This window comes from Mobula hypostoma, chromosome 29 (assembly GCF_963921235.1).
Source record: "Mobula hypostoma chromosome 29, sMobHyp1.1, whole genome shotgun sequence".
In the NCBI taxonomy this organism is placed as follows: domain Eukaryota; kingdom Metazoa; phylum Chordata; class Chondrichthyes; order Myliobatiformes; family Myliobatidae; genus Mobula; species Mobula hypostoma.
Window position 1 is genome coordinate 10,473,244 of NC_086125.1, and position 144,179 is coordinate 10,617,422.

The 144,179-nt window shown below is 47.0% G+C and overlaps 3 protein-coding genes across 8 annotated transcripts; all 3 read right to left on the reverse strand.

Moving 5' to 3' along the window:
• Positions 1-718: 718 nt before the first annotated feature.
• cnn1b (calponin 1, basic, smooth muscle, b) lies at positions 719-23,541 on the reverse strand. The gene is made up of 7 exons (XM_063035947.1): positions 23,355-23,541; positions 19,559-19,680; positions 17,986-18,052; positions 9,204-9,341; positions 8,987-9,103; positions 5,773-5,919; positions 719-5,019 (listed from the first exon to the last, which is right to left on the reverse strand). The coding sequence occupies exons 1-7, from the start codon at positions 23,412-23,414 to the stop codon at positions 4,705-4,707; spliced, it is 966 nt and encodes a 321-aa protein (XP_062892017.1). The 5' UTR covers positions 23,415-23,541; the 3' UTR covers positions 719-4,704.
• Positions 23,542-39,825: 16,284 nt separating this feature from the next.
• On the reverse strand, positions 39,826-71,466 carry LOC134339315 (TLC domain-containing protein 4-B-like). Of its 3 annotated transcripts, XM_063035714.1 has the most exons (8): positions 70,261-70,341; positions 67,524-67,657; positions 55,550-55,705; positions 54,077-54,166; positions 47,223-47,281; positions 45,580-45,674; positions 45,389-45,462; positions 39,826-44,509 (listed from the first exon to the last, which is right to left on the reverse strand). In XM_063035714.1, the coding sequence occupies exons 2-8, from the start codon at positions 67,538-67,540 to the stop codon at positions 44,200-44,202; spliced, it is 801 nt and encodes a 266-aa protein (XP_062891784.1). In that variant the 5' UTR covers positions 67,541-67,657; positions 70,261-70,341; the 3' UTR covers positions 39,826-44,199. The 3 variants fall into 3 exon arrangements, with proteins under 3 accessions (XP_062891784.1, XP_062891787.1, XP_062891786.1); XM_063035717.1 differs by lacking the exons at positions 67,524-67,657; positions 70,261-70,341 and adding an exon at positions 71,215-71,466; XM_063035716.1 differs by lacking the exon at positions 67,524-67,657 and having other exon boundaries at positions 70,261-70,377.
• Positions 71,467-88,138: 16,672 nt separating this feature from the next.
• Positions 88,139-109,925, reverse strand: plppr2a (phospholipid phosphatase related 2a). 4 transcript variants are annotated; one of them, XM_063035942.1, is made up of 8 exons: positions 109,749-109,925; positions 106,292-106,383; positions 101,970-102,158; positions 100,836-100,959; positions 98,770-99,020; positions 92,890-93,066; positions 91,854-91,972; positions 88,139-90,487 (listed from the first exon to the last, which is right to left on the reverse strand). In XM_063035942.1, exons 1-8 carry the CDS (start codon positions 109,909-109,911, stop codon positions 90,385-90,387), a joined length of 1,218 nt encoding a protein of 405 aa, XP_062892012.1. In that variant the 5' UTR covers positions 109,912-109,925; the 3' UTR covers positions 88,139-90,384. The 4 variants fall into 4 exon arrangements, with proteins under 4 accessions (XP_062892012.1, XP_062892011.1, XP_062892013.1 ...); XM_063035941.1 differs by having other exon boundaries at positions 92,890-93,111; XM_063035943.1 differs by having other exon boundaries at positions 91,838-91,972; positions 92,890-93,111.
• Positions 109,926-144,179: the final 34,254 nt, after the last annotated feature.

Sequence of the window (144,179 nt, forward strand, 5' to 3'; positions counted from 1 at the left end):
GATTTACTGAAATGTTTGAAAGTCGTTGGTGTGAACAGTGACTTTTTTTTTTCCCCTTCTCCCCGCCCCACCTGGCCCCAGTGGGTGCTGGTCGGCCTGCTGAGGTATTCCAGCGGTTCTTTTGCCAAAACCGCTCTGTGATGCTAATTCCTGAGGGTAATTTACTTAAAGTGCAATTGTTGAACTATTCACTCTAGAATTTAAAAAAAAACCCAATATGGTGGGGATGGCCTTGATTTGGTGAGTTACACAGAATTTACAGCAGCATGCCAAATAGCTTGGTTCAGTGAGAACACGCTGCTGTTTCCATTTCACTGAAGTAGTTTTTCAGCTATATCTGACTCATCAACATAACTCTCCAATCCTTTCTCTCATTAAGTATTTGCCCTAATGTTATGTGGGGATGGGGTTCCATGTTCTCCCCACCCTCTAGATTAGGACATTTATCTTGAAATCCCTATTTTGATTTCTTGTACTGCTGTATGTAGTGTGCTCTTCCCTGCATCACAAGCCTGTTTTATTAAAACTTACCATAATTTTACTGGCCTCTATGAAGTCCCAGTTCAGCTTTAAACTTTTTGAGGAAGGACCTAGCTTGTTCATTGTTTCCTAAGAGGTAATCTCATATTTCTAGTCATATCATTGCAAATGCTTTTATTTTTCAGGGACTCATTTTGATGATCTAGAATGGGCAAGAAACGAGAGAATGTTGGAGATACTCAACAGGTCAGATTGCATCTGTAGAGTGGGAAACTTTTACTGACAATTTTAACACTAATTCTTCGCACAAAAATTATTTTTCAGTTTTATTCAGGTTTTTAACATTGTGTAGGACTGGTTGCAAGTTGAACACAACTCTTCCACTTTTCAACTCTGAGATCCTTTTGTTCCTCCTTGCTTTTTAAAATTATTTTCTCAGTAAAATGTCTATCTCAAATTGTAACATCTCACGTGCTCGTTTTAAAGTCTCCTTGTGGTTTATTGCGACCATCTCCAAACTAACACTGCACCATCCACCACCAGAAATGTTGATATTTCCTGTTTACAAACGAGAAAATATGTAGATGCTGGAAATCCAAGCAATACATACAAAATGCTGGAGGAACTCAGCAGGCCAGGCAGCATCTATGGAAACGAGTACAGTCAATGTTTTGGGCTGAGACCCTTTGGTAGGTTCCTCCAGCATTTCGTGTATATTTCCTTTTTGTATTACTAAGCATGTTAGATTATGGCAGTGACAAGACAGCCTACAGAGGAGAGGTTAACACCCTGACACAGTGGTGCCAAGATAACAACCTCCCCCTCAATTTCCAGAAAACAAATGAGCTGATTGTGGATTACAGGAGGAACGGAGACAGATTTGCCCCGATAAAAGCAATGGGTCTGAGATGAGAGGGTGAGTAGTTTCAAGTTCTTTGGTATACACATCACTGAAGATCTCACCTGGACTGTACACACCGGCTGTGTGACAAAAAAAAAAGCACAACAGCGGCTTTTCCACCTCAGGCGGCTGCAGAAGTTCAGCATGAGCCCCCAAATCCTCAAGACCCTCTACAGAGGCACCAGTGAGAGCATCCTGACTGGCTGTATCACTGCCTTGCACTGGAACTGCACCAACCTTGATCGCTGGGTGCTGCAGAGAGTGGTACAGACAGCCCAGCACATCTGTGGATTGTGAACCTCCCTCCACGAAAGACATTTACAGCAGCAGATGCATAAGGAAGGCCTGGAAGGTCATCGGGGACGCCAATCACCCCAACCATAAACTGTTTCAGCTGCTTTTGTCTGACAAACGATACCACAGCATTAAAGCCAGGACCAACAGGCTATGGGACAGCTGCTTTCTACAAGCCATTAGACTTGTCTGTACATTGTGATGGAGTCATAACACAAAGAGTTTTACTCCCTTGCATTGTGAGATGGATGTAAGATTTAAATAAATTACTATAGTTAACTAGAGCTAGATTGATAACTGTGCCCAGCATTTGGTATAGTGTTAGTACCAGTAGTATCTTAGGCTCAACATAAGATATTGGAGCAGAATTAGGCTATTCAGCCCATCGGGTCTGCTCCATCATTCAATCTTGGCAGATTTATTTTCCCTCCTGATTCCATTCTGTCTTTTCCCCGTAACCTTTGACGCCCTTACTAATCAAGAACCTATCAACACTGCTTTAAACTTCTTGTTTTCCTACACAACACAGGAGTTTTTTTTTGGACCTATTAGTTTTGTGGTACTTGTACCTACATCTCTCACTCCCTCCCATAGAACTTTAGCCTTTCCTTACTCAATTTCTGTAGTTCTTGTTCATCCTGTGCAATCAAGATCCTAGAATTTGTCTAATCATGTTGTTGTAGAGTGTAAATGCAGGCAAGGTGAATGCAGTTTGTTGGAGCCAAGCAAGGCTCCAAATTGTCTTGCACCTGGATCATGGACAGAGTCGTGGTTTTCCCTCGTCTCTGCTCCTGAGAGAAGTTTTCAGCTACGTGTGACATTTTTGAGAATCTCATCCCCTGGCCTACATAATACATTTTGGATTTCAATGGAACATTATTGACCCGAAATGCTAATTTTGCCTGCTCTGTCACTGATGCAGCCTTACTGATGAATATTTCCAGCATGTTACATCCTTATTTGGGCAATTTCACTTCTCTGCCAGGGAATGGAATTGAAACATTTATCCCTTATGAGCAATGTTATTTTGCCTTTTGTGTGAAAATCCAAGCTTGATGATCATGCCTTTACAATTAAGTGTATTGTAATCTGGAAGAGTTTCTGGTGTGACGTTGTTCTGATGTAGTGTGCGCACATGACCATGCAATGTGCTAATGCACTGTGGTTTAGAGTGCTCAATGTGATTCTGCTCCAATGAACAGTCGGGTAACACCTCTAAGCAACACACAGATCAGAGTGGGTGCTGCAGGAAGAATTTTGGAGGAGGACTTTGTGCAACCCCTCTTCAGTATAATGCAGCCTTTTTGGGATATGTGTCTGTGCATTACCATTCCAATGTAGGTAAAGGGTAAAAGTATCAGGGTGGCAAGGTTCTGATGTAGCGTGGAGAAAATAGAAACGGGAACCATCTCCGATTTTAAACTATTGACTGAATAACAACTTCTGTGTTAATCGATGCTGATTGACATGGTGGGCTCTGCATTCACCAACTTGCTCTGTGTTTTGGATTTATTAAACTTTCTGCTCTGGAGTAGGACAACAGCAGACATTTCACATTGTTCACTGCAGTAAGAGGCCTTTTAATTAGTCACAGGAGATAGTTAACAGTTCAATAACTGATGTCAAACTATCACGTTGCCCTGAACACAGTTCATCAAACAAAGAATTGATAAGTGTCTGAAGGCTTCCAGATATGACTGACTAAATGCCGGTGTAATTCCGTTTACTACTTATGCACTGCCTGATGACTTGTTCTGCAGTGGCAGCCAGATGGACATTAACCTGGGGAACTGGTACAGACACCGTTAGCTGGGGTCTGTGTAGGGAGGCAGAACACAGCAGAAGCTTGACCACAGAGATGTGCTCATTGGCTGCATCTGATCTCAGGCCTTGGTTGGCAACTTTGTTTTTTCGCATCTTCACAATGAACCAATTGACAAAATGCTTGTCCATGTTATAGCCCTGGTGCTGATGCTGTCACAGTTTTTTTTTTTGAGTATAAATATTACCTTCAGTTTACCCGGCACGTGGCGTGTCCTTCCGTTGTTCTGTACAAACAGTGAGCTGACTAAAGGGAAGTTCCAAGGCCTGATCTCAGCCTTCGCTGTTGTCGAGTTTGACTGCCTGCTTAAAGCCTAGCGCTTGGTAGAATTTGGAAAGGCAAGTGTCTGCGTGCAGAGGGAATTCTTGATCTACAACTAATGCTAATAGTGGGTATAGATAATTAAAGGACTGCTTTTGAAAAGAAGCACCTCTAATTCTAGAAACTAATCTAAATACTTTGAAAGTGCCTCCATCATCTGCTGTTGCTGTAGCTACAGGATTAACGTTGAGTGGGTTAAGATGCTTTAACATGTTGTTCTCTCTGTTTTTGTGCATCAGCATAGATCTTACCATGATGGAAGTTTGACAAATTATCAAAGCTGGCATTATGAAACGGCCCACATCCCAGTGATGACTGGCATTGCATTTTACAGGGACTGTACAATTAAATCCACCAGTATCATGTGTTAATTATGCAACGTGGCAGTGTTGAAATACAGAATTTATCCCTGTGACAGGTGGACAGTAAATTACATTGTGTGTATATATTGGGATTGTACATCCAGTATTGTACAAAATATTAGTCTGATGAGAGTAAACTGATTGAGTTACTGAAGACTTGGGATTGCCATACAAAACTTGACCATTGGAACTCCTGAAACTGGATTTAACCCAATAGTTCAATATCCTTTTGCCAATGATTTCATTGGCCTGCATTTTCCGGTTGTTTTGAGTCAATTAGCCAGTCCATCACTGACTCAGATGGATAAGGGGGAAAAAAAATGGATGTGTCTGCCAACTCATTTTTGGCACTGGAGCTGGGTATAGGTTTCTGCAGCAGTGCGCATTGGCAGGGAAGTGTTCTGTGTCTCTTTGACCAGGGTTGTACACATGGGGCCCTAGTACTGAGCATTGGGTGAAAGGGGTATGTAAGGATGCAATGCACATTTGTACAAATCAGTCCGTTGAGTGGCATCACTGTGTTCTCACTCAAAGTCCTGATAGATTTGCCCGCGGCGAATGGCATCCGTGTGCTGATTGTATTTGTACTCTCCCTGGTAGTCGCCTTCGCTGCATTCCGAGCCGCTTGCCAACAGGATGCCGTCGTCGTTGGGGTAGTTGGAAATGCAGCAGTACTTGGCGTCAAATACCTGGCGGCTCAGCCCATACACAGTCATTCCTTTCTGCGAGGCCCCCTGGTTTGTTCCCATCTGTAGCGACACGATACTGGAGTCGCACTTTTCAGTGCCCAGCTTGTTATCAACAATGTGCCTCCGTGTTCCCGGGGCCGTCATTCCAGCCTGAAAACAGCAACCAGACGGGGTTGGAGAGGGATCTGCATAAACTCTGCTATACCTCACTCGCCAACCCCTTTCAGTGAGCCACGTCTGCCAAGCAGCTGCTGTGATCCTGTCTGTAACCCGCAAATTCCACGCAGCTTGTTTACCTTCTCCCACCCCTTGCCATCCTCCAAGAGGACCACAACCTTCTGGTTTGGAGGCTTGTGTGCCTCAGTGACCCAGAGGAGCCATGGTGGCTGGAGTCAGGGCTTTGTGCTTCGGCCAAACAGGTCAAAGGATAGAGGCCAGCCTAAGAGTGGTCCACCGGTTCTCCAGGTTCATCTCAGGGCTAACAACCCTGACTGGTAAAATAGAACTGTTATGGAAACGGCAATGAAGAATCCTACATCTGAGTGCGACGATATTCCTGGGACGTATGACTGACAATAGTGAAAAGCGAGAGGGAGCTACCTACGTCATGAAGGAAGCTCTGAACATTGCCAGAGATAGAGGATCTTCATTGCTGCCCTAAATGCCAGCTGTGTAACGGGCTGTAAGTACCCCCTGCCGTATCCCTCACCTCCACCCATTGTTACCAATATCCTCCGCAACCACCACCACTCCTATCTTTTCCGTCGTGCCCGTTCTCATTATAGGAGCAGTGCTGAATGGGTTAACAATTCCCTTGAAAAGTACATAGGACTTGCACGCATTTAAACGTAGGGAAAGTGCCGCATCTGATCTCATTCCTGTGCGTGCTCCCCCCAACCATACCTGTGTTGCCCCCTTGTTGGTTCCCATTTGGAGGCTGATGGTTGTCTGGTCGAGGGGCTTCTCCACTCCAGTTTTGGGGTCATACAGGTGCCTTCTGGTGCCATAGGCAGTCATACCCTGCTGGCTGGCAAATTTATTTGTCCCCATCTAAAGAAAAGTGGAACATGAGAGGCATCAAAAGTAGTGAAATCTTGCTGTGTTGGTAAATGAAGTTGCTTTCTAAAGAGAATCTGACTGACGGAATGGTTTTCTCACTGACTGGGTCGACTTGCTTCTCTGTGAATTAAACATAATTGATACATTTCATTTTACCATATTTTCCACACTCCCCTGATCTTGCCTGCTGTTACCCTCCATCTATCTAATCCCCCTGTGCTCAGGGGATTTGGTTGCGGGGATATGCTAGTGGAACAGCTATGACCAGCTCTCTCTCTCTCCACATCTCCCTCCCTTGTGAACAAGCCACTTGCTGTTTCTGTGTATTGCCGGGCAACATAATTTTGATTTGAAAACCTGGCTGATGGGTCAAAGTAATCTTCCCCTAGAGAAGCTTTCCTATCTGGTTATAGCTTCCACCTACTGGCCCAGTCAACATCCTAATGATTCACACCAAGAATCAATTGTACTGAGAAGCAAGCCATTTGGACCATGGGCCCATCCTTGCTCCTTGTACAAGCAATCCAGGTAGTTTAGTTCCCCAAATTATTACTCGTATCCCTGCAGTTTATTCTCTATTGGATACTTTTCCACCATTTTTCTTTCTTTTGAGAGCGTGAATTCCAAACCATACCCTCGCTGTTTCTTTAAAATCAAATTTCTCCTTGTACAAAATAAAAGTAACAGTGCCTACTGGAAATATTCTGCTGGTCAGGCAATATATATGGAATGATAAATGGTTAACATTGCAGGTTGATAGCACTGGGCAACAAAGATTTTGCTTCCTGAATAGTTTTGGGTGTACCTTATGGATTTTTGTGCTGCTGATCATGAAAATCACCATGGAGTCAGAGATGTATGCACAGAAACGGGCCCTTTGGCCAGTTTAGTCCATGCCAAAAACCATTCAGACTTCTAACCAGCTGCACCAAGTCCATATCCCTACTATCCATGTACCTATCCAAACTTCTCTTAAACGGTGAAATCAAGCTTGCATGGACCACTTATGCTCTCATGACCCTCTCAGTGAAGAAGTTTCCCCTCATATTCCCCTTAAACTTCTCACCTTTCACCCTTAAGCCACAACCTCTGGTTGTAGTCCCACCTAACCAACATGGACAAAACTTGCTTGCAGTTACCATATCGGTATCCCTCATAATTTTGTACACCTTTATCAAATCTCCCCTCAATCTTCTATGATCACAGGGATAAAATCCTAAGCTAAACAATCTTTCCTTATAACTCCTCCAGATCTGGCAAATTCCTTGTAAATTTTCTCTGTGCTCTTTCAACCTTGCTTACATCTTTCCTATAGGTAGGAAAACTGCAATATGGGTTTACTGAGGGTAGAGGAACTAGGAACGCAATTTTCATACTATGAATGCTTTCAGAAAGGGCAATTGAATATCAAAATGATGTCTCTTTGTTTTATTGATTTCACTAAAGCATTCGACAAAGTGCAACTTGAAAAATTATTTCAAATTCTCGCTGAACTAAACATTGATGGAAGGGACCAACAACTGCTTCAAAATCTATATTGGAACCAAATGACGGCGGTAAAAATTGATAATATAAGCAGTTGGACTAAAACTCAAAGAGGAGTTAGACAGGGATGCATTGCCTCACTGGAATTATTTAACATCTATAGTGAAATGATTCTCAGAGAAATAGAAGACCTAGATGGGATAAAAATTGGAGGTGTTAACATCAACAATGTAAGATACGCGGACGATACCACCCAAATAGCAAGTGCTGCAGAAGACCTACAAATCCACCTAGACAAAGTAGTACAAACAAGTGCAGAGTTTGGTCCAACCATCAACTGTTTTTATATAAAAAGAAAAGTATGGTAATATGAAAACAGCAGGATACTCCCAACTGCCAATTGTACATTGGTAACCAAGAGATTGAACAAAAGACCAGCTTTAATTACCTTGGTAGTTTTATATCACAAGATGCTAGAAGTAAAGTAGAAATAAAAAGAAGAATTGCCATTGCCAAAACCAACTTCCAAAAAATGAAACCCATTTTTACCAATAGTCACATTTCTATGACAACAAGGCTTAGGCTACTAAAATGTTACATCTGGTCAATCTTGCTGTATGCTTCCAAAACATGGGCTATAACACCAGAACTCCAAAGAAACTTAGAAGCAACAGAAATGTGGTTTCTTAGAAGAAGGCTGAAAGTATCATACAGAGATAGGGTAACTAATGAGACAGTACTCCAATGTGCCTATACAAAAAGATCTTTAATGAGAACATTAAATGAGAGGAAACTTAAATTTCTGGGCCATGTCATCAGAAAGGGAGAAATAGAACGCCTTGCGTTACAAGGCTGTACTCCTGGGAAACGCGGAAAAGGAAGGCAAAGAAGAAAATATTTGGACACTGTGAAAGAACTAACAGATCTAAGTGTGTGAGATATCATTGATGCTGCGAGGGATCATTCAATGTGGAGAGCCATGATCGCCCAAGCGTGTAACGTGCAAGGCACATGAAGAAGAAGATAGGTAGGTGACCAAAACTGCACTCAATACTCCAAATTAAGTCTCGCCAGTATCTTGTACAACTTCCTGCGCCATTTTTTTAAAGTGGCCTATATTTGTTATTTCAATTCATAATTCAAGTCAATTAAATGTTACCCACAATGTAGGTTGAAAAGTTTTCCCTTGCCTGGGCATACTTAGGCAGAGCGGATACTGCATGGCAGGACGGGTTTTAGAAAGGCAATCAATTTCAGTGAAGGATTTTGATATTTGAGATGGATGTTTCCCAGAATAACTGATGCCAAGAGTAAGGAAGGCATCTTGCGAGGTATCCCGATAACTTTTGAACATTTCTGGGCAATCCTCACTGTTTCTGCCATGCAAGTGTGCCGTTGCCCATCAAGGTATTTTCACTTCTTTGTCAGCTTCTGCAGAAAGCTGCTTCTTAACCTTTTCAATGTTTTCCCTGTATTCACTGTCCTCTGATCCCTCTGTCCTAATCCCTATCTTCAAAAGGAAGTCCCACTATGCAGAGCATCGGCCACTCCTAAGGGCTAGATAAGGCTATACCTGAAGTCCAATGATGTTCCGTCCTGCTTTCAGTGTCTCACTATTAAAAGCGCGTTGCTGTTTCTCTGCGTATCTCACACCAATGTCCGATTTAGTTTGGTACCCTTTCGTCTTTGCCTGTGAGGAATAAAAGGTCGCTTTTAAGTGATGAGCGGGTCAGATAATTCTAATAAATGAAGATTCTTTTGATTAAGGTGGTCACTGTAAATGTACTCACCAAGCTAGCCAGGGCCATGAGAGTGGTCTGAACTTGGGTCAAGTTACAGTTCTCATACAGGTCGTTGGCTTCAAAGCTGTCATGAAGCTTCACGCCGTATTTTGCGATTGCTTTGAGAAAGTTTCCAATGTTCTCCAGCTGTGGATTAAAAGCAAATGAGAGGGCCAAACCGTTTTTAACAACTGGCCGCACATTATTGTATCTAGTATTATAAAGGCAGAATCAGAAAGGCTATGATCGGAGCTTGTGTTTCACAATTTCAAACTTTTTTTAACAATAGATAAACACACAAATGTCAATCTGGAAAATTTTTTTTCATTGATAACATTTATTCCAATAATAAACTTCAGTCTCGCAGAATTTGCACATTGGTTGTTTGTCGGTACTTCATGGTGATATAGATATACGTACTCAGATAATAAATTTACTTTGAACTCGTTTCACTTTCAGATCGTTGCCAGTGGTGTGATGGTGGTAAGATGCAGGTGAAAATGGTGGATGAAACAGATTTATGTGTAAATAATGCCAACGAAAATGAAGATTTCGTTCAAGCTATTTACTGAGGCATTTCACTGCAGAGGCCAGATCAGCGGGCAGAAATATTGTGAGCATTCTATCTTGGTGAACACATCAACCCAGTAGCCTCACAAAGAGAAACAACCCCCAAGCCCTCCTTTGCCCATCTATTCCCTCCAAAGAAGCACCGCGACTGTTGGAGGTCACTTTCAGTGCTAATCTACGCTCTGGCCGATTGCAAAGGAAACAGTTCACTTTGTGTTTGATGGAATAAAGCGTACCCATGAATGACAAAGTCCGCAATGTTCTTAAAAGAAGCCAAGTTCCGGCTGGCTTTTATCACTCTTCAACAAGTGGCAGGGGAATTGCACATTTATTTCTCCAAAGCATTGGAAAAGAGATTTCAGACTAGATCCTCCTCACCCTGTGTCTTGTATAATCAGGTCATAGACATGAGGCTAACTTTGATTTAGTTGTGCTTCCACTACAATTGATGCATCTTACCGTCTTTTGTGTAAGAACTGAAATTAACCATTTTTTCCAAAAGCTAATAAATATGCAAAAAAAAACCTAAAGTCAAGCCTCAAGTGAGGATCTTAAAATTATCAGATGCAGTCTTGTTGCATCAATACTCGAACAAGAGGAAAAATAAACTATACTCTTGGGTAAATACCAGTAATGCAATGTCCTTACCGGAAAATACATACTGAGGCAGCCAATGGGGTTAAATTCTTCAAGTGACACCAATGGGGACAGTTTTCTTAGAAGCAGATATCTCTGGTTATAAGCTATGATTGTTATCTCTGTGGACCAATTGTATGTCATTGTTGCTATTTGAGGTACAGTAATTCATTGGAACCACTTGTGAGTCATTAGGGTTGTGTGATGTATTTACAAAAGCAAATGACAGTAATCTAAAATAAAAACAAAAAAATGTTTAATACTTGGTAGGTCAAGCAGTACCTGGGACTACGGGAAGTCGATGTGGGGTATTCATGCCTTGGTTGCTTTTATCGGTTTCAGTAAACAAGTCAGCAGTTACTTGGACACACACACGAGGAATTCCGCAGATGCTGGAAATTCAAGCAACACACATCAAAGTTGCTGGTGAACACAGCAGGCCAGACAGCGTCTCTAGGAAGAGGTACAGTCGACGTTTCGGGCCGAGACCCTCCGTCAGGACTAACTGAAGGAAGAGCTAGTAAGAGATTTGAAAGTGGGAGGGAGAGGGGGAGATCCGAAATGATAGGAGAAGACAGGAGGGGGAGGGATGGAGCCAAGAGATGATTGGCAAAAGGGATATGAGAGGATCATGGGACAGGAGGCCCAGGGAGAAAGAAAAGACGGAGGGGGGAAACCCAGAGGATGGGCAAGGGGTATAGTGAGAGGGACAGAAGGAGAAAAAGGAGAGAGAGAAAAAGAATGTGTGTATATAAATAAATAACAGATGGGGTACGAGGGGGAGGTGGGGCATTAGCGGAAGTTTGAGAAGTCAATGTCTTACTAGCTCTTCTTTCAGTTAGTCCTGATGAAGGGTCTCGGCCCGAAACGTCGACTGTACCTGTTCCTAGAGATGCTGCCTGGCCTGCTACGTTCACCAGCAACTTTGATGTGTGTTGCTTGAATTTCCAGCATCTGCAGAATTCCTCGTGTGTGTGTGTCCAAGTAACTGCTGAGTTGTTTACTGAAACCTATGTGAAAATGACCTCAGACTCAGCATCTACGAGAGAAGGCCCAGCATGTCTCTATTGTACAACTTTGCCTTCCGAATAGAAAGATTCACAGCAGAACCCTAGAAATCTTAGAAGGCAGACATTAGTGACGAGTCACATTCACAGCCAGCTCGAAGAAGACCACCTAATGATAAAGACCTCAAACTTATCAAAAAAAAACTCTTGGTCACCTGCACAGCAGTGATCCTAGGCTACTGTGACTTGAACTACCTTACAGCAACAAACCAGAGATGCTAGTTGTACTAGCCCTGCAAAATCATCCAAATCTACCAGAAGGAAAAGCACAGTAATGTCCCCTTTTAGACCAACATCCTGACACTAGCAGCCCTAATTACACCAGATCAGTTGTGTAAGAAAGACCACATTCATGTGCTTGACACTAGACCTTTGAAAAGGACCCACTATTTCAAAGTTCTGTCCTGGGAGGAGCGTACAATTTGAACATAGGAAACGTTTCTGTGATATTCTCAAAGCTTCGCATAAAGGTGCAGCAGTCCCACTAGTTCCAAGCAATCCATGGCCCAGGTGAGAAGCAACATGTGGGATGTCACTGTGAACCTTGAGGCCTTGCACATGGAAGCCCCCTGTAAATGGTAGAAGGAGCCACCACTTTCTGAAGTAACCTCCCATTACGTTGGCTTCTTTCTGCCCCAACTAGAAGAGTCTGCAGGTCCCATAATAGGCTTATCAATCACTTTATATAATTTTATTTTATTAAGATACAGTGCAGAATAGTCTCTTCCGGCACTTTGAGCTGCACCTCCCAGCTTCCTCCCGATTTAACCTTAGCCTAATCACAGGACAATTTACAATGACCGATTAACCTACTAACTGGTACATCTTTGGACTGTGGGAGGAAGTTAAGCATCTGGAGGAAACCCACACAGTCACGGGGGTGGGCAATGTACAAATTCCTCACAGACAGTGGTGGGAATTGAACCCAAGTTGCTGGTACCATAAAGTGCTGTGCAAACCACTGCGATATCGTGCCGCTTTGAACCCATAGAAGCGAAAACAAGTCAATATCTGTTAGTACCTCTGAGGACCTAACCTGGTCCCAACATATCGTTGCAGCTACAAAGAAGGCAAGACCGCAACTGTATTTCATTAGGAGTTTGAGGAGATTTGGTTTAGCACCTAAAACACTCAAAAACTTCTCAGATCAACTATGGAAAGCATTCTGACTGGCTGCAATACCGTCTGGTTGCTGCTGCATAGGATTGAAGTAAGCTGCAGAGAATTAGTCAGCTCCATCATGAGTACTAGCCTCTGTTGGATTCAAAATATCTTTAAGGAGCGATGTTTCAGAAAGGTGGCATCCATTATTAAGGACCCCCTTCACCCAGGACATGCCCTCTTCTCAATGTTACCAGCAGGAAGGAGGTGCAGGAGCCTGAAGGCACAACTCAGGGATTCACGAACAGCTTCTTCTCCTCTGCCATCCAATTTCTGAATGGACATTGAACTCATGAACCTTACCTTACTATTTTTTTTTAAGTTTCTGTTTTTACACTACTTATTTAAATTCAACTAATATACATACAGTAACTCATTCTGTTTCTATATTTATCATGTATTACATTGTACCTGTGCCGCAAAGTTAACAAATTTTACCAATAAGAGAAGCAGTGTGCGCAGCCCCCCGATGAAAAATGATATCGTATCTGTTAAATAGGGGCTGTGGACAATTCTGATTTGATGGAGATGGACGTGAAAGCACAGAGGAACATCTGGAAAAATTTCTGAAACGCTTGTTCGCTGCTGTCGTTACTGCGCGGTCGGGAATCTTCCGGAGGGTAGGCCTCAAAATCCCGGCTTTGCCTGCTGCTGGCGACTGAGAAGGAGGTCGAATCGTTTGGATAGTGATGGCGCTCAGTACTCGATGTCGGAGAGCTGATCAGAGCCCGAAGTTTTCGGATGACTCAGAGTCGGACTGTGGTCGGGTATGGCAGGGAGAGTTTTTCTTCCTTCTCTCCGTCTGCGTGAGATGTGGGACATTTGAGAGACTTTGAACTTTTACTGTGCTCATGGACTTCTTCATCAAGTTATGGTATTGTTGCACTGTTGTAACTATATGATATAATTATGTGGCTTTGTCAGTTTTTTCAGTCTTGGTCTGTCCTGTGTTTTGTGATATCACACCGGAGGAAATATTGTATCGTTTCTTAATGCATGCATTACTAAATGACAGTAAAAGAGGACTACGTGTCTTCATAATCTAATTGAATGCAGGTGATATTAAACCTGATACTGACTCTGCAGCACTAATCATCTGCCTGAGAGGAGGGGATGTTACAGGAACCAGTACTGGAATCTCTCCACTTACAGTGTATGATAATAGATGAAAATATGACATGACATCATCCACATCTGCTCATGATATAAAGCTACTTGGGAGAGTCATCACAAGAAAGACATATATTCTGCACAGTTAATTTAGAGTCGCAGGCTTTTTATTATGTGCCAAAATGATTATGTGTGATAATTTACTTACACATGGAGAATAGAGAGGCACTATTTCTATAAATGGAAAGAAGCTTTTAAATATAAGTTCACAAGCAGAAAGTCAGTATTAGGGTAGATCAATCAAGTATTCAAGCAGAATGTTTGTCTTTATTTGAGGGTTTTGGAATACAAAAGAGAATCAGAATCAGGTTTAATATCACCGGCAGATGTCATGAAACTCGTTAACTTTGTGGCAGCAGTACAATGCAATACATAATAATAGAAAAGAGAAATAAAACTGTGAATGACTTATATATAAGCAGTGCAAAAATAGAATAAATAAGTGGTGAAGTAGTGTTCAAAGGTCCAATGTCCATTCAGAAATTGGATGGCAGGGGAGAAGTGAAGAATTTTGTCACAGCCGTGCAATGTTCTGGTGAACAACATACTAAGTATTTGTATGCAGTTTTGGTCTGTGTACTCAAGGAAAGATATAATTGCCTTGTAGACAGTGCAGTTCAGATTCATTAGATCAGTCCCTGGGATTGTCATGTGAAGGAAGATTGAGTAAGGTTACCCTGTACTCACTGTCGTGTAGTAGAATGAAAAAACAATCACTGAATCTTCGATTTGGAAAGGAACTGACAAAGTTCGGCTGAGAAACTATTTCCTTTGGCTGACGCCTAGGGCATGAACTCAGGATAAGTGATTAATCATTTAGAATGGAAGGGAAGTTCTCTGTTAATAGACCTTTGTATATGGGATCAGGTGGGGAAAATGGAGAAGCACAGGATTAGCTGTCATTTCACTGTACAGCAGATTAGGATTACATTCCGTTTCTTAAATACTTTGATCATTTTAGTGCCATTATTTGTCTAAATCACCTTTCTAAAAGTTAACATTTACTTCCAGTCCTGATTATAAGATATGAGTTTATATTATTCCAGTAATATTATTAACTAAAGTACGAATCTTAGTCTGACAAACCTTGCCTTCCTAATTCCATGCTGGTTACTCTGATTTCTTTACAGATACTGCTTTGGCTTTGGGCTGATTTCCAGGAATTGTCCAGAGCTGATATGGGGAGGGAAAACCTGTAACTGACTCTAGAGTAGATTTACTCCTCTCTTTTTAACAAACTAACAGGTATATGTTTGCTGGCTTGTTCTTGATGATATTATTGAGAAAGCCTCCCTCTTCAAGTATTAGACTCATTAATTAAGCAGACACTAGCCTTACAACATTGCTGCTCAGTCAGTAATAATATCCAATCATATTTTTGCATAACCAAAGCCCTGGAGTTTCCACCCAGTACTGCCCCTCTGTACTGAAACTGTTAGAAAAGCATTGCCTTTTTTGGGAGTAAAGCTCACTGGGCTTATATTTATCTTATCTTTGGGCTCTTGCAGAGGCTGAGATGGAGCGTGTGTGTTACTTTCAGGGACATCTTTCCTGCCAGATGCTATGCGGGAGTGTGCCTGGGTTCCATCATTTATCGGTACATTCTCATCCTGCGGATGGATCCTGGAAAAACGTTCCATATGTGCTAGGCTATTGCCAAGGAAGGAAAGGTCTCATCCTTCTTGAACGGCGGTTAAATGGAAAGATAATCAAAACTGAAAAGTCCGGGCTTACAAAATACAACTAAGTCTTGGTCAATTGGCTGTGAGCTTAAATTCTCTTAACGAGAAGAGAACAATCCTTGGCATTTATAGTCTCAGGTCTTCACAGGAGCATTCTCAAACTGCTACTGAATTCAAGCCACAGAAAGACAGGTGATTAAAGATTTGTCAATGAAGTAGGTTTTAATCGATTTCTCCTTCCGGTGAACAAATCCCCCTGCTTCCTCTATTCCCCACTCTGACCTTTCACTTCCTCTCACCTGCCTATTACTTCCTCTTTCCCTGTCTCCTACTGTCTACACTCCTCTCCTATCAGATTCTTTCTTCTCTTGTCCCTGACCTTTCCCACCCACCTGGCTTCCAGCTAGCCTTTTTTTCCCATATTATTCTGTCACCTTCCCCCTTCCTTCTCAGTCCTGACGAAGGGTCTCGGCGCAAAACATCAACCTTAGACGCTGCCTCACCTGATGAGTTCTTCGAGTGTTTAGTGTGTGTTGCTTTAGGTTCTAAAGTGCTTCTTATGAGGAAGGAAGGTCAGAAAGACAGGTTCAGGGAAGAATTTCTACAGCTGCAGGACTTTAGCATTTGAATGATTAGCCACGACTTGAGAAGTTATTAAAATTGGGAACGCACTAGAAGCCAGAATAAGAAAATAGCACAGGATGTTGAGGGGCAATTGTAGGAAGGGATAAGGACTCACAGGTGTTGCTGATCAACAGGCCACAATCTTAAAGGATCAGCGACAACACCTCTGCCACGATTATCCTCAACATCGGCACTCTACCAGGTCTCATCCTGAACTCCTACTCTTCTGCCTGTACACTCATGTCTGCGTGACCAGATTCCTGTTGGACTCCATCTACACATTTGCAGATGATCCCCTGCAATGGGTCGTTCAGGATGGACACATCACAGAGAGCCTTGGGCCACAGTGTCAGCAGGACCAACGAGCAACGTCATTGACTTCAGGAAGGAGAATATTGCCCGTGCTCCTCTTTACATCAACAGTGCTGAGCTCAAAAGGGTTGAGACTTTCAAGTTCCTGGGAGTGAACATTGACAGCAAAGCCACAAAGGCCCAGTAGTGTCACTACTTCCTCAGGAGACTAAAGAAATTTGGCATGCCCTCTTTGACCCAGATCAATTTTTATCAATGCACCATGGAAAATACCCTATTTGGATGCATCAAATGAGGACTAGACTATAAAAGCAACAATGTAATGTTGAGACTTTATAAAGCACTGGTGAGTCTCACTTGGAGTATTGTGAGCAGTTTTAGGCTCCTTATCTCAGAAAGGATGTGCTGATACTGGAGCCGGTTCAAAGGAGGTTCACGAAAACGATTTCAGGATTGAAAGGCTTGTTGTAGGAGGAGCTTTTGATGGCTCTGGGCCTCTGCTCAATGGAATTCAGAAGAATGAGGGGTGACTTCATTCAAACCTACTGAATGGTGAAAGACCTTGATAGAGTGGATGTGGAGAGGATGTTTCCTATGGTGTGGGAGTCTCATACCATGGGGCATAGCCTCAGAAAAGAGACGAGGAGGAAGTCCTTTAGCCAAAGAGTGGTGAATCTGTCAAACTGATTCCCACAGGTGGCTGTGGTGGCCAAGTCATTGGGTATATTTGAGGCCGAGGTTGATAGATTGTTGATTAGTCATGACTTGAAGGGATATGGGGAGAAGGCAGAGGATCGGGGCTGAGGGGGAAAAATGCATCAGCCGTGATGATATGGTGGCACAGACTCGATGGGCCAAGTGGACTAATTCTGCTCTTGTATCTTACAGTCTTACGATCACAGCTTGGTATGGCAATTGCTTTGCTGTGGCCACGAGAAACTGCAGAGGGTTGTGGGCACAGCTCAGCACATCACAGAGACCAGCTTCCCTCCCATAAACTCTGCCCAGACTTTTCATTGCCTCAGTAAAGCAGCTAGCAGGAAGTTCCCTCCCACCCTTGGCTCTTGTATCTTCTCGCCTCTCCCGTTGGGCAGAAGATGCATAGGCCAGGCTCAAGAACAACACCCATCGCACTGTTAGAAGACTATTGAACGTTCCCCTATTATGATGAAATGGACTCTCAACCTCACAATCTAATGTCGTGTGGCTTGGCACCTCATTGTCTAATTGCACTGCACCTTCTTTGGACTATAACACTTCCTTTCTCTGCTATTGTTGTATCTCGTTCTACCCATTGTTATGAACTGATCTGTCTGAAGAGTATGCAGGAAGAAATCTTGTCACTGTACCTTGGTGTATGTGACAAGAATGAATCAATTTACCAACTTACAACCCTGGGGTTCTAGGGCTGGTTGGTCTGTAGGAGTGGACACGATTTCTGCTTTCCCACCAGGTAGATAGGTCTGAACGGTGAATATTCACACCAAGCCATCCACAGCATAATGCCCGAGCCTGCTTACACACAGACCTTGATCCACACCGACGCCAGATATAATGTATTATCCGTACCTGATGCCAGTTCTGTGGGGAATCATTAATCTTCTTCACTGAGCCAGGCTGCAGTGTATTAATAAGCCTTAAAGAAAAGGAAATGCAAGATTAAAACTTTAAATGTCAATGCGATCGTTCCCCAGTTTCTGAACATTTAAATTAATGAATTTACACTGTAACACTATTGACTTTGAAGTGTGTATCTTCAGTGAACAAGGCCATGATCCACTTTACTGAATAGTCCACCATGCACAGGAAATCTCTGCCCGAAGTACCTATAGTTATCCCCTTTCGTTCAAGAGCATACATCATCAGAGACCCCACCAACCAGGCCATGCACTTTTCTCGCTGCTGTCATCAGGCAGAAGGTACAGGAGCCTCAGGTCTCACACCAGCAGCTTCAAGAACAGCTGCTACCCTCAACCATCAGGCTCTGGAACAAAGTGGGGTAACTACACTCACTTACCCATCCATTGAGATGTTCCCACAACCAATGATCTCAATTTAAGGACTCTTTACCTCATTGTCTCGTGTTCTCATTATTTATTGTGATTTATTTTTTCTTCCATTTGCACAGTTTGTTGTCTTCTGGGTGATCTTTTATTGATCCTGTTATAGTTACTACTCTATAGGTTTGCTGACGTGGAGACACCTCTTTCTCCCTTATTAGGGAGAGAGAGAGAGCCTGTGGTATGTCAAATACCGGGTGAATGCGAAGTCTCTGAGGTACTGAAAGTCTGTGTCTTTGCTGTTGCTTTGCTGCACGCTTCAGTGCTTGGTGGTGGGTGCTGATGCTTTTTTTTTGCTGATGGGAGTGGGGGGGGTGGAGTGGATCATTGCTTGCTGCTGCTTATGCATGGGAGGGTGGGGAGCTGGGGGGTGCAGTTTGGCGTTCTAACATTTAACTGTCATTCATTCTTTGGGGCACTCCATGGATGGTTGCGAAGAAAAAGCGTTCCAGGATGTACATTGTATACATTTCTCCGACATTAAATGAACCTTTGAATATGCCCACAGGAAAATGAATCTCAGAGTTGCATCTGGTGACTATGTGTACTCTGATAATAAAATTTACTTTGAACTTTTGAACCATTTTGTCTAGCGTTGTAACTTAATGAAATATTTTTAAGCGTGCATTCCTTTTGTACATTAAAGGGAAACACTGAGTACTCAGGCTTTGATAAGACAATGTTTCCCCAAGCCACAGTCGACGTAACTCACTGTGGAACAGAGTGTCAGCAACAGGAGTGGAGGGGACAAAGTGATGGAGGCAAAGTGGGAGGAACAGTTGCAGTTAGAACCACGTTGGTGATGGCTCAGATAGGGCAGAGATTTTGTGGAACGGAGGGCTTGAGATCCATTGGTTGCTTGCCAAGGGAGACTAACACTGAACGGGGCTTTATTAGGGAAGGATGGTAACAGTGGTAACAGGATGAGGGGGAAATGTACTCGAGGCTAGAGGTACAGTGAAAGGACATGGTGGAATTGTTGTGATTGGTAACAGATCATGCAGACTGAAGGTGTGTGTTAGCTGCAGTAGGAAGTCTTGTGAAATATACACTGGAGCAGTAAGTGGTTCGGATTTGCTTACTTGCACAGCACAACTCCATTCTTCAGCCCATCCATTAGGTTTTCAGATATCGTGATTCCAGTCACATCTTCAATCCATCTCCGGATATCCTCATCTTTTTGTGGGTCATATTTCTGGGCGATCTGCAGGTCAGGGAAACCATGTGAATTTTCTTGAATTTAGAACCCATGACTGGGCTCGAATGTCTCTAGGCCTCGTACTACGCTGCACCAACTGAACCCCTTGCATGTCCTTGTACCATTATACGTACAGACCTGTGATTCCCCTTCATGTTATCCCTACATGCCTCTGCCTACAGACTTGAGCACCAAGCTTTCAAACACCCTTTTTCTACACTCCCAAACGTTTTCTAAATCCATCGTCGACTAAGGTCTTGTGGGCCCTTTGGTTTCCTTTTGATGTTGTCAGAGGAAGTGTCGATAAAATATTAAGTAAATGAGTGCAGAACAGGAGTGGACATCACAACAATGGCGATGATATGGGGGAGCGATGAGGAGATTTTGAAAATGAACGGTGGGAAACGGAGGAGCGGCAGAGATTTAGGGACTCAAATAGCTACAGAGAGAAGACAAAGGGATAGACTTGGGTCTCAGGCTCCGGGCCTCAATCCCACTGCCTCAGGGCCTTGGATCTTGGAGTCTCAGCCACAGGGCCTCAGTCCCAAAACTTTGGTCTTCAGTCTATTTTCCCACTCTCACTAACTGTGAAACATTAACACCTTATATGAAAGGCCTTGATGGAGTGGATGTTTCCTATGGTGGGAAGGTCTAAGACCAGAGGACACAGCTTCAAAATAGAGGGATGTCCTTTTAGAACGGAGATGAGGAGGAATTTCTTTAGCCAGACAGTGGTGAATCGGTGGAATTCTCTGTGGAGCTGTGGAGGCCAAATCTCTATGTATATTTAAGGCAGAAGTTGATAGATTCCTGATTGGTTAGGGCATGAAGGGATATGGGGAGAAGGCAGGAGATTGGGGCTGAGAGGAAAATTGGATCAGCCATGATGAAATGGCAGAGCAGACTTGAAGGGCCAAATGACCTAATTCTGCTCCTATATCTTATGGTCTTATTTATTAAACTTTGATTTTCAAACTATTGTTGTTTTCAAATATCTCCATGGCCTTGCCTCTCCCCATCAGTGCAGTCACCTTGCATCCAAGAACTCGATTTCTTTCCACTCCTGGTAAGCTGATTGTAAAACCTCCATATTCAGTCTGTGCCAAGGGTTGAGGTATCTGCTCTCATCATGAAGTGACCCCTCGGTGGCCGCCAAATCTTCAGCTGTCACCAAAAAGCCCCCATGTAGGGAATAAAGAAGGTGAGAAGGGAAGTTGGTCAACTTTTCTCTCACTCATTTCACTGTTTGCTTCCCTCTCCCTCCTGCTCTTCCTCACTCGCTCCCTCCATCGACACTTTTAGCCGCGTCTCCGATTTATTTGGAGCCTTCCTTTTTTGAAAACAGAAATCTCTGCCGGAAGCCAGCAACAGCATTTTGTTTTCACTTTGTGGGTTTGTGTTTGGGGAGGCACAGTGGCGTAGCAGTCAACGTAGCACTTTACAGCGCACGCTGTTGTCCGCAAGGAGATTGCGCGCTCTCTCCGTGACCACGTGTCTTTCCTCCTGGTGTTCTGGTTTCCTCCCACATTCCAAAGATGCGTGGGTGCGGGTCACGGAGTTGTGGGCACGCTATGTTGGTGCCAGAAGCATGGTGACACTTGCAAGCTGCCCCCAGCACATCCTCAGACTGTGTTGGTTGTTGCCGCTAACGATGCATTCCACTCTACGTTTTGATGTACATGTGACAAATAAATCTAATCTTTATTTTTAAACCAATGATTTTTTAATAAAAAAAAGGTTAGCAGCTCCACTGTGCTCCTGATTGCTGAGTGAAAATTGACACGTAGGCCTAGGGAACTGGGGAGCAAGGATATCCAGGGCTCATTCCAAGTTCAGTTCCAGGCCTGGAGTACAAAGAGGCCTGGGGAGCAAGGAGATCCAGGACTCATCCCAAGTTCGGTTCCAGGCCAGGAGAGCTTACTTGCAAGTCAACACATTACCCGTGCCTGGCCCATGCCTGAAACCACAGGCATTTTTCTAGGCAGTCACTTCCTTCCCCTCGCGGATGCCGTCTCCACCAGTCTCTAGCTCTGCCTGACTGCACCCCTTCCTGATCCCGTATGCTGTTCAACCTGCATCCATTTCTTCTCATTCCAACATACTCCTGGCTGGCTGTGCCTCTTCACTGTTCAAAGCAATGCCTTCTGAGTATGAGCACACACAGGCCCCCCATTTACTATTCAGCTGCTTGCTGACCTGTATTGGGTCCTGTTTAAGCAGCCTCGCTTTTAAGACTGAGACTTTTTCCCCTCAAATCTCTCCAAGGTCTTGTCTCTCCCTAACTCTGTAATTGCCCCGAGTGTTACATTCCTGTGAGCTCCTCTATGTCTGGCCTGCTGATATTCCTAGTCTTTATTACTCCACCAGTGGCACTTACCTGCCCTCATAACTCATCACGTGGCTCTGGTGAAGGTGCTATATAAATGGAAGCTGTTTTGGCATAACTACCCTGAAGCTGTCTGATGGTGAGTCCAAATGCTTCATATTTAAGACCATGAGACCATAAGATCTAGGAGTTGGATTCGGTCATTTGGCCCATCGAGTCTGCTCAGCCATTTTATTTTGTCTGATCCACTTTCCCTCTCAGTCCCAATCTCTTGCCTTCTCCCCGTATCCCTTCATGCCCTGACCAATCAGAAATCTGTCAACCTCTGCCTTAAATATACCCGATGACTTGGCCTCCACAGCCACTTGTGGCAAAGATTTCCACAGATTTATCACTCTCTGGCGAAAGAAATTCTTCTTCATCTCTGTTCTTAAAGGACGCCCCTTTATTCTGAAGCTGTGCCCTCTGGCCTTAGGCTCCCCCACCATAGGAAACATCCTTTTCACATCCACTCTTTCAACATTCAATAGGTTTCAATGAGGTCAGCTGTCATTCTTCTGAATTCTAGTGAGTACTGAACTTCAGGTGAAGTGATTCAAACGGAATGAAGTTACCTTCACAGAGCAACTGAAGATTTAGTTCAGGGAATACTTGTGGATAAACTTAACAATTTCTCTACATTAATTCAAGTTGACTATGTACCTGCCTCAGTAGTATTTGCTTTTAGCACAGATATTGATCCTCTACTTCCAAACACCCCACCCCCCATCCAGATCAGTACTACCAGTGCCAAGGACTAAAGTTAGAAACTACATTAATGTCAGATCCAACAACACACACCGATCACACATACATCTGAAATGTTTATCAGACTCTTCCAGTCAAGCAGCTTTACAGCTGCGCAGCTCTGTAATAGAAAACAGATTTTATGACAACAAATCATTCAAAAGTTTTCCCTCCTCAATCACAAATCGCAGACTGGAGTCCTGCAGAATCTGTCCTTTAAATAGGACCTGATGTTTGCTGTTTGTATCCACAGAATCAATACCTCAGAAGGTTAAATTCCTCCAGTTTGGCTTAACTTCCCCTGCTCATTTCTGTTGGCTACATTTCATTCATTGACAAGCTGGCTAATATTTAAAGGAATGTTTGTAGAGATTATCACGTCAATGCTTCCAGTGAACAGTAGAGAATATGCCCGCACATCTGTCATTCTAATAACTATTAAAAATCAGATGTGACTTTATAACGGAAGGATTGAGGAGACTACAACTGCTGAGCACCATTTGACTGGCCTCCTTCATTCTGTGCTCAAGCAACTTCCATGCTTGTGAAAATTAAGGCCAGTGCCTACCTTGCGATTCACCTCTGCTGAGAGTCCATACGCAGGTCCCTTGTTGAAATGCGCTGACATCGTTGAGCTGTAGAGGAAATTTTATTGCAGACTTATAATTCCAGAGAGCCACTGCCTGCACTCACTCTTGTCAGTTCTGGAAGTCTCACAAAATTCCCCAAACTTTTCAAACTCTTGAATTAGTTGGATCTGAGGCTGCTTCCTGATTGGTTCAGAGGACAGCCAATTAGGTTGGCTGACAATTCCAATGACGCCAGCCTATTGGAATTTGAGAAACTGTCGTCATATTTTCCATCTTGGTTGTTTATGTTGGATGTGAAAGGAGATTGGTTTGATTTTGCAGCAGCATTTTATACATAGAAAAAAAAATCTGCAATTTTCAGAATATTAGCAAGAGAATTTCTGTGCTGGAGCCAGCTACACTAGAGAGCCCATGAAATACCAGGTATTAATCAGGCCAAACTGGCTGGCCTTTATAATATCAAAAAGGGCCTTACATGGAAGCCCTGTAATATTACATCAGGACTCCCAGGTCAGCACATGGAACACGGCATCTTCCAATCCACTACTATAGTGGAAATCATACACTATGGTCTTTTAGTCTACCTTGACCTGGGCCTTGCTATACATTGGTCTGCCTGCACTACATTTTTGTCTGTAACACTATGTTCTGCATTCTCTACTTTTTCTCTTCTGTGCTATTTTGATATACTTGTGTATGGAATTATCTGTCTGAATGGCAGGCAAAGTAAAGCTTTTCACGGTATCTCCGTACATGTGACAATAATGATCAACTACTTGGCTGCCCTGCAATATCAAACTGGGCCCCACTAGTAGGACCTGATGGGATATTTGCTCGTTCTTTATGTACTGGGTCGTATGCCGTGGGCAATCGTGGTCTTTCCATGACCATGATTGTTCTTGGCAAATTTTCCTACAGAAGTGGTTTGACATTGCCGTCTTCTGGGCAGTGTCTTTACAAGACGGGTGGCCCCAGCCGTTATCAATACTCTTCAGAGCTTGTCTGCCTGGCGTCAGTGGCCACATCAGCAGGACGTGATATGGACAAGCTGCTCGTACGACCATCACCACCCGCTCCCATGGCTTCACATGACCCTGATCACAGGGCTATAGATTGCCGAAGGGTGACCTGCAGGCTACTGGAGGGAAGGAGTGCCTTACACCTCCTTTGGTAGAGGCATTGTTTCTGTTATTGTCCTTATATCTACAGATTTATTGAGAATGCCCACAAGAAAAAGTCTCAGGATTATATATGGTGACATATATGTAATTTGGTAATTAAAATTTACTTTGAACTTTGAACATACCTCCACTCCCCCACCCCAATATGATATTACAGTGGTCAAACAAAGTGACCCCTGTCATAACAGGTCAGGTCCCAGTGGATGGCCCTGGTAAGATTGAATAGTTAGACCTCAGGGATATACTTTGTGAGATTGAGTCAATTCTAACTCAATGTATTTAGAAGAATAATTCAAGTTAAAACATTGTTTTCAATCTAATCTAGGAACTGAGTATGTAGTACCTGTTCTAACATCTCAAGATCCAGTTCCTAGAAATTGGATTAGGCTTTGTTGACCCCAAAAAAAGAAGAATATTAGTTGCATGAAATATTGAAGTAACAAGGAACTAGTAGTGTTCTGCAAAACACTTGTGTTGGTTTCTCCAATGCGTAAAAGACCACATCATGAGGACCAATGCAGTAGAGTAGTTTGGATGGATTACGGTGAATTGTTTCTTCTTTCGGAAAGAATATAAAGCAGGTAAGATGGTGGAAGGAGAAGAGAATGAAGGCGGGTGTTACATCTCTTGCTTTTGCACGGGAAAACGCTTTGAGAGGGGAGCGGGTACTGAGGAAGAGAGTGCAGATGGAAAAGTGAACCAGGGAGTCACAAAAAGAATGATTATTGTTCTGAAAGGGGAGCGGAGGCAAAGAAGGTTGGTGGAAGTTATACAGGATGATCCAACGAACAAGGAGGAAATGGAAGGTGAGGTCAAAATGAGTATGTCCATGCTCTGTGAGCTAAGAGAAGAAATGAGAGCAGGAGAGTGGGAAATGAAATAGATCTGGTTGGGAGCCTGTGAACTGAAATGGATGAGAAGCCACAGTCGAAGAAGAAAGACGTGCCAGGAGGACGTGTGGGAGATGTCATCGTCAGAGTCGCAGAAACTAGGAAAATGGAAAGGAGTCTTTACCGGAAGCATGGCAGGAGGAGGTGCAGTTAAAGTAGCGGGGTGCTTGAAATAGACATTGATCACTAGCCCACTTAGGCACCACCAATAACTCCAAAAGACTGGAGGTAGAGTAAATACTGAAAGGCTTTTATTAGCAGTAAAATGTGACCTCCACCATGCTGAGTATCTGCCCGCGGACTGAGAGGAGGAGCAATGGCGCAATCGCCTTTATTGCAGAGGGGCGTGTCCAGACAGGTGACCTAGTTACAACATATATATATATATATATATATGGTTTACCACACCCACCTCTGAGATTAAGACACAGAAGTTGGGGACGTCAAGGAGAGTTAATGATTGATAATGTGTACGTGAAAGGAAGGCGGAAGTTGTCATTAAAGCATTTGAGTTCCATACAAACACAACAACCAGTACCAGTACAATCAACAGAACACTGTAAAAAGAAGTTAAGGCGGGACCTGAGTAAGGTTGAAGTGAGGACTGTTCCACGTACCTGACAAAGGGACAAGAAAACCATTGACCCAGGTGGGCTCCTCTGTCTACAGCAGGGGTTCCCAAACTTTATTATGCCGGAGACCAATACCATTAAGCAAGGGGTCTTTAAGTTGGGAACTTCTAGTATACACCATTGATTTGGAGGGAGTAGGTGAGGTATTGAGAGAAGTTCAGCAGATGAAGGCAGGTGCTGATCAGACATCCAGCCTGGGCTTCTGTTCCTAGTGGAAGAGAAGCACCCCCAGACTATCCTGGTGTGGGGCGGGTGTGTGCGGAGATTGGATAATATTGTGAAAGTTAACCTGGTGAGGAATGGTGACTGTGTGTGGTTTCAGGGGTGTCCTGGATGTAAATGGAAGAGGACTTGAGAATGAGAGAAAGATTGGAGCCTGGGTGAGAAAAACTAGGTCCTAAACACAAGAGCTTCTGCAGATGCTGGAAATCCAGGGTAACACATACAAAAGGCTGGTGCAATTTAGCAGGTCAGGCAGAGTCTATGGAAAGGAATAAACAGTTGTCATTTCGGGCTGAGACCCTCTTCATCAGGGTTCTGTGGGGCAAAAACAGGTTGAAATGAAGCGTTTACCCGAGCAGTCCTTCTTATGGATCTCAGGGAAGAAGTAAAGGTAGCACGCATGTGGTTGCTGAGGCTATAGGACTGGAATCCGTGGGGGGGAGATGTGCAGAATAAATGAAGTCAGCGATTGTCCTGATGCTCATCGGTGAGGTAGCACAGGTCTTCAGAAAACTGGCGTTCACCCTCTTAGTCACACAACAACAGCACAGCCCCTGCTAGCTGTTTGGGGTTTGCCTATAGTAACTGGAGTGTCTCAAGTTCGGATGGGTTAGGTCAGAGTGAGAAAACTGTGTCAATGTTAGTGAAGAATTGATTTATGGAGGCGAAGAGTTCAGAGGGAAGGATCCGGGAGGGTGGGGGTGGGGAGGGAGGTTGAGAGAAAGTACCCACAGTTCAGACTGTGATGAGGGTAACCAAAGAAATGGACTTGGAATTGAAGGCGAGATGCTCATTATTCATAGCTGGACAAGGTGAAACTGGGATGGAGGATAGGATCAGAGAAAACTGAAGAGGCAGGAAGATCTGGAGAAGTATTGAAAAGTTGCTAAAGTTTGTAACCTTTGAACAAAAGTAAAAGAGTAATAAATTGCTTTTAATCTAGAAAATATTTCCATAATTTTTTCTAGTGGCTTTTCATTCTTCCTTAATTGTGGTGACCAGAAGTAGTTGCATTACACAACTTTGGCCCAACTGTACTTTTGCTACCCAGGATCCCAAGTGCTGTACTAACCACTGACTCAATAGACTTTGCCTCTTTCGAAGGTTTATGTCCTTTGGTCTGGTGCTGGCTTTATGACCGTGCCAAAAGGTTGATATTATCTGTCATCATCCTTTCTGCTACAATAAACTGCCTCATAATTTTCTGCATTAGATTCTGCTAATTTAATATGCATCTTCTTTGCAGTCAATACTGTAAGTTACAGCATTTCAAGAGCTCAACCAAGTGCTTTTTAAGAGTGATGAGGGATTCTACCTTCAACACCCTTTCAGGCCACAGCTTCCGGTCCCCCAACTCCACTCTCTTTCTGTTTTTGATGGTGAGTGAGAGCCTGTCGGCCTCGGAGGAGCGAGGCGGAAGATTGTAACAGGGAACTGGCGAGCTGCTGATCTCCCATTCTCGCCGTTGTTACAGGGGCGATCTATTTCTCTCCCTCACTAGTGAGAGAGAGCCCGCCTGAGATACCGAAGTGTTGGGATGGACTGTAGTTATCGATGTTTCTGATGCTGCTTGTGTGTGGGCGGGAGGTGGGGGCTTTGGGGTTCTGAGGTCTTCCGTTATTCATTCTTCGTTTCTTTTCTGCTTCGTGGATGTCTGCAAACTGCAAAGACGTCAGGTTGCATACTGTATACATTCTCTGACATTAAATTGAACCACTGAAGTTTCTGATCTACAGGTCCTCCCCAGTTATGAACAGTTATGGGTATCCAGTACAGATAGGGACAATCGGTTGGGAGATTGGTGGGATAAGTGCAGTTGCCTGTGCTGACCTACTCACTCCCAGGGTTAGTGAGTGTTCCCCCCAGGCCTGCTTTCTCCCCGTCACAGCTGTTTCTATGATCTTCCTGCTCGTTTCCAACTTTGGGTTGTGGAACCCTGTCATAACCTGGAGAAGGAATATAACCATTATTTTTTCTACCAACTCTCTGAAATCCCAGTTACTTAACTCTTTGCTGTGATATTATTGTCTTCCTATTCACTTTACAACATTTCCTACTTCTCACACCTTGGTTACAGTTCCCCTCAGCCAAAAAAGCGCAGGTTTGCTAGTCATACATGACTTAACGATACAGTATGCTTTAAGACAGTTACTTAAATCATTTGGAATGATGAAGCTGGTTATCTGTAATGCTAATCATGAATCTATTAGACCACTGTTAAAAATATTCTATGGATGAATTCCTTTTGGAGAAAGAAACTTATCAGTCTGCTTATATTCATAGCCTAGTAATGACATTTCACTAACTTTTGAATTTCAATTTAACTAATTATGTGACTACTAAAACCAATTGGCTGCACCAGGGGTGATTTGGTGTCTCATATCAAAGGAGTCGGGTGGGTGGTAGTGAATACTTATGCAATCAATTATTTTGAGATTTATATTTGTAATTAATTTAGATCCCTAGTAGAGATCTGTTTTCACTTTGACACAAAAGAGCCTTTTTCTGTTGATCAGTGTCAAAAAAGCCAAATTAAATCCACTGTCATACAACGTTGTAAAACAATAAAACAGGAAAACTTTCAAGGCAAAGGGTGAATACTTTTTATAGGCACTGTATGTCACCATATACAACCCTGAGATTTATTTTCCTGAGGGCATCCTCAGCAAATCTATAGAATAGTAACTATAACAGGATCAATGAAAGATCAACCAGACTGCAGAAGACAACAAAGTGCAAATGCAAATATAAATAAATAGCAATAAATAATGAGAACATGAGATAATGAGATAAAGAGTCTTCAAAGTGAGATCACTGGTTGTGGGAACGTCTCAGTGGATGGGCGAGTGAGTGTAGTTATCTATTTTGTTGAAGGGGTAATAACTTTTCTTGAACCAGTGTTGCGAGTTCTGAGGCACCTGTACCTGATGGCAGTAGTGAGAAAAGCGCATGGCCTAGGTGGACAGGATCTTTGACGATGCTTCCCTACGCCAGCGTTTTATATGGATGTGCTCAATGCTTGGGAGAACTTCATCAGTGAGGAACTGGGCTGAATCCACTACCTTTTGTAGGATTTTCCATTCAAAGGCATTGGTGTTTCCATACTTACACAATCAATTATTTAGTGTTTTATATCTGTAATTAATTTAGATCACTTTGTAGAGATCTGTTTTCACCTTGACATGAAAAAGTCTTTTTCTGTTGATCAGTGTCAAAAAAAGCCAAATTAAACCCACTGTGATTCAATGTTGTAAAACAATAAAACATGAAAACTTCCGTGGGGGGTGATAATACTTTTTATAGGCACTGTGAAACTAACTTTACTTATGTTTCCTTCTATCTTATGACTCTGCACCTCTACACTCTGTTTCAGTGCTTGGCTTTTCCTCTCCCAGTACACATTACTTCACACTTCTCGGCACTGAATTTCACTTGTCACCTTTTTTTGCCAACCCATCCATTCATATCTTCATGCAGTTAACACGTCTGATCACAGCCAAGCACTGTTACATCTGAAAAACTTTGTTTTGCCCGCCATCAATAAGGATAATTTATCATAGCAGTATGTTGTGGTGGTGCAAGGGGAAAAGCAACAACAGAGCAAAGACGAGCAGCGTGATGAGATAGCGGTTAGCACAACGCTTTACAGTACCAGTGACAGGGTTCAATTCCCATCGCTCTCCGTGACCGCATGGGTTTCCTCCGGGTACTCTAGTTTCCTCCCACAATCCAAAGACCTTCCGGTTGTTAGGTTAATTGGTCTTTGTCAATTGTCCCATGATTTGACTAGGGTTAAATTGGGGTTGCTGGGCAGCACGGCTCAAAGGATTGGTAGGACCTGTTCTATGCTTTATCTCAATCAATGAATTGATTAATAGGCAGATAGGTAGATAGCTGTTATAGTTACAGAGAATGTGCAGGCAGACAGAAGCTGCAGGGACATGAGATAGACTGTGAGGTCAAGTCCCCATGTTCTTCCGTTAGGCGACCATTCAGTACTCCCTATAACAGCGGGATAGAAGCTGTCCTTGGGCCTGGTGGTACATGTTTCAGCCAATGCACTGGGGAGGAGGGAGAGGGAGAGAATGCTGGCTGCTTTCCTGAGAAGGTGGGGAGTGTAGACAGAGTCTATGGAGAGGAGGCTGGTTTTCACGATGAGCTGAGCTGTGTTCACACTCACTGCAGTTTCTTGCCGTCTCGGGCAAAGCAAAGCCATGATGTAGTCAGGTAAGGTGGCTCCAATGATACATCTGCAAAAAGTGGTGAGGTACTATCAATCTTGGCAGCTACCTATAAATATGTATCTCTAATGAACAACTCAAAAGGCATGAGACTGAGGACTGAGCCCTGTAGAACCCCACAGTGTACAGCTCTTCAGAGGACTATTACCCTTTGCTTTCTACGTCGCAGCTAATTTTATATCCAGCTTGCTGCTCTCTATTGGGTCCCAGAAGCTTCCACTTTTCTGAACAGATAGTCATTGATCATAAAGCTCAGCCAATCCATGCCTCTCTCCACTAAACCCACTTGCCCAACATTAGGACCATATAGATGACCATGTGGGAATTTATCTAAGAGCTTTGCCTAAGTTCTTGGAACTTCAGGAGGAGGAAACCAGAGGTCCGTGAGCCAGTTCTCATGGGGGGATCGGAAGTGGAGAGGGTCAGCAACTTCGAATCCCTTGGTGTTATCATTTTAGAGGACCTGTGTCAGGCCCAGCACGTAAGAGCAATTACAAAGAAAACAGGACAACGCCTCAACTAAGGAGTTTGCAAAAATTTGGCAGGACACCTAAAACTTTCACAGACTTCTATAGATGTGTGGTGGAGAATACACTGCCTTGCTGCATCACAACCTGGTATTGAAACATGAACGGAAAATCCTGCAAAAGTATTGGATACAGCCCAGTTCATCGCAGGTAAAGCCCTCCCCACATCTACATGGAGTGTCTGTCCCAAGGAAGCAGCATCTATCATCAGGGACCCCCACCACCCAGGTCACGCTCTCTTCTCGCTGCTGCCATCAGGAAGAAGTTACTGGAACCTTAGGACTCACACCACCAGGTTCAGGAACAGTTACCACCCCTCAACCATTGGGCTCTTGAACCAGAGGGGAGACTTCATTCAATTTCACTTGTCCCATCACTGAACTGCTCCAATAACCAATGGACTCATTTTCGAGGACACCTCATCTCATATTCTTGATATTTATTGCTTACGTATTTTTTTTCTCAGCTTAAACTGGTAAAACCTAAAGTACGGACGTAGCCAAGCACACTGATTATTCAGTTATTAGGGACTTTTGGACTACTGGTTGTTGTAGTGGTGTTTAGTATCGTGGCTTTCTGAAGATTTACATAAATATTGCTGTGTCGGCCTAAAGTTAACATGTAGTAACTTTCAGATGATACCACTTGTAGATATTACTATTGCAACAATGCAGACCCTGTTCATGTTCCATAGTCTTTCAATTTTATTTTTTAAAATTCAGCATAGTATTATTTCTTTTCTTTGTGAACTTGCACAGTTTGTTGTCTTTTGCATATTGATTGTACGCCCAGCTGGTGAGGTCTTTCATTGATTCCATAATTGTTATTGATTTATTGAGTATGCCCGCAAGGAAATGAATCTCAGGGTTGTATATGGGAACGTATATGTACTTTGATCATAAATTTACTTTGAGCTTTGAAATAGCTGCAGTAGGAAATGGTTAGTAGTGGAAGCAAACTGTTTACTGGAGTTTACCAGGCAGCATCTCTAGGAAGAGGTACAGTCGACGTTTCGGGCCGAGACCCTTCGTCAGGACTAACTGAAAGAAGAGCTAGTAAGAGATTTGGAAGTGTGAGGGGGAGGGGGAGATCCAAAATGATAGGAGAAGACAGGAGGGGGAGGGATGGAGCCAAGAGCTGGACAGGTGATTGGCAAAAGGGATATGAGAGGATCATGGGACAGGAGGCCCAGGGAGAAGGAAAAGGGGGAGGGGGGGAAAACCCAGAGGATGGGCAAGGGATATAGTCATTCCATTCCCATTCTGACATGTCTATCCACGGCCTCCTCTACTGTAAAGATGAAGCCACACTCAGGTTGGAGGAACAACACCCTATATTCTGTCTGGCTAGCCTCCAACCTGATGGCATGAACATTGACTTCTCTAACTTCTGCTAATATCCCATCTCCCCCTCGTACTCCATCCGTTATTTATTTATATACGCACATTCTTTCTCTCACTCTCCTTTTTCTCCCTCTGTCCCTCTGACTATATCCCTTGCCCATCCTCTGGGTTTTTTTCCCACCCCCTCCCCCTTTTACTTCTTCCTGGGCCTCCTGTCCCATGATCCTCTCGTATCCCTTTTGCCAATCAACTGTCCAGCTCTTGGCTCCATCCCTCCCCCTCCTGTCTTCTCCTGTCATTTTGGATCTCCCCCTCCCCCTCCCACTTTCAAATCTGTTACTAGCTCTTCCTTCAGTTAGTCCTGACGAAGGGTCTCGGCCTGAAACGTCGACTGTACCTCTTCCTAGAGATGCTGCCTGGTCTGCTGCGTTCACCAGCAACGTTTATATGTGTTGCTTGAATTTCCAGCACCTGCAGAATTCCTCGTGTACGGGAGTTTAAGAGGCTTTTAGATAGACACCTGAACATAAAGGGAATGGAGGGAAATTGATGATCTACCGAAAGAGGGCATTTAATCTAAACTGGGATCAATGTCGGCACAATATTGTGGGCTAGATGGCTTGTCGGGTGCTGTACTGCTCTGTTCTAACGTTTCTCTGAGAATGTTACTGGAATTTTATTGATCCATTAGGAGATACTTCCTTACTTGGGCCTTTAGTGGAGCACAGGCCACCTACGACCTCTGCCTTTGTCATCCTTCTGAAGTCGATGGTACAGTTGGAGTTCATCAATGCTTCTGCAGTCCATTGCATCCACTGTGCCGGTGTCTGGCCTGTATAGCTTCACCAGAGCCCTGTTGTCTGCCATCTTTTCCCATTTCCACATCTCACGATGCGGACATAGGGTTCGACTTAGAGAGGCCATTAGGAAATCCCAGTGTAAAATTGACCTTGAAAAATGAGGGGTGATTGATAAGTTCATGGCCTAAGGTAGCAGGAGTTAATTTTAGATAACCTAGCACATTTATTTTTCAACATAGTCCCCTCCTACATTACATCCCCTCCTACTGTAAAGATGAAGCCACACTCAGGTTGGAGGAACAACACCTTATATTCCGTCTGGGTAGCCTCCAACCTGATGGCATGAACATTGACTTCTCAAACTTCCGCTAATGCCCCACCTCCCCCTTGTACACCATCCGTTATTTATTTATATACACACATTCTTTCTCTCTCTCCTTTTTCTCCCTCTGTCCCTCTCACTATACCCCTTGCCCATCCTCTGGGTTTTCCCCCCCTCCCCCTTTTCCTTCTCCCTGGGCCTCCTGTCCCATGATCCTCTCATATCCCTTTTGCCAATCACCTGTCCAGCTCTTGGCTCCACCCCTCCCCCTCCTGTCTTCTCCTATCATTTCAGATCTCCCCCTCCCCCTCCCACTTTCAAATCTCTTACTAGCTCTTCCTTCAGTTAGTCCTGACGAAGGGTCTCGGTCCAAAATGTCGACTGTACCTCTTCCTAGAGATGCTGCCTGGCCTGCTGCGTTCATCAGCAACTTTGATGTGTGTTGCTTGAATTTCCAGCATCTGCAGAATTCCTTGTGTTTGCCCTCCTATATTTACACACTTAGTCCAGCGGTCGTGGAGCATACGGATCTTGGACCTCCAGAAATTGTCCACAGCAGGGGTGATTGATAAGTTCGTAGCCTAAGGTAGAAGGAGTCAATTTTAGAAAACCTAGCACATTTATTTTTCAACATAGTCCCCTCCTACATTTACACACTTAGTCCAGCGGTCGTGGAGCCTACAGATCTTAGAAAGTGTCCACAGCAGGGGGTAATTGATAAGTTCATGGCCTAAGGTAGAAGATGAATTATACAGCTCTCGTTACATGCACATGCAGTTCAACGCTTTGAGTGATCATGCAGAACGTCTGAAGTTAATAATTTATCTTCCACCTTAGGCCACGAACTTATCAATTACCCCGATGAGTTATTAACTTCAAACGTTCTGCATGATCACTCAAAGAGTTGAACTGCACGTGCATGTAATGAGAGCCGTATAACTCATCTCCTTCTACGACTGCTGGACTATGTGTGTAAATGTAGGAGGGGACTATGTTCAAAAATAAATGTGCTAGGTTTTCTAAAATTGGCTCCTTCTACCTTAGGCCACAAACTTATCAATCACCCCTTGTAGATGATCACTGCAAATCTGGTATTTTAAGCAGACCAGTCCCATGACTTGCATGCCTTCTCATTGGAATCACATCTGTAGCTGCATCTGGATTTCCAATTAGTCATACGTAGTAGCTCCTGTGTTGGCTGGTGAATTTATTAGGAACATTGTGCTGTTTCTGGAAGGATTGTGTTTGTTTTTTTTTAATAGACTGTTATTTTTTAAAAGATGGGATGGAAGTTGGGTGATTTTTTTTTGTTTATTTAGGATGATGGCTAATGAAGCTGATGAGAGATCTAGTGATCTCCAGAGATGGATTGTAAGCTATAACCACTTAGAAGGAATAATCCAAACATGTACGTTCGAATAAATTCAACTGCAACTTAAGTGTTGCTGTAACCGGTTTCATAAAAGCAGTATAGAAGTGCCTGAGAAATAGTTACAGGAAGTGGGTGTGGCAGTTTCTGCTATGAGGAAGAAGCAGAACTTTTTTGGGTGTGAATCTTGGCTTGCTAGGTAGCAGCCTTGCCATTGAACTGAGTAATTCAAGCAGAGGGACTTGAGCTGAGGCATCAGTGTAGTCCTCAGGGACTACCGCTTTGCACACGTTCTCATCTGCAGGTGTTATTTTGAAGAACAGCAGAATTCTTGGTATTATTGTCAATACTTAGCAGTAGTTTACGCCTCTGATTCAGGTTATTGTTGTCTCGGATCTTGTGCACAAAATAGTTGCCACATTTCCTAGGTCTTAACATTGACTACACCTAACTCATTGGCTGTAAGCAGTTTTGCAGTATCCTGAGGGGCCAGAAAAATGCAATTTATTTTGCTGTCCTCAAAGCTCAAGTGAAATAACCTCTAATCCATTTTTCCGAGGGACAGTGACTGACAGAATAATCATCTGGCATCTTAGCTCGGAATGATCAGGTATTTCACTACAAAATAAAAATAAGACTATAAGACCATCAGGTATAGGAGCAGAATTAGGCCATTTGGCCCATTGAGTCTGTTCCACCATTGTCATCCATTGGTTGATCCAATTTCCCCCTCAGCCCCAGTTTCTTGCCTGCTCCCCATATCCCTTCGTGCCCTGACTAATCAAGAATCTATCAACCTCTGCCTTAAATATGCCCAATGACGGCCTTCACACCAGCCTGTGGCAACAAATTCCTCTGATTCACCACTCTTTGGCTAAAGAAGTTACTCCTGATCTTTGTTCTAAATGGATGTCCCTCTATTCTGAGGCTGTGTCCTCTAGTCTTACAACTCCCCCACAATAGGAGTCATCCTCTCCACATCCAGTCTTGAAGCCTTTCAATATTCAGTAAGTTTTAATGAGGCCACCCTTAATTCTTCTGAATTCCAATGGGTACTGGCCCAGGGCCATCAAACGCTGCTCATATAAACCTTTCAATTCCGGAATCATTTTTGTGAACATCCCTTGAACCCTCTCCAATGTCAGCACATCCTTTCTTAGATAAGGAGGCCAAAACTGCTTACAATTCTCCAACTGAGGCCTCACCACTGCCTTATAAAGACTCAATGTTACATCCTTGCTTTTATATTCTAGTCCTCTTGAAATGAATGCTAACATTGCATTTGTCTTCCTCACCTCCGACTCAACCTGTGACACTATAATTCCCTTTGGGATCGAGAAAGTTTCTATCTATCTAACCTACAAATTAACCTTTAGAGAATCCTGCACAAGGACTCCCAAGTCCCTTTGCACCTCAGATTTTAGAATTTTCTCTCCATTTAGAAAACAGTCTACGCTTCTATTTCTTCTACCAAAGTGCATGACCATACACCTCCCAACACTGTATTTCAAACCTGTTAAGATTCAGAAACACAACAGAATTCTGCAGATCCTGGAAATCCAGAGCAACACACACAAAACGCAACTCAGCAGTCCAGGCAGCATAAACAGTCGATGTTTTGGGCTGAGACCCTTCGCAGGACTGGAAAGGAAGAGTGAAGAAGCCAGAATAAGAAAGTGGGGGAGATGGGAAGTAAAAGCTGGCAGGTGATAGATGAAGCCAGGTGAGGAAGAATGGGGGTGGGGAGGGGCGATTAAGTGAGAAGCTGGGAGGTTATAGGTGGAAAAGTAAAAGGCTGAAGAAGAAGGAATTTGATAGGAGAGGAGAGTGGACCTTGGGAGAAAAGGGAGGAGAGTGGGCAGCAGAGGAAGGTGATAGGCAGGTGAGAAGGGGGTAATAGGGAAGCCAGAACGGGGGAATGGAAAACAGAGAATGGTGGGGGCGGGGGGAAGGAATATTTGAGAAAATTATGTTCATGCCATCAGGTTGGAGGCTTACCAGACAGAATATGAAGTGTTGCACCTCCAATCTGAGAGTGGTCTCATGGTGGCAGTAGAGGAGGCCGTGGCTGGACATGTTGAAATGAGAATGGGGAATGGAATTAAAATGGATGGCCACCAGGAAATTCCAGCGGTTGTCGTGGAGGGAGAGAAGGGGCTCGACAAAGGTGTCCCCCTCCCAATCTACATAATATCTCACCCATGTCGAGGTGACTGCAGCGGAAGTTCCAGATACGGGAGATGATCCCCGACAGGCTTGAGGGTGAAGTGTTGCCTCACCTGGAAGGATTGTTGGGGGCCCCTGAGTGGTAGTGAGGCAGGAGGTGGAGGGGCAGGTGTAGTGTCTGTCCCGCTTGCAGGGTTAAGAGTCAGGAGGGAGAAGGTACAAATGGACGAAGGAGTCAAACAATATTATTCTGCCACTTTTCAGTCCTGAAGTATGGAATAATAATACATGAAAAGTATTAGTCTCTGAGACATCAGAAAACAATGAAAATGAACCCATGCCTCAAATCTAGAAATGCAGACACAAGGAAATCTGTAGATGCTGGAAATTCAATTTTGTGTGCTCCTCAAATCTAGAGACAGGACGTGAAGTGCTAATGAATGTGACATAGGGTTCTGGTTGTTCAAGGGTTAAGCCAGCCACAGTGATCTGTGCAGAATTTACAACTAACTGAAATTATGGCACTGGTGAGGTTCAGCCTGTAAATCATCAGGATCTTTTTACAGAGTCTCTCTTAACACAACAGAGCCTTATAAGTCCTTGTACCTCAGAGCTGAAGCTCAGAGACCAGAAAGAACAAATCCGGGAGTGATCAGACTTTACCCTCAATTCTTGCCAACAGCAGTTGTATAAACACATACTTCAGAAGATTTCAGACTTTATATGGGTATCAGACATCAGCTGCTAAAGCTCTCACTGAAGACAGCTCACACCTCAGCCAGGAGTGGGCTTCTGCATGAGGCAAATTCATCCGCCTTCCTTTTGCAGAAATCTGTTTTAGCCCACACACTTGCAACCGACACATTTCTGATGTCTCGCACGTGGGCACGGAAGCTGTGAGCCCACCTTTGTGGGTTCCAGCTTATTGACAGACGCCAGCAATAAAATAATGAGTGGCGTGCACGCTTGCAGAGCAGAGGTGAGAGTGTGTGGCTGGGGCAGCGGGGATGAAAGCCCGTGGATGGTGGGGGTTGCTGTTTACAGTCAAGTGCGAAGCAGTGATCAGCAGTCTGAAGTAGGGCGTGTGAGGTTACATTGTGGTGTGATTTTGAGAGACTAGCAGACATCTTCTACCCCTTATCACTGAGGTGGAAGCCAATCATCCCCATTCCTGAGGGACTGTGTGCTGATGCACCATCGTGGGCTATCGTGGATCATCACTGAACCTCAGCCCTATGGCTCCTTTTTTAGTCGAGGGTTTACCAGTGATGTCACTAATTCTCTAGAGCTGCTGTCATTGAGCCTGGGGGAGCCTGCAATCCTACAGTAGCCGTGTTGCTTGAATCACGGCCACATGCCTATTTAAGGAGGAGAGTTGGACAATCACTGCATTCCGTCATATTCCTCAGAGATGCACTGCAGGAATCCTGAAGAAATTAACATTTGAGAAGCAGCGTGACCAGGTCAACAACGCTTTTATATTGAAGTCATGGGAGGCCAGAGATTTAGTGTCTGGCTTTAAAATGACAACTTGGATGTCAACACATTGGTAAAGTTGTTGGGCGTGGGGAAGTCAGCCCCGTCTGACAACCTGATGCCGCCAGTTTCCCTTGCCTGGTCTCCTCTTGCTATCCCTGGTCCCTCCTGTCACTTCCAGAAACTTTTTTTTTAGTATCGTCATACAGTGTGGAATAGTCCCTTCGAGCTATGCTGCCCAGTAACCCCCCAATTTAATTCTAGCCTAATCCCAGGAGAATTTACAATGACTAATTAACCCCGTATGTCTATGGAACGTGGGAGGAAACCCACGCAGTCACGGGGAGAATGTCCAGGAGGCGGTGGGAATTGAACCCGGGTCACTTGTACCGTAAAGCGTTGTGCTAACCACTACGCTACTGTGCAAAGTGTCTGAATATTTTTAAGGCAAAGGGAGATCGGTTCTTGATATTCAAGGAGATAAAATGTTAAGTTGGGTAAAGAAGACTACAGTTAGAATCCAATCGCTATGACCTATTAAATTGGGGAGTTAGCCTGAAGGGCTAAGTGATCTACCTCTGCTAATTTGAAGGACTAGATCTACATCCTTACACCCCAGCAAGAGTCATACCACTCACTCAGAATACAGGAGGGTATGGACTGGAGGGAGGATGGAAATCTGGTGGAAGCAGTGCAAAAATTCAGATTATACAGCTGTTGGTCTATTTTCTCTATCAAGATGCACCATAATCTTCCCCTGCTTGGTGTTCCTACCTTTGTAAGAATTAGTCTGGCCAGAGAGGCCTATAGAGTAATGGGCAGGGTATCCCATAGACCACAGCAGGGTACATCTGCTACCCTATTTGGTAAGTGTTTAAACGATTTTTGCTCCCCGTGGCATTTTCTCTGACATGTTTCCTAAAGCGGGAGAAATTCTGCTTCTGTTTATAATTCCTTACAGCTGTAAGTGGTTCATGTCAGTTGCTAAGCTTCCAACCCCAATGAGACAAATTGGTGAAAACTATTCAGAACAATAGCCTGTTTATATCCGTATGGATCCTGGCATGTATGTATCACTGCTCGAGTTCAGGTTAGCTGCTCCAGGCCACTCCAGCCCAGCTTCTGTAGTCACGTCCCACTACCACGCAATCTTGTTCATCCTAACGTGCACGTTACACGAAGCTGCCGGACATACAAGGCATTCCCATTGATCCTCGGGAATCACTCACTGGTCCATCCCAAAGCTTCTGAAACAGCAACAGGCTTAGCAAGACACCGATTTCAAATACGTTTATTCAATCAAGTCACAGGATCTCAGTACAAAAGGTTACAGTGCTTCCCATCTGCCAGACCCATTATCCAAAACATTTTATATAACCACAACTATGACCCCAGGTTGATTATCAGTGTGCAAATTCTCTCACACTGGAGGCAGCAGCATTGGAAATCTAGCAGAAATCATGGAATTACTAAAATGTAGACAGCCATTCAGCCCATCAAGGCTCTTTGTACAGTAATTGAATCAATCAAACCTAATCCATATTTTATAATGATAGGAGGCCATTACAGCCATTAAATCAATACTAGCTTGTCAGAACAAACCTGTTCCCTTTTATCCATTCTCCCTCTACTCTCTCTTCCACACCCCTGCCTCCCCCCCCCACTACCACTCACTCACACACAGGATAATTTATACTGGCCAATTAAGCCACTTATCTGTACTTGCTTGAGAAGCGGGAGGAAACCAGAGCACTTGGAGGAAATCCACACAGTCGCAAAGAGAAGATGTGAACTGCAATTAGATCCCTGTAGTCCTTTTGTGCCTTTCTATTTTCTTTGTGAACACCCTAACTCAAAAAAAAAAATCCATACCTACACAGAGGATAGTTCTAATCTAAACCCAAGAAGGTCTGCAGATGCTGGAAATCCACAGTAACACAAACAGAATGCTGGAGGAACTCAGCAGGTCAGGTAGCATCTATTGGAAAGAGTGGACAGTTGATGTTTTGGGCCGAGACCCTTTTTTCAGGACTGAGAAGGGCGGGCGAAGATGCCAGAATAAGAAGGTGGGGGGTAGGGAAGGAGGCCAGTTGGTAGGTGATAGGTGAAACCGGGTGGGTGGGAAAGGTCAGGGGCTGGAAGAAAGGGGAGGAGAGTGGAGAATAGGAGCAAGGGAAGGAAGAGGGGACCCAGGCGGAAGTGAGGGAAATTTGTTCACTGGAAGGAGAAATTGCTGTCCACGCCATCAGTTTGGAAGCTACCCAGACAGAATATTAAGTGTTGCTTCTCTACCCCGAGGGTGGCCTGATCTTGGCACAACAGGAGGCCATGGATCGGCACTTCAGTCGGGAACGGGAATGGGAATGGGATGTTTTAATCTGGCTCACTTGGTTTCATCTGGACAGTGGCAGTCACTGGAACAGCGAAGGCAGCCTTTCAGTGGGGCACAGTACAAACTCAAAGCATCTGCGCTGAATTAGCTAAAGCAATAAGGCACACGTAAGACAGAATGCAAGAGGAAAACAAAGATTCCAGGTGTTTGATGGGCTAATGTTTATCACTTACCTCAAGGAAACATCTTGTGTCATTTCAAAGGTCAACACTTGTTTTGTTGAAGAGGAATTTTTGAGATAATGATCTACAAAGCTTTAATAAATGAACCAACTACGGTCTAGAGAAGGTAAATGAAATATGACCCCAGGAGAAGACTCCACTGTACAGAAGTCAATAGTGTCTCCTCGGTTTGTACGGTTTTCAGGACCGTGACCTTGACCTGTGCAGCAATGGGAAACGGAATGTTTCCAGGTAATGTGTCTGTCTCACCCCGACTATTGCCAGCGACGCCTGCTTCAGAATTAGCACCTGTTCTGGCCGCAATGTTACGATACAAACACAGAGACACTCCTGCTACGCTCACCCTTTAAGCACTGGTAGGTCGGTGCTGCCAGCCGTTATTGCACATAAAATACAGCTCATGACTTAAGGCTTACTTATGGCATCCCCAGTACATCCTCAGATTTGCGGATTATTAACTGCTGCTTAGTGCAGTCTTGTAGCAGCCAATTTGCACAATTTACACAAATGCAAAGGGGCAAACCTGTCAACATATTTAGCAGAAATTGGCTAAAAGATGACTTTAAGTTGTGCGTTGGCAAAGTTCTTTGCTTGAAGGCAAGGCTGGCGATGGAATTTATTCTGCAGCAGCAAAGCTGTGACAGAGCCTCACTGTGGGAGGGGAAGTGTGAAACCAGCTGAAGTTGGAGGAAAGTTTCCTGGTTGACTGCATGTGATGAGACACGCAATGGCTTTAGTAGTAAAAGGAGAGGGGGTGATGATAGAATTATCTGTACTGGGCTGTGGTGTCAATGCGAAATGGTCAGCATTAAGATCAGGAAGGACTTGGTTGACCCAGGGATGAGTTGGTTTATGTGTGAAAGGGTAAGGTGGGCAGAGGATTGGTCAGAGATGTCGAATGGCTGTGGTCCTTCCAACAGTGTGCTAGAGAACGCAAGCTGTTGGCTGAACAGGCAATGCAGTGACAAAGATGTCGGGAGATGGTACATGAGCGATTTCAGAAGATGTTTGGAAACTTCATCAGGAAGCATTGTGGGGAAGCTTCTAGATTGTTTTGAGGGGAATGAGGTGATTGAGGAAGTACTCGACTCATGAAGATGCGCAGCAGCTGAACCACACAAAGCAAGTGTATAAACCAGAATGAGGGAGGTGGTTTTCAACGTGAAGGAAGGTAAAACTCAAGAGGGTGATTTTCTTACCCATTACAAAGTCACTTGTTCTCCTTTCCCATTACTCCCTGTGGCCAGTGCTGCCAACGGTATATAAACATGCACCTCGCACTTTATGTCCCCCTGCCATGCCACTCACGTGACTTATGCTAATATTATTTTGTGACTGTGTGTGCTGTGCGCGACTGTGTTTTGCACCCTGGCTCCAGGGGACCGTTGTTTCGTTTAGCTGTATACTTGTGTATGGCTGAATGACAATAAATTTGAACTTGTGTCCCTGGTTCCAATAGCATACAATACTGGTTACTTGACAGATCCAAAGACGTGACTGGAGGCCTCCGTCCTTTGTATACGAGTCCTCTGGAGTTAAAGACTCCTTTAGTGTTTAAATTATTCTCTGTTCCTGTCCAGCAGTTTTTGTCAGTTATTTCTGTACTTGGGTCTCTAAACCTCTCTCAGTTCCTTGCCTTCATGGGTGAAAAGTATACTACCCCATCCCGGGCCTGCACTGGACAGTCTCACACCTCCCCAGCCTGAACTCTAACAGCCACTGCTTTGCTCAACCGGCAACTTGAACAACATTTTGCTACGTTCTGTTCCGTGTTGTGTGCCTTCTAACCTAGTGTTGTCCTGGAGCCTGTTCCCTGCAAGATACCAATCCATATTCCACCATCCCTACTTGCATCTTTTTATCCTAATCACATTCCATGTGCTTCTGAACAGCTTCTTTCACAAAGCCTGATTGGACGTTGATCCAGAAATCCATAGAAATACACAGGGATTTCCTTACCTACTGTGCTACATACTTGTTTGAAAATTCATTGAAACTCAATTGACATGATTTATAAATTACTAGCCCAGGTTGGCGCTCTGGTAAAATTATTTTACATCAGCAGTTGATAGCTACATGAATAGGTAAAGTAGTACCTTTGACTGTGTGACTGACCCAATAAGCCACTTACACTTCACCAGCTAAGCTGAATTTGGAAAATCTGCAAGTGTTAGTAGAGTGATGTGGGTCACTGTTACGACACCACGAGTGTGCATGCATGGCTCAAGGCTGGTGGTTAAGGGGATGAGGTCTCTTAACATGATTCACCATTAGAGGGCCAGAAATCGTCTCTCTGTTAGTGAGGCAAGAAAAATCCTCACGAACCTGAGAAGTTCTATAACATTGGACGGAGAGGGATTGTGCTCGAAGGCTCAATGATCCTATCTTGCCATCAGGTAGGCAATTTAATCTACAAAAAAGGGGAAGGGGAAGGGGACTGAGGTTTCAAAGTTCAAAGTAAAATTATATTACCAACAAAGTATCTATATGTCACCATATACTTTGAGATTCATTTTCTTGTTGGCATTCACAAAACAAAGAAGTACAAGTTTGCCCTAAATTGTGATGCAAATCAATCAGATAAAAATCCAGATTCTATTCCGGAGCACAGCTCAGCCAATATGGTCTGAGACAGGTGGATAAGGCAGGTGTCCAATGCAGCATTGTCTGGGCTGCAGATGTTTCAATTCACTGATGGGGCCAGCACGAGAGCTGGGTCCTGGCTGGTCCTGGAGTGCATGAACTGGACGCGCAGAGCCTGGAGGGCTGAGCCAGGGGACGAGGCCTACAGGACTGGGCCCACTGGTACAGAGGCATTTCTCACGCTCAAGGCTCAGTTACAGCTAAGACAGAGAACCAATTTAAATCTCTGAGGCTTATCAAATTAAAATATGGGAATAATCAGAGAATCAATCCCATCTCTAGTCTGTGCCTATGTTTTGGAACACCAACATTTACAAATTCAATGGATTTACTATATGGTTGACATTTTTGAACTAGGTTTTTGACATTGCTGACTGATTAATTGAAAGATTAACGTGTAAACAGGTCAGTCTTGTCCTTTAAGCCAGGCCACGTGTCTAGGAGTTCTTACTGAGTTCAGTTTTCCGGTGCTTGTGGGACAGGAACAGAATCTTCCAACAGCCTCTGGCAATTTTGTACATCCAGATTGTGTTGAGAATATCCAGGGCGAGGCTGGATACGATCCAAGCGCACTGTGGGCCCAGCCCAAGGCGGTGGAAGGCGGCTGTGCCGAAGCTGGAAGCCACTTGCTGGTAGTAGGACGGAATCACAGCGATGCGCACGAGGAAGAAGCTGATGGACATGGCCACGCCATTCAGCAGCACGAGCCTGGCGCTCCGGGGGAAGCCCAGAACCTCAAAAAACCATCTGCAGTGAAACACAGTGCATTTATTTGCACACACTCCTCCTCCTCCTCCTCCCTCCACCAGGGGCAGTGTAGGTCCCTATCTCAGCCACCATCACGTCCTCTGCAACTCAGGGTCTACAGCACACTGGCCACCGGGGGCAACGGCAAGTGCACCAGACTCTTCAACAATGAGTGCTCTACGACCAGGAGGCACCATCTCTGCTCACCGTTGGACATATTTATTTATTTATTAGGCCCAGCCGCCCAACAATCATGCCTAATCACAGGACAATTTACAATAACCAATTAACCTACGTACGTGTTTGGGCTGTGGGAGGAAACTAGAGCACCCGGAGGAAACCCACACGGTCACGGGGAGAACGTGCAAACTCCTTACAGACAGTGACGGGAATTGAACCCGGGTCACTGGTACTGTAGAGTGTTGTGCTAACCACCTTACTACTGTGCTGCCCTGAAATGACTGCCGCCTTTTACGCGGGCTGCATCATCCCTCACTGTCCAGTGAGTAGGACATGCTCCACCCGGGTCTGCTCCGACCCATTCATGGATAACGATGTCTCCTTGCAACCCCAGGTACCTCGAGCACTCCCTCGCTACAGACCTTGGCTGTTTTACTGGATTAAAACAGGCCAGTTGACGTCAGATACATGGGTGAGCCATAAGCGTAGCGGGGTGCGGATTCACATTTTATTTCACGAGTTTCTGCTGAACATCACAACATCAAACCCGGAAAATGAGATGGTCATTATTTTCGGCTTTAATTGAAGCTTCAATTAGAAAAGGCGCAGCTCGGCGCCTTCTGCAACTCTGCCGAGAGCTCCCGTAACCTGGGTGGCGACCCATTTCCCGTGCGATACAGAAACTGAAAGGCAACTTACCGCTGATTTACAAAGGGCGTGGAGAGCTCTGCAATCAGTCGGAAATTAGCAAAGTAAGGGAGGAGACCCCGAGCCTGTGAAGGAGAACCGAGGTGTAAACGTGATCCGGAAGAAGAAAGGGAACAGAGGATTGGGGTTATTTCTGCACCCACAAAAGATTGATGTGGAAAGCTGCCTGCCCCTCAACTTACCAGCACATACTGGTAGGCATAGAGCGCTGCCAAGTGGTGGCTGATGAAATACCTGTCTCCTAGTGTCTTCCAGTGCCACAGGAGAAGCATTAAATCTGCAATAAGATTGAGAGTGTAAGCCAGACAAAGCCAGTAACCAATGAAAAGTGTGTGAAATGGCAAAGCCACTGACCAATAAGAGCAAGGGCGTCAAGTGCACAAAAGCCAACGGCCAATGAGAGCAAAGGAATGAAGGCAGCAACCAATGACAGCAAGTCTGAAATGCACAAAACCACCAACCAATAAGAGAAATGGGCAAAGCCACCAATGAGAGCAAGAATACAAGGTGAGAAAAGCAAGCGACCAATGAGAGCAGGAGTGTGAAGTGGGAAAAGCCAGTGACCAATGAGAGCAGGAACATGAAGAGTACAGAGCCAGCAGCCAATCAGAGCAGGATTTCGATGTGGTCAAATCCAAAAACCAGAAGCAGATGGGCACAGCTAGTGACCAGTGTGGAACTACAAGGGAGGAGTCAGAGGGGAAGAAGAAGGAGAGCGAAGTCTGTGAAAAAGCCAGCAACCCAAGTGAGCAATGCTGGTTAAAAACCACGACTAGGTTAGATCAAGTAGATTTTAGACAATCTAATTACACATTGGCCAATATTGTGGTGCAGTGGCATCACAGGATAATAAGTGATTTAACATCTGCCTAGAGCCCACCCAGGTACGTCTGATGGGGCAGTATAGATGGCTTTCTACAATCTGATTCATGATGTTCCCATCTGGGAAAATCTGATGGAACAGAGTTCCTATTCAGTTTTAAACCTATACTGCGTAAACCTTGAAAGCGTTTGATGGGGCAGTGTGGATGGCATTTTACTCTGTATTCATTTAATTCTTCATTTTGGTTCTCTCTCAGGCCCCCAGTTTTGTGTAATTTTTTTGCTCACTTAATATCACTGGATTTAACTACATTAAAAGCTAACCTCACTGTCCAGGATACACTTCACACCAGTCCTGGAAGGCTTCCAGCAACTGAGTGGACTCAATGTCCTCCTTCTGCAAGGACACTCAAGCACAGATGCAACTCAGAAGAGTGGCTGAAGTTGGCGCAGAGAGACAACGTGATGGTCCACAAACTTTCTGACCCATTGTCATATCTGCCCTGGCTGTCTTTAATGGACAGTTTTGAGAGAGCTTTATTCTACATTGAACTTCTGTTGCACTACCCTTGATGGGACAGCTAGGGTGAAACGTATTATGTATCTAACCTGTATCGCCTCTGCCTTGGGAATATACAGCATATTGATGGGATGCTGCAGAGCAGAGGTTTTCAACCAAGGGTTCACTGACCCCTTGGTTAATAGTAAGGGTCCATGGCATTAAAAAAAGCTGAGAATTTCTGCTGTAGAGAGATATTTACTCTGTTTCTATCTTATGCAATCTTTGTCCTGGGGGTGTTTGTTGGAACAATGTCTAACCTGTGCCGTGCCTAACCGGAAAGTGTGTGATGGGGCGAAGAGGGAGCTTCATTCAGTTTCTGACATGCATACCTATCCGAAAGTGAGGAGCAGCTGAAATAAAATATCTGGAATGAAAGTTTTAGAGATTCAAGTGTGGAAATCATTCATCTAAAGACTTGCTGGGAGTGTGTGCAATGCTCACCATTGATCAAGTAGCCTGAAGCGATTGCTATGTTAACCTTGACTAGTCTGGGATCCCCCCTGTAAAACACAAGAGCAAAAGCTTCAGTTTTCAAAGGGTCCTGGGCTTGTTACTCTGTTGTCAGCACGAATGACATTATAAGCAACTGGCACAGTTCACAGAAAGGACCAACAGAGCCCATTTTCAGGGCACAAACTGCTCATTGAGTAAGTGCCTGGGTACTGGTGAAGGTGACTAAATGTGGAGTCAGGTGAGGAACGGAGTGAGGATGAGAACAGCAGCTTGGGGAAAACCCTGAACCTCCTGAGAATAGCGATAATTGGGTGCGGTTCCAAAATGTGTGTGGGGGTTGGGGGGGAAATAAAGCTGGAGGAAAGCAACAATTGCTCAGGAAAGCACATCTTGATCAAACATGAGAAGGAGAACAGAAAGCAGTGAAGGTGAACAAGCTAAATGAAACAAGCTGAAGTCCTGCCTGGGAGATCTGAACTTCTTCAAGGTAGGCTTTCCTGGAAAAGAAGTGGGAATGCATTAAATAATTAGTGGTTCAGGTTCAACCCTGTTCTATGAATCACTAGCATCCATTTGAGGGAACAGGGGATTAGGATCTCACCTGCAGAGCATGTGTGAACTGTGCAGCTAGTTGCTGCAATAGTCATGTTAACCACCGAAAGATATTCCACAATTGCAAGATCAACTTTCTTGGCAGGCAGCTAGGATGCCGTGCAGTCCAAGGCTGATTATGTAAAAATCTGCAGACCTAGGAATTTTGTCCAAACCTTGGGTATAAGCTCACATTCCAGTGCACATTGATCCATATGAGGAAAGATGATGGGTTCGGGAAATTAATAGTTTCTTGTGAAGCACCAGCAGCATCTGAAATCTAGCAGATGAGGGCATGTTCTTCAAATGTAGTGTGCTCTAATAAGCAAAACATCTGGACTCCAAGTTCACAGCAGATGTTCACACATACTGCTTGCATCAGGATTCATTGGATAGCAAACCAGGAGCTTTGAATGAGGCCAGCTGTATGTCCCTTATACCAAGGACTAACGCTGAAGCCAAGGTAAAGCAGTTACTCACCATGACCCAATGACCCAGAAACTAGTGTCATTGGGAAACTGGATCACAGAGACCAGGTCACAGGCAGCAGAGGGAGATCTCTGAATCACTGAGGTCTGGAGTCATTCGGAAGTGAAAGGACAAGTAAGACATGTGGGACTTCCAATAGCTTCAAGTGTTACATCATTGTCTTGGGATTAATTTAAAACTATTCTCAAAGCTGAAATACCAACTGCTAATCGAATACTGGTAACAGAGGGTGGTTGGGGAAGAACTATTTTTGTTACTTCTGCGGTGCAGTTTCGAGATTGGTTAGATACAATAGATGTATTTTTTCCTCCCCAAGAATGGCAATTCTGGCTCAGTCCGTTAAATTTAATCACAAGATAATCACATGTATTCATGGAAACACAACAAAAAGATACACGTACAAACATTCTGTGGGCAAGTGGCCAAGTGGTTAAGGCGTTCGACTAGCGATCTGAAGGTCGTGAGTTCGAGCCCCAGCCGAGGCAGCGTGTTGTGTCCTTCAGCAAGGCACTTAATCACACAGACAACACTGGTGCCAAGCTGTATGGGTCCTAATGTCCTTCTCTTGGACAGCTCAGTGTGGTGGAGAGGGGAGACTTGCAGCATGGGCAACTGCTGGTCTTCCATACAACCTTGCCCAGGCCTGCGCCCTGGAGAGTGAAGACTTTCCAGGCGCAGATCCATGGTCTCGCAAGACTAACGGATGCCTTTACTTTACTTACAAACATTCTGGTGATGGTGGCAGGTCAGGCAGCTTCACGGAAATAAGTAAACAGTCGACAGTTCGGGTTGAGACCTTACATTAGGACTGAAAAGGGAGGGGGTAGAAGCCAGAATAAGATGGGGTTAGGAGGAGTACAAGGTACAAGATGGAAGGTGATAGTTGAAGCCAGGTAGGTGGATGAAGTAAGAAGTGGGGAGGTGGTATGTTTTAAAAGCAAAGTGCTGGAGAAGAAGGAATCTGATAGGAGGTGAGAGTGGACCATGGGAGAAGGAAGAGGAGGAGGGGGGACCAAGGGAAGTAATAGGTAGGTGATGATGAGAAGAGGTAAGAGGGGGATAGAAACATAGAAACATAGAAAATAGGTGCAGGAGTGGGCCATTCGGCCCTTCGAGCCTGCACCGCCATTCAGTACGATCATGGCTGATCATCCAACCCAGAACCCTGTACCTGCCTTCTCTCCATACCCCCGATCCCTTTAGCCACAAGGGCCATATCTAACTCCCTCTTAAATATAGCCAATGAACTGACCTCAACTGTTTCCTGTGGCAGAGAATTCCACAGATTCACCACTCTCTGTGTGAAGAAGTTTTTCCTCATCTCGGTCCTAAAAGGCTTCCCCTTTATCCTCAAACTGTGACCCCTCGTTCTGGACTTCCCCAACATCGGGAACAATCTTCCTGCATCTAGCCTGAGCAATCCCTTTAGGATTTTAAACGTTTCAATCAGATCCCCCCTCAATCTTCTAAATTCCAATGAGTACAAGTCCAGTTCATCCAGTCTTTCATCATATGAAAGTCCTGCAATCCCAGGAATCAATCTGGTGAACCTTCTTTGTACTCCCTCTATGGCAAGGATGTCTTTCCTCAGATTAGGGGACCAAAACTGCACACAATACTCCAGGTGTGGTCTCACCAAGGCCTTGTACAACTGTAGTAGTACCTCCCTGCTCCTGTACTCGAATCCTCTCGCTATAAATGCCAGCATACCATTCGCCTTTTTCACCGCCTGCTGTACCTGCATGCCCACTTTCAATGACTGGTGTATAATGACACCCACGTCTCGTTGCACCTCCCCTTTTCCTAATCGGCTACCAATCAGATAATAATCTGTTTTCCTGTTTTTGCCACCTAAGTGGATAACCTCACATTTATCCACATTAAATTGCATCTGCCATGAATTTGCCCACTCACCTAACCTATCCAAGTCACCCTGCATCCTCCTCAAAGCTAACACTGCTGCCCAGCTTCGTGTCATCCGCAAACTTGGAGATGCTGCATTTAATTCCCTCATTTAAGTCATTAATATATATTGTAAACAACTGGGGTCCCAGCACTGAGCCTTGCGGTACCCCACTAGTCACTGCCTGCCATTCTGAAAAGGTCCCGTTTATTCCCACTCTTTGCTTCCTGTCTGCCAACCAATTCTCTATCCACATCAATACCTTACCCCCAATACCACGTGCTTTAAGTTTGCACACTAATCTCCTGTGTGGGACCTTGTCAAAAGCCTTTTGAAAACCCAAATATACCATATCCACTGGTTCTCCCCTATCCACTCTACTAGTTACATCCTCAAAAAATTCTATGAGATTCGTCAGACATGATTTTCCTTTCACAAATCCATGCTGACTTTGTCCGATGATTTCACCGCTTTCCAAATGTGCTGTTATCACATCTTTGATAACTGACTCTAGCATTTTCCCCACCATCGATGTTAGGCTAACCGGTCTATAATTCCCCGTTTCTCTCTCCCTCCTTTTTGAAAAAGTGGGGTTACATTAGCCACCCTCCAATCCTCAGGAACTAGTCCAGAATCTAAAGAGTTTTGAAAAATTATCACTAATGCATCCACTATTTCTTGGGCTACTTCCTTAAGCACTCTGGGATGCAGACCATCTGGCCCTGGGGATTTATCTGCCTTTAATCCCTTCAATTTACCTAACACCACTTCCCTACTAACATGTATTTCCCTCAGTTCCTCCATCTCACCGGACCCTCTGTCCCCTACTATTTCCGGAAGATTATTTATGTCCTCCTTATTGAAGACAGAACCAAAGTAGTTATTCAATTGGTCTGCCATGTCCTTGCTCCCAATAATCAATTCACCTGTTTCTGTCTGTAGGGGACCTACATTTGTCTTAACCAATCTTTTTCTTTTCACATATCTATAAAAGCTTTTACAGTCAGTTTTTATGTTCCCTGCCAGTTTTCTCTCATAATCTTTTTTCCCCTTCCTAATTAAGCCCTTTGTCCTCCTCTGCTGAACTCTGAATTTCTCCCAGTCCTCAGGTGAGCCACTTTTTCTGGCTAATTTGTATGCTTCTTCTTTGGAATTGATACTATCCCTAATTTCTCTTGTCAGCCACGGGTGCACTACCTTCCTTGATCTATTCTTTTGCCAAACTGGGATGAACAATTGTTGTAGTTCATCCATGCAATCTTTAAATGCTTGCCATTGCATATCCACCATCAATCCTTTAAGCGTCATTTGCCAGTCTATCTTAGCTAATTCACGTCTCATACCTTCAAAGTTACCCCTCTTTAAGTTCAGAACCTTTGTTTCTGAATTCTGGATCAGAGCGGAGAATTGAAGGAGGGGAAGGGGAAAACTGGAGGTTGGAGAAGTCCTGACGAAGGGTCTCAGCCCGGAACGTCGACTGTGCTTCTTCTTGTAGATGCTGTCTGGCCTGCTGCGTTCCACCAGCGTTTTGTGTGTGTTGTTGGAGAAGTCATTGCTCACACCATCAGGTTGGGTTGGAGGCTACCCAGTTGGAATATCAGGCGTTGCTCCTCCCGTCTAACAGTGGCCTCATCGTGGTGGAGGAGGCCATGGACTGATATGTCAGAGTGGGAATGGGGAATGGAACTAAAATAGCTGGCCACCGACAAATCCTGTCTTTTGCAGCTGGAGTGAAGGTGCTTGACAAGGAGCTCCCCTGTTCTTCATTGGGTCTCATCAATATAGAGGAGTCGCACCGGGACCACTGGATACAGTAGGAGACCCCAACGTGGCTGGTGAGGTGTTGCCTCACCTGGAGGGACAGTTTGGGACCCTGAATGGAGGCGCAGGAGAAGTGAATGGGCAGCCGTGGCACTTTTACTCTCTGTAGGCTTGTGCCAGCAGGGTGGAACGGACAAGGGAATCATGGAGGGAGTAACCCCTGCGTGAAGCAGAGAGTGAAGTGGGGGGGGGGTAAAGATGTATTTGGTGGTAGTATCCCACTGAAGATGGTGCATGTCGCTGAGAATAACGTGCAGCTGTGGAGGCTCATGAGGTGGAATGCTATACCCCTGCTGAGGCAACGGAAAGATGGGGAGGGGGTAATATCTGGGAAACAGAGGTGATGCAGGTGAGGGCAGCATTTAGTAATGGTGAGGGCAGCATTTAGTAATGGTGAGGGCAGCATTTAGTAATTGTGAAACCCTGCTTTTTGAGGAAGGAGGACATCCCTGTTCCCCTGGAAAGACTCATCCTGGGAACAGATGTGATGTCGACGAAGGAACCGAGAACGGGGAATAGCATTTTTGCAAGTGACAGGGCGGGAAGAAGTATAGTCAAGTTAGCTGAGAGAGAGAGAGAGAGAGAGAGTCAGTAGCTTTATACAAGATATTGGTAGACAATTCGTCTCCAGAGATGAAGACAGACAGGGGAGAGAGGTGGTAGAAATGGACCAAAGTGGATTTAAAGGCAGAGTGGAAGCTGGAGGCAAAGTTGATGAAATTGACGAGCTTTGCAGGGTGCAAGAAGCAGCAACGATGCATTTGTAAATGAAGCGTAAAAGATTTGGAGAGCATTACCAAGGAAGGCACGGAACATGAACTGTTTCACATAGCCAACAGAATGGCAGGTTTGCTGGGTTCCTTGGATTCACCTTCAGTTTGGAAAATGTGGGAGGAGCTGAAAGAGAAATTGTGGAGCCTGAGGACCAGTCCTGCCAGATGGGAGGAAGGTGGTGATGGACAGAAACTGGTCGGGTCCGTTGTTGAGGAAGAAGCAGAGAGCTTTAAGGCCTTCTTGATGGTGGGGGGGGGGGTCAGAAGTGTATAGGGACTGGACATCCATGGTGAAAATGAGGTGGTCAGGGCTAGGGAACTCGAAGTTGTTGAGGAGATCGAGAGCACGTGGAGGACCGTGGATGTAGATAGGAAGGGTCTGAACCAAGAGGGATAAAATTGGGTTGAGGTATACAGACGCGCGTTCAGTGGGGCAGGAGCAGGCACAGACAGTAAGCCAACCCTGTGTTCGCGCTAATACATTTGATCATCAAAAAATCGACCAATATCCCACTTAAGATTAACGGACTGAGCCAGAATTGCCATTTTTGGAAAAAAAAGCATCTATTGTGTCTGACTAATTCTGAAACTTCACCCTGGAAGTAACAAAAATAGCTTTCCCAACCACCCCCGGTTACCACTATTGGGTTAGCAGTCAGTACTTCAGCTGTGTCAAAATCTTTGAGAATAGGGCTTTAAAGTAATCCCAATGCAACGAGGTAACCCTTGAAGCCACTGAAGTCCCACGTCTTGTCCACTCACTTCCCACTGACTTCAGAACTCAGTGATTCAGAACTCTCTTCGTCCTCACCTTCCTCCACGTCCACTACTTAGGGTATCAGATTGCTCAGTACTTCCAGCATCTGCTGCATCTCGTGTTTAAAAAAAATACACCCACAATAACAGCTGGTTCCTGATAAGAGCAGACAAAACTGGCAACATGGTCTCACAATACAAAGGAGATGAGGGGGGAATGGTTCATCAAAGGGGGAGATCAGAGGTGGAAGGAGAGAAGGGCACTGATGGAAATTAGTAGGCAAACTGCCAACAGCATTGCTCAGTACATCCTGGGCTGGGGGCCCACTGTTTCCTCCACATTTCACCATCCTGAGCCAGCAAATCCTGCTGTTTCACACTCGCAAAGGGTTGGGTGCCCTCTGAGACCTTGCCTCTGCCATCTTTGTAGCAGCTGCTGAGGGTTTCCTTTCAGTTAGGTCCCTGCAGATTTCACTTAAAGGCTCACGCTGGGACTTGCGGGCTCTTACCAGATTCGGTCTCTGTTGACGTCGTCATCGAACCAGAGGATGTACAGAGCGAGACTCCCAACGACAAGAGCATGAATTGTGGACACGCACCTGCAGAGGAACGGCAAAAAGTTGGGTCCAAGCACGAAAAATAATGCGCTGTAAGGCGCGATCAAGTCAATACCAGGAGATCCCAGGTGAGTCGGGACATTATATTATGTGTATGCTGAAGGTACTGATTCCCTCAGAATCTTACTGGTGGTGGGTTTCTCAGCGCAAGTTAACCAGTGATTACTGGACTAAGACAACAGTGTCTCAGTTTCATTTATTTACAGGTTAAGCATCTGTAATTAGAAGCTGCAAAGTAAACCCCCCCAGGGATTTATCGTTTACATCCAACTTACGCGTACAGTCATTCTTGCCGAGCGGTTGCTCCCGTGCCTGATGGATCAGCAAGGGAGCAAGATGACGGTATGAAGCAGCCCTTCAGAAACTGGCGATCAACTCATTCGGGCCGAGGTGCCGCACTCCGGTCGGGCTGTTGCCCCACTGGCCCAGCAGCCCGGGTTCAATCCTGACCTGCGCTACTGGCTGCGTGGAGTCTGCATATTCTCCTGTGACCGCCTGGATTTCCCCCACGTTCCAGGGACGTGTGGGGAGATAGGACACTGTAAATCCCCACTGGCGGGTAGGCGGGGGTAGACTCTGAGGGGGGAGATAACGGGAATGTGGGGAGAATAAAATGGAAGTACTGTAGGATTGGCGTAAATGGGGTTTTTCTGGTTAGCAGGGACTTGATGGGCCGAAAGGCCTTTTCCTTACTCTATAATTCTTATGGTTAGAAAGCTGTGGCAGGTGGAGGGGTGGACAATCACAGTGCGATTATGTAAAGGAAACCTTGGAACTAACCTGTGAAGCAAATGCCCCAGTGAAGATGGATCTCTCTCCTTTGCCTGACTCGGGCTTCGTCTACCCTGGGGATACTCAACTGGACAGGACACGTGGAAGCTGGAGCAGAGTAAGCTCCTCTGCAGTGTCTGAAGCAGCCGACTTCAGGTCTGAACGCGGATCAGAGGCAGAGGTTGTACTGGAAGGGCGATGGACCTCAATGTAGGGATGCTGGTCACACCCAGTGGGATATACTCCAGGCTACTGAGGGACGGAAGAGTGGAAATGGTGGAGATTTTAGCTAGTCTTTACCCTTGGATATGGGGTAGTGTCCGAGGTCGACACCATAACCTGGTTAATACTTGGGGACAAGTAAGGTAGAACTGAAGCAACATTTAGATGCTGGAATGACACGTTATCAAGCACACCTCCCGTGCATTTGCAGAATGCGGGAGTTGATCTGACGGCTGGAGGTAGCACTTGCTGCCTCGATCGGCTGCAGAGACTAATAAACACAGACAGCAGCTCAATCTGCCCGGGGAGGTGAGCCCGCCTGTAACCTATCAGGAACTTTGCACCGTTTACCAGAATGCAGAGATCGAGTACCTGGAGTGCCATTCTGTTTTCTGTGCCTGAGATAAGCGGCTGTAACCCCAGCAGAGCAGAGTGGAGAGGCGCGGAGATATCACGTGGAAGAGGAGCTGGAAAACAAAGAGACTGCCCACAACCACCAGATATGATCCATCCATTCCTGCGGGACTCCTGAGGAGAGAGCACAACTCACAGCAGTGAACAACTTGTCAGCTACTTGTGCTCACAGTCTACTCACTAGCTCCTGCCCGAGGTTGTACGGCACTAGGTCCTGGATAGGAACACCAGGAGCATTTATAGTGCTGTTAAATTGGAGGATACTAACGCTAATTCCACCTGATCACTCCACTAAATAGAAGCGCCTTGTACCCATGGTTTTAAAATTAATCCTCTCCAATTTCTGCTTGAAAACTAAACCACAGGCCGTTTCCAGCCTGCCCCTGGATTAACAGCTCAGAGTCCAAACATTTCTGAAAACAACAAACCTTTCCAGAATCCCACTGTACCCTGTCCAACTACCACATTCAGAAACTACCGAAGGCCAACAAACTATACGGAATTCCTCAGTGTCTGGGTGTTCGTTTGCTGATCATGCCCTAAATCAGAATATCACCCTTGTGTGAGACATTATCCTGGAACTTATGGAATCTCACTCTCACACACAGACTGACGTTCTTGAGTTTTCACTCAGCAGCAACCACACACACACACACAGCACATGAAATAGAAACAAGAATAGGTGACTTTGCCTGTTATTCTTGCTTCAACATTTAATAACTAACCTTTTAGCTCAGCAATACTTTTCTGCCCTGAGCCAATTTCCTTGCTTCCCAGCTCAGCTTTGAGTAAACTTGACTGAAGTATACTTGGGTGGAGAATTACAAAATTAACTACTCTGAATGAATGAAATGGCTTATCCTTATCCCAGTATTAAAGGACCATTCTTCATTCTGAGAGTGGGACCCCTGGTTCTAGACAGCCTAATCAGGAGTCGATTACCTGGTGTTGTGGTGCTCGCTAGCTTGCAGACATTTCATCACGAGAAGACATCGTCAGTGCACGGTTGTTGGTGTTTCTCTTTGGGAGTGCTTGTGTTTATATAGGCCTCCTCCCTCCACCATTCGCTTGCCTCTGTCCTGATTGCCCCCTCAGTTGACCTTTGAATTCTATTGGCTCGCGTTTCTTTGGCTTTTAGGTGTTCGTAAGTGGTGTCTATGTTGATATATTTGTTTAAGAAGTTATCAGAAGAGAACCACGTTTCGACGTACTCTTGCGCCACTTCATGCTCGCCCGCGCCGGGACCTCCGCAGAGTCGCTCTCGGTCTTCACGTACCCAGATCGGCGACCGTGGATCATGCCTCCATACCGCCAGTTTGTGCTGTAAGAGTTTACATCCTGTCTGGCCGACGTAACTGGGACACCGGGGAGGTCCTGGCGCAGGCAAACATGAAGCAGGCGCGAGAATTTTTAGAAGCGTAGTTCTCTACTGATAACTACGTAAGCAAACATATCGAAGTCGACGCCATCTACAAACCCCTAAGAGCCAAAGAAACGCGAGGCAGTAGAATTCAATGGTCAGCTGAAGGGGAAGCCAAAGGGATGGAGGCAGGTGCCCGGGGCCGAGATAAATATGAGCACTCCGAGAGAGAAACAGTAACAACTGCGCACTGCTTCTGTCACCTCAACTGGTGATGGAACGTCCGCGAGCTTGGCGAGCACCACAACGTCAAACACCTCAACCCGAGCCACCAATATTCACCACCATCGTAGTTAACTAATTGCTTCATTGATTTTGTGATGCTCTGTTTGAACTTTGTACAGCTCATTGCCACCTCTCATTCCGTGTTAACCCTCCTCGGGAAAGCATAGCCAGCACAGAATGAATATGGTGACCCTGGTCCATGTTCTCCTGCTGCAGGTGTAAACTTCCCTAGGCAAGGAGATCGGGCAGATACACAATATTCCTAGCGCAACCTCACCAGCAGAGCATCTTCACTCTCGTACTCACAGTAACTTTAAATGTCTCACGCGCTAGGAATACCAGCAGAGCAGGAAGAACAGGCCAAATGGCCCATTCACATTTCTACTCTCTTCCAAATGTGATAAGCATATACAGGTCATCTCTGTGTGACAGAGAACACACATCATAGTTCAATAGTCTGTTTTATTAGTTTGTCCATTATTATTGCACATTGGTAAATTATTATCATGTATATTTTTATTCTGTACTTTATTAGTTAACATTATATTATTATTAGATTTTGCTATGTGTGTTTTTAAATGTTGCTGCTGAAACAAAATAATTTCCCACTCGTGATCAATAAAGAGCTTATGATTATATTATGAACATCAACACCTTTCAATCTCTCATGATTTAAAAAGTGCTCCATATTTTCTGTTTTTTTCCACCAAAGCAGAGTACCGCATATTATATTCCATGGGGGCGACACTCTGCAGCACCAGTCACCCACGTTCAATTCCGCCGCTGTCCCGAAGGAGTTTGAACACTCTCCCGGCGAGCGCGCGGGTTTCCTCCGGGTGCTCCGGGTTCCTCCCACAGACCAAAGACGTACCGGTTGGTAGGTTAATTAGTCACTGTATATTGTCATGTGATTAGACTGGAAGGGCATATTCCCCGCTGTATCTCCACAAATAAATAATCTGCCCATTCACTGAGCTGGCAGTATTCCCCTGGGACACCTCCCCTCAACCTAAACTACCAGCTAGCTCAGCCTATACTGCCACCTAGCTTTGCTCTTGGAGATAGCAAACTCTGTATCCTCTGAATTATTTTATAAAAAACTATGAACAGCTGGGACCCCACATGAATCACAGCATCCCAAACTGATCATGAATTGTTTAGTCCTTCTCTGGTTGTTAATCAATCCTCAATTCAAACCAGTACATCACCCACAATCACAGGCTCTAATTTTGCTTATAATCCCTTGACTGGTACATTATCTGCAATTCTCAGGGCACCACACTGAACAGTTCTCCCACCCGCCACTACATAGCTCCACATCAACTCTGTCCCTATGATTATTTCCTAACGCTTTTGTTAGCGTTTTCCCCTGAGTGACGTCAGGCTAACAGATTTGAAACTTCAAACAACAGGAATTCTGCAGATGCTGGAAATTCAAGCAACATACATCAAAGTTGCTGGTGAACGCAGCAGGCCAAGCAGCATCTATAGGAAGAGGCGCAGTCGACGTTTCAGGCCGAGACCCTTCGTCAGGACTAACTGAAGGAAGAGTGAGTAAGGGATTTGAAAGCTGGAGGGGGAGGGGGAGATGCAAAATGATAGGAGAAGACAGGAGGGGGAGGGATGGAGCCAAGAGCTGGACAGGTGATTGGCAAAAGGGGATACGAGAGGATCATGGGACAGGAGGTCCGGGAAGAAAGACGGGGGGGGGTGACCCAGAGGATGGGCAAGAGGTATATTCAGAGGGACAGAGGGAGAAAAAGGAGAGTGAGAGAAAGAATGTGTGCATAAAAATGAGTAACAGCTGGGGTACGAGGGGGAGGTGGGGCCTAGCGGAAGTTAGAGAAGTAGGCCCCACCTCCCCCTCGTACCCCAGCTGTTACTCATTTTTATGCACACATTCTTTCTCTCACTCTCCTTTTTCTCCCTCTGTCCCTCTGAATATACCTCTTGCCCATCCTCTGGGTCACCCCCCCCCCCCGTCTTTCTTCCCGGACCTCCTGTCCCATGATCCTCTCGTATCCCCTTTTGCCTATCACCTGTCCAGCTCTTGGCTCCATCCCTCCTCCTCCTGTCTTCTCCTATCATTTTGCATCTCCCCCTCCCCCTCCAGCTTTCAAATCCCTTACTCACTCTTCCTTCAGTTAGTCATGAAGAAGGGTCTCGGCCTGAAACGTCGACTGCGCCTCTTCCTATAGATGCTGCTTGGCCTGCTGCGTTCACCAGCAACTTTGATGTATGAGATTTGAAACTTCCTTCATTCTAGAGTGGCTCCCAATCAATCTTTTCATAAATGAATGGGCAGTGGGGAGGGGAGCAGGGGTTATCATCGATAGAATGAACAGAATTTTGCAAGATTACAAAGAGTAGAGAGATCTTTAATCACTCCTCACCTAATGTGTAGAGGCCTCCTGCTTCAAAACATCCACCATTGTCCCTGTACCACAGAAAACCAAGGTGACATGTCTGAATGACTGGCGTCCTGTCGCACTCACCTCAATCACAAGCAAATCCTTTGAGAGGCTGGTCAAGTACTACTTCTGCAGCATGCTACCACACACAGTGGACCCCCTACATTTCGCCTAGCGACACAACCGATCGACAGACGATGCTGTAACCCCAGCACTACACACAGTCCTCACTCACCTGGAGAAGAGGGATGCTTATGTGAGAACGCTGTTCTTGGACTACGTTTCAGCATTCAGCACCACAATTCCCTCCCAGGCTCGACACGAAGCTCGGAGAACTTGGCCTGCGCCCCGCCCTGCCAAGCTGGATCCTGGACTTCCTGTTGGATCGCCGGCAGGTGGTAAGGACGGTTTTCCTCACCTCTGCCCCTCTGCCCCTCAACACAGGAGCCCCCCAGGGTTGTGTCCTGAGCCCCTTCCTCTACTCCCAATACACCCACTACCATGTTGCCATGCACAGCTCCAATCTGCTGATCGAATTTGCAGATAACATGACATTGATAGTCCTTATGTCTAATAATGAGATAGCCTACAGAGGAGAAGTCAACACTCTAAAACCATGGTGCCAAGAAGACAATCTCTCTCTCAATGTGAAAAAAAAACAAAGAAGATGATCATGGATTACAGAAGGAATGGAGACAAGCTAGCCCCTATTGACATCAATGGGACTGTAGTTGAGAGGGTGAGTAGTTTTAAGTTCCTCGGTATACACATCACCAAGGATCTCACCTGGATTATATGTACCGGCTGTGTGGTGAAAAAAGTACAATGCCTCTTTCACCTCAGGTGGCTGAAGAAGTTCGGCATGAGCCTCCAAGTCCTCAGGACTTTCTGCAGGGCCACTATCGAGAGCATCCTGATTTTCTGTGTCGTCGCCTAGTACGGGAACTGTACTTCCCTCAATCGCAGGGCGCTGCAGAGAGTGGTGTGGACAGCCCAGTGCATCTGTGGATGTGAACGTTCCTCTATTCAGGACATTTACAGCAGCAGGTGCGTAAAAAAGGCCCGGAGGATCATTAGGGTCTCCAGTCACCCCAACACAGACTGTTTCAGCTGCTTCCACCTGGCAAACGGTATCACAGGATTGAGGCCAGGACCAACAGGCTCCGGGCCGGCTTCTTTCACCAGGCCATCAGATCTATCGATATACACTGATCTGACTGCATATCTGACTGGACATTAGATTAGATGAGATTCAACTTTATTGTCATTGTGCTGAGTACAGATACAAAGCCAATGAAATGCATTTAGCATCTGACCAGAAATGCAAAGAATAGTGTTATTTACAAAATAACTGTGAATGAAAAGTAAGTGCTACAGCACACAAATATAAAAGTACTGAGACAGTACAATATGGGTGCAATACTGCTTAGCGCTGTGATGTGAGGTTCAGCAGGGTCACAGCCTCATGGAAGAAGCTCTTCCTGTGCCTGCTGGTGCGGGAGCGGAGGCTCCTGTAGCGCCTACCGGATGGGAGGAGAGTAAAAAGCCCATGGTTAGGGTGAGATGCATCCCTGATAATGCTTTTCGCCCTGCCCAGGCAGTGTTTATGGTAGATGTTCTCAATGGTAGGCAATTGGGTGCTGATAATCCGCTGGGCAGTTTTCACCACACACTGGAGTGTTTTGCAGTCCGATACGGGACAATTGCCATACCACACTGAGATGCAGTTGGTGAGTATGCTCTCAATGGTACAGTGGTAAAAGTCCGTCAGTATCCTGAGACAGAGGTGAGCTTTCTTGATGCTCTGCAGGAAATAAAGGCGCTGTTGTGCCTTTTTGATCAGGATGGAGGAGTTCAGGGACCAGGTGAGATCCTCGGAAATGTGGACACCAAGGAATTTGAAGCTTACATACATGCTTACAAAATAATTATGTATACAATCTTAGTGTTTGGGCAATATCCCCCCACGTCTCCTCTCTTTATTGCTTGTACGTTGCGATGGAGGTGCAACATAAAGATTTTTGCTACCTTGGATGTAATAAATAAACAAACAAACAAATATCGAGTCATGCAGCACAGAAACAGGCGTGACTCATCCATGTAGAACAAGATGTTCATCCGAGCTAGTCCCTATAGCACTGTGCAAAAGTCTTAGGCACAAATGTATAGCTAGAGAGCCTAGCAACACACATCAAAGTTGCTGGTGAACGCAGCAGGCCAGGCAGCATCTCTAGGAAGAGGTACAGTCGACGTTTCAGGCCGAGACCCTTCATCAGGACTAACTGAAAGAAGAGTTAGTAAGAGATTTGAAAGTGGGAGGGGGAGGGGGAGATCCAAAATGATAGGAGAAGACAGGAGGGGGAGGGATGGAGCCAAGAGCTGGACAGGTGATTGGCAAAGGGGATACGAGAGGATCATGGGACAGGAGGTCCAGGGAGAAAGAAAAGGGGGGGCCTTCTATATACTGGTGAGACCCGACGCAGACTGGGAGACCTCTTTGCTGAACACCTATGCTCTGTCCACCAGAGAAAGCAGGATCTCCCAGTGGCCACACATTTTAATTCCACATCCCATTCCCATTCTGACATGTCTATCCACGGCCTCCTCTACTATAAAGATGAAGCCACACTCAGGTTGGAGGAACAACACCTTATATTCCGTCTGGGTAGCCTCCAACCTGATGGCATGAACATCGACTTCTCTAACTTCCGCTAATGCCCCACCTCCCCATCGTACCCCATCCGTTATTTATATACACACATCCTTTCTCTCAATCTCCTTTTTCTCCCTCTGTCCCTCTCACTATACCCCTTGCCCATCCTCTGGTTCCCCCCCCCCACCTTTTCTTTCTCCCTGGACCTCCTGTCTCATGATCCTCTCGTATCCCCTTTGCCAATCACCTATCCAGCTCTTGGCTCCATCCCTCCCACTCCTGTCTTCTCCTATCATTTTGGATCTCCCCCTCCCCCTCCCACTTTCAAATCTCTTACTAGCTCTTCCTTCAGTTAGTCCTGACGAAGGGTCTCGGCCTGAAACATTGACTGTACCTCTTCCTAGAGATGCTGCCTGGCCTGCTGCGTTCACCAGCAACTTTGATGTGTGTTGTTTGAATTTCCAGCATCTGCAGAACTCCTGTTGCTAGGGAGCCTAAGACTTTTGCACCGTACTGTAGTAATTTTATGTATTGCACTGTACTGCTACCGCAAAAAATAAATTTCCTGACATATGTGAGTGATAAACCTGATTCTGATATGGGTCTCCCTTGTGGACCAAGAGTGGGAAGGGGTCAGGGAGAGGGGAATCATGGTTGGGAAAACGGGAAGGGAGAGGGGAGGGAGCGGGAAGCACCAGAGAGACATTCTGTAATGATCAATAAACCAATTGTTTGGAACCAAATTACCCTGTCTGGTGTCTCAGGGCTGGGTGTGTCTGCACCCACACCAATCCCCACCCCACAACATTCCTTCTCTGCCACCTGTCCCACACCCCTCCCGCAGCGCTCCACCCTCGCCATTCCCGACATCCTTTGCTCCCGCCAAAGTTACAAACTCGCTTCCTGCTCCAGGTTGATGAATACAGTACTTTGCAAAATTTTTTAGGCACCTGCGTTATAAACGTGCCTAAGACCTTTGCTCAATACTGTACGTCCCTCCGTTCTTTTCCGACCCACGTACCTATGCAAATGCCATTTATCATTGTACCTACCTCTATCACTCTCTCTGGCAGCATCCTCCATACACCGACCATCTTACCCACAAACATCCGCCCCAGATCTTTAAATAACTTCCCCCTCACCTTAACCTTTTGCTTCTAGTTTTAGTGTCTCCTATTTTTGGGAAAAGATTGTGACCTAAGTCCCTCATAAATATGTGAATCACTTAAGATCACCTCTCAGCCTCTTGGGATCCAGTAAGACCAACCCCAGCCTCTCCGATCTTTCCTTGTATCTAAAACTCACCAAAGCAGACCACATCCTGCGAATCTCTTAGTCATAGAAAATTAGAGCACAGAAACGGGACTTTTGGCCCATCTATCACACTCCTGTGCTGAACCATTTAAACTGTCTATTGCCATCAACCTGCACCGAGACTGTAGCCCTCCATGCACCTATCCAAACTTTGCTTAAACTTTGAAATCTAGCTTCAGTGCACCACTCATTCCACACTCTCATGATCCTCTGAGTGAAGAAGTTTCTCTTCATGTTCCGCTTAAACTTGTCACCTTTCACCCTTAACCCACGACCTCTGGTTGTAGTCCCACCCAACCTCAGACACAGGAGCAGAAATAGGCTATTTGTCCCAACGAGGCGTGTGGGTTGGCAGGTCACCGCAATAACCCTTGGGAAAGTGGGTGGTAGGAGAATGGACAGCGTTGATGTGAGACAGAGGTTAGAGGAGAACAGGTGTAGGAACGGGTGTGATGGGAGGGCTAGCATGAACTCAATGGGCCAAATTGCCTCTGTCTCTGTGATTAGGAAATATAAAATACGAAGGCCATTGGGTGCTATTGGTCTAACGATCCAGATTCAAATCCCACCATGGCAGCAGGATTTGGAATTGTTCGGTTAACGATCTGGAACTTGCAGATAATAGATTATCTATTATCTATTATCTAGTAGCTAACTTTTATAGATGCACCGTGGAAAGCATTCTTCTAGGGTGCATCACAACCTGGTATGGAAGTTGTCTTATCCAAGACCGGAAGAAGCTGCAGAAGATCGTGAACACGGCACAGCACATCACACAAACCAATTTTCCGTCCGTGGACTCACTTTACACCGCACGCTGTCGGAGCAGTGCTGCCAGGATAATCAAGGACACGACCCACCCAGCCAACAGACTTTTCGTCCCTCTTCCCTCCGGGAGAAGGCTCAGGAGCTTGAAGACTCGTACGGCCAGATTTGGGAACAGCTTCTTTCCAACTGTGATAAGACTGCTGAACGGATCCTGACCCGGATCTGGGCCGTACCCCTGCCTATCGGTTTTTGTTTGCACTACCTTACTTTCCATTTTTCTATTTATGATCTATAATTTAAATTTTTAATATTTACTATCGATTTGTACTCCAGGGAGCGGGAAGCGCAGAATCAAATATCACTGCGATAATTGTACGTTTTAGTATCAATTGTTTGGCGACAATAAAGTATAAATAAAGTACATCAACCAGACATGGTAACGATGACTCTTGTATATTTAACGTTTCAGAAATCTTTTATACTTATGTAAGCATTCTTGTTCATTTAAATAACTAATGACAGGCTATATGTAAAAATATGTTAATTGCATACATCATCACACTGACATGTGACACGTTAAAGCATAAAGTTAATGATGAAGTTCGACCCGTATTCCCGGACTCCCATCTTTATCTGAACTAGATTAACGTTTTGAAGTTACAAAACATAACGATGACCATGTGGGGAAAAAAAGACAGGTTTGTCGTGAAAACCCATCTGGTTTACTAATGTCCTGCAGGGAAGAACTCTGAAGTCCTCACTCGCTCTGACCTGTATGTGACTCTAGACCCATCCAATTAGGTGGTTGATCCTTATAAGTCATAATCAGCCACGCAGCTGTACCAGTACCACTACGTTCAAATGTAGGAGGAATGAAAAGGAACGGACCTCTGAATACGGACACGCAAACCAAAGCTTTTCACTGTGACATTAATAACCCAATACCAATTACATTCCCCTAGGCATCAAAGGTAAGCATGGGCAATTGACTCCCAGTGCAGTCAGCATTACTAAGTCCTCTCTATAACCATCTGATGACTGTGACCAAGGTGGGAGAGAAGTCCCACAGACAAATTAAGGAAAAGTCCAACACTCATAATCATATTACCACACTCCTCCGCCACAAGCCCTGGGTACGTCTCACCCCACCAGTACGATGGATCCATCAGAAGTGTGTAGAAGGGAGGTACTTCAAAGTCCTCAGCATCGATTCTGGATGTTGTGACATTGGGAGCAAACCTTCTCCTGACTGCCTCTCCCCTTCCTCCCTCAGCTGATGGATCACTGCTCCTCCACTCCAAATAAAACTTGGACGGTTATAGTAACGAGGCACAGGATGTGCGCTGTCCTGTTTGGGGGGTACAGCTTTGTTGGTCACCAACGATGGGTTCGTAGCACCGTCACAGACAAGGCTGGCGGAAGCCCGAAGGATAGGGCCGCCAGATCGGATTAATGGCAGGCAATGAGTGAATCGAGTTGCAGGGTCAAGCTCTGTGGCTCTATGCAACAGAGGCTCACGAAGCCATTGGTACAAGTAACCACTACAGAGTCCTTGTGGAGACAAATTCCCCGAGACACACTTCTTGTGTTGTGCAGCATTACAGCGGATCTTGAAGCTCAGAGCTGGGCAACTACAAGGTGCTATTGACAAAAAGGAAACAGCAGCAGAGATGTACATCCCAACAAATGTCCTCATGTGGATCAGCATTCTCCTCAACCTATCATCACTACCAGTCCAGGACATTACTTGGTCCAATGAGGAATGCAGCCAACACTCAAGTGAACTTGACTCATTATTGCCCAGTAAGCCTTAAGGCTATCATAACTGGGGGACATAGTAGGGATCAGCTCCCACTGCCTATTAAATGCTCCCAAAAAACATGCATCTCAAATAGCCTCTGACAACTAAGTCCAGCTCCCGGTCTTCACGTGTGGCTTAGCTACTAAACTTGGTGGAAATTTCTACTCATAGCCCTCAATTTGCTGATCTTCCTAAAATGCATCCAGCTTCTCTAAACAGCCCCACTGATTCAACCTCCACAACCCCCTGGGGTGGGGAATGCCAGTGATTCACCACCCTCTGTGAGAAGTTCCAGTTTTAAATGACTGCCCTCTGTAATGTCCAAGATCCTTGCCCCCCAGCGAAAAAGCTAAACACCTACTATGTCATGTTCCCCTCAGGATCTTAAATCTTTTAATAAGATCTTCCCTTATTTTCCTGATCTCCAAAGAACACTGATCTAATTTCTGCTGAGAGGACAGCTCCGGAATTAATCTGGTGAATGTCTCCTAAACTCTCTCCAATGTCCGCTCATACTTTATTAAATATCATCACCATCATTATGTGTGACGAGGGCGATCACAGTTTCCATGATCATGACTGTTCTTGGCAGAGTCTTTTTTGTATAGAACTGGTTTGCCTTCGTCTGGGCAGTGTGTTTACAAGACCGGTGACCCCAGCCATTATCAATACAGTTTTTCACCCAGAGAGTGGTGGATATATGGAATGCTCTGCCCCAGAAGGCTGTGGAAGCCAAGTCTCTGGACGCTTTCAAGAAAGAGATGGATAGAGCTCTTAAAGATAGCGGAATCAAAGATTATGGGGAGAAGGCAGGAACTGGATATTGATTGTGGATGACAGCCATGATCACAGTGAATGGCGGTGCTAGCTCGAAGGGCTGAATGGCCTACTCCTGCACCTATTGTCTACTGCAGAGACTGTCTGCCTGGCATCAGTGGTCACATAACCAGGACTTGTGATACACACCAGCAGCTGGTACGACTATCCAGCACCTGCTCTCATGGCTTCATGTGACCCTGATCGGGGGGCTACACAGGTGCTACACCTTGTCCAAGGGTGATCTACAGGCTAGCGGAGGGAAGGAGTGCCTTACACCTCCTGTGGTAGAGATGTATCTCACCCACCACTCATCTTAAATAAGGGGGCTAATATCATGCAAGGTATTCCAGGTGTGGCCTCACCAGTATCCTGTACTGTTGAAACAACACTTCCCTATCGGTAAGCTGCACCCCCGCTTTGCAATAATGCTAAGATGATATTTACCTTGCTCCATCTGCCTGCCAACTGATTTTGAAATTTGTGCTCAATTATGGCTGCATCCCTGTGTATACTTCACTCACCCGCAAACTTCCTCCATTTAGCACACAGTCTTGTTGGAGTCCATGAAGAAGTCAGTCACCGTGCTGACTGTGGTACCAAACGTCAATGAGCTGTGCCTCCACTCGAGCAGTTCCTGCCCACGTTGGGAGTCCGTCTGCAAACAAGCAGGATTTCCCAGTGGCTATCCACTTTAATCCCAATCCCCATTCCCATTCCGACAGGTCATCCATTGCCTCCTCTACTAACACGACAAGGTCATCCATTGCCTCCTCTACTACCACGATGAGGTCATCCATTGCCTCCTCTACTACCACGACGAGGTCATCCATTGCCTCCTCTACTACCACGACGAGGTCACTCTGAAGGTGGAGGAGAAACACCTCATATTCCATTCAGGTAGCCTCCAACCTGATGGGATGAATATCAATTTCTCCGGTAATTTCTTCCCCTCCCCATTCTCTCTTTTTCTATTCCAGCCCCCCCCAACTCTTTCTCTTCTTCTCACCTGCCTTTCATCTTCCCTGATGCCCCCCTCCTTCCCTTTCTCCAATGGTCCACTATGCTCTCCTATCAGATTCCTCCTTCTTCAACCTTTTGCGTTTTCCACCTATCACCTCCCAGCTTCTCACTTTCCCCCCTCCCCCACCTACCTGGCTTCCCCCTTCCCCTGGTCCCCCCCCCACCTTATTCCAGCTTCCTTTCTGGTCCTGGTGAAGACCCTCAGCTCGAAACATCCTTTCCACAGATGCTGCCTGACCTGCTGAGTTCCTCCAGCATTTTGTTTGTGTTACGGCTGATCATGGGAAGATGCGCAGGCACGTTCCAGTCACTAGAAGCAGGACTAATCCACTTCTGGCTAACCATCTCTGAACAAAACTTGCTTTCAAAGTAATGGAAGGCGTCAAATGGTACTTGCTCGCCGGTGCCCAGCTTGGATTTTGGGAGGAAGATCTGGTTGCAGACCTCATCACAACCTCTGTCTACAACGAACTTGAGTCCAGAGGTGAGGTGAGAGTGACTGTCTCTGACATTGCGACAGCACTGACTGAGAGTAGCATCACACTGCCCTAACAAAAATGAAGTCTATTTATTTATTGATTGAGATACAGCACGGAATTGGCTAATTTCTGCCCTTCATGCCACGCCACTGGTAATCCTCCAACTTAATCCTAGACTAATCACGGGACAATTTACAATAACTAATTTACCTACCAACCAGTATATACTTTGGACTGTGGGAGGAAACTGGAGCACCCGGAGGAAACCCACACGGTCACGGGGAGAACGTACAGACCCCTTACAGGCAGTGGGTGGGAATTGAACCCCGTTCGCCTGTACTGTAAAGCGTTGTGCTAACCACTACGCCGTCCCAAGTCAAAGGCCACCCAATGGTTGGAATCAAACCTCGCCCAAAGGGGACGTGAATGGACGTAATTCCAGCCCCGGGGAACAGCAGCAGTGCGCCGAACCTTTTTTATCAATGACCCTTCTTCCATCGCCGTGTCAGCAGTGTGCCACTGATGGTGGCACTATGGCCAAGCCCCTCAGCAAATGAAGCAATGATTACCTCCAACCAGAGAAGACGTAACCACCGCCCCCCTGACAATGACCATCTCCAGCAGGACAGGACCTCACCACCTACCCTTGACGTTCACTGGCCTTGCACTGCTGGGTCTCTCCATCAATACCCTGTGAGTCAGCATTGAAGAGGAGCTCACACGGGCCAGCAGGTCAGGGGTTAGGTGTCCCGTGGAGTGATTCACCTAGCGACATGTCAAGGCACTTGACGGGACACTCTTCTTATCTGTTTGATTATGGAGGCAACATCTCTCAACAAGCATGACACTATTCACTTCAAAGCACCTCATCCACGACCGAAATTGTTGTTCCCTCCACCACCAGTGCACAGTGACTGCAGTATGTACCAATTAGAAAATGCCCGGGCCACTTTGTCAACACTTTCCCAAATCCACTTCTCTCAACAAGAGAACATGGGGCACACCATCACCTGCAGGTTCTATCCTAAGCTGCACACCACCCTGTCTTGGAAATACATGGCCAAACCTCTATCACCTCTGGGTCTGTCACACCTCTATCACCTCCTGGAACTGTCCACCCCACCTTCACCAGCACTACCGCAGCGGGTCAAGAGGTGCCTCCCTCCCACCTCCTCAACGGCACTCAGGCATGGGCAATGGAGTAGAAGTCAAATCTGATTGTCATATGCACTGTCACACTTAACTCGCAGCGGGGCCATGGCCACATGGAATCATTTGTGACCGGGTTTTGGTCACCCGGCCAAAAAAGTTGGAAAGCGTGCAGAGCAGGTTTAACATATGGGTTTCTTCCGGGTGCTCGTTTTTTTTCCCTCACACATTCAAAGGACGTTGGGGTTAGTAGGTTAATTTGTCATATGGGTGTGACTGGGTCGCGTCGACCTGTGACTCAGATCCAGCAGGTGAGCGTGTCCATACATGGGGATTTATCGCCTTCATCCCATCAACTTCTTCAATGTTGCGACAAAATCTGCTGCTAGTTCCCTCCAGTTCCCCCATAGACTGTGTTTTCCAGTATTTCTGTGACCTTTAACGTGGACACAGTCACAAGTTGTTTATCTTTCCCCCACCGTTTCCCATTTCCCAGTGCAGTTCCTCCTGCACCAGCCTGAGTGCCTGCAAGGTAGATTTCGCACCCCCAGGCAGGGACCAGAGGCTCGCCCCCACGCCACCATTAACTTTGATCATACACTTCACTTACACTGACTTATGACGAGTCCCCACACATGCTCAGTGCCGCCTCCACATCCTCATCAGGGTGACTCTCCCCCCGGAAATTCTGACGCTCATTTCCGGACTCCTCCGCACTTGCCGATGCGTCACTGCAGTTCTGCGGAGGCACCGGCAGGGGGCAGGACAGCGGGGCAGGGGGGAGGCGCTGCGCTGCCAGAACCCGGGTCCACCCGAGTCCTCCCCACCGGCGGAGGCGCGGTGGAGCAGAAGCCACGTCATCAGACGGGGAGAGGGGGGGTAAGAACGGCCACCCGCGAGTCGATGACAGTTTAACCACAGGTGGCGCTGTGGAGGGAGACGCGTCATCAGCCAGCGAAGGGCTGCACCAGCGGCAAGCCACCAGCAGGGGGAGCAGCGGAGAGACCCTGAGTTGTCAAATAACAGCCAATCACCTGCAGCGGCTGCGATGGGCGAAAAGTCAAATGTGATTGTCATATGCAATGTCGAACTTATTTGCAGTGGGGTCACGGCCACATGGAATCATTTGCGACCAGTTTTGGTCACCCTCCCAAAATATGGAAAGAGGGCAGAGCAGATTTAACCAATGATGAAGCCACACTCAGGTTGGAGGAACAACACCTTATATTCCGTCTGGGTAGCCTCCAACCTGATGGCATGAACATCGACTTCTCTAACTTCCGCTAATGCCCCACCTCCCCCTCGTACCCCATCTGTTACTTATTTTTATACACACATTCTTTCTCTCACTCTCCTTTTTCTCCCTCTGTCCCTCTGAATATACCCCTTGCCCATCCTCTGGGTTCCCCCCCCCCGCTTGTCTTTCTCCCTGGACCTCCTCTCCCATGATCCTCTCGTATCCCTTTTGCCTATCACCTGTCCAGCTCTTGGCTCCATCTCTCCCCCTCCTGTCTTCTCCTAACATTTTGGATCTCCCCCTCCCACTCTCAAATCCCTTACTCACTCTTCCTTCAGTTAGTCCTGACGAAGGGTCTCGGCCTGAGACGTCGACTGCACCTCTTCCTAGAGATGCTGCCTGGCCTGCTGCGTTCACTAGCAACTTTAATGTGTGTTGCTTGAATTTCCAGCATCTGCAGAATTCCTGTTGTTTGCAGATTTAACCAATGTGGGTTTCTTCCGGGTGCTCCGGTTTTCAAAAGACGTCCTGATTAGGAGTTTAATTGGTCGTATGGGTGTGATTGGGAGATGTCGACTCGTTGGGTCTTATCTTTAAAAAATACTCGTAACAGTGAGAAACAATTTAGTACAGGTGGTAGAGGAGGTGGGCGGAACAAAGGGAATTTGTTGAGTCAGAATTCAGATTATTGTCATAAACATCAGGGTGTAATGACATTCCTTGCTAGTATGAATGGCACAGAGTAAATAGTACACCCTGGAATGGGTCAAAGTCTCGTATTTCCAACTGAATTAGTGACAATAAGGGAAGAGGTAGAATTGAAGATCTGAGAATGTGTCAGCACCATGGGAAGAAATGTGAAATTACTGTGTTTCAGAAATTTACATGCAGTGGAGACAAAGCTGATCCCGAGTCTGGACGAGGGTTTTGAACCTCTTGTATCTTTCCTAGAAGGTAGAAGAATGAGCCCATGTTTGGCCATCGCTGGAACAGATTTGATGCGGCAGAACTGAGGTGGGCCAGAGCCGAGGCAGTGGAGACCAGGCCTGGGCCTGAGAGCAAGGAAAAGCCTGAGGCTTGATCGGTTCAAGCGCCAGTTCAAATTGGAAGGGTCAGGTATGGGCCAAATTGAGGTGGTGGGGCCCGGGCCTGAAGGCGTATTGAAACAACAGGGGCTAGGCCTGAGGGCATATTGAAATGACAGGGCCCGGGCCTGAGGGCGTATTGAAATGACAGGGCCCAGGCCTGAGAGCATATTGAAACGACAGGGCCCGGGTCTGAGGCTGTACTGAAATGACAGGGCCCGGGCCTGAGAGCATATTGAAACGACAGGGCCCCGGTTTGAGAGTGTATTGGAACGACAGGGCCCGGGCCTGAGAGCATATTGAAATGACAGGGCCCCGGTTTGAGAGTGTATTGGAACGACAAGGCCCAGGCCTGAGAGCATATTGAAACGACAGGGCCCCGGTTTGAGAGTGTATTGGAACGACAGGGCCCGGGCCTGAGAGCATATTGAAATGACAGGGCCCCGGTTTGAGAGTGTATTGGAACGACAAGGCCCGGGCCTGAGAGCATATTGAAACGACAGGGCCCAGGGTTGAGCGCGTATTGAAACGACAGGGCCCGGGCCTGAGAGTGAGGAATGGAGGATTTAACTCGAGGTTTGGACGATTTAAGCACCGGGCCAGATTGAAAAGATCAGGATGTCGGGGCTAGAGGTGAGGGACAGGCTGATTCAGCTCGCTGTTCGGTGAGCCTTACTGTCTCTCACTGAACTGAGGCTGTGGCCTGCAATAGATAGGCTCCTGAATCGCTGCAGTGATACCTGGCTTTGTTGCTATGGACTCACAGTTCTGAATGTCATTTCTTACTTTTATTGTTTGCATGATTTTTTTTCCCCAGCACATTGGGTATTAGACCATCTTTTTTTAAAATGGGTCCTATTAGGTTTCTTTGTTTCGTGGCCGCCCGTAAAGGTTGCATATAATATACATGCTTTGAACTTTGAAAAGAGAATGGCCAGGCCAGCAGGCATCCTCAGTAATATTGTTAACCTTCCTGGTGCAAAGCTGGTGCAGTGGCTGGAAGAAGGTTGTAGACTTGTGATAGACTGGGCAGCGTTTATCACTCTCTGCAGGTTCCAGCAGTCCAGAGAAGAGTAGGTGCTGCGTTAGGCTGAGCTGCAACCCACCAGGACACTTTCAGAAGTTTGAAACAATCCTTGTGAACAAGTCAAATCTTCTCGGATGCTTAACAAAATGCATACAATATGGAGATCAAGGGCAATTAAGATCTGATTTTTTTTTCTTTGTGTGTAAAGTGCTACTGGTAAGACCGAACACAGGAAAGTAAGAACAGGAGTAGGCCACTCGGCCTCTCGAACCATTTAATATCATTACAGACATTCCACCTCTCCCGGAAGTTCCGGGAGTCTTCCGTAAATTAATAGTGGCTCCCTGATGCCCGCAAATTATATACAATGTCCTGGAAATTGATTTTTTTTGAGACCGAGCGTGAGAGAGCACGCGAGAGAGAGCGACCACGAGCGAGAGAGCGCGCGATAGAGCGAGAGCAAGAGCAAGAGCGAGAGAGTTCCAAAAAAAGTCAGAATGGCAGAGTGTTCCAAAAAAAGAAAATATAAAACGTACGTCAGCCCAGACTACACTAAAGTGTACCCCTGCTAACAGGGGTCAAACTAATGACAGTGTTGCTCGCTGCGCTGTTTGCAACAGAGACTTTTCTATTGCCCATGGTGGGTTAAGACCGTAAAAGACATGTTGAGGTGAGTTTAACAGGTGTCATTCGTTCATTAGCATAGCTAACGTTATTTAAACTAGCTGGCTAGCTGCTAAGGAGCTACTCTATTGCAGACATCCCACCTCTCCCGGAAGTTCTGGGAGTCTCCTGCAAATTGATGGTGCTACCTCCCTGAAATGAGTTTTTGCAGAGTGGGATGTCTGTCATCATGAACAATCTGTGGTGGCGATGAAGGCTGGTACATCAGGGCTATTTAAGAGAATCCTAGATAGACACATGGAGAAAGAAATATGGAGTATGTGGGCTATGTAGGAGGGAAGGGTTACATCGATTGTAGAGTAGGTTTAAAAAGTCAGCACAACGTCGTGGGACGAAGGGCCTCTACTGTTCTGTGTTCAAAAATGACCAGTTATTACCAAGAGAAAGAAAGGGAAAGTGAGTTGTTTAAAGTAGAAAATTCAATACCAAGTTCTTCAAGCTGTAAAGTGCCCAGTCAGATGTTCTCAAGCTTGTATGCCGCCTCATTGTAACAGGGCAGATGGCCGCAGACAGGAAGTGCGGATTGGGAGGCAGGCCAGTGGAAGCTCAGGGTGACTTTTGCAAAGGACGTACCGTTCAGCAAAGCGATGATTGTGTGCAGAGTGTGTGCTAGCCGCCAAGTTACCAGCAGAGGGAGCTGCTGTGGTCAACCCGAGTTACCTGCAGTGAATCGGATGAATCAGAAGTTTGGGAGGGTGGTATTAATAATCACAAGCAGGAAGTGGTCTGCATCAGTGTCCCGATGCAGGGTCTTGGCCCGAAATGTCAACTGTTCACTCTTTTCCATAGATGTTGCCTGGCCTGCTGAGTTCCTCCAGCGTTTTGTGTGTGTTGTTTTGGATCTCCAGCATCTGCAGATTTTCTCATCTTAGTGGTCTGCACCAGCTGGTGGCGCCTTGCATTAACTTCTCCCTAAGTTACCAACAGGACCGAGGCAGTAACCTCAAGCCTCCAGCAAGGGTGCAATGTAATAACTCCAGTAAGAGCTAGGGAAAAGGCTGCTGGCTTTACACACCCCTGCCCAGGGAAAACACCAACTCCCTCTCGTGTAGTGCAATTAAGTTTCAATAAGCTTACCTGCGCATCTTGTAAACTCATTCTCCTCAGAAGAATCCTCCCCCGCCTCAGCCCAGGAATTAATTTGGTGATCTTTCTTTGTGCTCTGTCTATCACAAATACAGTAGATCCTTCCCTAGTTAGGGCGATCAGACCTATCCACAACATCCCTTTCTAGACCACTCTGTGTATCCAGTAAAAGTAGCTTTATCCTCGGACTCAATTCTCCTATCCTAAAGGCCAACGCGTTCTTTTCCTTCCTGATTCTTGCCCTGCCTGCACATTGACGCATCCTTACTACCCCAAATCCCACACGTTCTAATTGTGTTTAATAATCTCTTAACAGCACCTTGTTGAAGGCCTCTGTAAATACGAATAAATACCATCCACTTGTCCACTATCGATTCTGCTAGTTACAATCTCAAAAATTAACAGATTTGTAAAACATAATTTCCAATTTATAAATGCACATTGAAATTGTCCATCTGAACTTCTGGTGTAAGATGACAGAACAGAGGATGAGCAACAACTTGCTCATGGTTTTCAACGCAAGGAATGCAACTAAATGCGCTATTAATAACACTTTTTCCTGTGGAAAGTCACGGTAAATGATCACCAGAAATAATGAAGAGGTGAGTGAAGACGAGTCTGACCTGGGGGGTGCGAGGCAGAATCGGAGCGAGGTCGAGGCATGTTTGAGACGGAGTCGGGGCGAGGTCGAGGCCTGTTTGAGTCGGGGCGAGGTCGAGGCATGTTTGAGTCGGGGCGAGGTCGAGGCCTGTTCGAGTCGGAGTCGGGGCGAGGTCGAGGCCTGTTCGAGTCGGGGCGAGGTCGAGGCATGTTTGAGACGGGGCGAGGTCGAGGCATGTTTGAGTCGGGGCGAGGTCGAGGCATGTTTGAGACGGAGTCGGGGCGAGGTCGAGGCCTGTTCGAGTCGGGGCGAGGTCGAGGCCTGTTCGAGTCGGGGCGAGGTCGAGGCATGTTCGAGATGGAGTTGGAGCGAGGTCGAGGCCTGTTCGAGTCGGGGCGAGGTCGAGGCCTGTTCGAGTCGGGGCGAGGTCGAGGCATGTTCGAGTCGGAGCGAGGTCGAGGCATGTTCGAGATGGGGTCGGGGCGAGGTCGAGGCATGTTTGAGTCGGGGCGAGGTCGAGGCCTGTTCGAGTCGGAGCGAGGTCGAGGCCTGTTCGAGTCGGGGCGAGGTCGAGGCCTGTTCGAGTCGGGGCGAGGTCGAGGCCTGTTCGAGTCGGAGCGAGGTCGAGGCCTGTTCGAGTCGGGGCGAGGTCGAGGCATGTTCGAGGCCTGTTCGAGTTGGAGCGAGGTCGAGGCCTGTTCGAGTCGGGGCGAGGTCGAGGCATGTTCGAGTCGGGGCGAGGTCGAGGCCTGTTCGAGTCGGGGCGAGGTCGAGGCATGTTCGAGTCGGGGCGAGGTCGAGGCATGTTCGAGTCGGGGCGAGGTCGAGGCATGTTCGAGTCGGGGCGAGGTCGAGGCATGTTCGAGTCGGGGCGAGGTCGAGGCATGTTCGAGTCGGAGCGAGGTCGAGGCCTGTTCGAGTCGGGGCGAGGTCGAGGCATGTTCGAGTCGGAGCGAGGTCGAGGCCTGTTCGAGATGGGGTCGGGGCGAGGTCGAGGCATGTTCGAGTCGGAGCGAGGTCGAGGCCTGTTCGAGTCGGAGCGAGGTCGAGGCCTGTTCGAGTCGGGGCGAGGTCGAGGCATGTTCGAGTCGGGGCGAGGTCGAGGCCTGTTCGAGTCGGGGCGAGGTCGAGGCCTGTTCGAGTCGGGGCGAGGTCGAGGCCTGTTCGAGTCGGGGCGAGGTCGAGGCCTGTTCGAGTCGGGGCGAGGTCGAGGCCTGTTCGAGTCGGAGCGAGGTCGAGGCCTGTTCGAGTCGGAGCGAGGTCGAGGCCTGTTCGAGTCGGAGCGAGGTCGAGGCATGTTCGAGTCGGAGCGAGGTCGAGGCCTGTTCGAGTCGGGGCGAGGTCGAGGCCTGTTCGAGTCGGAGCGAGGTCGAGGCCTGTTCGAGTCGGAGCGAGGTCGAGGCCTGTTCGAGTCGGGGCGAGGTCGAGGCCTGTTCGAGTCGGGGCGAGGTCGAGGCATGTTCGAGTCGGGGCGAGGTCGAGGCCTGTTCGAGTCGGAGCGAGGTCGAGGCCTGTTCGAGTCGGAGCGAGGTCGAGGCCTGTTCGAGTCGGGGCGAGGTCGAGGCCTGTTCGAGTCGGGGCGAGGTCGAGGCCTGTTCGAGTCGGAGCGAGGTCGAGGCCTGTTCGAGTCGGAGCGAGGTCCAGGCATGTTCGAGATGGAGTTGGAGCGAGGTCGAGGCCTGTTCGAGTTGGAGCGAGGTCGAGGCCTGTTCGAGTTGGAGCGAGGTCCAGGCATGTTCGAGATGGAGTCGGAGCGAGGTCGAGGCCTGTTCGAGTCGGAGCGAGGTCGAGGCATGTTTGAGACGGAGTCGGGGCGAGGTCGAGGCATGTTCGAGTCGGGGCGAGGTCGAGGCATGTTCGAGTCGGAGCGAGGTCGAGGCCTGTTCGAGTCGGGGCGAGGTCGAGGCCTGTTCGAGTCGGAGCGAGGTCCAGGCATGTTCGAGATGGAGTTGGAGCGAGGTCGAGGCCTGTTCGAGTTGGAGCGAGGTCGAGGCCTGTTCGAGTCGGGGCGAGGTCGAGGCATGTTTGAGACGGAGTCGGGGCGAGGTCGAGGCATGTTCGAGTCGGGGCGAGGTCGAGGCATGTTCGAGTCGGGGCGAGGTCGAGGCCTGTTCGAGTCGGAGCGAGGTCGAGGCCTGTTCGAGTCGGAGCGAGGTCGAGGCATGTTCGAGATGGAGTTGGAGCGAGGTCGAGGCCTGTTCGAGTTGGAGCGAGGTCGAGGCCTGTTCGAGTCGGAGCGAGGTCCAGGCATGTTCGAGATGGAGTCGGAGCGAGGTCGAGGCCTGTTCGAGTTGGAGCGAGGTCGAGGCATGTTCGAGATGGAGTTGGAGCGAGGTCGAGGCCTGTTCGAGTTGGAGCGAGGTCGAGGCCTGTTCGAGTCGGAGCGAGGTCGAGGCCTGTTCGAGTCGGGGCGAGGTCGAGGCCTGTTCGAGTCGGAGCGAGGTCGAGGCCTGTTCGAGTCGGGGCGAGGTCGAGGCATGTTCGAGTCGGAGCGAGGTCGAGGCCTGTTCGAGTCGGGGCGAGGTCGAGGCCTGTTCGAGTCGGAGCGAGGTCCAGGCATGTTCGAGATGGAGTTGGAGCGAGGTCGAGGCCTGTTCGAGTTGGAGCGAGGTCGAGGCATGTTCGAGATGGAGTTGGAGCGAGGTCGAGGCCTGTTCGAGTCGGAGCGAGGTCGAGGCATGTTTGAGACGGAGACGGAGCGAGGTCCAAGCATGTTTGAGTTGGAGTGAGGTCGAGCCTGTTCGAGGCGGAGTCAGGGTTGTTTCAGAGCCAGTGCATCGAAGTGCCCGGCTAATTTAGAAAGGTTGAGTATGGGCCAGAGTGCGGGCCAGGCCCAGAGCGTGTCGCAGTGACTGGGTCCGAGTGTGGGGGACGACCTGGTGTTTGGGCAATTTAAACGCCGGGCCAGATGCCCTGACAAGGCAGGGTGAGGGGACTGAAGGTGGGGGGTCGGGCCAATTCTGCTCCACAACTTTTACTCTGCTCTTCTCGGTGCCGAGGCAGTGCCCTGCTCTGGGTTCTGTGGCCCCAGTGTCTGCGAGATTCACGATGATTTGCTCTGCCCTGTGATGAACAGAGACCGAAGCTACGCACCTGCTCGGGCTGCTCCTGGCTTCGAGTTTATGGACTCAGTTTTGTTCTGAACGCTCATGTTTGTAAGATTGTTTGCATGATTTGTTTTCTTTCCCCTCTGCGTATTGGGTGTTGGTTTTCAAACTGGTCTCTTTCGGGTTTCTTATTTTGTTGCTGCTGGAAACAATGTGAACTCCAGGTTCTATAATTTATCCTTTGGTAATAAATGTACTTTCAACTTTGAACATTGCTGTGATATCACTTATGAATAGATCTACTACTGATGTCAGCCTTTCAGGTTCTTTTCTTTCTCCTCCACCTTTCCCAAACAGTATTGCATTTGTACCTTCCAGTTCCATGGCGCGGTTCCAGAATCCATGGAATGAGAGGCAGCTATTTTAAAAAACTTAAACACGAGAAAGTATGCAGACACTGGAAATCTTAAGCAACGCACACAAAATGCTGGGAGAAACTCAGCAGGTCTCGACTGAGAAGGGTCTTGGCCCGAAACATCAGAATTGGGCCATTTGGCCCATTGAGTCTGCTTGCCATTCAGTCAAGGATCAGCCATGATTGAATGATGGAGCAGACTCGATGGGCCAAATGACATAATTCTGCTCCTATGTCTTATGGCTGCTCCTTTATTCCCCTCCTCAGCCCTACTCCCTGGCCTTCTCCTCATTGGACCTTTGATGTCGTGTCCAATCAAGAACTATCAAGCTCTGCCTTAAAGACACCCAACAACCTGGCCTCCACAGCCAGCTGTGGCAATAAATTCCACAAATTCACCACCCTCTGGCTAAAGAAATTTCTCTGCATCTCTGCTCTAAATGGCTGCCCCTCTATCCTGAGGCTCTGCCCTCTTGTCCTAGACTTTCCCACCATGGGAAACATCCTTTCCACGTCTACTTTGTCCAGGCCTTCCAACATTCAAAAGGTTTCAGTGAGATCCCCCTCATGCTTCTAAATTCCAGTGAGTACAGACTGAGAGCTATCAAACATTCCTCCTTTGATAACCTTTCATTCCTAGAATCATCCTTGTGAACCTCCTCTGGACCCTCTCCAATGCCAGCACATCTTTTCTTAGGTGAGGAGCCCAAAACTGTTCACAATACTCAAGGTGAGGCCTCACCAGTGCCTTATAAAGCCTCAGCATCACATCCTTGCTCTTGTATTCTAGACCTCTTGAAATGAATGCTAACATTGCATTTGCCTTCCTCACCACTGACTCAACCTGCAAGTTAACCTGCAGGGTGTTCTGCACAAGGACTCCCAAGTTGCCTTGCATTTCAGATTTTTGGATTTTCTTCCCATCTGGAAAATAGTCTGCACATTTACTTCTACTACCAAAGAGCACGACCATACATTTTCCAACATTGTATTTCATTTGCCACTCTCTTGCCCATTCTCCTAATCTGTCTAAGTCCTTCTGCAGCTTACCCGTTTCCTCAACACGACCTGCGCCTCCACCAATTTTTGATTCATCTGCAAACCTGACAATAAAGCCATCTATTCCATCATCTAAATCATTGATATACAGCATAAAAAGAAGTGGTCCCAACACCGACCCCTGCGGAACACCACTAGTCACTGGCAGCCAACCAGACAAGGATGCTTTTATTCCAAGCGTTTTGTGTGTGTCGCTATTTTTAAAATCTGCTATTTTTTTTTAAAGGCATATTTTTTTCAAAGCTTTGGCCGACACAATGTAAGAATCAGAACCTTTATCTATTTTTACTTTTAATTTTAACAATCCAGCTCGGATAGGCCTGCTGGCTCTTCGAGTTATGCCACTCCAGTAACCCCTGCTGAGTTCTTCCAGCATTTTGTGTGTGTATTGCTGTTTTCGAAGACATTTTTTTGAAACTTTGGCCGACACAATGTAAGAATTTGAACACCTATCTATTTTTGTTTATTTTATTTAGTGATACAGTGTGGAGTTGGCCCTTCGAGCCTCGTTGTCTCAGCAACCCATGACAAACACGATTAACCCGAACCTAATCATGGGACAATTTACAATGACCAACCAATCTGCTCTGGCTTTCCCCCCCACAGTCCTTGTGTCATCTGCAAGTTCACTAATCAGCCTGACTAATCAGAGGGAGGAGATGATGGCGGTGCGACGCAGCGCGTGCGGACATTCTGAATGATATCATACCTGTGAAGTAGGATGCCGTGCACAATCCTGATTTGACAGAGACAGACGTGAAGAAGCACGGAGGAACATCTGGAGAAACTTCTGAAATGCCCGCTTCGCTGCCGTTGCTACTGTGCGATCGAGAATCTCCGAAGGGGAAGGCCCCAAATCCTCGGCTTTGCCTATTGCCTGTTGCCGGGGCTGGGGTCGAAGCGCTCGGCAGAGATAGTGCTCGGTGTCGAAGAGGTGGGTCGGAGGCTCGGAGTTTTCAGACGGACTTGGAGTGGGACTGTGGTTGGATGCTTCCAGGATGCTGCATCGGCAAGTTTGCAGCGCTGGAGGTTCACCGTCTGCGTGAGATGATGGGACTTTCGAGAGACTTTGAGACTTTTATACCGTGCCCATGGTCTGTTCTTATCAAATTACGGTATTGCTTTGCACTGTTGTAACTATATGTTATAATTATGCGGTTTTTGTCAGTTTTTCAGTCTTGGTTTGTCATGTGTTTCTGTGATATCATTCTGGAAAAACATTGTATCATTTCTTAATGCATACATTACTAAATGACAATAAAAGAGGACTGCGTGTCCTCATAATCTAATCTAATCTAATAATCTAATATGAGTGAGTGAGGCCTCTGTCAGTCAGGGTTGACCGCGGATGTTGTATCTTACCTGTCTATATACACTAGCCTGGGCAGTTCGATATGGAGAGCGAGCAGCTGCCCATGTAGCTGGCTCCCCCTCTCCACGCAGCTGATGAAGTGAAAGGAATGGCAGAGACCGATACAGTTTGGTGCCAGCCGTGTTGCGGGAGTGTCTGGTCACTGTTGAACTCAACATACGACTGCCTTAGGGATACCAGCTCCAGATTTTTCCCTCGGGGTTTACTCCCAAAGCCTTTCCCACGTGCGGGTAGAGCTGCAAGGCAGCGGAGGTTTGAGATCAGAGTCTTCCTTCTGCTAGATGAGCTGCCGACCACAGCTGATGAGCCCCATCTGTCCGAAGCGACTGGTTTTAAAGCACCAGTAACCTGCCTTTTCCCCTTCTACTATCAGTGGAAATGGTTCCGCGGGGCTTAGTAGCTAAGCTACATGTGAAGGCCAACAGTTGGACTTAGTTGTCAAAGAGTATTTGAGGTACTTGTCCCCTTTACCATGCCCAGCCATACCAACTTTAAGGAACCAAATCATTGGTATATACATCACAAATAACAGTGGTCCATCACTGATCCTGACGGAACACCACTGATACATAACAGATATCTAACTGGACTAACACCTCTCTCTCTCCTGTAGCTGTCAGTTTTGAATCCAGTCTACCTTGGACTCCATGTGCCTTAACCTTCTGGATCAGCCTCCCATGATGGACCACATCAACGGCTTTCCTAAAGGCTGTGTATACGACATCCACTGCCCTCCCCTCATTGATCATCATTGTCACCTCCTCAAAAACTCAACCGTTTGTAAGACATGACCTCCTCTACAGAAGGCAATGAAAACTGTCCCTAATACGTCTGTACTTTCCTCGGTGTAAGTATACCCTATTCCAAGGAATCTCTTCCCATAATTTCGCTACCTCTAATGTGAGGCTCCCATTCCTCCTTTGTCTCTTTTGGCTTTCATGAACAGAGGACCAACCTTCGATTCTACGATCCTCAGGGACCATACCTATAGCTAAAGAGGGTACAAAGACCTCTGTCAAGGGCCCAGTAACCTCTTCCCTTGCCTTCTTCAGTCACCTGGCATAGATCCCTTTAGTCTATGGTGACTATCTATATTAATGTTCTTCAAGAAACCCAACGCCTTCATGACATCAACATGCTCTGGAATAGGAGTAAACCCCTGCCTGATGTCACTATCCTCCATGTCCTTCTCCATGGACAATACTGATGTGAAGTACATTTCGTACCTCAGCCCCTTCCTCTGGCTGCAGGTGCAAGTTCTCTTTCTTTTTGTCCTTGAGTGGTCCTACACACTTCCTTGTTACCCACTTTCCTTTAGCATGCCATGGGATTGTGTTAATCCTAACAGGACATTAAATGGCCCTTATAGCCTTCCCCCACCCCCCCAAATTCTTGTTTTCATTCTTCTCTGCTTCCTCTGCATGTATGTCTTTATAGAGTGGAGGGTTAGTCCCTCTGACCCTTCGAGCCACGCCATCCCACAACCCCGATTAACCCTAACCCAATCACAGGACAATTTACAATGACCAACTAACCTACCCACTACATCTTTGGACTGTGGGAGGAAAGAGGAGGACCCGGAGGAAACCCACACATTCCATGGGGTCCTGACGAGGGGTCTCGGCCGGAAACGTCGACTGTACCTCTTCCTAGAGATGCTGCCTGGCCTGCTGCGTTAACCAGCAACTTTGATGTGTGTTGCCATTCCACGGGGTCTCCCTACAGAATAGCGTTGGAATTCAACTCCAGAAAGCCCTGAGCTGTAATAGCGTTGGGCTAACCGTTGTGATTCCCATACATTCATTAACTACTCTGTCCAGATGCGGCTTCCCAAACCTTGCATATATTTCCTTTCTGTTCTCTTTTACTAAATTTGCAACATCTCTTCTCATCTAAGGTTTCTCAACCATGCCATCCCCCTCCTTCTTCGTGGAGACACAGACCAGATGAAGATGTCTCGACCCAATATATCGGCTGTGCACTTCCCCCTCACAGATTTGTTTTCTTTGCTTGCCTTCCTAACAAGAACGTGTTGATCCTGAGTTCTGATCAGATGACCTTTAAACGACTCCCACATATCAGACGTGGACTCGCCCAACAACAGCGTTCCGGTGTATGCTTCCCAGCTCCTGTCTTACTAAACTTTTCCCAATTTAGCACTTTCTTCCTGAGATCTAGTCTTATCCTTATTATCTGAAAACTCAGTTGTGATCATTGTTCCCAAAATGCTCACCCATCCCCAGCTGAGATCTCTTTGTGGAGGGTCCTCCCACTTTACAGTGGGAACTTGAAGTGGGAAGTGTTGAACAGAGCAGTTTTGTGTAACATATCCTTGTCAGTTGCTTGTCATTTCTGTGGCCAGGAGGAGCTGATGTATCATGTTCATTACTGTGAAAAAGTCTTGGGCACCCTAGCCTATATGTGCCTAAAACTTTTGCACAGTACTATACTTGTCAATGTGTAGTGGAGAGGAAGTTGTAAATCTGGCGGGAGTGAAAGATGTTGGGAATGGTGAGGGTGGAGGCCACAGGAGTGGTGTGGGACAGGTGGCAGGGGGAGGGGTGCCAGGAGTAAGGGGTGGTGAGGGTGCAGACACACCCACTTCTGACACATCATACAAGGTCATTTGATTCTAAACAGTCAGTTTATTGATCATTGCAGAATGTCTCTCTGGTGCTTCCCAATTCCTCCCCTCTCCCTGCCATGACTCCCTTCTCCCTGTCGCCTTCCCACTCTCAGTCCACAAGAGAGACTCATATCAGAATCGGTTTATCACCACTTACATGTCATGAAATCTGTTTTTGTTTTCTGCCAGCAGTACAGTGCATTACATAAAATTACTACAGTACTGTGCCAAGGTCTTAGGCATCCTGGCTATATAAATACAAGCCTAAGACATTTGCACAGTACTGTTTATATGGAGTGTGAGAGGTTGCAGCCTCTGTCTCAGTAACTGAAGAGCCTACTCCTCAGGTTAGATTTTCTGAGATGATCAACACCCAGGAACTTGAAGCTCCAGATACTTTCCACTTCTGATCCCTCATGAGGACTTGCGTGTGCTCTCCCGACTTCCCCTTCAAGACCACAGTCAATTCCTTGGTCTGGTTGACTTTGAGTGTGAGGTTGTTGTTCTAACAACACTCAACCAGCCAATCTGTCACCCAATACAACTACCCTGTTTTATTTCTTTCCAAAATTTGTTTCTCTTTCTCTGCTGGCTATTGGTAGACCCATGGTATAGCACAATCATAATGACTGCATCTTTCTTATACAAACCCCATCTCCAGAAAAGTTGGGATATTTACCAAAATGCAATAAAAACAAAAATCTGTGATATGTTAATTCACGTGAACCTTTATTTAACTGACAAAAGTACAAAGAAAAGATTTTCAACAGTTTTACTGACCAATTTAATTGTATTTTGTAAACATACACAAATTTAGAATTTGATGGCTGCAACACACTCAACAGAAGTTGGGACAGAGGCATGTTTACGATTGTGTTACATCACCTTTTCTTTTAATAACACTTTTTAATCATCTTGGAACTGAGGATACTAATTGCAGTAGATTTGCAATTGGAAATTTTGTCCATTCTTGTTTGATATAAGACTTCAGCTGCTCGACAGTCCGTGGTCTCCGTTGTGTGATTCTCCTCTTCATGATGCGCCATACATTTTCAATAGGAGATAGATCTGGACTGGCAGCAGTCCAGTCAAACACATGCACTCTGTGTCTACAAAGCCACGCTGTTGTAGCCCGTGCAGAATGTGGTCTGGCATTGTCCTGCTGAAATAAGCATGGACGTCCCGGGAAGAGACGTCGCCTTGATGGCAACATATGTCTCTCTAAAATCCTAATATACGCCTCAGAGTCAATGGTACCTTCAGATACATGCAACTCACCCATGCCATGGGCACTGATGTACCCCCATACCATCACAGATGCTGGCTTTTGCACCTTTCGCTGATAACAATCTGGATGGTCGTTTTCATCTTTGGCACGGGGAACTCAATGCCCGTTTTTTCCGAAAACTAACTGAAATGTGGACTCATCTGACCACTGCACATGGTTCCACAGTCTTTTGGTCCATCTGAGATGAGCTCGGGCCCAGAGAACTCGCCGGCGTTTCTTCATAGAGTTGATGTATGGCTTCCTCCTTGCGTAATACAGTTTCAAGTTGCATTTCTGGATGCAGCGACGGACTGTGTTGAGTGACAATGGTTTTCTGAAATACTCCCGAGCCCAGGTGGTTATAATTGTCACAGTAGCATGACGGTTTCTTAGGCAGTGCAGCCTGAGGGCTCGAAGATCACGCGCATTCAACAGTGGTTTCTGACCTTGCCCGTTACGCACTGAGATGTCTCTGAATTCTCTGAATCTTTTCACAATATTATGTACTGTAGATGTTGAAAGACCTAAATTCTCTGCAATCTTGCATTGAGAAATATTCCTTTTGAACTGACTAACAATTCTCGCACGAATTTTGGCACAAAGGGGTGAGCCACGGCCCATCCTTGCTTGCAAGGACTGAGCCTTTGATGGACACTACTTTTATACCCAGTCATGATACCTCACCTGCTACCAATTAACCTGCTTAATGTGGAGTCTTCCAAACCGGTGTTACTTGAATATTCTGTACACTTTTCAATCTTATTTTAACTCTGTCCCAACTTTTGTTGAGTGTGTTGCAGCCATCAAATTCTAAATTTGTGTATGTTTACAAAATACAGTTAAGTTGGTCAGTAAGACTATTGAAAATCTTTTCTTTGTACTTTTGTCAGTTAAATAAAGGTTCACCTGAATTAACATGTCGCAGATTTTTGTTTTTATTGCATTTTGGAAAATATCCCAACTTTTCTGGAAATGGGGTTTGTACATGAGCTCACCCTCTATTGTCTCATTGGACGAACCCTTTAGGATGGCCCATCTAATTGCTGCTATGATATTCTCCCTGATCAGTAGTGCAAACTCCCCACCCAACTGTCTTGGAGTCATTGTCTTGGCGTTAAAAGATGTGGATTTGGGAGGTGCTGTCAGAATAGCCTGAGCAACTAAGTGGAATGCATTTCATAAACGGTACACGCTTTAGCCTCTTTGCCCTGACAGCGGGGAGAATGAATGTTCGGGATGCCAATCACATTATCCGTGTCACATTAACTGTGTCTAATTCTTCACCGTTGTTCCACTAACCTGGATGAGTCGAAGGTATTCCATCATGTCCCTGACCTGCTTGTAGATGGCGGAAGGCTTTAAAGTGTCACTACAAGATACCCAGCTTGGACTAGCTTTATAGCAATGGCATTATGTAGCTGGTGCAGTTGAGTTTCAGATCACTGGTGGGAGATGGCATAGTTATGCTACTGAACGTCAAAAAGTTTATAACCCAACTTTATGTTGGGGATGGTCCTTGTCTGACTCTCCTGAGAACTGAAGGTTACGGGCCAGTTATCGGTCTTCATCTGAAAGTTGCCTGGCTCTTGATACATGCAGGCATGGACTATTTCAGAGAAACCACAAATGGAATTGAAGATTGTGCAATTATCAGTGATCCTGCAATGGAAAGCCATTAATGAAGTGCGTCTCACAAGATGTCCCACGAACTCCTGCAGTGATACCCTTGGCCTCAGATGATTTATCTCCATCAGTCACAACTATCTTCCTTTACGTGAGAAATGATGCAAATCATTGGAGACTTTCCCCTTGGTACCCATTAACTTCAGATTCACCAGGGCTCCCTAATGCTGTACACTATCAACTGCAGCCTTGATGTTTCTGGACCCCAATTTTGGGCCCCGTATCTAAGAAAGGATGTGCTGGCATTGGAAAGTATCCAAAGGAAGTTTATAAGAATTATCCCAGGAATGAAAGGGTATGAGGAACATGTGATGGCTCTAGGCCTGAACTAACTGGAGTTTATAAGAATGAGGGGGAATCTCATTAAAACCTACAAAACATTGAAAGGCCTAGAAAAAGTGGACGTGGAGAGGATGTTTCCTACAGTGGGAGAGGCTAGAACCAGAGGGTACAGCTTCAGAATAGAAAGATGTCCCTTTACGACAGAGATGAGATATTTGCTTGGCCACTGGGTGATGAATTTGAGGAAGTCATTGCCTCAAGCAGCTGGGGAGGTCGAGTCATTTGGTGTGTTTAAAGTAGAAGTTGACAGGTTCTTGGTTAGTAAGGGCATCAAAGGTTATGGGGGGAAAGCAGGGGAATGGAGTTGAGGGAGAGGGAAAATAAATCAGCCAATGGCAGAGCAGACTTGATGGGACAATTAGCCTAATTTTGCTTCTATGTACTATAGAATTCAGCTCTTTGGTCCCGATTTGGACCAAGGCTCCAATGAAGTTTAGAGCCTCATACTCCCAGCGAAACGCACAATAAGGTTTGGTGTGCAGGTTATCGGTGAGTAAATACTTTTACACAGCATCCTCAACAGCACTTTACTGATGAGTGACTTGGCTGGTAATTAGACTGGATTTGACCTGGACTTACTGGGGCGACTTTCCACATTGCCAGGTCGGTGTCAGTACTGCTTTATGCTGGACTAGTCTGGCTAGTGGCACATTATCATTCGAGATGACTTCTACCACATACTTACTGATGGTTTCTGTTGCTACCTTTCATCCTGTTGGGGATGTCCCTGCATCTAAGGAAGTTGAAAATGTCCCTGAACTTAAGGAAGTTGGCAATATCATGACTTATGAATCCAATATATATGCAGCCATGTCTTTTGGAATCATTTGAAGTCTTAGCCAAACCCGCCCATAACCTTCCTTCCACCAAACCCAATGGTCACCATCAGGGAATGCTTCCTTTGTGCATCTGTGGTTTGGTCAAATTCAATGAATTTCAAGATGCATTTTATTCTATTCATATTAGTTTAATCCAAACATACACCACATTGTGCTTCTTTTCAATCATCAGAGTATTTCAACATTTAATGAAAATTCACATTCTGCACAGGGCAGGCAGCTTATCAGTCACTGAACTCCCAAAAGGATTAGTTAATTGCTGAGGAGCACCTTGGATTGATCCTTGTCTTAATGTTTCTGGGAGCTCTGTTCCATTCATCCTCACGTCTGCTTGATGCTGCTACTGGCAACGGCACTAACAGCTAAGCAGAGTGGTGAGAACACAATGCTATCATCCACAAGCCATGCCTGGGCTACTCGCCCACCTGTGACAACACAGGCGAGATGCTGGAGGAACTCGGTGGGCCGGGTGGGGGTGCACAGTCCATAGAAATTAGAGAATTTGATGTTGATGCCAACAAGTTGGGATACGAGGTGTTGTTCCATGGCATCAACACGGCAGTAAAGGAGGCCATGGACAGGCCTGTTAGTGTGGAAATAGGAAGTGATAACCACTTCCCAATGTCCCCCATGTTGTTTCCCATTATTCCTGTGGCCCCCTTACCATTGTTCTTTCCGCTTCCTCACCTTCACTTTCCTCCCTCTGGTTCCTCACCTCCTTTGTGTTATTCCATGGTCTCCTGTCCTCTCCAACCAGATTTTTTCTTTTCCGGTCCTTTGCCTCTATTGTATGTCATACCCTAGCTTCTCACATTATTTTCTCCCTCCCCCAGTCACCACCCTTTCACCTGCCAGATTGTGCACCTTTCCCCCCAACCCTTCCCCTTTTATTGTGGCTTCTGCCCTCTTCCTTTCCAGTCTTGATGAAGGGCCTCGGCCCAAAACATTGACTGTTCTCTCCCTCCGTAGATGCTGCTCGACCTGCTGAGTTCCACCAGATTTCCAGCATCTGAAGATGCATCTGAAGATTCATCCAGCTGCAAGAGCTCTGCCTTTTTGTAGCTCCAAGGTTCCTTTCCTTCTGGCAAATACTTCTCTATTACAAAGACAGCATGACAGATAATTCTGAAGTGGCTCCTTCTGATGCAGCTGTGTATTTATATTACACTACATCCCTGCATCCCTAAAGTGCAGGAAGAGGCAAAATCCCTGCAAGTTATTACCCGAGATCTTCTTCCAGGGCTGGTGCACAGAAGGTCCAGGATTCTCACCTCCTATCAGCAGCGCGTCCTTATCTAGACCAGCCATTTGGACCACCCGTGCCAAGAGAGGGAAGCCTGTGATATTCCGTTGGAAAGCTATGATACTGATATCTGGCAATTTCCACTGCATGTTCAAACTATCCCCACTCTTGTCCTTGTTGGTGTCCACCAAATGTTAAGAAGGTGAACAGACAACCTACATCTGATGTACAGTTTGAAGCTACCCTTTCCAAATTTCTAGATATCATTCAGACAGTCCATGCACAAAGTCTCTCCCCAGTGTTTATTTAATTTCTAGTCATCCCCATCTATTGTTCTACTGACCCCAAAATAATAATCCTATCTAAGCTCCAGACAGTTTACATCCAAAGTCCACACAGTCTTCATTAAGTTCATCCAGATATACCATCCCCACCCAATGTCAACAGATAATCTTGTCTTTAATGTCAATCTGATTCCCAGCCAATATCCCCACCCGATGTCTAGAGAATCTCCCCCCTCGATGTCCAACGTATGTGACTGTACCAGAGAGCCAGCCAGTCCTCACCGAATGTCCAGCCAGTAGCCACCAATGTCCAGATGATCTCGCACATTCCCCATCCATTATCCAGATGATGTCTACCCCAGCTCCCCCTTGATCTTGTGAGGGTATCTTTGCTTATTCCTATAGTCAGATGATGAGTGAAATGACATTGTGGAATTCCAGCGATAATGAAGGTCAGAGCCCATCTGTTGGAAGGCCCTGGCCTGGGAAAGTATGGAAAAGTCACCCCTAATCCACTTAGTAAACCAGCAGCAGAGAGACACTCCCCCCACCCACCCCAGACCAGTCACAAACAGCCTCGATAACAAACCATGGCTCCAAGCAGAAGTGGGGGCAGCTGTAACAGCAGCAACACTTACAGGGGATCTCGTACCTGTTCCTAAGGATGGTGTTTGCCAACAGAGAGGATTGGTGCTCCACTCAAAAGGATTGAGAAGAACAGAAACAAAAGGTGATACCACAGGGAAATGTTCCTACAAATCTGACAATCACTAGACTCTACATGAGTGAGACTGCAGTTCATGCAAAGCTGTACACGCACTGGGCTCCGTCTGGAATTCAGACTTCACTCATCACCGACCGAGTGGCAATCAACACATCCGGCGTCGAGGGGAAGAAGCAGGATCGTTCATGTTCCTTCTGAGAATTCAGCTGAACAATTCTGGAAGGGAAAGAGTTCACTCTGAAACTGCACTCACATCCGTACAGATCTCACAATAAATGGAACGACTGGAGGTCTCCTACTTTGGTACACGTAGAAGAGCGGAGTACTAGTGAATATGTAGGAGAATGGCTGGTATAGATCTGCAAAGGGACCGTGACGTACTTGTTAACAAGTCACCAATAGGTGGTGCAGTCACCAATTAGAAGGGCAAATGTAATGTTAACCTTAATTATGAGAGGGTTTGATAATACTTCTAAAATAGTCTTATTGCAATTCTATCTATACTCGCTGTGTTGTGTACAGGTACTACATCTTCCACCCATGAAGAGATGTACTTGCCATTGAAAGAATGCAGACAGATTTACTGGATGAGTTCCAGGGGTGCTGGGTTTGTTCGATGAGGAGAGATTTCCTGCCAGTGTTAGGCCTTAGAAGAATGAGGGATCTCATCCAAACATACAATCCTTTGAAGGTTTGTCAAGTCAGGCGCCAAGAGAATGCCTTCTGCAATTTGGGAAGTCTAGCACAAGAGGGACAATTTGTGAATAAGGGGCAGATCACTAAGACTGAGGTGAAAAGTTTCTTCATTTGGGGGTTAATGGACCCTTGGTATTCTCAGATTCCAGAGCTGGGGAGGCTTAGTCATTGTGTTAATTCAGAGCAGACAGCGACTTTGAGGAGTATGGGAATAGTAGAGGAAAATGGTACCGAGGAAGATTGGCCACGATCTTGACGAACAAGTGCAGCAGGCTCGAGGGGCCAGAAGGCCAGCTCCTGCTCCTGTTCCAAGACAACAAAAATTACCCAGTGTTGCTCAGGTCCAGCAACATCATCCAGGACTAGGTACCTAATTACTCACAGGTCGTGGTAATTGTTTATTAAAGTTCTGAGTTACTCCAGGGAACAGCAGTCATTCTCACCTCAGAGACTTTGACACTGCCTGACAAGGGTGGACATAAACTGAAGGACGATCTGTAGGAAGGATTAGATAGGAGCTGAGGGTCAAGAGGTTAGGCCAGGCCTTGCATTAGATAATGGGCTCTATCTTGATGTCTAAATTGTTGTCCCTGATCTCACAACTTAACTAACAGTGCAGAGAAGTCAGTGAGAACAACATACTCTACAAGAACAAAATATAAAAAAAAAATACTCTGTTGGAAGTTGGGAATGGGTGGCACAATTGGAGATAAATCCTATTTAGTTCCAATTTACAGTCCCGATCCTGAAGAGATCTAGGATCAGTTAAGTGGATTGTCCACATGTTCTTCTTCCACATCAGAGCTGAATTAAGGTGGACCATCCTTGGCCAGCAACCTGCCAAGTTCCATTGTGGTGTCGACCTCTTACCTGAACAACACTTAACTTTTCTAGTGGACTTTCCACACAGGGGAGGGCGAGCATCACACGGACTGGTTTCGAGACGTTCCCCACCTTCTTACAGACAGGGTCTGACCCTCTAAACCTGTGCACGACGCAGCAGACCTGTCGGAAGTCATTGAAGAGTCTTAGAGCTCATTCTTCGATTTCTGCGAACTATCAGAGCAGCCTATCGGGGGCATTCTGGAGTCACAAGGCGCCAAAGCGACTAACAATCTGCTGGAGGAACTCAGCAGGTCGAGCCACCCCTGAGGAAGGCAGGGAATTGTTGACATTTCGGGTTGAAACTCTGCACCCTGCTAAAGGGCTTTGAGTCCAAACGCTGACAATTCTCCCCTCCTTGCGCCCCCCCCCCCACACACACACACACACACACACACACAGCAGATTGTTTGCTGAAAGTCACAATCTGCCGGAAACAGCACGGAGTAGGCCCTTTGAGCCACCCTACAACCCTGGTTAACCCCAACCTAATCACAGGACAAATTCCGATGACCAGTTAGCCTTCCCGGTACGTCTTTGGACTGTGGAAGGAAACTGGAGCTCCCCGGGGAAACCTATGCATTCACAGGGAGGACGTACAGAATCCTTACCGATGATGCTGGAATTGAACTCTGAACTCCGACGCCCCGAGCTGCCATAGCGTTGCACTAACCCCTCAGCTGCCGTGGTGCCCAACTGAGTACCAACTCTGTATATTTAGACTGAATGCGCATCGCTCCCCTTGGTAAATGGGAAGTGGCCACAACTGGCATTGCAACACCAAAGCCGGAACTGAATGAGAGATTGAGCTTGGAGATAACAGTTGGATTGAATTCAGGCTGAAATTTGAGTAATTTGCCTTATGATAAATGGATCAATCTGAGGGCCTTTCCTGGCTCAAACCTGCAGTGTATGCCTGGGACAAGCGTGGCCGAGACTAACCCCCCACCTCCCCGGCTGATTCCCAGACCAGTGGCTGGTCTCATTCTCTGCCCCGGCACCCAATCGCTTGGACGACCTGCGAGATTCCCGGCACTCACCAGAAACACCGCAACGGCAGCTCCGGTCACGAATCCCACCAGCACATCGGACCAGTGGTTCCGATACTCAGACACCCGCACCACCCCGGTGAGGAAGGTCAGGCACAGGAGAGTGAGGCACACCGCGGGCTTGGTCAGCCGCGTCCCCTTCGCCTGGAACATGATTGTGACGTACATCTGTGAACAGGAAGAAGCCGCACTCACACAGCGGTCTCTGTGGGACTAACCAGACATGAAAGGCTTTCAAGTTCTTAACATCAGTTCCAACATATTGTATCTTACACCAACTGATCTCCATTGCCATGGTCAGGTGGTTGAACTTCCTCCACCTTGCTGACTTACACAGTTGCAAGGAGTAGCGGGTGGAGACTGATAAGAGAAATACCATACAATGTGGAAGCAGGACACTTTGGTCCATCGGTTTTATGCTAACTCACAGAACAATAGCGCTCCCCAATAACCTTCCCTGGAAACGCTCTCCTCACATTCCCTCAAGGTCCAAGTTTCCACCCGTGCAAGTCCTTTGCAAAGAGAGTAGTGGCTGTGTGGAGTGTGCCACTGAGCTGGTGGAAGAGGCAGGTACGTTAGGAGTGTTCAGGAAGCTCTCAGATTGGCTCATAGATGATAGGAAAAATAGAGGGCTATGTAGGAGGGAAGAGCTAGATTGATTTTAGAGAAGGTTAAAAGGTCAGCACAACACTATAGACGGAGGGTCTGTACCCTATGTTCTACATACCTCTTCTCTACACGCCAGGGGTACTGTACCCTGCCGTAGTGCTCCAAGTTCTACATACCTCTTCTCTACACACCAGAGGTACTGACAGTGGGCAATTAACCTAGCAACTGTAAGCATTTCTCCGCACTCTTTCAACCTTGGGAAAGATGGAAATAAGGTTGAAGGAGTACAGGGAAAATTTACAGGGATGTGGCAGGGTCTGAATGACCTGAGATATAAGGAAAGATGGAATAGGTTAGCACTTTATTCCTTGCAGTGTAGAAGACTGAGGGGAGATTTGACAGAAGTTTAGAAAATCATGAGGGGTATAGACAGGGTAAATGATGGGGGAGTCTAGTACGAGAGGGCATGACTTAAGGATTGAAGGGCGCCCATTCAGAACAGAAATGCGAAGAAATTTTTTTAGTCAGAGGGTGGTGAATCTATGGAATTTGTTGCCACGGGCAGCAGTGGAGGCCAAGTCATTGGGTGTATTTAAGGCAGAGATTGATAGGTATCTGAGTAGCCAGGGCATCAAAAGTTATGGCGAGAAGGCGGGGGAGTGGGACTAAATGGGAGAATGGATCAGCTCATGATAAAATGGCAGAGCAGACTCGATGGGCCGAATGGCCGACTTCTGCTCCTTTGTCTTGTGGTCTTGTGGTCTAAATGCAAGCAGGCTGTTTCCACTGAGGTTGGATGGGATTGCAACTAGAGGTCATAGGTTAAGGGTGAAAGGTAAAAAGTTCAGGGGGAACATGAGGGAAAACTTCTTCACTCAGAGGGTTATGAGAGTGTGGAACGAGCTGCCAGCACAATTGGTGCACGCGAGCCCGATTTCAACGTTTAAGTTGGATAGGTACATGGATGGTAGGGGCATGGGGAACTATGGTTCCAGTGCATGTTGATGGGAGTTCAAAAATTCAGCATGGATTAGATTGGCCAAAGGGCCTGTTTTTTTTGCTGTACTTTTCTATGGCTGTATTTGGGACGTGGAGGAAACCAGAGCACCTGGGGAAACCCACACAGTGAAAGGGAGGACGTGCAAACTCCACATGGACAGCACCCAAGGTCAGGCCTGGATCCGGGTTACTGGAGTTGTGATGTAGTGTCTCTGCCAGCCGATAGTGACCACCACATTGTCTGCGTGGCTTGGATGTGCAGCTGGAATTCTAGATCACTGATCCAGAGACAAGATTAAATCCCACCTATACAACTGGGGTTCTTCAACAGAAGTAATTAAATCAATTTTTAATTTAAGTAGTAACGGTAACCATGAAGTGATTAGCTTTATTGAACCTGTTATGTTTTGTAATTTCAAAACATTAAACTAATTCAAATAAAGACATGGGGAGTCTGAAACGTGGAAATAACTTCACCTTTAGTTTAAGCAAGGTATGTACACATCACGTGGTAGCGTGATGACGTTTGCAATTACCGTAATTTTACTTATAACCTGTGTTAATTCTTTAAATCATATGTCCCGGGGAGGAAATCTGCTGTCCTTGCCTGGTTTGCGCTCTGTATGTGACTCCAGACACACTAACGTGGTTAAATTCTTATCTGCCTCTTAGTTCAGGGTCAATTCAGGATGGCTACTGTGTTTAACGGGAGATGTATTAAAAATAAAAATTCTATCAGGCCCATCAAATTGAACAAAGCCTGATTTTATCGTGGTCCAAATCGCACATCAGGTGCTTTGATCATACACACACACACACAAGAGATTCTGCAGATGCTGGAAATCCAGAGCAACACACACAGAACGCTGGAGGAACTCAGCAGGCCAGGGAGCATCAGTGGAGGGGAATAAACAGTTGACTTTTCGGGCCCAAAACACTGACACTTTATTCACCTCCATAGGCGCTGCCTGACCTGCTGAGTTCCCCCAGCACTTTGTGATAACCCACATGCACTTCATCTCCCAGCACCACTGTTTGAACTGTGCGCACGTACAACTCTGACTCCTCGTCACAGACACCGCTGTGGTGAGTATTTCAGAAGCCTGCTTCTTGACTCATTTTGCTTTTGCCCCTCTGTTTCTGCTTAGTTACTCTGATTGGGTGGCTGTTTGCCCTCAGTTTTGCACAGAACATGGGAGAGTACAGCACAAGAACAGGCCATTCTACCCACAATGTTTTGCCGGACCAGCTAAAGAGCGAATCAAAAACACGAAAACACTCATCCCTTTGACCAACACAAATGTCCATATCCCTCCGTCTTCCTCATATTCATGTGCCTATCCAAACATCTCTTAAAAGCCTCTAATGTGTTTGGCTCTACCACCATACCAGGCAGCACATTCCAGCCATCCACCACTCTCCGTAAAAATCTTACCCCTCACATTCCCCTTTGAACCTACCCCCTCTCATCTTCAATGCATGCTCTCTGGTACTAGACATTTCTATCCCTGTCTACGCTATCTATGCCTCTCATAATCTTATAAACCTCTATCAGATCTCCCCTCTGCCTCTGGCGCTCCAGACAAAACAACCCAAGTTCATCCAGCTTCTTGTGATAGCACTCGCCTTCTAACAGTCAGCATCTTGGTGAAGCTCCTCTGCACCCTCTTCAATACCCCAACATCCTTCCTACAACTGGGTGACCAGAACTGTTTCATTCCATCACCTTCCACCAGAAATCTGGATAAATTGTAGGCCGTATCTCGGGTAATGATGAGTTTGAGTACAGAGAGGAAATTAAGAACCTGGTGGCATGGTGCGAAGACAATAACCTATCCCTCAACGTCAGCAAGACGAAGGAATTGGTTGTTGACTTCAGAAGGAGTAGCGGACCGCACGACCGAATTTACATCGGTGGTGCGCAAGTGAAACAGGTCAAAAGCTTTAAGTTCCTTGGGGTCAATATCACAAATGACCTGACTTGGTCCAACCAAGGAGAGTTCACTGCCAAGAAGGCCCACCAGCGCCTTTACTTCCTGAGAAAACTAAAGAAGTTTGGCCTATCCCCTAAAACCCTCATTAACTTTTATAGATGCACCTAGAAAGCATTCTTCGAGGGTGCATCACAATCTGGTATAAAAGTTGTCCTGTCCAAGACCGGAAGAAGCTGCAGAAGATCGTGAACACGGCGCAGCACATCACACAAACCAATCTTCCGTCTTTGGACTCACTTTACACCACACGCTGTCGGAGCAGTGCTGCCCGGATAATCAAGGACACGACCCACCCAGCCAACACACTTTTCGTCCCTCTTCCCTCCGGGAGAAGGCTCAGGAGCTTGAAGACTCGTACGGCCAGATTTGGGAACAGCTTCTTTCCAACTGTGATAAGACTGCTGAATGGATCCTGACCCGGATCTGGGCCGTACCCTCCAAATATCCGGACCTGCCTCTTGTTTTTTTTTGCACTACCTTACTTCCTATTTTTCTATTTTCTATTTATGATTTATAATTTAAATTTTTAATATTTACTAATTTAAACTATTTTTAATATCTTTAATATTTAATATTTGTAATCCTGGGAGTGTGAAGCGCAGAATCAAATATCGCTGTGATGATTGTACGTTCTAGTACCAATTGTTTGGCGACAATGAAGTATAAAGTATAAAGTATAAGTGACTACCTTCCCCACCGTCCTGTTACTGCCCATTTATACCAAGCCTGTAGGTAGCTGAGCTAGGTTCATACTGGACTGATGATGACACATTTTATACCTGTCCCATCTCTTGTCCCAAATAAACATCATGAGACAGAAGCACGATTAGGCAATTTAGTCCATCGAGTCTGCACCACCATTCAATCATAGTTGCTTTTTTTCCCCTCTCAACACCGTTCTCCTGCCTTCTCCCTGGAACCTTTACTAATCAATAACTTATTAATCTCTGTTTTAAATATATCCAATGACTTGGTCTACACAGCCATCTGTGGCAATGAATTCCCCAGATTCACTACCCTCTGGCTAAAGAAATTCCTCCTCATCTCTGTTCTAAAGGGACGTCCTTTGCCCTGTGGTCCTAGACTCCCCCACTCTAGGAAACATCCTCTGTATGCCCACTCTATCCCAATGTTCAATAGGTTTTAATGAGATCCCCTCCCCAACCCGCAATTCTTCTAACCTCCAGCGAGAACAGGCCCAGACCCATCAGGGCTATTCGATATCTGGAGTGGTCCACACATGTGTAGACAGTGGCCATCCAAAAGAACATCTTCTGAAGGGCAGTCAGGGATGAGTGATAAATGCTGGATTTGTCATCTGCTTACCCATTCAGTGAATACACTATGGCTCTCTCACTCTCACACACATATACATGACTGCCTAAACTTACACTCATCCAAACACATCCTGCGGCAACGAAGGTCCTCTGTCTGTCTGACCATACCATTGCATGCAGATAAAGAAGGATTCCTCCTTGCTGATTCTGTAACAGTTTGTTTTTTGACCAATCAGGTTGTTAGCCCTGAGCTGAACCCCTGAAGCTGGACCACTCTTCGTCTGACCTCTACCCTTTGACCTGTCTGGTATGGGTGGCCCCACCAAGAGCCAAAACACAAGGTTCTGACTTTAGCTAACATCTCTCTCTGGATCATGCAAGCCTCCAAACCCTACGACAAGGTTGTGGTCCTCGTGAAGGAAAAAGACATCATATCATACTTCTATAAACTTATGACATCCGTTCAGACATCTTGAGTGGAGATCCTCACTTTGTTTCATTCCCCCCTGACATAATCTCTCATCCTGTGCTCACCCACCTGATTCTTCCTGACATCTGTTGGCGGGCAGCATGTGATTCAGTCTCCCTCAAATGTTTCAGCTGCTTTCTCCTCATTTCCTGGCCATGCCCTCAGTGTCTTGCAGGCCACCAGCCCTGTGAATAACTTGCTGCTCCTTCACCGCTCACCTGAACCCTGTCCATCAGCCTCCCGTCCTCAGCTCTCTCCCCCGGCAGAAAGTTCTGCTCCCCGGATGTACCCGTGGCCTGCTGCCCGCAATCAGAGCCTGGTAAATGGCCACTGATTGAAGTCAGAATAATCCTCTCAGGACTGAACACGTAGGGGTCTGTGGCTGTCACTGACAGCCCTAATGTGGGCCTGCTCATGGATCCAATAAAACTTTCTGGCAGAGATGGTATTGCTATATTCCTGTGAAAAGTGCATCATAATTTTTGTTGTGTGCGTGATCATTTGGGCCACGTGCCTGACTCACCACTGTATAGACGGCAGCGTACATGCTCAGCGCTGCATCCTTGCAAGGGAAAGCTCGCCTGGCACTGGACACCAGTCTCGGGCTTCCGGTGCAGGCATCTGGGGAGATGATGAACTGGGAAGGCTGGTTGCAGCCCAGAGCCGTGTAGTTGGGTTGACAGACGGTGAGGAAATGTGGCGTGGGGCTTCCCATCACCACCTGCCCCGCGTTCACAAATATATCGGTGGCAAACAGGCCAAATGCGTAAACCCCTGGAAGAGAAGCGAAGGTTAGGAGGACCAGTAAAGAACTCGTGTCATCTATTCATTGCCCACCCTTGACCTGTGGCTCCATTTGTTGCTCATTCCCCTTTCTAACCTCCTCAGCACACTCATGTATGGCATGACCTGTCTGGATGGTGCGCAGAAAAGCTTTTCGTGGTAACTCGGTACATGTGACAATAATAAAACAGTACCACACATCCCAAATCCCAGATTGAGGATCTCGTCCCAGACTGAACCGATAATGTTCCAGGGTAACATTCACGGATTCCATTTTATTGAGTCCTTTGGGTTGGGAACGTAAAACTTCCCCAAAGTTCTTCCTGGCAAAAGATTTTTTTTTGTAGATCTGAACGGATGTTTCCAATTAGACCGGCAATTTTATTCTGGGTGTCAAGGTGGAGGTGCGACTCCACCAAAGGAGATGTAAGGTGCTCCTTCCCTCCACTATCCTGCAGGTCACCCTTGGACAAGGCGTAGCACCTTCTTAGCCCCACAGCCCCCCCCCAACCCCAATCAGGGTCACGTGAAGTCATGGGAGCATTTGGCGGATGGTGCATATCACAAGTCCTGGTTACGTGACTATTAACGCAAGGCAGCCAATCTTTCAATCTCTGAAGAGTATTGAAAATGGCTGGGTGGGGTGGGGTGGGGGGGGGTGGTGATACCCGTCTTGTGAAGAGACTGCCCAGAAGGCGGCAATGGCATAGAACTTCTGTAGAAGAAATTGCCAAGAACAGTAATGGTCATGGATAGATCCTGATTGCCCATGTCATTTGAAATGCATTTAACGAATGTGCAAATTTAATTAAAAATCAGTACCCCACCACCAACACTGGTCTACAAACCCATGACCGAGGAATCTGTACCAGGTATACAATTAACGCTGGGTTTGGGTAGCCGGGATCCAGAGGGAGGGCTTGGGCTTTGCTCTGGGCACCGCCCTTGGGATGTCTGGGCTGCTCTCCTCGTCTCTTTGCCTTGCTCATGGCTGCCTCCCAGCCTCAGTGATACTGTGTTCTGATCCACTCACTGCGCTTGCCCTTACCCTCAACAAGAGCACGTGTGTTGCCACCCAGTGGTTGGGGAAATTCCAGGGGTTATAAGCAGCTGTGACGTACGGGTTTGGATGTGTTTGCTACTCCGGCCAATTCTAGAGCAGAGGGCGGCCTTGGGGTAAGAACAGGAGGAAGGTGGTTCAGCCTTAATCCTGTTGTAGAAGTAGTACAGGAGATCATTCAGCCCCTCAAGCCTTTTCTACCCATAGCTGGCCAACTATACAGCCTGTGTATACTACAGCCCCTCAAACCTTCATCCTTTAGAGAAGGTAAGAGCATTAGAAATCAGCATCCAAAATGCAAGTGTCACGCCGAGGGGTTGGGGTGTGAGGGAGGCCGTTCCTTTCCTCAGCTTTGATCTGATTTGCGCTCCTGGGGTTCTGAGATCTCACCTCGTCGAGGCACCACTGAGATGGAGGGCTGAGGCTGATACATCCCTACTCTCTCTTTGCCCTCGCTACCTCACACACATTGTGGCCTGACCCCACACCGAGGGCACCCCTACCGCCCCCCCCCAGCTTACTCCGATGGTATCTCTACCCACTGCGAGATGGGTGTCTCCGTCTTCACCCACCCACTCCCCCCATCCGTGGAAGTAGATCGTGTCTACCTCCCTGAACCCAGAGTGAATGAAGGAAGCTACAATATGAGGAGGCGTCTCAGCGAATTTCCCTTCCCTTGCTATACCCACTACTTGTAACGAGTGGACTACAGTGAACCAACGGAGAGGAACGGAAACCAAACAGACCCAAGAACCTGATGACCCTGCGGACCAGAGGGTTCAGGGTGCAGCAATCCGCTGTCACGATGGTGCGCTCGCGGCGGATAAATTCTGACCGAAAGGTGAACGTGGCCAACTCGCCCAGAACTATCTGCAAGAGAAAGGCGGAGAAATTTGCTGCTTCGTTGAAAAAAAAAACACTTCAAGACGAGTATAAAACCTTTCCGTATACAACTGGTTGTGGGTAATGGTGGGGGCTGAACCGGTGATGGGACGAGTGGGGTGGGGGTGGGGTGGAGAGGAAGGGTGTTCTGGGACTGCTTGGCAATATGACATTCCCATTAGTCTGAACAGCTCCGGGTAAAGTCAATAAAACATCACACTCAGGGCCACCAACTACATGAGCATCAGCAGCAAAAAACTTTGTTCAGTGGAGAATACTTTAGACTTCAGTTGGCAAGATCAAGTCGTCAGTGACAGGACTGGGACGCCTTGCAACACCACAACTCTGCTCCCAGGAATAGCCCCCGCTCCATCAGTGCCAGTGGATATGCAACCACACCCTCCCCCCCCACCCTGTGCCACCGGTGCCAGTGACTAGAATGTTAGAATTCTGAGCTTTCTGTGTGTGGGGGGGGGGGAGGGAAGATACTGCAGAGGATCGAAAGAAGCTACAGGGAGTTGTAAAATTAGCTCCATCTTGGGTACCAAACTCCATAGTATCCAAGACATCTTCAAGGAGCAGTGCCTCAGAAAGGTGGCATCCATCATTAAGGACCCCCACCACCCAGGTCATGCCCTGTTCTCATTGCTACCATCAGGGAGGAGGTACAGAAGCCTGAAGGCACACACCCAGTGATTCAGGAACAGCTTCCTCCCCTCTGCCATCCGATTTTTAAACGGGCATTGAACCCATGAACAATACCTCAGTTTTTAAAATTATTTCTGCTTTTGCATTATTTTTAATTTAACTATTTTATATACATTTACTGTAATTCATTTATTTATTTTTTTCTCTATATTTATAATGTATTGCATTGTACTGGTGCTGCAAAGTTAACAAATTTCACAATATATGCCGGTGATATTAAACCTGATCCTGGTAAAACGAGTATTTCCCCCAGAGTGTAGCACTGTATATGAACATCAAATGGTTCTTACTGTTGCCATGGGAATGGCTGACGCTAACGACTGGAGCAGGACTGGTGGAAGAACGCTCATCTCCTCCGGCCCTGGGTATGGCTTCATGTAGGCACTGTCATAGCAGAAGAAACCCTGCCAGTGCACGGTGAATGTGTCCGTGTACTCAAAGTAGTACGTGAGCAAGACCATCCCAACCATAATCAGTAGCTGGAACACAATGCAACGTTAGTGAGAGGGTGGCAGAGAAAGATTATGGGAGGGAGAGATTGAGGGAGAAAGAGAACGGGGGTATAAGAGGGAGAGACAAAGGAATGGGCAAGGGGGTAGAGGAACAGAGGGAAAGGGAAAGAAAGAGTGAGAGATGGAGTGAAAATGGGATGGGAGAGGGCAGGGAAGAGAGTGAGGCAGAGGGAGAGAGGAAAATGGGAGAAGGGGGCAGAGTGGAGAGAGAGTTACGCAGAGGATTATGGAATGAAACTGAAAGTTTGAAACACAGCATTGGAGAAACGTGAAGCGAAGTGGATTGAAGGAAAAGAGAAATTAAAGAAGAGAGCACAAATCAAAGGGAGTGGGGAGAAACAGGCAAAAAATACTTGAGCCGGAAAAAGCTCAGTAAGTGGGTGGGGGTGGGAGGAAGGGAGATAGGAAGATAATTTCAGTGAGAGGAGAGAAATAAACAGAGTAAAACAGAGTGATATAAAAACAAACAAAACAGTATAAAGATTAATTATACACAGACAATGAAATAAAGAGAGAGATATTCAAATGGGGCAGTGGGGAATCCATAAATGGGCACTGTGACAGAGAATACATATCTTGAAAGACTGCAGTGTAAATTGTAATCACCAAGGGAGTTTGGAGATTCAAATATTTACAATCCAGTACTGATTTAACTAAGAGTACAGAGTTCTAGGTCATTAATCCAAAGAGAGTGTGTTGAAATCTCACCATGGACCATGAGAAACTTAAAAATAAATATGACATTTTGGAAAAGAAAAAATATGGCTTGTCTGAAACCCATCTGGTCCACCATGGTAAAGAGATTCCAGTAAAGATTTGCAGTCTTACATAGTTAACTCATTTGTCACTTCAAACCCATCTGTGTATTTTGGCCTATTTATTCAGTTCTGGAACAACTAGAACGTGACAATAAATGTAATGTCTACATCAATGTAGATTAAATATTAGTAAATAATTAGGACCATTTCTCCGTGGAAGAGGTTTTTGCTCCTGCATGTACTGGTGCTTTAGTCAATTATTTTGATTTCATGTCCCCGTTTATTGACCCTCCCTATCAAATGGGAAGTCTCTCTCGATCTACTCTTTATGATCTGGGAGCCCTCCTTTGGTATCTCCCCAGCTTCTTCATGATTTGAAACTTGTCCTTCCGCATCTCCCCAGTTTCTCCATATGGCTCCTTCATCCCTAGAAGAATTCAAGTAAATCTCATCTATGCCAACTGTTGAATAAGTTAATCAGGAATAAATTAAGAAAAAGAGCTATAAAACAGAATTGCACAAGTGTTAAATTCTGAAAGCAGCATACAATGAACCCCCGACTAAGGGATGAGATCAGAGCTACTTGGTGCTGTCACCCTACTGTGAAACCTGGTGAGCCTTCAAGGGGACGAGGAGGCTTTAAGAGCATCCTGATCTCCAAGATGATTATGCCCAGCGTGAGTGCCAGGCAACTCGGTGACTGACACTCAGTTTGAAATTCTGTCAGGAGCTCTCTGCCCTAGAACTCATCGCGGCCTTGGTCCAAACCTGGACCTCAGGGCTGGATCAGGATGTGAAGAGGGAAGGGCTGCCTGTGACACCAACACAATGACGGTGATGACTGGCTAGTCGTCTGAGCCCCAGGGCAGTGTGTGAGGTCGAACACTCCTCAGCAGCTCCCAACAATCTTGCGGCCACGTAGTATCAGAAGATTCACAACTCCTCAAATAACCGGCAGTATCTGTACACTGAGATTTCAGTCTGGAAAACAGAACACCTTCTGAGACTGAGCAAAGCTATACATGACACCTATAACAGTTTTGACCTACAGATCAGCTCCAGTCCCAGTGTTTACTGTTACAGTTTCGTGTTTCCACCTCTACAGTCTTACCAACTGCACCTCTACCCCAGGTCAGCTGTGAAGGTGGAGGGAGAGAGGGAAAGCATGATATGGTGGTTCAGGAGCTGGGGGGTGGTTGTTTGTTGGGAGAGAGAGAATGGTACTGATTCCCAGAATGAGAAGTGTTGTAAGATAAACATTTGGAAATAGGAACACAAGGGATTCTGCAGATGCTGGAGATCCAAAGCAACACACAGGAAATGCTGGAGGAACTCAGCAGGCCGGGCAGCATCTATGGAGGAGTTAAAAAAAAACAGTTGATGTTTTGGACCCAAAATGTCAATTCTTTATTCCTCTCTGTAGAATCCGCCCAACCCGCTGAGCTCTGCCAGCATTGTGTGTGTGTTACATCAGAAATTAAGCCACGAGTAGGCCACTCGGCCCCTCAGACCTGCACCTTCATTTGATATGATCATGGCTGATTTGTCCTTAGGCCTCATCTCTTTTTCTGCCAATTCCATGCAGCCCTCACTTCCCCATATTTCAAAAAAAAAAAAAATCCCCCCCCACCTTTATTTATGAGATACAGCATGGAACAGGACCTTCCTGTCCTTCGAGCCACACTGCCCAGCAAACCCCCGATTAAATCCTAGCTTAACCACAGGACAATTTACAACCATCAATTAACCTGCCAGCTGGTACATCTTCGGACTGTGGGAGGAAACCGGAGCACCCAGAAGAAACCTACATGATCATGGGGAGAACGTACAAACTCCTTATACGTAGCAGTGGGAAATGAACCCAGGTCATCAGCTGTGTAAAGCGTTGTGCTAACCACTACGTTATTGTGCCGCCTTCTTTAAATATAACCAATAATTTGGCCTCCGCAATCGTTTGGGATAGAGAATTCCAGTAACTCAGCACCCTCTGTGAGAAGATGTTCCTGGAATCCAGAGGTTTGAATGACCGTGGCCTAACTTTGTAACTCTGTACCCCTTGTTAGACATTCTCCCAGCAATAGAAACATCTCTATATCTACCCTGTCAAATTCCCTCAGTGATTTATATATTTCAATAAGATGTACAGCGAAGCTCTTCAAATACAAATCTCATTTCTTTAGCTGCTGGGGATAGGACAGCCCAATTTTCCATTTTACGCCACCCTTGCCAGTATATCTTTTACATAACAGGACCAAAAGTGTGCACTTTATGTGGCTCCACAGATACCCTGTATGCTTGTAACATCAGAGCTTGTAAGAAAGAGAGGTGATTTCGTTAAAATGTTTAAAATTATAAAAGAAGATACTGATTTTTTTTTCCCAGCTAGAATCTACGTTTCGGAAACATTGTCTCAGGGTGTTTGAGCACTCAAGAGTGAAATTCTGTTCTTAACGGAGTGTGAATCCCTGGAGTCTCTAACCTCACTCTTGTGTTCCTCAAGGCATAATCCACAGGTCTTTGGGTTCTAAAGGAATCAAAGGATAAAGCTAAGGCTTTATAAAGCTCTAGTGAGGAGTTTTGGGCCCCTCATCTCAGAAAGGATGTGTTGACATTGGAGAGGGCTCAAAGGAGGTTCACAAAAATGATTCCGGGATTGAAGGGCTTGTCATATGAGGAGTGTTTGATGGCTCTGGGACTGTACTCACTGGAATTCAGAAGAATGACGGGGAACCTCTTTGAAACCTATCGAATGTTGACAGTCCTCGATACAGTGGATGTGGAGAGGATGTTTCTGGTGCTGGGGGGAGTCTGACCAGAGGACACACCCTCAAAATTAGAGGGATGTCCTTTTAGAACGGAGATGAGAATCTCTTCAACCAGAGAGTGGTGAACCTGTGGAATTCGTTGTCACAGGCGGTTGTGGAGGCCAACTCATTGGGTATATTTTAGGCAGAGATTGATGGATTCTTGATTGGTCAGGGAATGAAGGGATACGGGGAGAAGGCAAGAGAGAAAATGGATCAGACATGATGAAATGGCGGAGCAGACTCAATGGGCCAAATGGCCTAATTCTGCTCGTATATCTTATGGTCTTATAAGAGGATTAAGTGAACCATGTATAGATTTCCCATGACTCTTACTGAATGGTGGAGCAGGACCAGGCTGCAGAGGGTGAAATGCCAACGCTTGCTTCTACCTTGTATGTTGAGGGAAGGAACTTGGGAGGAAGTGAACGGGGGAGTGGGTTGGTTTGGGGGTGTGGTCAGGAAACTGAAAGAGAATTTGAGTCTGACAGGCTTTCACAACCATGAGGGAAGTACGGCATTCTTTTCTCAAACGCACCTCGATTGTTAGGAAGCATGGGATGATGGAATCGCTCCTATGGATGTCTTTCTCCTCACGAGCCATCTTTGTCACCACAGGCTTCTCCGGACCTGAAGGAGATTTCAGCTGTGTTCAGCAATTAACGTACAATGTCCGGAAAAGAGCAGCCAGAAAGATCAGATTATAAAAGAAGAATTATCTAATCGGGCATGTTCTCGGCACAGGAGGAAAGATTGAGAGGTGGCCGAATCTATAAGATTTGATCTCAGTTCAAATGAGTGCTCCAGCGGACACAGCGAGAGTCAAAGAAGAAAAATGCAAAACTTGTTCAAAGAATCAAGGCCTGGAATTTTAACCTTGCTTGGGATTAACTGGATAGTTGTATGAGGGTAATAAATATCTCCTCAGACCAGCTTGCCTCCACTGCCCCCTTGCTTCAACTCTCCTCTCCCCTCCGTTATCACTCCATTTTAGCCTTGAAAATCACTCCTACACTCCTTATTGCCTTTTTGACCACGCTAACTTCCCCAAGTCTCTGTTCGACTTTCTTGGCTCAAGAATACTTTCAACTCCTCAGTTTCCATCTCACCTCTCACTCTTCTTGGCCACTCATCCTCTCTCTTTCCTCCTAATACTCATGCACAGTTTTGAGCAGTGATGTAGCTGGTGATCCTCACGCTCTGTTCCCTTGTTCGACTGGGGTGCGACCAGCGCCAGATCTACTTCAGCTGGATGTCTGAATGGGGTTTTGATGCTGGGGGAGATAGAGCTTCATTGGAGCCACACAAGGGTCCATGAAGCGTTCATACTGTGAGTTCTTCTTCAGTCCATGCTCTCAGATAACCGTCCACAGCTCTGACCCTCTCCCAGTACTGTCCTTTAGTACAATATTCCCCTGGTACTGTCCGTCAGTATAGTGCTCTCTCAGAATTATACTCTTCACAGCTCTATTCCTCAGTGCAACACTGTCCAACGTATTAACCCCCGGTCTGACACTCTCCAAGGTATTAACCCTCAGTGTGACACTCTCCAAGGTATTAACCCGCAGTGTGACACTCTCCAAGGTATTAACCCTCAGTGTGACTCTCCAAGGGATTAACCCTCAGTGTGACACTCTACAAGGTATCAACCCTCAGTGTGACACTCTACAAGGTATTAACCCTTGGTGTGACTCTCCAAGGGATTAACCCTCAGTGTGACACTCTCCAAGGCATTAACCCTTAGTGTGACACTCTACAAGGTATTAATCCTCAGTGTGACTCTCCAAGGGATTAACCCTCAGTGTGACTCTCCGGGTTATTAACCCCCGGTGTGACACTCTCTGAGGTATTAACCCTCAGTGTGACACTCTCCAAGGTATTAACCCTTGATGTGACACTCTCCAAGGTACTAACCTTCAGTGTGACACTCTCCACGGTATTAACCCTCGGTGTGACTCTCCAAGGTATTAACCCTCAATGTGACTCTCCAAGGTATTAACCCTCAGTGTGACATTCTCCAAGGTATTAACCCTCGGTGTGACACTCCCCAAGGTATTGACCCTCAATGTCACACTCTCCAAGGTATCAACCCGTAGTGTGACACTCTCCAAGGTATCAACCCTCAGTGTGACACTCTCCAAGGTATCAACCCTCACTGTGACTCTCTACAAGGTATCAACTCTCGGTGTGACACTCTCCAAGGTATCAACCCTCGGTGTGACACTCTCCAAGGTATCAACCTTCAGTGTGACACTCTCCAAGGTATTAACCCTCACTGTGACTCTCTACAAGGTATCAACCCTCAGTGTGACACTCTCCAAGGTATCAACCCTCGGTGTGACACTCTCCAAGGTGTCAACCCTCGATGTGACTCTCCAAGGTATCAACCCTCAGTGTGACACTCTCCAAGGTATCAACCCTCACTGTGACTCTCTCCAAGGTATTAACCCTGAGTGTGACCCTCTCCAAGGTACTGACCCTCAGTGTGACTCTCTACAAGGTATTACCCCTCAGTGTGACTCTCTCCCACATTTGCCCCTGCAGCAGTGGGATACACCCTCACTGCTGTCCATCCTGTAACGCACCTGTGACCAGGGCTATGCATCTAGTGCAGGTCTTCCACACCATTGAATGTTATTTCTTAAAGGCCCAATAGACTTTTAATTGACTTTGCTTGAGATGTCACACAGGCCCTGTGAAGTTTAAAGGGAGCGTGAGAGCCAGGGCTCGGGTGCGTAGAAGGGAGCACAGTATATATTCCCAGGCGAGTCAGAGGCCCGACAGCAGGCACTTATCGGGAGAGGGATTATTGTTCCACCCCCCCACCCCCAGCTGTAAAGAACACTACCCTTCAAAGACATTTTCAGTACCCGCCCCTCAGCGGCGTTCCCTCACTGCTGCCCTTTTGACAGTACGACACTTCATCACTACTGCCCCTTCGGCAATGCGGCGCTCCCTCACTACTGGTCTCCTGGCAGCGCGGTGCTCCCTCACTACTGGTCTCCTGGCAGCTCGGCGCTCCCTCACTGCTGCCCTGTTGACAGTACGACACTCCATCACTACTGCCCCTTCGGCAACGCGGCGCTCCCTCACTACTGGTCTCCTGGCAGCGCGGTGCTCCCTCACTACTGGTCTCCTGGCAGCGCGGCGCTCCCTCACTGCTGCCCTGTTGACAGTACGACACTCCATCACTACTGCCCCTTCGGCAACGCGGCGCTCCCTCACTACTCGTCTCCTGGCAGCGCGGCGCTCCCTCACTGCTGGGCCTCCGGCAGCACGACGCTCCCTCACTGTCGCCACCTCCCCCCCGCAAACAGCGTGGCGCTCCCTCAGCGGCCGAACCGGATTCAGTCTGCAGGCCAGCAACAGGCTGTAATACCCGAGCTGGAGGTCTCCGGGAGCCGCACCCGCTCCCTCCGTATCTCGGGGTTTGCCCTCGCAGCTCGTTCCCGGGGAGGAGGAGGGTGCTGGCGGGTGAACCGTGGGTCCAACTGGTGGGCCGAGGCAACCCACCCGCGCCAACCTGCCGTTCCCGTGGTGAAGAGGAGCAATCTCCCCCAGCCCCAGCCCGAGCCCTCGCCGCTTCGGAGAGGCTGCATCCTACCCGGGTGGGTCAGGTCACCCCGGCATGGTGGAGCTTGGGGCAACAGCTCCGTGCATCAATGGCCCAGCCCAGCTCTTTGTTTCAGAACCGGAGCCGGGGATACAGGGACCCGGGGATGGGGAGAGCGCCCAAGCACCAGCTCACCTTCAGTAGACGCACATTCTCCCGCAGGATACCCCTCTTCCAGCCAGCCCCCAAACCCGGTCACATATCCGACCCCGAGCGAGGGGAGCGGCGCATCGGCAGTCCGAGCACGTCCCGACCCGGACCCAGACGGAGCGTCGGCCAGCACGATCGCTCCCACCCCGCCGCCAGGTGCAACCGGCGGGCGCAAACACAACCCGAGCCCGGTGGCGGCAACCGCCCGAACTAGCGCCCCATCAAATCTCACCGGGAATGGCAGGGACAATGAAACGCGAGCGGGGCGAGGAGGTTCCCACAACATCCCCATCCCCGACCGTGGCACAGCCCACCACGTGAGTACAGTACTGTACTAGAGCGGAGATACAACAGCCACGGCCATGTTCAACAGAAGCTGAATGAGAAACCCTCATCGCTCCATCTTCTTTCCCTCTCCCTCCATTATCTTTCTCCCACTGTCTCTCCATCTTCTCCCCCTCCCTCCCTCTCCCCCTCCCTCCCTCTCTCTCCCCCTCCCTCCCTCTCTCTCCCCCTCCCTCCCTCTCTCTCCCCCTCCCTCCCTCTCTCTCCCCCTCCCTCCCTCTCTCTCCCCCTCCCTCCCTCTCTCTCCCCCTCCCTCCCTCTCCCCCTCCCTCTCCCTCTCCCCCTCCCTCTCCCTCTCCCCCCTCCCTCCCTCTCTCCCCCCTCCCTCCCTCCCTCCCTCTCTCCCTCTCTCCCTCTCCCCCTCTCTCCCTCTCCCCCCTCCCTCTCTCCCTCTCCCCCCTCCCTCTCTCCCTCTCCCCCCTCCCTCCCTCTCTCCCCTCCCTCCCTCTCTCCCTCTCCCCCCTCCCTCCCTCCCTCCCTCTCCCCCCTCCCTCCCTCCCTCTCCCCCTCCCTCCCTCCCTCTCTCCCTCTCTCCCTCTCTCCCTCTCTCCCTCCCTCCCTCTCTCCCTCCCTCCCTCTCTCCCTCTCTCCCTCCCTCCCTCTCTCCCTCCCTCTCTCTCTCTCTCTCTCCCTCCCTCTCTCTCTCTCTCTCTCCATCTTCTCCCCCTCCCTCCCTCTCTCCATCTTCTCCCCCTCCCTCCCTCTCTCCATCTTCTCCCCCTCCCTCCCTCTCTCCATCTTCTCCCCTCCCTCCATCTTCCCTCCCTCCCTCCCTCCATCTTCTCCCCTTCCCTCCCTCCTTCTCCCCTTCCCTCCCTCCTTCTCCCCCCTCCCTCTCTCCATCTTCTCCCCCCCTCCCTCTCTCCATCTTCTCCCCCCCTCCCTCTCTCCATCTTCTCCCCTCCCTCCCTCCCTCCATCTTCTCCCTCTCCCTCCCTCCATCTTCTCCCTCTCCCTCCCTCCATCTTCTCCCCCTCCCTCCCTCTCTTTCCATCTTCTTTCTCCCTCCCTCCATCCCTCCCCTTCCCCCTCCCTCCCCTTCCCCCTCCCTCCTTCCCCCTCCCTCCTCCCTCCTTCCCCCTCCCTCCTCCCTCCTTCCCCCTCCCTCTCCCCCTCCCTCTCCCCCTCCCTCTCCCCCTCCCTCTCCCCCTCCCCCTCCCTCTCCCCCTCCCTCTCCCTTTCCCTCTCCCTTTCCCTCTCCCTTCCCCTCCCTCTCCCTCCCCCTCCCTCTCCCTCTCCCTCCCCTCCCTCCCCTCCCCTCCCCCTTCCTCCCCTCCCCTCCCCCTTCCTCCCCTCCCCCTCCCCTTCCTCCCCTCCCTCTCCCTCCCCTCCCTCTCCCTCCCCTCCCTCTTTCTCCTCCTCCCTCCATCCCTCTCCCTCCTCCTCCCACTCCTCCCCCTCCCTCCCCCTCTTCCTCTCCCTCCCCCTCTTCCTCTCCCTCCCCCTCTTCCTCTCCCTCCCCCTCTTCCTTTCCCCTCCCACTCTCCCTTTTCCCCCTCCCTCCTTCCCCACTCCCCTCTCCACCCTTCCCCCTCCATCCTCTCCACCCTCCCGTTCCATCTCTCCCCATCCCCTCTCCCCCTCCTGCCTCCCCCTCCTGTCTCCCCATCCCCTCACCCCTCCCTCCATCCATTTTCTTTCCCCTTCACCTCTTTCCCCTTCCCTCCTCCCTCCTACCCACTTCCTTCTCTCCACCTACCCTCTCTACACACTCTCCAACCTCTCCCCCTCCCCTCTCCCCGACCACCCTCCACCCTCCACAACCCCTTCCACAACCCTCTCTCCACTCCCCTCTTTGCTCCCCTTCCCTTCTCCCTCCACCCTCCTCTCTCCTCCATCCCCCTCCCCTCACCCTCCACAGCCCCCTCCCCTCAACTCCCTCCCCTCTGCCCCAACCCCCTGCACTCTGCCCCCTCCCCCTTCCCTCTTCCCCCTCACCCCTCCCTTCTTCCCCTCCACCTCTTTCCCCACTCCCTTCCACCATTAGCTTCTGAGTCCTTGCAATTTCAGGAGTGAGCTTTCAGTTTGAGTCAGCGCTGGTGACAGAGGGGAACGGAGCTGACGCTGTCATTGAACTATAATGAGAGTCTGGCGGTGCTGAAAGCCCAGAAGTGAATGATTACAAACCTGGTTGATGAAGCCTATTTATAGAATTGAAAAATAATGTTTGTGGACACTGGATATAGTGAATGCCATGGGTCCTGACAACATCCTTGCTGGAGGAATTCAGTGGGTCAGGCAGCATCTGTCACACCCTTCATCTGGGTGTCCCAATTTCCTGGGTGTCATCTGAGTTTAGATGAAGGGTCTTGACCCAAAACGTCAACTGTCCATTTCCCTCCACTGATGCTGCCTGACCTGCTGAGTTCCTCCACCGGTTTGTCACAGTTTTTGCAGTCCCTGGTGTCAACATCCTTGCTGTTGCTCACTTCAGAACTATCTACACATCCAGCCGAGCTGGTCCAGGACAGTTACAAGACTGTCTATCAGTCTATCGTCAGTCATTAGCAGAGTGCTGGCAGAGTGATGCAGCAGATAGAGCCTCTGCCTCACCGTGCCTGAGAACTCGGGTGCTGCCTGTGAGCAGTCTGTGAGAGCCATGGGTCTCCTCACACCCCCCAAGTCCTAAGGCACGTGGGTTGGTTGGTTAATTGGCCACTAATTTGCTCCTGGTGTCTGGGTGAGTGGAGGAATCTGGGGGGCGTTGGACAATCTGGGGAGAATGAAATGGGAATAGAGTGGGTGTTTGACTATTTTTTAATTTACTTAGTGACACAGCGTGGAGTAGCCCCTTCCGAGCCACCCCACAACCCAATCACGGGACAATATACAATGAGCAGTTGTCCTACCTGTCACGTCTTTGGACTGTGGGAGGAAACCAGAGCACCCGGGGAAACCCACGCTCCCCGTGGGAAGGATGCACAGAGAATCCTTACAGAACGGCGCCGGAATTGAATTCTGAGTTCCGGGCCACCTCAAGCTGTAAATATATCACTTCCAGCGCTATGCTGCTGTGGCCCCCCACGTGGACTCAAACAGAGTCACAGAGCGCAGACGCCGGCCCTCCTGCCTAACTGCACCACGCTGGCCAAGGTTTCCGGCTAAGTTTCTACCATTTGCCCACACTCATTTTATTTAGTTTTAAGTTTTATTCAGAAATACAGCACGATAACAGGCCCTTCTGGCACAATGAGCCCGCGCCGCCCAATGACCAATTTACCCACTGATCTGTAGGCCTTTGCGATGTGGGAAGAAACGGCGAGGGTTTCAGAGGAAACCCACGCGGTCACAGGGAGAACATCCAAACACCTTGCAGGCACTGGCAGGAATCGAACCCTGATCACTCATCACTGGTGCTGTTAAAGCATTGCGCTAACCACTACACTAACGTGCTGCCTATGTGCCCTGTACCCCTCTAAACCAGAGGTTCCCAACTTTTTTTAATGCCTTCAACCCCTGCTAAGGGGTCTGCGGACTTCGGGTTGGGAACCCTGCTCTAAGTTTTTCCTACCCAATTACCTGTTTAATGTTGTTAATGTACCTGCCTCAGCCACTTCCTCTGGCTGCTCGTTCCATATACTGGGTGAAAAAGTTGTCCCTCAGATTCCTTTTAAATCTTTCTCCTCTCACCTTGAACTTGTGCCTCCTAATTATTGCTTTGGCAATCTTGGCTTGCGGGGTGGAGATACATCTCTACCAAAGGAGATGTAAGATGCTCCTTCCCTCCTCCGCTAGCCTGCAGGTCTCCCTGGGCAAGGTGTAGCACCTGCTTAGCCCCCCGATCAGGGTCACGTGAAGCAAGTGGTGGATGGTTGTACGAGCAGCTATTGCATATCACAAGTTCTGGTTATGTGATCACTTACGCCAGGTAGACAATCTTTGATGAGTATTGATCCTGGCTGGGGCCACCCCTCTTGGAAAGACACTGCCCAGAAAGATCCAGTGACAAACCACTTCTGTAGAGAAATTTGCCAAGAACAATCATGGTCATAGACTATGATCGCCCATGTCATACAACATGGCACATAATAATGGTGAGAAACAGACTGTGCACATTCACCCCATCTATCCCTTTCATAAATTTATAGATCTCTATAAGATCACCCCTCGTTCTCCTGTGCTTTCTGGTAAAAGTCAGAGCCTGCTCAACCTCTCTCCATAACTGAGTCCCTCGACTCAGTGGACTGAAGGGCCGTTTCTGTACTGTGAGGCTTTATGACGCTATGATCGAAGGTGTGGCCAACTGCATTACCAAGTACACTTTAACCAACAACTTGCTCGTGATAGTTTCTTGAGAGTTTCATGTTGCAGTCTTCATCCAAACAGGAATGTGTGAAAGAGGTAGTTGAGGTGAGAAGGAAGGAGAGTGGAGTCTGTAGGGAAGGGTGGGAGAATGAGGAGAGTGAATGTCAGAGAATTGGAGAGTAGGACAGAGGGGAGTGAAATAGGGAGAGGCTGAGAAGAGAGAGCATGATGGAAAAGAGAAGAGTGATACAGAATGTGTGTACAGGAGAAGGTGAAACAGTGCCTATATTTCATTGAGTTTGAGGAGATTTGGTATGTCACCAAAGACATTCATAAATTTCTGTAGATGTACCATGGACAGAATTCTAACTGGCTGCATCTCTGTCTGGTATGGGGTGCTGGGGGGAGGGGGCTACTGCACAGGATCAGAATAAGATGATACAACCATAAGATATAGGAGCAGAATTAGGCCATTTGGCACATCAAGTCTGCTCTGCTCTTTCATCTTGTTTGATCTCTCAGCCCCAATCTCCTGCCTTCCCCTCTGTATTCCTTCATTCCCTGACCGATTAAGAATCTACCAACTCTGCCTTAAATAGACATAAAAACTTGGCCTCCACATTTGCTTGTGGCAATGAATTGCACAGATTCACCACTCTCTGGCTAAAGAAATTCCTCCTCATCTCTGTTCTAAAAGAACACCCTTCTATTCTGAGCTTAGCTTCTCCCACCACAGAAAACATCCTCTCCACACCCACTCTATCAAGGCCTTTCAGCATTCGATAGGTTTAAGTCAGGTCACCCCTCGTTTTTCTGAATTCGAGTGAATACAGGCCCAGAACCATCAAACACTCTTCACATGACAAGCCTTTCAATCTTGGAATCCAGCATCATCCTGGTTTTCCCAATCTACCTGCATATTGATTTCCTCCTGACTATTGTAACAATGCCCTCTTGGCATGCATTTTTGATCTTCCATTGTAATTTGTAGACCAAATCCTTACTGCTGTTTTGGGGTCTGTATACAACTCCCATCAGGGTCTTTTTCTCCTTGCTGTTCCTTAGCTCTGTCCACAATGATTCAACACCTTCAAAGCCTCCGTCACCTTTCTAATGATTGGATTTGATTTTTTTTCCCCAACAGAGCCACACCACCTTCTCTGCCTTCCTGCCTGTCTTTTCGATCCAATGTGTACCCTTGGACATTAAGCTCCCAGCTATCATCTTCTTTCAGTCACGATTCAGTGATGCCTACAACGTGGCAATTTGTAACTATGCTACAAATTAATCAACTTTACTCTGTATACTGTGCGCATTCAAATATAACAACTTCAGTCATTCTAATTTTGTCCACTTTTTACACTGCAACTCATCCTGTTGACTGCAATTTTGCCCTATCACCAACCTCTCCTCACTACACATTGCCTGTTTGTAAACCAACTACCTTATCCTCAGCACTATCACGCCGGTTCCCAACCCCTTGCCAAATTAGTTTAAACTCTCTTGGACAAATCTAGCCAACCTGCCTGCAAGGGTATTGGAGCCCCTCAGGTTCAGGTGTAAACCTCACTCTTCCTTCAGTTAGTCCTGACGAAGGGTCTCGGCCTGAAACGTCGACTGCGCCTCTTCCTATAGATGCTGCTTGGCCTGCTACGTTCACCAGCAACTTTGATGTATGTTGTCAGGTGTAAACCATTCCTTTTGTACAGGTTGTACCTCCCGTAGAAGAGATCCCAATGATCCAGAAATCTGAACCCCACCTCCTCCCATATGAGTCGCAGGTCATCGAGCTGCAGCTCCAGTTCCTTAATACATTCTCTCAGGAGCTGCAGCTAGGTACAACTGTTGCAGATAATTTTATCTAGGAGACTGGAGGTCTCCCAGACTTCCCACATCCCACAACAGTACGAAATACTGCCCCTGATGCCATTCTCATAAATCTACCATGCCCTAACAGATGAGGAATGAACAAATAAGAACAGAAAGACAGAAACTTATGAAGTACTTAACCTCACCCAAGCATGATGAGCCAAAGCCACTCTAAACACTGGTACACTCCAAAGAATGCCGCTCCTTTTGCCCCTGCATTATTTTTATTGGCCCTTTGTAATGAATCGCTCCTGCTGATTGGTTGCTCCTCAAATCAGAGAAACTGCTGTAAAGCTCTGCCTTTAAAATCTTGATCGCCGTGCTGATAATGAAAGCTAACTCTTTTTACACACCGCTGATGTTGATTATCCAAGCTGCAGAAGGTTGTAAACTTAGTCAGCTCCCTCATGGGCACTAGCCTCCAGGACATCTTCAAGGACTGATGCCTCAAGAAGGTGGCATCCATCATTAAGGACCTCCATCACCCAGGTCATACCTTGTTCTCAGGGGGTAATACAGGAGCCTGAAGGCACACTCTTCCACTTAGCCATATGATTTCTGAATGGGCATTGAACTTATGAGCGCTACCTCACTACTTTTTGAATTTTTTAAATTTTTACACGACTTATTTAATTAACTGTATAATATATACTCACATTTTTCCTATTGCTTTGCATTACATTGTACTGCTGCCATAAAGTTAACAAATTTCACGATATATGCAGATGATATTAAACCTGATTCTGAAGAATGGAGAGAAAAGGAATAAAAAAGGGGAGTGAAGGATAAATAACATGAGTGAAAGGGGGAGAAGGGATAAGGAAGGAGAGGGACAGGGAGGAAAAGGAAGAAGAGGTTTGAAAGAGAGATGGAAGAAATGGAGAGGGAAGAGAAGGAAAATGGAAATAGAGGAGTAAAGGGAAATAAAGAGTGAGGAAGAGAATGAGATAACAACAGGAGAGAGGAGGGATTAGGAGGGGAGAGGGAGGTGAAGGAGAAAGGAGCGAGACTGAGTGAGCACAGCTTGTTTACTTTGTCTCTCTGTTCTACTGCCTGTAAACTGAGCCCAGAAATGGTGGTGAATTATTTACCTGAAAATGATTGTGTTTCAGTCATCAGGCCAGCATTCCGTCAGACTCTTTCTCAAGTAGGACCAGTTGGTCTGGGCATCAGTCCATGCTCCTGGTATGTGTCGAGCTGCAGAAAGTCCCTGTGAGAGGCCGTCGGCACTTTAAACTGGAGATGAGAGGAGAACCACGGGGAAGGACTCGCCCGCCCTGGGAAATGGGTGAAGAGTGATTTGCCTCGCTCGCCCTGCTCTGCGGTTATACCCTCTCACCTTGCTCCTCCTGACGTCAGGCTTCTGCTCACTGTCTGGAGGTAAGACTAGAATACTTATCGGATTGTCTCCGAACCTTGATTTAGCCCAGCCTGTGAGTGAAGACCGAGATGGGACAGTGTGGCTGTGGGGCCTCCCCAGGGTGGAGAAGAGTGGCAGGCGCATCATGTTTTAAATGTTCCAGGCAGCGAGCATTTGTGTAAGTGACGATGGAAAACCAGTGGGAAGGATAAGATTGGAGGTTCATTCATCTGATAATTTATCTTAATTGTGTTTTTATACTAGCAACACACATAAAAATTGCTGGTGAATGCAGCAGGCCAGGCAGCATCTCTAGGAAGACGTGCAGTCGACGTTTCAGGCCGAGACCCTTCGTCAGGACTAACTCCAGGAATTGAACAGGAGAAGCAGAGGGCAGCCTTTTCTGTGTCAGAACTGACTGTGTCTGCTGTAAGTCATTCATCTGTAATATTGCCTCAGTTTTGCTCTCAACCTGACCCCCAGGTTATGTCCTACATCCCTGCTTTCCACAAGTTTTCCTGCCCTACTGTTTACATTCTCACTAACTGGTCTCACTTCAGCTTTTGTGCTCTATTCCTGTCGCTAACTATCCCAATTAAATTGTCTAAGTTCAAGGTAAATTTGTTATCAAAGTACATATCTGTCTCCATATACACCCATGAGATTCGTTTTCTTCAGGGCATACACAGTAAATCCAAGAAACACAGCAGAATTAAGAAAGACCGCACCATATAGTTGGGACAAACAACCGATATGAGAAGGGCAACAAACCACGAAAATGTGAAAATACAAAATGAGAGAAAAGTACAGTGATAAATAAATAAGCAAGACATATATAGAACATGAGACGGAGAGTCCTTGAAGGTGAGTCCATAGGTTGTGGCAAGTGAGTGAAGTTATCCCCACAATTCCAAGAGCCTGATGGTTGAGGGGTAATGACTGCTCCTGAACCTGGCGGTGTGAGTCCTGAGGCTCCTGTACCTTCCTTCTGATGGTGGCAGCAAGAGGAGAGCAAGTCCTGGGTGATGGGGTCCCTGTTGATGGATGCTCCATGTAGATGTGTTCAATGGTGGGGAGGGCTTTACCTGTGATGGACTAGGCTGTATCCACTACTTCTTAGAGGATTTTTCATTTAAGGATATTGGTGTTTCCATACCAGGTTGTGATGCAGCCAATCAATATACTTGAGCCTTGGGACTCGTACCACCAGGTTCAGGAAAAGTTATTACCCTTCAACCATTAGGTTCTTGAACCAAAGGGAATAATTTCACTCAACTTCACTTGCCCCATCATTGAAATGTTCCCATAATCAGCGGACTCACTTTCAAGGACTCTTCATCTCATGTTGTCGATATTTATTGTTATTGTTTCTTCTTTTTATATTTGCACAGTTTCTTGCCTTCTGCACTTTGCTTGAAATTTCTAGTTGGTATGATCTTTCATTGATTCTGTTATGATTGTTATTCTGTAGATTTGCTGAATATGCCCACAAGGAAATGAATCTCAGGCTTGTATATGGTGACATAGATGTACTTTAATAAGTGTACTTAGAACTTTGAAATCTATCAGAGATATTTCCCCTTACACAACCCTTCCATTGTTCTCTCTATAACTTAAAACTATTGTTAATCTCTTTTTCCTAGTTCTAAAGAAAGATCTCCAACCTGAGACATTAACTCTGTATTTCTTTCTGCAGATGCTGTCTGACCTGCCGGTTGTTTCCAGTATTTACTGTTTTTATTTCAGATTTGCCGCATCTGTAGCTTTGTTAATGTTTGCTCCTGCAGTCATAGTCGTAGTCATACTTTACTGATCCCGGGGGAAATTGGTTTTCGTTACAGTTGCACCATAAATAATTATGTAGTAATAAAACCATAAATAATTAAATAGTAATATGTGAATTATGCCAGGAAATAAGTCCAGGACCAGCCTATTGGCTCAGGGTGTCTGACCCTCCAAGGGAGGAGTTGTAAAGTTTGATGGCCACAGGCAGGAATGACTTCCTATGACACTCTGTGTTGCATCTCGGTGGAATGAGTCTCTGGCTGAATGTACTCCTGTGCCCAACCAGTACATTATGTAGTGGATGGGAAACATTGTCCAAGATGGCATGCAACTTGGACAGCATCCTCTTTTCAGACACCACCGTCAGAGAGCCCAGTTCCATCCCCACAACATCACTGGCCTTATGAATGAGTTTGTTGATTCTGTTGGTGTCTGCTACCCTCAGCCTGCTGCCCCAGCACACAACAGCAAACATGATCGCACTGGCCACCACAGACTCGTAGAACATCCTCAGCATCGTCCGGCAGATGTTAAAGGACCTCAGTCTCCTCAGGAAATAGAGACGGCTCTGACCCTTCTTGTAGACAGCCTCAGTGTTCTTTGACCAGTCCAGTTTATTGTCAATTCGTATCCCCCGGTATTTGTAATCCTCCACCATGTCCACACTGACCCCCTGGATGGAAACAGGGGTCACCAGTACCTTAGCTCTCCTCAGGTCTACTACCAGCTCCTTAGTCTTTTTCACATTAAGCTGCAAATAATTCTGTTCACACCATGTGACAATGTTTCCTACTGTGTGAGGTAAAGTGTCCATTCTTACCTGGGATGAAGTGCTGATGTGATTCTGAGGTGTTCCTCACGTAGGATGTGGAGGGCCTTAATTTCTGGAGACCCTTGTTAACAGGTGCCCACCTCTGCTGGCACAGCCCAGTCAGCCATTCAGGGCCATTGCAGGCCTTTCCCATTACTCAAATCAGGACATACTCAATCTGCCCCACTGGCTGAAGAGACACCCTCACCTGGTGTTTTGTACAGCAAAGTTTGGGTTTCTCATAGAAATCTGCAACTTTAATTTGATCAGAATCAGGGTTAATATTACTGGCTTATGTTGTGAAATTTCATGCAGAAATGCATCCAGTCAGACCAAAATTCATAGGGCCAGACACATAAATATTGTACAATGACTGCTTTGGAATACTTGTCTCACTCTGCCTTGTGAGAAACCAGCCTGAGTCTCTATATGGCATCTTTGCATGATCATAACTCATTTTTACAAAGTGGCTTGCTACTTTTCATGAAGAGGCAACCTCCGCCAAGTCTCATTGGCACAGCGGGCAAGAACGGTGGGTGAAGAACTTCACTGCAATCTGAAAAACAACCAAGCATCTTTAACCATTGCTTACTACATTTGTTTTAGGGTCACAATGACAGACACGGAGCTACTGAAACAAAAAATTCAGGCGATAACGGTGAGTGGCGAAGAGGAATGTAGTAGTGTTAGACTAGAAAATGATTGCATAGCAAAGATGTTTCTGTAACAGTCGAAAATATGATTGAAGAGGACTGGTTTTACTGAGTAAATGATGCTTACTGGGTACCCACAGGAGCCCTCTGAATGAGTCCATTGTCTGTGTGGGGTCATGCTCTCTACTGGGATTGCTGTGTAACCTGTACTCACTGTCTTCCCCTGGGGCTGGGTCATTGTATTTACACTGGTGTCAAGCTTTATACTGAAGTCTGGATTTACACAGAGTGCAAGGTTTGTGCTGGATGCAGAATTTACTCTGGGTTCAGGGTTTACACTGGGGGTGGGGTTTACACTGGAGTCAGAATTTATACTGGGGTCAAGGTTTACACTGGGTTCGGAGCTTACATTGGGGTCGGGGTTTACTCTGGGGTCGGGGTTTACACTGGGCTCGGAGCTTACACTGGGTTCAGAGTTTACACTGGGGTCACGGTTTACACTGGAGCCAGCATGTCCATTGATGCCCACATGACATCTGTGTTACAAGCCATTGGGTAATGGAAGTTTGTACTTTTAGAAATTATAAATCACTACCGTAGCAAAAAATTTGGGCAGCACACTCAAAATGTTGGAGGAACTCAGCAGGTCAGGTAGCATCTATGACGAGGAATAAACAGTCAACATTTTGGGCTGGGACCCTTCATCGGGACTGGATAGGAAGAGGGAAGAAGCCAGATTGTGGGGGAGGATAATGAGTACAAGGTGGTAGGTGATGGGTGAAACCAAATGAGGGGCAAAGAGGGAGCAGCCAGAGTGTGGGTGGAGGAGGGTGCTGGGAGGTGATAGTACCTCTGCCTGCTCACGCCCCAGTGAACACCTGTCTGTATACCTTGTTCACTTTTCCCCCTCACCCTTGGTTCAGTCCCTTTCCAGCTAGATCCGTGGTGACACTTGACACACTCTCAATCACTTCAGTGAGTTTCCTAGCTTTGATCATCCATTCTCTATGTACTTATATCCCCCATTGGAAAGGCCTTAAAGCTCTCCACTTCTTTCTGTGCAACAGATCTAACCAGTTCCCCTCCAACACCACCCGCTTCCATCTGGCAGAAATAGTCCTCACCCTCACCAATTTCTCTTTCGGATCCTCTCATTTTCTTCAACTTCAATGTGTAGTGGGTCCCAGCTACGCCTGCCTTTTGTCAGCTCTGTGGAACAGTCCATGTTCCAACTCTTTCTACACTACATTGGTGTTGCTTCTTGCACCCATACTGAGATCATCAATTCCATCATCTTTGCTTCCAATTTTTGCCCTGCCCTCAAATTTACTCGGTCTATCTCTGGAGACAGATACTTACTGATATCTTTTATAAACTTACTGACTCTCACTGCAATCTTGACTATAGCTCTTCCCATCCTGTCACTTGTAAAACTGTCTTCCCTTTTCTCAGTTCCTCTGTCTCTGCCACATCTCTTCTCAGAATGAGGCTTTTCGTTCTCTAACATTGGAGATGTCTTCCTTCTTTATAGAACAGGATTTCCTCCCATTGCCGTTAATGCTGCCCTCACCCATGACTCCTCCATTTTGTGGACATCTGCTCTCACCTCATTTTTTACGCTGCTACAACAGGGATAGTGTCTTCCTTGTCCTTATCTACCACCCCACAAGCCTTCAAATCCAACACGTAATACTCCATAACTTCCACCATCTTCAACATGCTTCAGAAAATTGTAATAAGACCTGTTTTGCAGGAACATAACCCCCCCCCCAACCCCCGGTAACTCTAGAGTTGCCTTTATCAGGGATCGCTTTGGGGTCAAAACTTACAATGGCGTCACAGTTTGTCATAATTAATCCCGGGGGAAATTGGTTTTCGTTAAAACCAATTTGCACCGGTGTTTCTGATTAAACGCACTGCGGGTGAATGTCTTGCACCTCCTTTCTCTTTCCTGTTTCTCCAGCTTTGTTGCAATATGGGACAAGTTCAAACGTTATTCCTTGATACTGGAAAAGGGCCCTCCAAGAGGACCACAACCTTGGGTTTGGAGGCTTGCGTGCCTCAGTGACCCGGAGAGCTATGATTGCTGAAGTCAAGGCTTTATGCTTTGCCTCGTGGGTGGGTCACCCATGCCAAACAGGTCAAAGGGTAGAGGCCAGACCAAGGGTAGTCCACCGGTCCTCCACGTTTTGGGGGTTCATCTCAGGACTTACAACCCTGACCGGTAAGATCAAACAATGAAGAACCCTTTTAAATCTGAGTGCGACGGTATTCCTGAGTGTCCACCCAGAACTTGCATGACTGACAGTAGTGAAAACTGAGAGGAAGCTACCAACATGGTGAAGGAAGCCCTGAACACGGCCAGTGATGGAGGGCCTTCATCGCTGCCCTAAATGCCAGTGGTGTAGCGGGCAGTAAGAAGAAGGCTGGAAAGGGATTTGAAAGTGCATTTTGGTTAAAGCAATGGCTTTAAAGGAAAGGGCAATCTAGTGACAGGAATAATGGTTTCTAGTTGCCCACAGCCATTGCATCTTCAATCTAGCTTTCTTCTGACTGAAATGTCTCTCTGTATAGAATGGTAACTCAAGATGCAGGAAACAAAATCGAAATGCAACGGTTGTGATTTTCATCTTGCAGTCTGCACCATCACTGGCCCTCTCCAGCTTTTACTTTCCTTTAATCTGACCTATTGATTTAAATGCCTAGCTTCTTAGGAGATACTGGCTAATTATTAACTGGTCAAAGGCTTTCTTCCAAAATGTCTACTTAATTTTGCCCTGGTGTGCTTCTGAGTCATCGAGTACCTTCGGTCTGTCTGCCCCAAAAAGCGGGATTCCCAGTGGCCACCCGTTCCAATTCTCCTTCCCATTCCCCTTCCCATTCCCATTCTGACATGTCAGTCCCTTGGCTTACTCTACTGCCACGATAAGGCCACACTCAGGTTGGAGGAGCAACACCTTGTATTCCATCTGGGTAGCCTCCAACCTGATGACATGAACATCGATTTCTCAAAGTTCTGGTAATTACCTCCTCTCCTTCATCATTCCCCATCCCCTTTTCTCTCTCTCATCTTGTCTCCTTGCCTGCCCATCAGCTCCCTTTAGTGCTCCTCCTCTTTCTGCCATGATCTTCTGTCCTCTATCAGATCCTCCTTCTCCAGCCCTTTATCTCTTTCACCAATCACTTTCCCAGATCTTTACTGCACCCCCTCTGCTTTTCCCGGTCTCACCCATCACCTGCCACCTTGTACCTCTTCCTCCCCCACCCCCCCACCCACCTTTTTATTCTGGCATCTTCTCCATTTCTATTCAGTCCTGATGAAGGATCTCGGCCCGAAACGTCAACAGTTTACTCTTTTCCACATGTGCTGCCTGGCCTGTTGAGTTCCCCCAGAATTTTGCGTGTGTTGCCTTGGATTTCTAGCACCTGAAGATTTTCTCGTGTTTCTGCTTGGTTTAACATTTCATACGACCAAAAGCACAATGCGATAAACCCTTCAAATAAAAGTCTGCTTCAAAAAGTCTGACTTATTTTGTTCAGCAAGAAAGAAAGGTCCAGGAAAAGATTGAAGCCATGAAGAGGGAGCTGGAAGTGGAGAGACTCCTGCTGAGGCAGATGAAGGTATGTATCACAAATAAAAGGGATTTGTTCAGCTGTCAGAAGGAATTGGTTCTCAATATCTAATCTATATTTCAGAGGCGATCGTTGCGGGAGAGATGGCTTCTGGAAGGATCAATGAGTTCTCCAACAGAATCAGAGATCCCTGAATGGTTTGATGTGAGCCGCAGGCTATCAGAGGCACTGACCCTGCAGCAGAGCATTAACAGGCAAGATTGTTTCAGCTTGTCTAGTGTTGCTTGTCTGCATCTAATGTCTCTGTGACAGAAATATCTGAAAACCTCTCCACCAAAACCTCTTCTCGCTCTTAACATGGCCCAGCTCTGAGCGCTTTCTAAAACTTGTCCTTAGCAGTTTAATGTGGATAAATGTGAGGTTATCCACTTTGGTGGCAAGAACAGGAAGGCAGATTACTATCTGAATGGTGTCAAGTTAGGAAAAGGGGAAGTATAATGAGATCTAGGTGTCCTTGTTCGTCAGTCACTGAAAGTAAGCATGCAGGTACAGCAGGCAGTGAAGAAAGCTAATGGCATGCTGGCCTTCATAACAAGGGTAATTGAGTATAGGAGCAAAGAGGTCCTTCTGCAGCTGTACAGGGCCCTGGTGAGACCACACCTGGAATATTGTGTACAGTTTTGGTCTCCAAATTTGAGGAAGGACATTCTTGCTATTGAGGGAGAGCGTAGGTTCATGAGGTTAATTCCCAGGATGGCGAGACTGTCATATGTTGAAAGATTGGAGCAACTGGGGTTGTATATTAGGAATTTAGAAGGATGAGAGGGGATCTGATTGAAACATATAAGATTATTAAGGGATTGGACACGCAAGAGGCAGGAAACATGTTCCCGATGTTGGGGGAGTCCAGAACCAGAGGCCACAGTTTAAGAATAAGGGGTAGACAATTTAGGACAGAGTTGAGGAAGAACTTTTTCACACAGAGGGTTGTGGTTCTGTGGAATGCTCTGCCTCAGAAGACAGTGGAGGCCAATTCTCTGGATTCTTTCAAAAAAGAGTTAGATAGAGCTCTTAAAGATATGGGGAGAAGGCAGGAAAAGGGTACTGATTGTGGATGATCAGCCATGATCACAGTGAATGGTGGTGCTGGCTCGAAGGGCTGAATGGCCTACTCCTGCACCTATTGTCTATTGTCTATTGTCTAATACACAACATCGTCGTATCCTATTGTCTAAGACAACCAATACAGACGAGCATATTCATCGGGAGTTGGGATACACAGTGGTGCAGCTCGTAGAGTCACTGCCTCACACCTACAGAGACACAGATCAATTCTGACTTCTGTGCAGAATTTGCATGTTCTCCTGGTAACTGTGTGAGCTCTCCTCTACCCCTCCTGGATGCTCTAGTTTCTTTGCACATCCTGAAGATATTCAAGTCAATTGGCCACTGCACCGTGCCCCTGGTGTGTGAGTGACTGGTGAAGTGGAGAGGTGATAGAAGTGTGGGGAGAATTCAGTGGAGTTAATATATGATAATGTAAAATGGGTGCTTGATGGTCAGCACTAACCTGATGGGCTAAATGGCCTGTTTGCATGCTGTATGACTCAATGACTTATTTGAGGAATTCTTGGAGTTATAAAATTACACATTGCTTTGTCGGACATTCCATAAGGCCATAAAAACATAGAAGCAGAATTAGGCCATTCGGCCCGTCGAGTCTGCTCCACCTTTCCGTCATGGCTGATTTATTATCCCTCTCAACCCCATTCTCTTGCCTTCTCCCCATAACCTGTGATGCCTATCAACCTCCAGTTTAAATGATTTGGCCCCCACATTGTCCTGTGGCTATGAATTCCACAGATTCACTACCCTCTGGCTAAAGAAACTCTTCCTTATCTCCATTCTAAATGGACTTCATCTTGGATAAGGCTCAGAACTACTCACAGTACCCTGTGTGGTCTGACCAATGACTTATGGAGCCTCAGCATTACATCCTTGCCTTTATATTCGAGTCCTTGTGAATTGATTGCTAACATCGCATTTTCATTCCTCACTACCAACTCAACCTGCAAGCTACCCTTTAGGAAATCTTGCACGAGGGCCCCCAAGTCCCTTTGCAGCTCAGATTTTTAAGAACATAAGAACATAAGAAATAGGAGCAGGAGTAGGCCATCTGGCCCATCGAGCCTGCCCTGCCATTCAATAAGGTTATGGTTGATCTGTCCGTAAACTCAGCTCCATTGACCTGCCTTTTCCCCATAACCCTTAATTCCCCTACTATGTAAAAACCTCTCTAACTGTTTCTTAAATATATTTAGTGAGGAAGCCTCAACTGCTTCCCTGGGCAGAGAATTCCACAGATTCACCACTCCCTGGGAAAAACAGTTTCTCCTCATCTCCATCCTAAATCTTCTCCCCTGAATCTTGAGGCAATGTCCTCTAGTTCTAGTCTCACCTATGAATGGAAACAACTTTCCTACTTCTATCTTATATATCCCTTTCAAAACTTTGTATGTTTCCTTAAGATGCCCTCTCATTCTTCTGAACTTCGAAGAGTGTAGTCCCAGGTGACTCAACCGCTCCTCATAGGTTAACCCCTTCATCTCTGGAATCAACCTGGTGAACCTCCTCTGCACTGCCTCCAAAGCCAGTATATCCTTCCTCAAGTATGGAGACCAGAACTGCACACAGTACCCCAGGTGTGGCCTCACCAGTACCCTGTATAGTTGCAGCATGACCTCCCTGCTCTTGAATTCAATCCCTCCAGCAATGAAGGCCAACATTCCGTTTGCCTTCTTAATAACCTGTTGTACCTGCAAGCCAACTTTTTGTGATTCATGAACAAGCACTCCCAAGTCCCTCTGCACGACAGCATGCTGCAATCTTTCACCATTTAAATAATAACTTGCTCTTCTATTATTCTTTCCAAAGTGGATGATCTCTCATTTACCAACGTGGTACTCCATCTGCCAGACCTTGGCCCACTCACTTAACCTATCTATATCCCTCTGTAGACTCTCCACATCCTCTGTACAATTTGTTTTTCCACTCAGTTCAGTGTCGTCAGCAAATTTTGGTATGCTACACTCAGTCCCTTCTTCCAAATCATCGATGTAAATGGTAAACAGCTGTGGGCCCAGCACCGACCCCTGCAGCACCCCACTCACCACTGACTGCCAACCGGAGAAACACCCATTTATACCAACTCTCTGCCTTCTATCCGTTAACCAATTCACTATCGATGCCAATACACTTCCTCCGACTCCATGAATCTGTATCTTATTTATAGGTCTCTTTTCCAAACTTTTTATTAATTTTCAAGATTATAAACATAACAACAGTATTAATGAACTGAGATTGGGATTACATTATTAATAATTGACATTGCAAATATAGTCTCTTGTGCGGCACCTTATCGAATGCCTTCTGGAAATCCAAGTTTATGACATCCACCTGTTCCCCTCTAGCCACTGCACCCATGTCCTCAAAGAACTCCAGTAAGTTTGTCAAAGAGGACCTGCCTTTCTGAATCCATGCTGCGTCTGTCTAACGGAACCAGTCCTTTCAAAATGTTTCGCTATTTCTTCCTTAATGACAGCTTCAAGCATTTTCCTGACTACAGATGTTCAGTTAACTGGCCCATAGTTGTCCGTCTTTTGCCGTCATCCTTTTTAAAAAAGTGTCGTGACACTTGCTGTCTTCCAATCCGCCGGGACCTGCCTGGAGTTTTCTTCCTGTTAGAAAATAATCTACACCTCTATTCCTTCAACCAAAGTGCAGGACCATACACCTCTCTAGACTATATTCCACCTGCCACTTCTTTGCCCATTCTCCCAATCCATCTCAGTCCTTCTGCAGTCTCCCTGCTCCCTCAACATCACCTGCCCTTCAGCCTATTTTTGCATCAGTCCTGTATCCACCAGCTACCAGCTATGCGTTTGACTCTGGATGACGTTCTGATCATAGGAAGAGGCTACACTTAATACCTGACCCTTTCCCTTAGGCAAATACTCCTCAGCTACTGTGGCAGGTCTCAATGTATTCCATCACAAATCAACTTTTGCTCATCAAATGACCTAAAATGCTGACCCAGGAAACTGCTTGGATGAGGAGCAAAAGAAAAAGCAGCTTGTTTTTTTCCCCCCACTCTAAATTGCACAAAGGACTGTGAGAGTGGCTGAGAGGATCATAGGGGTCTCCCTACCATTTACTGGGGACCTGTATCAGGAGCACTGCATATGCAGGTCCCTTAGTATTATCAAGGATCCCACCCTTCCATCCAGCATCCTCTTTGGCTTTCTACCATCCAGCAGGAGACTATGAAACATAAAGACAAGATCGGTCAGGATGGGAAATAATTTCTTCCCCCAGGCTTCTGAACTCTTTGCTGCATCGCATTTGAAGTGTCACTGGTTAGTCTGTTCCGAACCCCACAATATTTAATTTATCCGCTTTATTTATGTGTAGTTCATCTGTAGATTTAATTCTTACTCCTAAATTATTGCATGTTATATGTGTGTTATGTGTACTACTGTGCTTTGCACCCTGGTTGTCTCGTTTGACGGTATACGTGTATATAGTTAAATGTCAATAAACTTTTCTGCCTGTCCGTTCTGGGCGCAGGAGGAGTCAGTGTACTATGTGGGAGGTCGCAGCCCCTCTTTGAGTTTCTCAAGGGGCTGCTACCGAGGTTGTGACTGAACTTTAATCCTGCGCTCCTCATGTACGGGCACCCAGTTCAGAACGGGGCGGGGCGTGAGGAGGATCTCCTGGTGGGCTTGCTCCTGGGCCTGGCCAAGATCGCCACTCACGGGTCTAGGCAGGGGATGGTGGCGGGCACTGCCGGGGCTGACTGCCTGCCCCTTTTCCGAGGATACATTCGTGTCCGGCTGTCCTTGGAGAGGGAGCATGTGGTCACAATGGGTACACTGGGGAACTTCCGGGAGTGGTGGGCCCCCCTTGGGGTACTGACTGTTTCATAGACGGTAGCAACCATATTTTAATCTGAGTATACTTACTGTCTTGTAAATATTGAATGTCTGTACCTTGTGTATATGTGATGTAAATAAACTTCTATAGTTTTGTAAAAAAATAAACTTGCCTTGTTTACCCTGAGAAAGTAGAGAAACCCACCTTTTAGTTAATGTTCCATTTAATGCTAAGTAGGACTGTTTACTTGCACAGCGAAGGAGAGAGTGACAGGTTTCAAGAGGAGACAAAGCCAGTAAAATGGGCAAAGATGAGAACAGAAGGAATTCAGTGAAGAAAAATGTGGGCTAGAACATATTGATAGAAAAGAGGCAAGATAATGTTCAAACTAAATATGCGACACTTTTAAATGCCGGCTAAAACCTATTTATTTAACTTTGCTTTTAACTCACACCTTTTTAACTTCTATCGTTTTGTCTTTTATTTTCACGTTTGCACTTTATCCCATGGGAAAGCGTTTTGAACTACTTTATATGAAAAGTGCTTTATAAATAAATTATTGTTATTATTATTCCCCAAGCTGAAGCCACCCTCAGGGTGGAAGAGCAACACCTTATATAGGTCATAGGTTAAAGGGGTGAAATATTTAAGGGGAACTTTTTAACTCGGAGAGGGTGGAGAAAGTGTGGAACGAGCTTCTGGCGGATGCAGGTTTGATTTCAACATTGATGAGAAATTTGGGTAATTGCATGAGGATGAGTATGGGGTGCAGGTTGATGGGACTAGGCAAAATAACAGTTCAGCATGGACTAGATGGGCCGAAGGGCCTGTTTCTGTGCTGTAGCGACAGGGTTAGTGCTCAATAGGTACAGGGTAAACAGGGTTTCTCTCAATCTTCCATCAAGTTTAAGGAAATTAATTGGGGGAAGCTCAAACGAGATCTCCGGTGATAGGAAAGGGAAAGAACGTTTTCATATCGTGCTTCTGACTCTCAGCATTTTCACAGACGTCAGCTGGAAATTGAACGCTTGGAGCTGACCGCTCAGCCGAGCACCGCACCGGAACCCTCAGCCTCACTCCCAGGGGATGAAGTTCAGGTAAATGATTCCGTTTGTTATTCAAGTTGTGAATGTTAGGGCATCAAGCTCCTCCAAGAGGACCACAAACCTGTCGTAGGGTCGGAGGCTTGTGTGCCTCAATGACCTGAAGGGTTATGTTGGCTGGAGGTAGGTACAAAGCCCTACCAAGAGCTTCGTACTCTTGGTAGGGTCACCCATGCCAAACAGGTCAAAGGGGAGAGGTCAGACTAAGATTGGTCCACTGGTCCTCCAGGTTCAGGGGTTTAGCTCAGGGCTAACAACCCTGATTGATCAAAAAATCTGTTACAGAAGCAGCAATGAAGAAGCCTTTTATATCTGTGTGTGATGGTATTGCTGAGTCTCCAACCGGGATTTGACCATTGAAAACCAAGCCGATGCTACTGGCACGATGAATGAAGCCCTGAACACCGCCAAGACCAGGCCACGATCATCATGAGGAAATGTTGGAGGTGGACTGGCACGTGATGAGGAGAGAGGCCAACTCCGTCATCAAGGCTGCACTTCACTGGACCCCTGAGGGGCAGAGGAAACATGGGAGACCAAAGGCAACTTAGTGCCGTAGAGAAGAGGCAGAAATGTGGACTCCGAACCACACCTGAGGCACGATAGAAAAGATGGCCAAGGTCAGACAGAGATGGAGAGGGTCTTGATTGCTGCTCTACATGCCAGCAGCACTAAGATGGGTTTTGTTGATTGGGTTCACTGGACTGAGATCTCCCACACCTATTGGACAATGTGTTTCCTGTAACATTGATGCAGTCAAGTGCATCTCTGAACAGATAAATTGTTTCAGAGAACCAAAACCCAACGACTTATAGTAAACTGAGAGATACCCATTGCTGACTTTTGATTTGTTATTATCAGAAATATTAACTTATTCAACATTTCCTCTTTGTCTACGTTCATGTTCCACTTCTCCAATCTGATGGTACCATCACATAGTGTGAAGATGGACGCAGAGTTCTCGAACAGTATCGCTGAAGCCCCATGTCTAGGAGAAGGTTCCTTTATTGTTGTAACCAACCTCAGCTATTGTTCTGTCAGTTTACAGTCTGGATATTGGTGAGAATAATAAATAGTGTGGGGTGGTGCTTTATTGAAATTCCATACCTGGTTTAGAAACACATGCTCGGGAATCTGGGGTGCACTTGCCTGAATCCCAGTGTGTCGGTGGTGTAAAGTTTCACAAAACCTGCAAGCTGAGGATTCTAATACCTGGAATGATCTAACTAGATGTTAAAATCTGTAATAATTGTTCAGCAAAATTTGAACAAGCATATGTTTCTTATCTTTCTCTGAGGTGGAGATTAGGGTTTTTCTCTTACAGGGGTAATTTTTCCTACGATTTCTATAAATGTAAAATTATGTCTTTCACTTGTTCTTGTGTCACAGGCGCTTGAAAGGACGTGGACAGAAGGTAAGAATAGGCTTGTTGGAGCTGAAATGGCCAAGTTCATGCTTTCTGTTTTCTGCCTTTGTTTGGAAGTGGTCTTGAAACAATTCTTGTCCTTTCTGATGGGATATCCTCCCTTGTGTGACTAGGCAGTGCCACTCAACTACTTCTTTACCATTGTTATTACACAGAAGGTGTGTGTGCGGGTGTGTGTGTGTGTGTGTGTGTGTGTGTGTGTGTGTGTGTAGGGGAGGGGGGTGGTGTGCTTGTGTCCATGAGTGTCAGTTTATGGAGCTTAGAAAAAGAGAGGACTATGGGTAAAGCCCAGGTAGCTCTAAGGTAGGGACATGTTGTGTTTGGGGGCCGAAGGGCCTGTATTGTGCTGTATGTTTTCTATGTTTCTATGTCTGTGTGTGGGCATGTCTGGACATTTATGATGCAGTTTTGGTCTTTTTATGCAAGAAAAGACATACTTCTGTGGTGACACACACAAAACGCTGGAGGAACTTAGCAGGTCAGGTAGTACTTAAACAATTGATGTTTCAGGCCAAGACCTTTCATTAGGCCTGAAACCTCGACTGTTTACTTTTTTCCATCGACGCTGCCTGGCCTGCTGAGTTGCTCCAGCATTTTCTTGTTTGTGATATAATATCTCTGTGGTGTGTGTGTGTGTGTGTGTGTGTTTGTTTGTTTGTTTGTTTGTTAGTGCGTATATCCACTAACTCATTGAAACTCATTTCAGGGAGGTAGCACCATCACTTTGCAGGAGACTTCTGGGAGAGGTGGGATGTCTGCAATAGAGTAGCTCCTTAGCAGCTAGCCAGCTAGTTTAAATAACGTTAGCTCTGCCAATGAATGAATGACTCCTGTTAAACTCACCTCAACATGTCTTTTACAGTCTTAACCCACCATGGGTAATAGAAAAGTCACTGTTGCAAACAGTGCAGTGAGCAACACTGTCATTAGTTTGACCCCTATTAGGCAGGAGTACACTTTAGTGTAGTCTGGGGTGACATATGTTTTATATTTTCTTTTTTTGGAACACCCTGCCATTCTGACTTTTTTTGGAACTCTCTCGCTCTTGCTCTTGCTCTCTCTCTATCGCGCGTGCGCGCTCTGTCGCTCATGGTCACCCTCCCTCGCGTTTGCTTTCTCGCTCTTGCTCTCACTTTCTCTCTCACGCTTGCTTTCTCGCTCTCTCATTCTCTCTCGCGCGCTCTCTCACGCTCGCTCTCAAAAAAATCAATTTCCGGGACATTGTATATAATTTGCGGGCATCAGGGAGCCACCATTAATTTGCGGGAGACTCCCGGAACTTCCGGGAGAGGTGGGATGTCTGTTTATGGTACAGTTTCGGCCCTTTTATTCAAGAAAAGGCATACTTCTTAGAGAGACAATGCAATGATGATTTAATAATGAATTCCTGGAATGATGGGGTGTTACGTGTCCACAGTTTCTTTTTCCTGGGAGTCCATAGTTTCATTTACTGTGGGCGTTACCTTATGACTTATGCCGATGGTATAAAAGAAATGTGGGCATAGGACTGAGAAGGAGTTGAAGGAAAGAGGGAGAGAGAGAGTGAAGATCGCAGACATTGAGCTATCACGGAACAGCTCACGATCGAGAAGGGTAAAGTCTAATGCTTATCCAGACCCAAAGGATTGGGTTAATCAGTGGCACACTGTGCATTGTGGAGATGTGTCTGTCCTTCGTATGATCCATGGGTGTGGGACTTGAGACAGTCACTTTGTGAAATCGCTCTTCGTGGACTTCGTAACAGTATTACTCAGCTGGGATCTTCAGTAACCGTTTCTTCGCTAGCCGTGGAATCTTTAGAATTCATCGTGATCACCTTGTTGCTGCACTGTGAACCCACAAGTCTCTCCTCTGACCGATTTTGTGAATTACTGGGACTCTCTGAACTGCCACTTTAAGACTGTGCTTGAGTAAGATTTGTTAAGAACAGGTTCTAAGTTTGACTGTAAGGGAGCTATAGACGCATGACACTGTTAACTCCTGTTTAAGAAAGTAGTTTATTTAATTTTCTATATTTTTGAGTAGATATAAATAAATACGATGGTTTTAGTATTAAAACCCGACTCACTTTGTCATCTCTTGCTGCTGGTGCGTTACGAGATCGTAACATGGAGACACTAAAGAGTTTGGATGTTGATTCAAGATCTTGACATGAAACTCCACAACCTGCTGAGTTCCACCAGCTGTTGTGTTTTTTGTTCCTGGATGATGGAATTGTTTGGTAAGGAAAGAGGATTGAGAAAAATGCAAGGACATCTTGCTGAAATGGATAAAACTCTGAGGGTGGGAGCTGTGAGAATGGGGGAGTGCAGAACTTGAGGCCGTGTCCCAAGACAAGGGGTTGAGGAGCAATTTCTTCTCTCAGAGATTGTGAATCTCTTGGAATTCTTCGCTCCAGAGAGGTATGGTTGTCGAGTCATTACATATGTCCAAGACTGAGAAAGATTCTTGAGAATTGAGTGCTATGTTGGTCAATCAGGAAGATGGCAGTGAGGCAGAAGATTGGATCCACATTGATATTATAGAATGGGGAACTGGCTCAACAGGTCATGTGCTGCTGCTCCTGGTTCCTGTGTTCATATCTTCATAACACTGATCGTGTGTGTGAGTGTATCTTTGTCTCTGTCTTTGTATATATATATATCTGTGTATACATGTGCATCTGTTTGCATGCGTTTGAGTGTATGCTGGCATCTGTTTGTGTTTGTATGCGAGAATGTGTGTGTCTCCACCTGTGTATGCGTGCGTTTGCATCCAGAGTCAAAGTGGAACCCTGAGTCATCGGCCCCGTGAGGCAGTGGCTGTACCCACCGTGCACTTTTCCCAGTTGTCGTTACGAATTAGGGTGAGTCATAAGCTGAGCAGTTGCTCTGTGATGTGCCAGGTGTGGGTGGATGGGATGTGGGAGTGCCGTGCTGGTTACGGGAATCTAAAAGTAATCGCAGATAATTATGTGCTATAAAATGATTAATAACAATTCATAACTGTCTTGTAAAAAGTCAATATCTAATTGCTAATATGCTTTTAATTTTTAAGTTCATGATTAAGTTATTTTAATTGCCAATAGATGTCATTTGTGGAAATGGCACCGTCTCTCTGGTGCCTGCAACAGACGGCAATGCTCCTGAATTGGTCTTCAGCATCAGCAGTGATCAAGCACCAAGGGAGCACAAACAAGACAATGATCTCCTATCGATCCAAAGTAAAGCGTCACGGGCTCTCTCTACGCCTAATGAGCGGGAAGATGTTGGTACACTGAATGAGGTACAGAACAAGAAAAGCTGCAAATGTGATGGAGATTTACGGGAAGATCCGGGGACAGGAAACTGCAAAGAGAGAGTGGAGATCGCCACGAGGAAGGCATGGGACAGTGAAAACAGTGGCACCGGTTCAAACGTCTTCTTGTGTTGTAAACTGAAATCTGGGACTCAAGTCCGGGGAAGAGTGGAAAGTATAAATCGTCCTCGAAGCTGTAGTGGTTTGAAGAATTCACAGATAAAAGCAGGAGCGGCAGTGAATGATCGTTGTGCGGCTTGCTCAGAGAGGGAAGCGGAGGAAGGAGAAGATCAGCTCCGTCTGCAGTCTGCAGTTTGTGAGGTTAGGAAGCAGGGCGCCCACAGTTTCCGGCGGAATCAGGAGCAGATATGGAAACGGCATTCTGGACTAGAAGGAACGAACCCCAAGCTGTGCGAGAAGGAGGTGAGCCCACACAGTGGGTGTGACGGCCCCCCTCAGAGGAGTCTCAGCTTCCGTCGGTTGGGTAACCTGGACGTAAACGCAGGGATGCACGATACCGTTGCAGTGGAGGACAGTGAAGTGGAATCGTGTCTCAAGGAGCAGGAACCAGTGGATGACCTGCCCGACCCGGGTGGCTCTGCGGGTGCTGAATGTGGTTTCAGAGGGGTGTTCGATGGAATCATTAAAGCTGAGCTGGTGCTTCTCACTGATGGTGCAGATGACCGTCCTGCTCTGGGTCAGAGGGAGGAAGGCAGTTCTAAGACGCAGACAGTATACCAGGAAAAGCCAAGCAACGTCGAAGAGGGTAATGGAGGATTGGTACAACAACCAGCAGCCTCACTGGAGCGCACTTCAGATGAAAACATTCACCTTCCCAAGACAAACAGGGACACTGTGAGTGAAGAGTGGCAGATGTGCTGGGAAAGATCTGGTCAACCAAGGGCTGTTGAAGGACAGAACATCTCTGGTGACACCAACCCAAAGTCTTCACTTTCAATGAAGAGGAACAGGGCGGCCACTGATCAACAGGAGAGGGTGGCCACCGATCTGAAGGAGGGGGTTGGTGATCTGAAAGCGGGGACAGCCAGTGATCTGAAAGAGGGGACAGGCACTGATCTGCAGGAGGAGACAGTCAGTGATCTGAAAGAGGGAACAGCCAGTGATCTGAAAGAGGGGACAGTCACTGATCTGCAGGAGGAGACGGTCAGTGATCTGAAAGAGGGAACAGCCAGTGATCTGAAAGAGGGGACAGTCACTGATCTGCGGGAAGGGACGGTCACTGATCAGAAGGAAGGGACGGTCAGTGATCTGAAAGAGGGAACAGCCAGTGATCTGAAAGAGGAGACAGTCACTGATCTGCGGGAGGGGACGGTCACTGATCAGAAGGAAGGGACGGTCAGTGATCTGAAAGAGGGTATAGCCAGTGATCTGAAAGAGGGGACAATCAGTGATCAGGAAGAGGGGAGAGTCACTGATCTGCAGGAGGGAACAGTCAGTGATCTGCAGGAGGGGGCAGTCAGAGATCAGAAGGAGGGGGTGGTCACCGATCTGAAAGAGGGGGCGGACAGAGATCAGAAGGAGGAGACGATCACTAACCTCAAGCAGGGGATGGTCACTGACCTGAAGCAGGGGACGGTCGGTGATCAGAAGGAGGGGACGGTTGGTGATTTGAAGGAGGGGACGGTTGTTGATTTGAAGGAGTGGATGGTCGGTGATTTGAAGGAGGGGATGGTCGGTGATTTGAAGCAGGGGACGGTCGGTGATTTGAAGGAGGGGACGGTTGTTGATTTGAAGGAGGGGATGGTCGGTGATTTGAAGCAGGGGATGGTCGGTGATTTGAAGCAGGGGACGGTTGGTGATTTGAAGGAATGGACGGTTGTTGATTTGAAGGAGGCGGCGGTCGGCGATTTGAAGGAGGGGATTGTTGGTGATTTGAAGGAGGGGATGGTGGGTGGTTTGAAGGAGGTCGGCGATCTGCAGGAGGGGCCGGGCTCTGAGGACACAGGCACTGGTAAACGGGAGGGAGCTGTCAATGATCTGAGGGAGGGAATGGGCACTGACCAGCTGGATGTAACGGGCACTGATCTGCTGCTGGGGGATGTCAGTGATCCAGTGGAGGGGCCAGGTAATGATGTCATGGAGGGGGCAGACTGTGACCTACAGCAGGGGGTGGGCACTGGTAAAAAGAAGGGGGCGGTTAGAGATCTGCAGGAAGCAGCGGGAACTGATCTACTGGAGGGGGTTATCAGTGACCTCATGGAGGGAGCAGGCTGTGACTTACGGGAGGGGGCGTTGAGTGATCAACTCGAGGGGGCAGTCAGTGATCAGCTCGAGGGGGTGGGCATTGATCTACAGGATGGGGTGGGACTGGAGCGAGAGGAAGGGGTTGCCAATGAGTTCTGGCCTCTGTTGTTGGCCTCGGTTGCTGACGGTGACCATCATTGTACAAGTCTCCCAAGAAATGTGCTGGTTCCTCAGCTGCCCACACCTTGCTGGGATGGAGTGGTGTTTCCTGGCATGAACAGATGTGAGGGCCAGCGGCAGACTGGGCAACGTGACGCTCATGAATTGGAGGAGGGGCCAATCGGTGATCTGAAGGAAGGGACAGTCGGTGATCTGAAGGAAGGGACAGTCGGTGATTTGAAGGAATGGATGGTCGGTGACTTGAAGGAAGGGACGTTCGGTGATTTGAAGGAAGGGACAGTCAGTGATTTGAAGGAGGAGGTGGTCGGTTATTTGAAGGAAGGGACGGTCGGTGATTTAAAGGAGGGGACGGTTGGTGATTTGAATGAGGGGACGGTTGGAGATTTGAAGGAGGGGACGGTCGGTGATTTGAAAGAGGGGACGGTCGGTGATTTGAAGGAGGAGGTGGTCGGTTATTTGAAGGAAGGAACCGTCGATGATTTAAAGGAGGGGACCGTCAGTGATTTGAAGGAGAGGACGGTCGGTGATTTGAAGGAGGGGACGGTCGGTGATTTGAAGGAGGGTACGGTCGGTGATTTGAAGGAAAGGACGGTCGGTGATTTGAAGGAGGAGGTGGTCTGTTATTTGAAGGAAGGAACCGTCAATGATTTAAAGGAGGGGACAGTCAGTGATTTGAAGGAGGGGACGGTCGGTGATTTGAAGGAGGGGGCGGTCGGTGGTTTGAAGGAGGGGATTGTTGGTGATTTGAATGAAGGGGTGGTCAGTGATTTGAAGGAGGGGATGGTGGGTGGTTTGAAGGAGGTTGGCGATCTGCAGGAGGGACCAGGCTCTGAGGACACAGGCGCTGATAAACGGGAGGGAGCTGTCAATGATCTGAGGGAGGGAATGGGCACTGACCAGCCGGAGGTAACGGGCACTGATCTGCTGCTGGGGGATGTCAGTGATCCAGTGGAGGGGCCAGGTAATGACATCATGGAGGGGGCAGACTGTGACCTACAGCAGGGGGTGGGCACTGGTAAAAAGAAGGGGGCGGTTAGAGATCTGAAAGAGGGGGCAGTTAGAGATCTGCAGGAAGCGGTGGGAACTGATCTACCGGAGGGGGTTATCAGTGACCTCATGGAGGGAGCAGGCTGTGACTTATGGGAGGGGGCGTTGAGTGATCAGCTCGAGGGGGCAGTCAGTGATCAGCTCGAGGGGGTGGGCATTGATCTACAGGATGGGGTGGGACTGGAGCGAGAGGAAGGGGTCGCCAATGAGTTCTGGCCTCTGTTGTTGGCCTCGGTTGCTGACGGTGACCATCATTGTACAAGTCTCCCAAGAAATGTGCTGGTTCCTCAGCTGCCCACACCTTGCTGGGATGGAGTGGTGTTTCCTGGCATGAACAGATGTGAGGGCCAGCGGCAGACTGGGCAACGTGACGCTCATGCATTGGAGGAGGGGACAGTCGGTGATTTGAAGGAGGGGACAGTCGGTGATCCGAAGGAGGGGACGGTCGGTGATTTGAAGGAGGGGACGGTCGGTGATTTGAAGGAGGGAACGGTCGGTGATTTGAAGGAACAGACCGTCGGTGATTTGAAGGAGGAGATGGTCGGTTATTTGAAGGGAGGGACCGTCGGTGATTTAAAGGAGGGGACAGTTGGTGATTTGAATGAGGGGACTGTCGGTGATTTGAAGGTGGGGACAGTCGGTGATTTGAAAGAGGAGACGGTCGGTGATTTGAAAGAGGGGACGGTGGAGGGGGTTATCAGTGACCTCATGGAGGGAGCAGGCTGTGACTTACGGGAGGGGGCGTTAAGTGATCAACTCGAGGGGGCAGTCAGTGATCAGCTCGAGGGGGTGGGCATTGATCTACAGGATGGGGTGGGACTGGAGCGAGACGAAGGGGTCGCCAATGAGTTCTGGCCTCTGTTGTTGGCCTCGGTTGCTGACGGTGACCATCATTGTACAAGTCTCCCAAGAAATGTGCTGGTTCCTCAGCTGCCCACACCTTGCTGGGATGGAGTGGTGTTTCCTGGCACAGACAGATGTGAGGGCCAGCGGCAGACTGGGCAATGTGACGCTCATGAATTGGAGGAGGGGACAGTCGGTGATTTGAAAGAGGGGACGGTCGGTGATTTGAAGGAGGGGACGATCGGTGATTTGAAGGAATTGACGGTCAGTGATTTGAAGGATGGGATGGTCGGTGGTTTGAAGGAGGGGACGGTCGGTGATTTGAAGGAGGGGGCAGTCGGTGATTTGAAGGAGGGGACGGTCGAAAGTTTGAAGGAAGGGACGGTCAGTGATTTGAAGGAAGGGACCGTCGATGATTTGAAGGAGGGGGCGGTCGGCGATTTGAAGGAGGGGATGGTCGGCGATCTGAAGGATGGGATGTTCGGTGATTTGAAGGAGGGGATGTTCGGCGATTTGAAGGAGGGGATGGTCGGCGATCTGAAGGAGGGGATGTTCGGTGATTTGAAGGAGGGGGCGGTCGCTGGTTTGAAGGAGGGGATTGTTGGTGATTCGAATGAAGGGACGGTCGGTGATTTGAAGGAAGGGACGTTCGGTGATTTGAAGGAGGGGATGGTGGGTGGTTTGAAGGAGGCTGGCAATCTGCAGGAGGGACCAGGCTCTGAGGACACAGGCGCTGATAAACGGGAGGGAGCTGTCAATGATCTGAGGGAGGGAATGGGCACTGACCAGCCGGAGGTGACGGGCACTGATCTGCTGCTGGGGGATGTCAGTGATCCAGTGGAGGGGCCAGGTAATGACATCATGGAGGGGACAGACTGTGACCTACTGCAGGGGGTGGGCACTGGTAAAAAGAAGGGGGCGGGTAGAGATCTGCAGGAAGCGGTGCGAACTGATCTACCGGAGGGGGTTATCAGTGACCTCATGGAGGGAGCAGGCTGTGACTTATGGGAGGGGGCGTTGAGTGATCAACACGAGGGGGCAGTCAGTGATCAGCTCGAGGGGGTGGGCATTGATCTACAGGATGGGGTGGGACTGGAGCGAGAGGAAGGGGTCGCCATTGAGTTCTGGCCTCTGTTGTTGGCCTCGGCTGCTGACGGTGACCATCATTGTACAAGTCTCCCAAGAAATGTGCTGGTTCCTCAGCTGCCCACACCTTGCTGGGATGGAGTGGTGTTTCCTGGCACAGACAGATGTGAGGGCCAGCGGCAGACTCGGCAATGTGACGCTCATGAATTGGAGGAGGGGACAGTCGGTGATTTGAAGGAGGGGACGGTCGGTGATTTGAAGGAGGGGATGGTCGGTGATTTGAAGGAATTGATGGTCAGTGATTTGAAGGAGGGGACGGTCGGTGATTTGAAGGAGGGGACGGTCGGTGATTTGAAGGAGGGGACGGTCGGTGATTTGAAGAAGGAGACGGTCGATGATTTGAAGGAGGGGGCGGTCGGTGATTTGAAGGAGGGGGCGGTCGGTGATTTGAAAGAGGGGACGGTCGGTGATTTGAAGGAAGGGACCGTCGATGATTTGAAGGAGGGGACAGTCGGTGATATGAAAGAGGGGACGATCGGTGATTTGATAGAGGGGACGGTCGGTGATTTGAAGGAGGGGATGGTCGGTGATTTGAAGGAGGGGGCGGTCGGTGGTTTGAAGGAGGGGATGTTCGCTGATTCGAAGGAAGGGACGGTCGGTGATTCGAAGGAAGGGACGGTCGGTGATTTGAAGGAGGGGACAGTCGGTGATTTGAAGGAGGAGGTGGTCGGTTATTTGAAGGAAGGAACCGTCGATGATTTAATGGAGGGGACGGTCGGTGATTTGATTGAGGGGACGGTCGGTGATTTGAAGGAGGGGTTTGTCGGCGATTTGAAGGAGGGGACGGTCGGTGATTTGAAAGAGGGGACAGTCAGAGATTTGAAGGAGGGGATGGTCGGTGATCTACAGGAGGGGATGTTCAGTGATTTGAAGGAGGAGATAGTGGGTGGTTTGAAGGAGGTGGCAGTCGGTGATTTGAAGGAGGGGACGGTCGGTGATTTGAAGGAGGGGATGGTCAGTGATTTGAAGGAGGGGTCTGTCGGCGATTTGAAGGTGGGGACGGTCAGTGATTTGAAGGAGGGGACGGTCGGTGATTTGAAAGAGGGGACAGTCGGAGATTTGAAGGAGGGGACGGTCGGTGATCTACAGGAGGGGATGTTCAGTGATTTGAAGGAGGAGATAGTGGGTGGTTTGAAGGAGGTGGCGGTCGGTGATTTGAAGGAGGGGACGGTCGGTGATTTGAAGGAGGGGATGGTCAGTGATTTGAAGGAGGGGTCTGTCGGCGATTTGAAGGTGGGGACGGTCAGTGATCTGAAGGAGGGGACGGTCGGTGATTTGAAAGAGGGGACAGTCGGAGATTTGAAGGAGGGGACGGTCGGTGATCTGCTGGAGGGGACGTTCAGTGATTTGAAGGAGGAGATAATGGGTGGTTTGAAGGAGGTGGCGGTCGGTGATTTGAAGGAGGGTATGGTCAGTGATTTGAAGGAGGGGATGGTTGGTGATTTGAAGGAAGGGACAGTTGGTGATTTGAAGGAAGGGACGGTCGGTGGTTTGAAGGAGGGGGCGGTCGGTGGTTTGAAGGAGGGGATTGTTGGTGATTTGAATGAAGGGGCGGTCAGTGATTTGAAGGAGGGGGCGGTCGGTGGTTTGAAGGAAGGGATTGTTGGTGATTTGAATGAAGGGACGTTCGGTGATTTGAAGGAGGGGATGGTGGATGGTTTGAAGGAGGTTGGCGATCTGCAGGAGGGACCAGGCTCTGAGGACACAGGCGCTGATAAACGGGAGGGAGTTGTCAATGATCCGAGGGAGGGAATGGGCACTGAGCAGCTGGAGGTGATGGGCACTGATCTGCTGCTGGGGGATGTCAGTGATCCTGTGGAGGGGCCAGGTAATGACATCATGGTGGGGACAGACTGTGACCTACAGCAGGGGGTGGGCACTGGTAAAAAGAAGGGGACGGTCAGCGATCGGAAAGAGGGGGTGATTAGAGATCTGCAGGAAGTGGTGGGAACTGATCGACCGGAGGGGGTTATTAGTGACCTCATGGAGGGAGCAGGCTGTGACTTATGGGAGAGAGTGGTGAATGATCAACTTGAGGGGGCAGTCAGTGATCAGCTCGAGGGGGTGGGCACTGATCTACAGGATGGGGTGGGACTGGAGCGAGAGGAAGGGGTCGCCAATGAGTTGTTGCCTCTGTTGTTGGCCTCGGCTGCTGACGGTGACCGTCATTGTACAAGTCTCCCAACAAATGCGCTGGTCCCTCAGCTGCCCGCACCTTGCCGGGATGGAGTGGCGTTTGCTGGCACAGACAGATGCGCGGGCCAGCGGCAGACTGGGCAACGCGAAGCCCATGCTTTGGATGTGGCCCGGTGTAAAGGGAAGCGATGCCAGTGCTGTGCGGTGATGTAACGCTCAAAGCCTGGTTTGTCGAGTGACTGTCACACCTCGGACTGTGCTGCTGCTTTAACATGGGGGAAACAGCAGTGATAAACCTGGGGTGACTGCCTGTAGCCCATGATCTGATGAGACAACATGGTGCAGGTGGCACAAATGTCCCAGGACACTGTCTTCATGGCTACCTTAATATCTAACTTTAACAGACAAGTTTTGCTTCATTCCAGTCACCGAGTTCCTGGGCTGATCTCTCTCTCTCTCTCTCTCAACTCTGCACAATCTCTTTCAGTCTCCATCCATCATCGTCCATCCCCACATCCGCAGTGTCCTGGCGATCTGACATCTGGGCTCTCCTGGCTCTGTACGAGAAGACGTTGAGCCCATGAAGGGTCCCAGTGAAGAGACTCGGCCTGAAACGTTGACTGTTTATTCCCATCCGTAGATGCTGCCTGACCTGCTGAGCTCCTCCCGCACGGTACACGTATTGCGCTAGATTTCCAGCACGAGCTTGTTCTTCTTCAACGGACTGAGACAAAGTCCGTCTCAGGGTCATGGATCTGAATTGAAACAGGGGAAGAGAAGCATTTGATCTCGTTCTCTAGAAAAATGGGCAGCGGGCGAGGAAAACCACTGTCCACCTCACTGACAATCACTTCACCTCCAATTTTGTGAAGTGGTCAAGGAATTATGCAGAAGAATACAATAAAACTCAGATAATCCACCACACCACTGTGAGGAAATGTGGTTGGTTTGGAATCTGGCTCAGTCAGTCATAGCTGATGAAAATTAACAGAGAACCAATCCCTGTACTCCCTTTAAAAAATGCCAGGTTCTCCAGAAAATTTATTATAATACTGTATAAAATTTAAAAATCTGAATTAAAATATGTTGGGATTTAATAACATCCAATATGCTAGTCCCGATGTTACAGTAGCCCGGAGCGTTCTGGAGTATTAAAGCTTTACTGATTCCTTTGTTACCGCCCATTATCTGTTTACTCTTGGCCATTCCAGGAGAACCATATCAAAGGATTTGCCAAAATCATGGGCTGGTGCTCGTATTGCATTCTGTGGTGGGGCAGGCGTTTTGGCTGTCCTTCATGAACTTGTAGCTCATCAGTGTTTCCAGCATTTCATAGAGCCATTGAAAACTACAGCCCAGAAACAAGCTCTTTGACCTTCCTATGCTGAACCATTACTCTGCTTGGTCACGTGGACCATAGCCTTCAATGCCCCTCCTATCCACGTACCTATCCAAATTTCTCTCAAACGTTGAAATTAAAGATTCCTATCACCGATTTCCAGCATTTCTTTGAAATTTTATGATTTACTTTGCTGTTCAAAGGCACTGTGATTTAACCCATTATGAGGTTTTCATAGCTGATTACTAACTGCTATTTCAGGTGCCTCTCCACTTCTAAACCAGCACGAACAGCACTTTGGTGGTGTCAGAAAGGCAGATTTTCCAGACTGCTGGTTGCTATTCCGATAATACCCAACACAATTTTAATTCACTTTTATTTAGAGCTTA

Excerpts from the sequence above, each read along its gene's own strand:
- cnn1b (XM_063035947.1), bottom strand. The coding sequence starts at position 23,414 with ATGTCAGCGCATTTCAACAAGGGACCTGCGTATGGACTCTCAGCAGAG. Across the intron at positions 19,681-23,354 it reads CAGCAGAGGTGAATCGCAAG|ATCGCCCAGAAATATGACCC; the intron begins GTAGGCACTGGC and ends CCTGACCTGCAG. Across the intron at positions 9,104-9,203 it reads TCATGGCCCTGGCTAGCTTG|GCAAAGACGAAAGGGTACCA; the intron begins GTGAGTACATTT and ends TATTCCTCACAG.
- LOC134339315 (XM_063035714.1), bottom strand. Across the intron at positions 54,167-55,549 it reads AAAACAGAATGGCACTCCAG|GTGCGTGTCCACAATTCATG; the intron begins GTACTCGATCTC and ends GTTCCTCTGCAG. Across the intron at positions 47,282-54,076 it reads GTCAACAGAGACCGAATCTG|GGGGGATCCCAGACTAGTCA; the intron begins GTAAGAGCCCGC and ends TGTGTTTTACAG.
- plppr2a (XM_063035941.1), bottom strand. The coding sequence starts at position 109,911 with ATGAGGGTTTCTCATTCAGCTTCTGTTGAACATGGCCGTGGCTGTTGT. Across the intron at positions 99,021-100,835 it reads CAGGGTCATCAGGTTCTTGG|GGGTTTACGCATTTGGCCTG; the intron begins GTCTGTTTGGTT and ends CTTCTCTTCCAG. Across the intron at positions 90,488-91,853 it reads GTGGAAAGTCCACTAGAAAA|AATTGTTCAGCTGAATTCTC; the intron begins GTTAAGTGTTGT and ends TTTCCCTTCCAG.